General features: G+C 40.3%; 2 protein-coding genes and 1 long non-coding RNA gene across 10 annotated transcripts; 2 read left to right on the top strand and 1 right to left on the bottom strand.

Annotated features, from left to right (window-relative positions):
* Positions 1-18,258: 18,258 nt before the first annotated feature.
* Positions 18,259-38,651, top strand: NGB (neuroglobin). The gene is made up of 4 exons (XM_087724728.1): positions 18,259-18,876; positions 30,347-30,458; positions 33,244-33,363; positions 34,891-38,651. The coding sequence occupies exons 1-4, from the start codon at positions 18,773-18,775 to the stop codon at positions 35,035-35,037; spliced, it is 483 nt and encodes a 160-aa protein (XP_087580854.1). The 5' UTR covers positions 18,259-18,772; the 3' UTR covers positions 35,038-38,651.
* Positions 38,652-49,332: 10,681 nt separating this feature from the next.
* On the bottom strand, positions 49,333-126,874 carry TMEM63C (transmembrane protein 63C). Of its 8 annotated transcripts, none has more exons than XM_087724664.1 (28): positions 126,857-126,874; positions 126,513-126,598; positions 108,656-108,845; positions 92,971-93,084; positions 90,205-90,325; positions 88,710-88,949; positions 87,107-87,191; positions 85,897-85,929; positions 82,985-83,072; positions 82,198-82,235; positions 78,197-78,339; positions 77,970-78,021; positions 77,216-77,324; positions 76,521-76,594; positions 71,492-71,572; positions 68,994-69,114; positions 67,104-67,237; positions 66,438-66,560; positions 64,976-65,129; positions 62,680-62,786; positions 61,503-61,589; positions 60,390-60,455; positions 60,067-60,229; positions 57,162-57,267; positions 55,865-56,032; positions 54,007-54,122; positions 51,777-51,848; positions 49,333-51,482 (listed from the first exon to the last, which is right to left on the bottom strand). In XM_087724664.1, the coding sequence occupies exons 6-28, from the start codon at positions 88,903-88,905 to the stop codon at positions 51,270-51,272; spliced, it is 2,529 nt and encodes an 842-aa protein (XP_087580790.1). In that variant the 5' UTR covers positions 88,906-88,949; positions 90,205-90,325; positions 92,971-93,084; positions 108,656-108,845; positions 126,513-126,598; positions 126,857-126,874; the 3' UTR covers positions 49,333-51,269. The 8 variants fall into 8 exon arrangements, with proteins under 8 accessions (XP_087580790.1, XP_087580784.1, XP_087580814.1 ...); XM_087724658.1 differs by lacking the exon at positions 126,857-126,874 and adding an exon at positions 115,533-115,596 and having other exon boundaries at positions 126,513-126,790; XM_087724688.1 differs by lacking the exon at positions 126,857-126,874 and adding an exon at positions 99,082-99,238 and having other exon boundaries at positions 126,513-126,790.
* On the top strand, positions 122,802-129,494 carry LOC148049732 (uncharacterized). Its single transcript, XR_015697911.1, has 2 exons — positions 122,802-123,111; positions 129,452-129,494. It is a non-coding gene; the product is annotated as an uncharacterized LOC148049732 (long non-coding RNA).
* Positions 129,495-144,179: the final 14,685 nt, after the last annotated feature.

The raw sequence follows: 144,179 nt of genomic DNA, 5'->3' as shown, positions 1-144,179 counted from the left end.
CTGGAACGAAACCGTTAATGGTCTCATTTGATTTTTTTCTTCTCTCTCTATTTGCCAGCTCTATATGAAATAGCCCGAGCCTGTAAAGATGAAGTAAGGAAGGTTCCACCACAAAACCGCGTTCGACTAAAGTGCGCTCGACGAAACCGCGTACCTGATGTCATCAAAGCGCGACAAAAAAGCACGCTGTGAGCGCTAAAGCTAAAATTAACCCCTAAACCTAAACCTAACCCCCCGAAACCTAACCCTAAACCTAACCCTAAACCTAAACCTTAACCTAACCCTAAACCTAACCCTTAACCTAACGCTAAACCTAACGCTAATCCTTAACCTAACCCTAACCCTAACCCTAACCCTAACGCTTAACCTAACCCTAAACCTAACCCTAACCCTTAACCTAACCCTAACCCTAACCCTAACCCTAACCCTTACCTTAACGTGAATCGGCTTGCTTTCAAAGCGCTTTTTAAAGCGCCCTTTTTTCTCCGTGGTCGCTGTTGTCGCGCTGCTGATGACGTCAGCGACGCGCTTTAATCGGGCGCGCTTTAGTGGACCGCGGTTTTGTTGTGCCACAGTAAGGAAAGCTAAGGCTCACAATGAAGAAAGACTTGCCAGAAAAGTGCAACAAATAACAAAAAAAGCTTCTTCCAACATGTTAAAAACAAGAAAAAAGTTAAGGAAACAATTGGTCCATTGCTGGGAGAAAGTGGCGAGAGGGAGAAAGCAGAACTATTTAACTCATGTTTTGCAACTCTCTTTACACAAAGGGATAAAATAGTCCAAAACAGCACCACAAAAAGCAGATTAGGAACACAAATTGAAATAAGGAAGAAAATGGCAAGTGAGCACCTGTCTACCCTAGACGAGTTCAAATCACCAGGACCGGACAGATTACACCCCAGGGTTCTGAAGGAACTGGTAGACGAGATCTCAGAACCACTGAACTATATCTTTCAGAGATCCTGGAGCACTGGGGAACTGCCAGAGGACTGTAAAAGAGCTGATGTGGCTCCCATCTTCAAAAAAGGGAAAAAATAGATCCAGGAAACTACAGATCTATCAGCCTGACCTCAATACCAGGAAATACCAGAAACCGAGGTGGCGCAGTGGTTAAATGCAGCACTGCAGGCTACTTCAGCTGACTGCAGTTCTGCAGTTCGGCTGTTCAAATCTCACTGGCTCAGGGTTGACTCAGCCTTCCATCCTTCCGAGGTGGGTAAAATGAGGACCCGGATTGTTGGGGGCAATATGCTGATTCTGTAAACCGCTTAGAGAGGGCTGAAAGCCCTATGAAGCGGTATATAAGTCTAACTGCGATTGCTATTGCAAAGATTCTGGAAAAGGTAATCAAGCAATGAATTAGCAAACATCTAGAAGCAAACAAAGTAATAGCCAAAAGCCAACATGGGTTTATCAAAAACAGATAATGCCAGACTGATCTTATTGACAGAGCCAAGGTGGCGCAGTGGTTAAATGCAGCACTGCAGGCTACTGCTAGATCAGCAGGTCAGCGGTTCAAATCTCACCGGCTCAGGGTTGACTCAGCCTTCCATCCTTCCGAGGTGGGTAAAATGAGGACCCAGATTGTTGGGGGCAATATGCTGACTCTCTGTAAACCGCTTAGAGAGGCCTGAAAGGCCTATGAAGCGGTATATAAGTCTACTGCTATTGCTATTGCTATTGCATTATTTGACAAAGTGACAAAATTAGTGGACCAGAGGAATGCTGTCGATATAATTTACTTGGACTTCAGTAAGGCATTTGATAAAGTAGACCATAACCTACTACTAGATAAAATAGAAGAATGTGGGTTAGACACCATCACCACCAAATGGATTCCTAACTGGCTGACCAACCGCACTCAATGTGTAGTCCTCAATGGAACTGCATCTATATGAAGGGAAGTATGCAGTGGAGTACCTCAAGGCTCTGTTTTAGGCCCAGTACTCTTCAACATCTTCATCAATGATTTGGATGAGGGGAAAGATGGGGACCTCATCAAATTTGCAGATGACACCAAGCTGGCAGGAATAGCCAGCACTCCAGAAGACAGGCTTAAGATACAGAAGGATCTTGACAAACTTGAACATTGGGCACTATCTAATAAAATGAAATTCAGTGGTGAAAAGAGTAAAGTTCTACATTTAGGCGAGAAAAACAAAATGCACAGGTACAGTATATGTGGTCCCTTGCTCAATAGTAGTAACTGTGAGAGGGATGTTGGAATCCTAGTGGACAACCATTTAAATATGAGCCAGCAGTGTGCAGCAGCTGCCAAAAAAGCCAACGCAGTTCTAGGCTACATAAACAGAGGGATAGACTCAAGGTCACATGAAGTGTTAATATCACTTTATAATGCCTTGGTAACACCACACTTGGAATACTGCATTCAATTTTGGTTGCCAGGATGTAGAAAAGATGTGGAGACTCTAGAAAGAGTGCAGAGAAGAGCAACAAAGATGATTAGGGGATTGGAGACTAAAACATATGAAGAACGGTTGCAGAAACTGGGAATGTCTAGTTTAATGAAAAGAAGGACTAGGGGAGACATGATAGCAGTGTTCCAATATCTCAGGGGTTGCCACAAAGAAGCGGGAGTCAAACTATTCTTCAAGGCACCTGAAGGTAGAACAAGAAACAATGGGTGGAAACTAATCAAGGAGAGAAGCAACTTAGAACTGAGGAGAAATTTCCTGACAGTAAGAACAAATAATCAGTAGAACAGCTTGCCTCCAGAAGTTGTGAATGCCCCAACAGTGGAAGTCTTTAAGAAGATGTTGGATAGCCATTTGTCTGAAACAGTATAGGATTTTCTGCCTAGGCAGGGGGTTGGACTAAAAGACCTCCAAGGTCCCTTCCAACTCTGCTATCGTATTGAAATGTTACACAGATACAGAATAGTTTCTTTCATAATTAAGATACCCGGAAGCAGGCATGTCCAGCTTTTGGGGAAATATATATAAAGAACAGATTTTTAATCAAAGGAAGAGGGTGCTGTAGCTTATTGGGGTTTGTCGATATAGACTGGATGTTTATGGTCATTATTGGAGGGGGAATAAACAGCTGAAGACCAGAAAGAGGCAGTATCTGAGACAAATCTATGGAGTAGATTGGTTGGTGGAAAAGTCTGCTGCATTTCAAAATGTATTCACTTAAATTAGCTAAATTCTCTCTTACCCGCTTCCTGAACACCCATTTAGAGGACAAGGTTACCAGAGATGTGTTACTGTAATTGGATAGGTAACAAGAGAACTCCAAAGCTAAAGTTTCAACAAATTGAAAACATTAGAAGGAATGGACAACACTGAATTAATTTTATTCAACACTTAGAAAGGCAGGCTAGATACTGGGAAAACTGGTTTCCAGTTTTTGTTTTGTTGCTAAGCATCTCCCTCTAGGTTGTATTTTTCTCCTGCAAGAGTGACATAGCTTTAAAAAATGTTTTTTAAGCAATAACAAATTGTAGTTCTAACTACACATAAAAGCTCATTTGAGTTGCTCTTTGTTTTGTATTATGCACTCATATTAACAAGCAACTTGAGAGCAAATAATACATTCCTTACATTGTGCTGTGTTCCTGACACTATTCAAAATTTCAGGGAAATTTTACAAAGTTCTCTGATAGAAAGGGCACTGAAGACCTTCACGATACTTTAGAACAGTGTTTCTCAACCTTGGCCACTTGAAGATGTCTGGACTTCAACTCCCAGAATTCCCCAGCCAGCGAATGCTTCAACTTCTGGAAGTTGAAGTCCAGACATCTTCAAGTGGCCAAGGTTGAAAAACACTGCTTTAGAATGTGTATTAATTTATAAAACCATAGATTGAAAGGAGGAGGTATATAGGCAGGCCATGCTAGCCCAAAGCATGGCAATAGAAGGGCATATAGCCATTAAAACACTCTGCTGGCTCCATTCAGTTGTCCAGACTCTACCCTGCAAGGTATTATGGGGTCTTTAAATGAAGATGATGATGGTAGCCCAAAACAGCAATGTTTTTCTAACTCCCCAGTTCCTCAAATTAGTAAGCAGGGTGTGCCCATTAGAAACCACGAGTTTCCCTAGACATATCCTTCTCTGCCTATCCCAGAACTGCCTCTAATAAAATTTAACATGCATAAATTGGTCCTTTTATGACAATTTTATCTATAAGACATCCTAATCCTTTTCTCCATCTAGACTTCACATTTAGTATACTAGAAGAATTTGTCTACAGTGCTCTGTTTTAGGCAGTCTATAGTAAATAAACTATATAAATCATAGTTGGCACAAATAGAAATATAAGAGATCAAATCATACAATACAGCAAAGTGAGTAATACTAATTAATCTCAGGTTTGGGATTTAGCACAAAATCAATCCCAACTTTAAATTCAAAGGATCCTCAATGTAACTGTTGCTGTGAAAATATTTTAATTTCTTAGTAGGCTGTTCACAATCTGTAAAATAAACACAAGATTGTGATCCAGATTAAAGGAATATATTTGGAACAATTCTAGACAATTAGGCTATATAAACCTATTTCCCTATTAAAATATTTTACGAAGTTCTGCTCTGTGTCAAATAGACATTGGGAAAAATTAGCATTATTTACAGATGGCATTAAGGCCAGGACAAGTTTGATTTTATCTAAATAAGACATATTTCATATATGTGGCTATTTAGTTCACAAAATGGCTTTTATATGTAGAAAAATCAAGAGGAAAAAACCAAAACGAATTTAAAAAAATAAAGCATTCTAGAGAAGTTAATTTAGAGAAAGAATTGCCCTTAACTTCCCGAAACCTGGCTGTTCAAAATGGGTATAATATGTCAGTTGCTTGAGAGTACCTGAAATTTAACACTTCGGACTGGGTTGAATTTCTTGAGAGTTTTCTGATACTGTGAAGAACAAGCTGTTGAATTACATTGGACCTGGCCCACCAAAGCTTTCACTCACTAACTGCATATTTAACTTTTGGACTTAAAAAAATCAGAATCTGGAATTACTTTTATTTTAAAAAGTCATAATTGCAAGTTTACATGTTTTCAAGATTTTGAACTGGAAATCACATTTAAATAGGGTCAATGCTCAAATATTGTGATGATAGATCTAACTTAGAGTTCCATGTCAGATCTCTGTTATGTACTGAAATAATTATGCAATCCTGTATTGAGACATAGCATTCGCAACAGCATTGTTGCTGTTGTTATAATATACTCCGTGCTTTGCAAAGATGCTTATGCAAGCAGTCTGGCTCTCTTTGTCCAGGTTCAGAAGCTAAGCAGATTCATGTCTACCACTTACCTATTAATACTTCTTAGTACTGGATAAAAGACCTGTTTGGTATATCAGGAATATAGGCTAAATTCAGAGGTCAAAAAACATCTCAGAGGAAGACAATCGTAAACCTCTTATGTACAGTTGCTAAGAAAATTGCAGGAAAGTATCTGTGAAATTCATGGGATTTAGGCTTAGCACAAAGGAAACTTTTTGTAACAACACCATGTTCTATATTATTGTGGCAATTTTAGTTAAAATGCATACATATATACATAAATGTGGATTGCATTATTCCCTTTTGGAGTAAGAAACTTTATGGAAAGAGAGTAAAAAAAAAGAAAGTCTCAAAATGTAAAGCCATAGACAGAAAAAGAAAATTTAATTAAATCCAGCTTACACCAACAATTCAGCATCTCTCTCTCTCCATACCTTCTATTCTTGCAAATCATTCTTACTCTGATCATGTCCATACCTTCTTTCATCATAGCAATAGCAGTAGACTTATATACCGCTTCATAGGGCTTTCAGCCCTCTCTAAGCGGTTTACAGAGTCAGCATATTGCCCCCAACAATCCGGGTCCTCATTTTACCCACCTCGGAAGGATGGAAGGCTGAGTCAACCCTGAGCCGGTGAGATTTGAACCGCTGAACTGCTGATCTAGCAGTAGCCTGCAGTGCTGCATTTAACCACTGCGCCACCTCGGCTCTATCATGCACCTTTGATAGTTTTGTTATATTTATATGCCACCTGAATCCCAGTGATTCTAGGCTGTTTACAAACTGCTAAATCGTTAAAAACAAGAAAGGAACGACAACAGCAAGAAAGATGACAAAATGACAAAACCAAAGGGAAACAAAGAATACAGCCTAAAGGGGCTCCACTTTCTGGGTAAGGCTGGGTAAGGAGCCAGGTCTTTGGAAGGGCCGGGGTCATTTGGATTTGGAGAGGAATTTTATTCCAGGTGGAGGGCATTGCTGGAGAAAGCGGGTTTTGGGGAGCTAGAGAGATATCATTGTTTAATTTATTTTAGTTTATTGTCACTGCACCTTGTACAATGAAATTAAATGCGATCTTCAGTGTACAATGACAGTTCTGGTTGTGGTTGTTAAGGAATCATGTGTAGTCATTAAGCACAACATCAGGTGGTGGGTGGTTTTCTCATTGACTTGACTTATTGGAAGCTGGCAGTGAAGATCACAAGTGGTGATGATGTGATTGTGGGAAACTGTGACCATTGTAACTGCATGCCGGTTGCCAAGTGCCCCAGTCTTGATCCTATGACTGTGGGGACACTGCAACAGCCACAACTTCAAGGTTGAGCACTGTTGTAACTTCAAATGGTTGCTGAACGAGAAGTCACTAAGTGAGGACTACCTGTATTTTCAAAAGCCCTTTCTTGTCTTGACACAGCATAACGATACCCCTGATGACAACAATCGGACCAACCACTTGGTGGGCTCCGTAGTAATAAAAGGAATATAAAGCACATAACCCTGCAGTATAAAATTGATCAGGCAGATACTGTGGGAGACAGCTAGCCCTCCTATTACATTTATGGGTAACAGCCAGAATTGTACCCAGAAGCAAAATGTCAACCAGTGCTTGTGTAGCAGAAGTGTTATACGGGCATTCTGAGGCATGCCAATCACCGCCTATGCCAGTTAAAGCATTTGGATGGCCTTCAAGGGCAGTCCTGATAGCGCGCTTTGCAGTAGTCAAGCCATGAGACGATTACTTCTCTTTCTTTTTGAGGATCTCCTTCATTCTGATCGATTGTCTTCCTCTCATTTTCACAGAGAGGTAACACACACACACACACCACGTATGAAGAGCCAGCTCATCCTTGGGCATCAAATACACACAAACTTTCTGCTGTTGCAAAGGTGGGGCCAGGTGATGCTTGTCACCCACCTCTGGCTGGCCAGGTGCCTTCTAATTGTAGAGTACTTAAAGAGCTCTTGCAGGTTCTCCTTTCTGACAGTTCAGCAAAGAGCATCTGGGCAGAGAGAGAAGGAAAGGTAGATAAAAGGAGAATGCGGCCTGCTGCTCCCTTTTCTTTATTTGCCCTGAGGAGTGTACCCAGGAAGAAGGTGCTACCGCTTTACTTGCCCTCTCCTCTCTCTTCCTTTGGGGGCTGGGATGAAAGCACAGATGAATGAGAAAATTTAGGGGCTGCTCCTTTACTGCCCTCCCAGAGAAAACACCAAAGGAGGAGCCCTTTCTGTTGAATACTAGCGCGGAAATATAAGTGCGGGGATAGGACTCCTTTTCTGATTGGTTCCTGGGCGGAGCCGGGTTAACCCTCGCCCTGATAGGTCGAGCCACTCGGCGCCCATAGGCTCCTTATTCAAACATGGGGGTATAAATGTTTGGCGCGAACCACGCCACGATCGAATCATAGTTACTATGAGCTGAATAAAGATTACTGTTTTGCTACCTATCTTGCCGCGTCCTTCTCTTCGCTCGAAGATGCAAAACTGGCGACGAAGGTGGGATGAGATTCCTGCGACCACGGAGGAGAACAAGTCAGCTTGCCACAGCGTCTGAATCGGCACGAACCGCTCCTCAGGCTGAGAACTCCGGCAGAGAACGTAAGATTTTTCTCCGCCGTCTTCCTTCCCTCTCTGGCTTCATACCCAATGGCATCATCGCTTCCTCCCTTCGCGCCGTTCGGGTCTGCCGGAGAATCATGGGACGTTTTTATGGAGCGTTTCGAGTGTTATTTAATCGCGTCGAAGAACCGGGCACGGACTGACGAGGAGAAGTGCAGTTTCTTCTTGTCCTGCTGCGGGCCTTCCATGTTTGCCTCTGCGAGAGCTCTGGCCGCCCCGAGGCCAGCCTACAAACTTGGGTGGGGCGAGCTGATGTCCAGGCTGAGGGACCATTACGCCCCTTCACCTTCTCTGTTCGCACGCCGTTTCACTTCCCGCCGCCGAGTGCAGAAGCCCAACGAATCTATCAGCCAGTCTCTAGAGGCTTTGCGCACAGTGGCTGCTCAGTGCGATTTTGTAGACCCGGAGGAGGATGAGGAAGAGGAAACTGTCGGACAAATGAGGACGCAACCAAAGCGGAGGCCATACCAGCAACCACCGACGCCCGCTCAGCCAGCCTCAAACGCACCTTGCCGCGGATGCGGCGGCCGCCATAGCCGCGCATACTGCCCGTTCCGTTCCGCCGTCTGCTGCCGTTGTCGAGGAGTGGGACATCTCGCCAGGGTTTGTCGGGCTCTCGTGCCAGCCTTATCGTTTATGCAGCCCAGCGACCAGCGCCAGGCACTGCAACGCTGCCAACAACCACGTTCTGTGAGGCGGGCCGAGGACTGCTATTCAATCTACCCGCGCTCTAGCGCTGACTGCGTGGCCTACCAGGCTTCCCACGTCCCCGCCGGCCACCGTAAAATTAGCACCACCGTTCGTCTCGAAGGTCAGCTTTGCCGAATGGAGGTGGACTCTGGGTCTTCCCGTTCCCTACTACCTTGGGCCCTGTTTTCCCGCCTTTGCCCCAGGGTTCCCCGGAGTAAATTGCGCCCCGCTGGGGTCTCCCTCTTAGATTACCAGGGAAACGGGATTCCCACGGCAGGAATATTCCACATCTGGGTGGAATATGGAGATTTTAAAGGAAAACTTCCAGTTTTAATTGTTAGGAATGACCTGCCCGCTCTCCTTGGGTTGGATTGGTTCCCCGCCTTGGGCATCACCATAGAAGGGGTGCACAGGATAGTTCCCCGCACAGTTGATAGTGTTTTAGATGAGTTTGCAGATGTGTTCGATGGGAAACTGGGCTGTTATAAGGGCACCCCCATTTCCCTTTGCCTCGATCCTCAGGTCGCGCCCATTAGGCTGAAGGCACGCAGAGTTCCTTTCGCACTGAGAGCAAAGGTTGATGCTGAACTTGATAAGCTTATAGAGCAGGGGGTAATTGAGCCCGTAGATCATGCCCGTTGGGAAACCCCCATAGTCCTCCCGGTCAAACCCGATGGATCGGTGAGAATATGTGCCGACTATAAGTCGACTATCAATTTGGCCCTGCAGGCAAATCCATATCCCGTTCCTGTAGTGCAACATCTACTCCACTCTTTAGGGCAAGGCCGTATTTTCGCCAAGTTAGATATGGCACAGGCCTACCAGCAGCTTCCCGTAGATGATGACGCGGCTACAGCCCAGACCATCGTTACCCACCGCGGGGCTTTCCGTTGCCGCCGTCTTCAATTCGGCGTTTCGGTTGCCCCGGGGATTTTTCAGAGCCTCATGGAGCGGTTGCTCCACGGGCTCCCTGGCGTCGTTCCTTATTTTGACGACGTCCTGGTTGCAGCCTCTAGCCACTCGGAACTTCTAAAAATACTGCGGGAGGTTTTTACACGTTTTAGGGAGGCAGGACTGAAATTGAAGCGCAGCAAATGCGAAATTGCTGTTCCCCAAGTAGAATTTTTGGGATTTCTTATCGATGCACAGGGCATCCACCCCACTCCCTCTAAAGTTGCTGCCATCAAAAACGCACCTGCGCCCACTTCTAGGGCGGAATTGCAGGCGTTCCTGGGGCTTTTAAACTTTTATGCCCCTTTTATTCCCCACAAGGCGTCGCTGGCTGAGCCATTACACCGACTGCTCGACTGGTCAGCGGCCTGGAAATGGGGTAGCCGTGAAGCGCACGCGTTCGCGGCTATAAAAGATATTTTAACTTCGTCGGCAGTTCTAATTCAGTATAGTGATAGGATGCCCCTAGTTTTGACATGTGACGCCTCTCCTTATGGCATAGGGGCGGTCCTGAGCCATGTCCTTCCGAACGGCTCAGAAGCCCCCATAGCCTTCTACTCCCGGACACTTTCTTCAACGGAGCGGAACTACAGCCAAATTGATAAAGAAGCCTTGGCTGCAGTGTCCGGCGTTAAGCGATTCCATGATTACCTTTATGGTAGGAATTTCACCCTTGTTACGGATCACAAGCCGCTCCTGGGGCTACTGGCAGGCGATAAGCCAACCCCCCCCATTTTATCTCCCCGCATGACACGTTGGACTGAGTTTCTAACGGCGTATTCGTATACGCTGTTATACCGTCCGGGTAAGCAGCTAGGGCACGCAGACGCCCTGAGCCGTTGCCCTTTGCCACAGACGGACACAGCCCACGTGCCCTCTCTCTCCATTTTGTCCATTGCTGAATCCGACCTTCCCGTCTCTGCCGCGGATGTTGCTGCTTGTACAAAGGCTGACCCCGTCTTATCCCAAGTAGCTTCATGGGTTTTGAGGGGGTGGCCCACGGAAAAGGTAGCGGAAGAATTTCGACCATTTAAAGCACGTCAAGCCGAACTTGCCCTTCACGGGGGTTGTCTTGTCTGGGGGGATAGGGTAGTGATCCCCACAGCCCTGCGGGCACGAATCCTGCCCGCACTCCATAAAAACCATCCTGGCATAGCGCGAATGAAAGCCTTAGCCCGCAGCTATGTGTGGTGGCCCTTGCTAGATTCGGAAATTGTAGATTACGTAGGTCGATGTAGGACATGCCAAAATTCTAGGCCGAATCCCCCTACAGCCGCCCCTCGTGAGTGGGAAATTCCTAGAGGCCCATGGTCCCGTTTACACATTGACTTTGCCGGCCCTTTCCACGGCCGAACTTTCATGATAGTAGTCGATGCTTACTCCAAGTGGGTGGAGCTGGTAATCATGACCTCCACTACAGCAGAGAGTACAGTGAGGGCCCTTCGTAGGATGTTCGCCACACATGGGCTACCGGATGTGATAGTCTCAGATAATGGGCCTCAGTTTACCTCCACCACGTTTCAAGAATTCCTGGCCAAACAAGGAATTAGACACGCAGCCACAGCCCCTTATCATCCAGCTAGTAATGGCCGGGCAGAGCGCGCAGTTCGCTCAGCCAAAGAAGCCTTGGGCCGTATGGACCAGGGCGACTGGCAGGAAAGAGTGGCGGCTTATCTCTTGAGCCAGCACTCTATACCCTGCCCAACGACTAATAAAAGTCCGGCGGAGCTCCTGATGGGTAGGAGATTGCGAACCCCCCTAGACAGGCTCCATCCACTTTACGCAGGGGATCTGCCAAGCAACCTGGGGGCACGTCCTTCCCACACGTTTAAGTTAGGGGATCCCGTATGGGCCCGTTCCTTTTCTGGGGATCCACGGTGGGTTCCCGCAACCATCACAGCCTTGACTGGCCCCTGCTCCTTTAGGGCCGGTCTGGCCGACGGAACGCAATGGAGGCGCCACCTGGACCAGTTAAGGCGACGCCTCCCCGCGGAAGCAGACGGCCCGAGCCTATCAGACTTTCGCTCCCAGCGTGAGCCACCCTCGTTGATCCTTCCCCCAATGGACTGTCTTCATTCGGGGAACGGGGGACAAGCCGATACGAACTTTTCGGACAGACGTGCCTCATCCGGCTATTCTTTTCCTCGAAGCCCTTGTCGAGACTCTGAACCTACCCCCCAACCAGACTGCACGGGGCCACTGGCGGACGCTCCTGTTGTCGCGGAGACGCCACCCCAGGCAAACGGACATCGGACACCGGGCCCGGGGCCAGCGTCATCTCTTGGGTCCGCGTCGCAGATCCACCGCCCCGTTACGGACATACCTCCGCCGGCGGTTTCCCCCCCGACGACAACTGCCGGGGAACCACGAAGGTCGGGACGAGAACGTCACCGTCCCACCTACTTGAAAGACTATGTTTGCCTTCCCTAAGGAACTCTTTTGACTAGGGGGGGAGGGGTGTTGAATACTAGCGCGGAAATATAAGTGCGGGGATAGGACTCCTTTTCTGATTGGTTCCTGGGCGGAGCCGGGTTAACCCTCGCCCTGATAGGTCGAGCCACTCGGCGCCCATAGGCTCCTTATTCAAACATGGGGGTATAAATGTTTGGCGCGAACCACGCCACGATCGAATCATAGTTACTATGAGCTGAATAAAGATTACTGTTTTGCTACCTATCTTGCCGCGTCCTTCTCTTCGCTCGAAGATGCAAAACTTTCTCTGGGTGGCACCAACAGCAAGGAGTGGCAAAGCAGGGCAGGGGTCCCCTGCCCTGGGGCCAAGAAAGGAAAGCAAGTAGGCTGATGGAATAAGCTCCTGCCTTCCCTTGGTTGCTGCACTCCTCGGCCTTGGAATAAAGGTGTGATTTCAGGATTAGGTGGTTGGAGAATCCCCATTTTTTTTCTTTTCCAACCCCAGCAGGAGACAAGTCAGAGATGTCTGGTTGCAACTTCTGTCTGGCTACTCCTCCTTAGCCCAATTCCTCCTGTTTGCTTCAAAGTCATTAGAGTAGAACTGGAAGGGACCTTGGAGGTCTTCTAGTCCAACTCCCTGCTCAAGTAGGAGATCCTATACCATTTCAAAAAAAAGTGGCTGCCCCCACCTTAAAAACCTCCAGGGATGAAGCACCCACAACTCCTGAAGGTAAAGTTGTTCCACTGGCTAATTGTCCTCCCTGTTAGGAAGTTTCTCCTCAATTCCAGGTTGCTTCTCTCCTTGATTAGTTTTCATCCATTGTTCTGTGGGAAGTTATCATCCAGCCCTCTCCCAGAAAAAATGAAATATCCTAGGAAATATTGAAAAGGCGGAATATTTCTCTGGATGTGAAAAGAAACATGTTTTAAAAGACAGAATAGTTGCCTCTAGCTTTCGGGCCCATCTCAGTTAATGGGCCATTAAAAAGGCCAGGCTAGCCCACTTTACATAATAAAGACTTCTCTGCTGCAGCTGTAGGGGGAAGGGATATTACTCAACTCTCCACATGGCATCTGAGAACTCATCACAGCCTAGAGAGTAGCCCCCTGCATGGCACCATAGGAGTCTGACAACCAATCAGAATACATTTCTTACACAGGAACAGGAAACAGAGAGGTGGGACTAAACAGGGTATAAAAAGCCTAGCAAGCCCCTTCCTCAGCCTTCTCCTTCTCTCTTCTTCTTCATCAACATTGAAACATATGATCACCTTTTCTGGTCAGGGCTCAAGCCATGTGGCCCTGTCCAACAATAAACCATCTTTCCAAGCAGCCTCCATGTCTCCAGTGTCTTTTTCCCCACTTGGAGCTGAACCCAGAAGGACATTTCTTTCAACAATTGGCACCCCCACAGATGGGACTCCAAGCTAGCCTAACAAATGGATATGGCCCAGGTAAGCCTCCCATGCCGGCACAGACCCCATTGAGTCTGTGGGTGGACTTTATCTTGGCCTTAACCATTGGATCTAGGCTTTAATAAAGGGGTTTTGAGTTTGAGCTCAAAGGCTGCCTGGAAAGAAGGTGAGTACCTTTAAATTTTAATTCTCTAAAATTTAATTTAAAGCATGGCAAAGCATGGGAGATGTATGTATGCGTGCATGTGTGGGATCCTTCTGGTCACAGCTGGACCTTGTTTCCTCTGTGTGTTTTACCAAGAGAGCCTGGAAGGTATTAGGGTCAGGCCAGAGCACAGGACCTTCTGTTAGGGAAAGGAGAGAGAGTGTGAAAATGGATGGAAAAATGAATGGAAATTTTGTTGTTGTTGCTATTGTCCTGTGAAAGCAAAGGCCTATTGTGAATGAAAAGAGTAGAGGTACCTGGTACTAAGTGCAAGAGGGGCCTAAGGTCCTCAGGGATCACTTTTTTTGATCCTAAACTCAGGTGATTCCCCAAGAGGTAGGGACTGAATACTCCGTGGGGGAATCTGAGTCCTACCCAGAATTTTTTTTTGTTCTGAAACTTGCAGTGGGTGGTCACCCGGCTAAGCCAAAGTGAGCCCTGCATGTAATGGGTCATGGGAAGCGTTAGCTCGTGGGTGCCACAAAAAAAATGCCCTCGGAGATTTCCTTGAAGCCTGAGAAAGAAGGCAAGGAATCTATGTGGAAAATGGCTTTCCTGAAAGATAATACAGGAAAACTAATTTGGCTACATAAAGGTACTTAAAAGAAAAGGGGAAAATGTTGGGGTTTCTTTTTTCTCTTGTATGTTTGTCTCTTTCTTTGTCTTCTATGTAACCACGTGGTTTGTTAAGATTTGTGCCTTCCCTAATTTAACAAATTTGTGCTGGGAATGTAGGATGTGAAAACCTGAGAGTTCTTTTTTCCCTCTCCTTGTTTTCTGTGTAAATGTGTGCCTAAGTCTTTGTGTCTAAGTCTCAAGGTAATTGTAACTAAGATGTCTCCAATCCAAAAGACAAGGATTTTAAAGTGTTCAAAGAACAGAAATTGCCTTCGCTCAGTTTGTTCCCCCCCCCTCAAAAAAAACCCCAGAGTACAGAGAAGTTTTTTTTCCTTCCTTCCTTCCCTATACCTTAAAGTAACAACCCAGGAAATGTTTTAAGTTCATTTACAGGAAAATGTAATCCTTGCATTTGTGTGTTTAAATGATTTTACCTGTTTATTTCCTTCCTGAAGCATGTGAATCCAGACCCCATTTCTCATCTGTGATATCCCAATAATGTTACCAGTTTATCTGTTTAGTAACTGATAATTTTACCTTTTTTAAAAAAAAACTGCCTGCAAGCTTTCTAACCCCCCCCCCCCCCCAAGCACCTCCCTTACCCTTAATTCCCCAACAATGCCTTTTCTGTGGGGGAGGGAACCTTGTTTTCATGTTTTTCAGGCCTGGAAGATTTACTCTTCAGGTGAGTATAGATTTTTTTTTTCCTTTTGGGGGGAGGAGGAGAGTGTTGCCTTGTGTGTGCATGTATAAGATGAAGGAAATTCCTACTAAAGGTTTGCCTTCAACCCTTTGCACATCTATTTGGCCAACCAACTTGAAACCTGGCCTCTAGAAGACAGTTTTGATTTAGATTTTGTAACAAGTTTGCTGATTTTCTGGCCACCATCAGATGAACTGAAGAGAAGTTCTACCTGAGTTTCTTCCCCAAAGTGACTAAGGAGTCCACAGGGATATGTTAGAAAGCTGTTAATAGTTGTCTTTTAAAAGAAAAGTAGAGCTCGATCCCCACTCAGATGCAAACATGTGTTAATAAAAGTCTATATATCTTGCTCTTTAAAACTATGCCAGCGTGCTGCTGGGAAAGCTAAGAGTTTGGACCTTTAAAACTATTCCAGCGCTCTGCTGGGAGGACCAACCTAGAACCCTGGCCAATGCAAACAATGTGTGGACAAACATCTCTATACATTGTCTCTATAAATCTTGATCTTTAAAAATATGCCAGCGCTGCTGGGAGATCAAGATAGAAACGGAACAAACATCCCAGGGAGAGACAGATATTAACAATCTAGTGCTTAAGGAGATAGAATGGGCATAACTTCGAGCAAAAGTAAGAAATTTAGCAGGTAATGAGGTAAAGCCTGACTGAATGGGAAGACCTAGGTAATTGGACTTGATTAATTTGATGTAATGTCTGTTAAAAAAAATCTTAGGTGTGCATCTAATAACAGGTAGAATTGAATGGAATTGATGGTGATATGTTTGACCAGCTAGCTAAATAAATAAATAAGCTTGGGCTTGAAGCTGTAGGGGAGGGAAGAGTAGTTAGGATTTAAACTGCTCTCTGAGTTTCCCCACTGCTTGCAGAATGAGCCACATGTTCCCCAAGTAAAGGAAATTGAAGATTTAAAGGGACAGAACCTCCCCCAGGCCTGGAGGGAAGTTGAGATCCCTTAATAATAGAAAATGGAGCTCATTGGCTTATGTACAGCTCCCTGAAATAATTGTAATAATTGCTTTGTATGAAGAAAGAATGCAATGAAATGAAAGAATGAAATATTTTTGTATGTGAAATTAATTTACACAAGCAGACTGATTGCAGTGCAAATGTATGTCGATGATAAAAGTTGGTATGAACATACTTTGATTTCCTTTCATATAAAGAAATAGTAAGTTGCAAGGTTGTTTAATGGTATGTGTGTGTATGCTTGTGTGTTATCATTTCCAAACCTGAAGGGAGGGTGAGATCCTCTAATAAAATAAAATGAATCTTGGTGACATGTGGAAATAGCTTCCTGAAATAATTATAATGATTGGTTGGCATGAGCAAGCATGATTGCAGTATGAATGTATATGTCCCCAATGCCCCAGGGAGTGCTAAGTGATCCAAAGACCTGTGATTGCCTGCGTGAATCCCCCCCTTTTCCCTCTGGGTCATTCTTTGGAGGGAAGTAGAAAAGGTGGAGAGAGTGAGTGTCTGCTCATTTTACAGTGAACGTGTGTATGAAATGCCCCCTTGTGAGTCAAGGTGCTCTACCCTATGATATTTTGTTTGTTTGTTTGCAACACAAGTTGTTGTCCCTTTTGGAAATTTACTCATCTTACTGCAAAAGTGTTTCAATCATAGAAGCAGTGGGAATGTCATGTTCCATGAAATTTACATTGTCTGCCTTCTGGAATAATGTTTGGATTTCCACTTGGACAGAATGGGTGAGATTCCACAACATGAGACTAAAGATATATCTGTAAAGAACTGTATACTTGGCCTCTCCCCTTTTTTTCTTCACCTCAGAAACAAAGGACTGCTAGCTCAAACCATAACTCTTGAATTGGCTGCTGGTGATTGCATCCTGATAAAACCTGACATGAGGGGAAAAAAACTTAGCCAAGCCTGGGACAGACTCTACCAAGCCTGACTGACCACTCTTACCAGCAAGCTAAGCCTAATGCCATCCAGCAGATATGAAAGAATGGACCCTGAGATGGAGAAGTAAAGACCAAAAGACTTTCTTCTATCCCCAGAAGACAACTGTAAAGACTATAGAGGAGGGTGAAAATTGATCCTAAAGTTTTCTTTCTTTGCTTCCTTCACAGAAATTCATTGTAAGGTTTCTTTCTTGTCTCATTTATATTGTAATCAGTTTAATGTATTCATGTAAGAATTGTATTTGAGAATGGCGAGCACAGCAATTTTGAACACCTTAGATTTCTGTCTAGTGGGAGGGAAAGTTTGTCCAAAATGTCTGTATTTTCTGTATGGTAGAAGCAGCTACACACATACACACACAGAAAGAAAGAGAGGGAGTGAGGGAGGGAGAGGGAGAGAGGGGCTGTGAATAATTTGTGGGATTTCTGCTTGTGTAAAACCTGTCTGGAAGCTCACAGAGAGTGATATCTGAATCTAATTGGCATGGAAAATTGGATACTGTAAATTTGTGCCCTGGTTGCTAGACCTTCATGGTTGAATGCTATCTGGGAGCCACTGAAGAGATCCTTCTGCTGTCTCTCAATGCTTTTCATCAGAAGAATTAAGTCTCCCTGATCTGACCAATTTTAATCTTTTGTCAAATATGTGCGTTCCACTCACATGTTTTGGAAAAAAAAGGAGGGATTGTGGGAAGTTATCATCCAGCCCTCTCCCAGAAAAATGAAATATCCTAGGAAATATTTCTCTGGATGTGAAAAGAAACATGTTTTAAAAGACAGAATAGTTGCCTCTAGCTTTCGGCCCATCCCAGTTAATGGGCCATTAAGAAGGCCAGGCTAGCCCACTTTACATAATAAAGACTTCTCTACTGCAGCTGTAGGGGGAAGGGATATTACTCAACTCTCCACATGGCATCTGAGAACTCATCACAGCCTAGAGAGTAGCCCCCTGCATGGCACCATAGGAGTCTGACAACCAATCAGAATACATTTCTTACACAGGAACAGGAAACAGAGAGGTGGGACTAAACGGTATAAAAAGCCTAGCAAGCCCCTTCCTCAGCCTTCTCTCTTCATCAACATTGAAACGTGATGACCTTTTCTGGTCAGGGCTCAAGCCATGTGGCCCTGTCCAACAATAAACCATCTTTCCAAGCAGTCTCCAGTGTCTTCTTCCCCAGTTGGAGCTGAACCCAGAAGGACATTTCTTTCAACAGTTCCTTGTCCTGCTCTCTGGTACTTCGGAAAATAAATCGACCCCCTCCTCTTTGTGGCAGCCTCTCAAATGCTGGATAAATAAAATAAAGTAAAAGTAGTCAAAAGACCTCCCCTAATTCGGGACGAGTGCAACACCAGGGGCAGAGAGACACACACACCCCAAACACACAGAGTGGGCGTATCTTGGGGGCTATTGTTTTTGACGGGGACTGAAAGAGGGCTCTGTGCCTTTAAGAGTGCCCGTGGCCAGGTTGTTGCCACCGGAGGCTGGGAAGGTGCTGCCGTCGGGGAGAGGCGCTCGCGTCCTTGTGGCCCGTTCGGGCGAGACGGGGGCAGGGCAGGGCTGCGTTCCCGATCGGAGATCAGGAAGAGCCAGGCGAGGAGGCGCGGGATCTGGGATCTTCTCCCCGTGGTGGTTCCGAGAAGCAACATGGCGTTTCCCCGGAGCACTCGGGCTCCTTCTCTGGGCAGAGTTGGAGCCTCTCCTCCTCCTCCCAACGGAGGGGCGCCCTAAAAAAAAAAGGAGCCAAGCCGTTCCAGAGATGTGAAGGGAAGCTCCGGGCGAGAAAGCGGCTTTCAAAGCTCCGTCGAGCCCCGCGAGTGGATTTCTTTATTATTTGCTCGGGGATCCGGATCCGGGCCACCTGTTCCTCCGGGGGCAGCCCGAGCCTTTGAGCGGCGAGAGGAGCTTTCTCCCGAAACAGCGCTGCTGCTCCCCTTTGGCACTTCGCTCTGGGAGAAAAATGGAGCGCGACGGACTTTCCAGCGCGGATCAGAAGCTGATCCGGGAGAGCTGGCAGAAAGTGAGCAACAGCCCCCTGGAGCACGGCGTCGTCCTGTTCACCAGGTAGGGCAAGATAGGTTGCTAGACCGGAGGGCGCAGGTGAGAACTCTTGAACGAAAGAGAGGGGGGGCGGGTTGTGGTCGCCTGGTCAAGTTGGGAGGCTGGGCGTTTTAAACATCGGAAGTAGCCCACCATCCTCAGCGAACTTAATTCAAAGCTCCCTCCGCCAGGAATGTACCCTCGTGGATTGACCAGCCACTGACTTGGGACTAAAGCCTTGGTTTCCTTCCCATTTCCCTTCTTTAACCTAACCCCCGCCTCTAAATGCCTTTTCAGGGCATCTGCTCTCTGCTCAGTGCCCTCCAGATGTGCTGGATTACAGCTCCTCTCATCATCATTTCTAATAAATTGCTGCGCTGGAGAGGATGGGAATGGAGAGGTGGTGCTCTGAATAAAGGCTATTTGGGAGCACCACATGGGGCTTTGGTTGCTGGACAAAGGTTAGAAACCAGGCTGGTCTTCTCTCTTAGCTAGCTGGAAGCAGGCTCCCTTTTCTGTTTTCCCCATTTCTTGATTCTTGAGTGTCCCTTGTCCTCATTCAAATAACTCTCTATAGCTCTCTATGGGAAGCTATCAAAACAAAACAGAAAGTCTGGGGAGAAAAACAGAAACTGTTCTTCACATTTCCCATCATTTGTGAGTTTGCTCCATCGGTTGATTTTAGAGCAGGATGCACAGTGGAGAGAACTCTGCCTGGCTAAATTCATGTACATGCAGCAGAATCTTCAAACGTTAAGAGAAAGGAGGTAGCTGGTTTTAACCAATTTAGAGCTGTAAGACAAGAAGAGATTCCATTTCCATGCTGTGTTCTTAAACTGAGAAACTTACAAGCACAAAATGTGGCCCAGTGGTAAATTTATGGAGGATGTGAGGCTCCAGGAGTATGTCCAGCAAGAGAGGTGGACTAAGTTTCAGTTGCGGTTTCTGGAAACTTGGAGAAAAGGGGGGTTGCATAAAAGACATAAAAGACGGCTTTGAACTTTGCTGGAATCTGTGATGAAAATGGAACCCTTCACCAGATGGGCCTTTGGGGTCATCCAGCCAAACTTTTTGTAAATATCTTGCTATGTCGATTGAAGAGATTCTAATACATCCTTTGTAAAGAATAGTACTTGTGTTTTGGGACTGATTAAGTGTAATAACTAACAGCAGTTTAAGCCCTCCTTTATCCTTCAGTAAATAGCCTTACCAGAGACCTAAAAAGTAATGGAGCTCAGATATTTATCAGAAAACAGCTTGGTCTCTGACAGGAAGATTCAGGGATTAAATTTGCCCTCTGCCATGGAAGCTAATTCTGTGACTTTGAGCCAGTTGCTGCCCAGCCTACCTCACAGGATTGTTGTTGTGGTGGTGGAATAATGGAGGATAGAGTGATAGTTGTACCACTTTTGTTCCTAGAGGAAAGGCAAGAAACAAGTGAATTGTGCAAAATATCAGTTTTAGATTTTCTTCTTTTTGGTGGACCAAATATAATACATTAAAAAAAAACCCATGGGTTTTGTTTATAAAAACCCATGTGTACCTGTATACATGTGTATAAAAGATTGCAGAATATTTCTATTAATTATTTACTAGCATAGAGATCCTTGGAATGTTCCCTAAAAAGAATACAAGCTTCAGAATACAACATTCCCTACCATTGAAAAAATGTGAAACTCACACCTACTACAAGGTTATCGTGTCCAAAACAGTTCCTTTAATAAGCAGGCAGAAGAGAAAGAACTGCTGAAATATGAAATCCATGCTGAAGGTGAAGAAGCAGTTCTGTAACTGTGTGATGGTTTGCACTGGAGACTAAATTTGAGAAGTTTGTTATACTCCTGAGGCATTGCTCAATGTCAAATCCTAAGAAATGGGGGGGGGGGGAGATTAGCATGTAAAAATGCAACATATTAATGAACAAGCCAGGAAATCTTTCTGTAATTTACTGTTCTTCCTGAAACTCTAATTACATTTTGCAATTCAAGGAGGGTCACTGTTGCCAGAACAAAACTATCTATAATCAAAAAAACAAACTTAATCACAAGTAATAGGATTCTTCTGGACTCTGGAAACCACTTCTGAAAACAATTTCCTGGCCTTGCTCATAGAAATGCATTCAGATTGGCAATATACCTTTTTATATGGCTGTCACATGATTGTCATGTACAGAATTGTTATAAACAATTTAATTCTTTCTGTGTTTTTTGAATACTAGGGGTGGGGAATCTAATGGTAATTGTTCAAACAGCAGTACAACAGGTTTTGATAGTATTAGAATCTTAGAAGTGTTTACTGAATCTCATTATCATAAGGAAAATGTATGTGAAAAAAGGATTTAAATTTTTTTATAGGGTTAGGTAATTAATTTCTGATAGGAAATCTGCTTTGGCTTAGTAGGTTCTACAGAAGAACTGGTAGTGTCCGGCTTGATTTTAGGTAATTATAATCGTATCATTGTATCTCTCAATAGTATAATAATTCACTGTACTGGAGTTTTATTGTCAGTTTTCCTTAGGACATATAAATTGTATGATATGAGACATTAGTTCAGTTTTATTATTTTGTTATGAATTTGCTAATTTACTATGGAAAATATTAGAAAAATAAAATAAGTATTTATTTAGCTAAATGGTCTTTTAAACCAAGAGAAATAGCATAGAATAAAAATAGCAAAGTCTTAAAGAAACTTTTAATTAAATGTTTGTTTATATATTTATTATATCAAGGAAGTAATTTGTAATAAATTAATCTCTCTGGCAAAAATTGAGTGCCTTTTTAGATAGAGATATTGGAGAGAAATGTTTTTATGTTTTGGGTCATTGCTCAATTTTTAAGTGATATGATCTTTAAATGATAAGGGCTTTTTTGTGCTTTTGTATGGTTTCTGTTTTTTAATCCTTTTGTTTCTTTTCACATTTGTTATTGCTGTTACATTTGTTTTTGTTTTTTTAAGGCAAAATATGTCAGGAAATAACCAAAAGAACTGCGTCAAAAGGCGATAAATAATAAAAAGGAATAAATTATTCCCAAGGCATGGGAGGGGGAGCTGTTGCTTCAATATTTTGTCTGTCTCCCCCCCTCCCTCCTCTATCTATCTATCTATCTATCTATCTATCTATCTATCTATCTATCTATCTATCTATCTATCTATCTATCATCTATCTACCTACCTACCTACCTACCTACCTACCTACCTACCTACTTACCTACCTCTACCTCTATATCTCTCTCTATCTCTCTCTCTCTCTCTCTCTCTCTCTCTCTCTCTCTCTCTCTCTCTCCCTCCCTCCCTCCCTCCCTCCCTCCCTCCCTCCATCCATCCATCCATCCATCCATCCATCCATCTATGAGAGAAGCAACTTAGAACTGAGGAGAAATTTCCTGACAGTTAGAACAATTAGTCAGTGGAACAACTTTCCTCCAGAAGTTGTGAATGCCCCAACACTGGAAGTCTTTAAGAAGATGTTGGATAGCCATTTGTCTGAAATGGTATAGGGTTTCCTGCCTAGGCAGGTGGTTGGACTAGAAGACCTCCAAGGTCCTTTCGAACTCTGCTATTACATTGTATCTCTCTCTCTCTCTCTCTCTCTCTCTCTCTCTCTCTCTCTCTCTCTCTCTCTCTCTCTCTATCTCTATCTCTATCTCTATCTCTATCTCTATCTCTATCTCTATCTCTATCTCTATCTCTATCTCTATCTCTATCTATCTATATCTATATCTACCTATCTCTATCTCTATCTCTATCATCTATATCTATATATTACTCAAGACAGGATTTCTTATAATGTAAAAATGGGTAAAATATGCACATTTCATATAAATTGTACTGTAGATGAATTATGAAGTATCTAAAAAATGAAACTAGCTTACTTACTAGTGATATAAAAGCTGATGGAAATTATTTTAAATTGTAAATTATTTAAACACACGATCAATTTAAACTACACTAAGAATATATTGTAAAGCTTGAAATATTCCAAATAATTAAGCTACTCCAATTATTAGTGCTGTAAGAGTTGATGGAGACAGCTATGAAAAATACAAATGAATTCTTTCATATCTGAACATGATAAAGCTGTTAAAAAGTTTCTTTTAAAGGGCAAAACTGGAGTTGCATTGATACACATTCTATAGAAAGTACAGTATACGGTTGATCTTATAGTTCTTAAAGCTTTAACTTGCAAATATCATTAAAAGTGACTCATATAATCCGGTGATTATAAAATTATACATTTGGGAGATTGAAAACCAATCTTTGCATTTCAAGGTAGTTATTTTCTAATTTTAAAAAATCCTTACAAAAAATTCAATCTGGAAAAGAAATCCAAATTAAACCAATGTCTATTATCTCCTGGTACCTTGACCTCTGAAGCAGCTTAGCAGACTTTCTTCTATATCATGATTTGGTATGTTTCACATTTCTACCATCTGAACGGTTAGAATTCGGTTTTGTTCACCAGCACTGTAAGGAAATTCTTTAAAGGGTGAAATTTGTCTGCTTCATAGCCAATGTTTTTAACTGCCAATAGATCTGGGTTAATGGAAATATGCTTTTCAACTTAATGCTTCAAATGTGCATCAAATGCATGTAATCAGCCCACACATCCTGGAAACCACGGGCAATAACCATGAACATCAAAATACCGGTATGTAGTACATTTTCATATGGATTTCATATTGGTAGAAGCATTTTTCTAGCAAGGCAATTATATATAAGTAACTGAGTTTTTCAGTTTGTAATCTCAAAGGATGGGGGCTGATTTTTGCTAGAAACTTCTGTTGTCTTAAATATTGATAAAAGTATATGTCTTTTTATGTAATTTATTGAAAAAAGTGAAAAGACAAAAACATTTTATAAGAAGGGTACAGAAATCTAGGATTAATATAAATTGACCGGGGTCATATAGAAAAGCCATTTCATTTCTCTCAGATGCTCCAGGGTTTAGTTTAAGTTAGGCTTTAAAAGAGGAACTTGTTTTTAATTTCCCAGAGTATTTATGGAGCCTACCGTGTTTCCATGAAAATAAGACAGGTCTTGGCCTTATTTTCGGGGAGGTCTTACTATTTTTGAGGTGCAGGAGGCAGCGAACATGGTTACCTCATGGCTGCTGCTGTGTTGCAATATTTTGGGGGAGGGCTTATTTTCAGGGGAGGGCTTTTTTTAGTGCATGCGCTCAAAAGCCCAATTGGGCTTATTATCCAGGGAGGTCTTATTTTCAGGGAAACAGGGTATAAAATATCAAAATGCTCTTGATCATATTCGGAATGTCTCTTTTGTAGCACTGAATATTACAACTAACTCATCGAAAGCTTAGGTGTTAAGGCATATGGGACAGAGAAGGGGAATTTTAAACAGTATTTAACGTTTTAAGTTTGCAGTGGTAATTGGTACATTCTGCCTTTATCTGGTGGCATAAGGTTTTGTAGCGGCTTTTAAAGTTGGCTACGTAGTACAGTATGTACCTTTGAGTAAACATCCATAAAAAACCAAAACTTTACAGAAATTCAATATCAACAGCCATCAAGAGAAATATGCATGGAATATGTTTCTATAGCCTCTATTTTGCATTTTGGATTTTTCTTCCTACCTAGTATGGCTTCTGTAATTCAAGGAGTAGTCCCAAGCCCCTCCACATTTGCATAGCACTGCAAAGCATATTGGAGATGTTTCTAATTGTTTGTGACATGTCAATCACCCGAACTGATGCCAGGCCTGAGCCTTGGGGGCAAGCACAATTAATTCCAGAATCAGTTCTCCAGCAGAGGAAATGGTGCATACAAGAGAGCAGCCGAGCAACGCCTGTCACATTTTGTAACCTGAAAGCTAAGAAGTAGAAAACAGGAAGAAGCAAGTGGGATGTGACCTCTGGAAATTTAAAATAGTTGAGGTTGATTTCAACATTCAGTAAGAATATTTTAAATGGGCAGAGGTGGTTTACTGGCTTTGATTTAGTCTATTGTCCTTTAATAAAGCTGTTAACCCATCGTTCAATGTGGTAAAATCAAAAAGGGATTGTGTGGAGGTGATCTAAGGATATTGCATCAAGAGGGGTAAATAAGTCTCAAAACATAAACCGAGTTAAAGGCAAATAAGTATAGAGAGATACGTGTTAGCTTCTAAGATCTACATTTCATTTATATATAAAAATGAACTGATACTGAATGCGTGTGCGCGCGTGCGCGCGCGCACACACACACACACACACACACACACACAGGAGCTTGGGAGTTTTCAGGCCTTCCAGATGCAGTAAAGACAACTCCAGCTTCCATGATTAGTGGTAATAGATACTGAAATACTGAAAGATTGCAATATGATTTAGAGCAGTGTTTTTCAACCACTGTGCCGCGGCACACTAGTGTGCCGTGACATAGTGTAAGGTGTGCCGTGGGAAAATTACTTTAGATATAGTCAATCTAGGCACAGAGTTAATTTTTTTTAACATTTTCTAATGGTGGTGTGCCTCGTGATTTTTTTCATGAAAAAAGTGTGCCTTTGCACAAAAAAGGTTGAAAAACACTGATTTAGAGCACAGGAAGAAACTTTCCGTGGTGCTCGTGGTTTGTAACAGCATGATGTGTTCTGTAGCCCTGGGTCCAAATTTTTAGTTTTGGTGGTATCAAAGATATTAGGGAGCCAACTGCATGCTTTAAGCTTTTTAAAAACCCCAAAACAGGAAAGATCAGACCAATTTTGGGTGACAAATAATTTTGAAGGGATAAAGTGGGAGCTTTAAAATTTAAAACACCTTTAAAGTACCAAAATTCTCTGCAAAGGCTGCTCCCAGTCACTGTGTGAGTCCAGTGGAGGCCACAGAAGAGGACTATGAGTTATACGTTGGCCACCTGATTTAACAGAATAACAGAGTTGAAAGGGACTTTCAAAGAAAGGGACTTTGGAGATCTTCTAGTCCAACCCCCTTTTCAAGCAGGAGACCCCAAACCATTTTAGACAAGTGGTTGTCCAATCTCATCTTATAAACCTCCAAACATGAAGCACCCACAATTTCTGAAGGCCACAAGATAGATCAAAGAGGCCGTCTATGTTAAAATTGAAGGACTGTCTGTCAACAGAAGGGGTGGGATATGACACCAGCTATTTGCTATCTACAACACAGTCCTTTCAGCAGTCCCAATAAGGTTCCACATCCTTTTGCACTCTGATTCATGTGACTCTGAGGATACACATAACCCCCACCCCCACCAAGTGGTCTCAATGACTCTCAGAGAGCTAACACTGACCCTCAGAGCAGAATGCTAATGACCAGATAACTGTAAAGAATATAAATCCTTCCATCCCTCACCATTCAGTCAGAACTTCTTGGATGATTAGTGAAACATTTTCAAGGAAAAAAAATCAAGAAGTCCAGTTGCCTTTTGGGAAAGCACCCTTTGGATATTTTCTTGCTTATTTTGATTTGCATTCCTAATCTGCAATTTTATGCTATTTTTGATAAATTGGACTGTTTCCCCCCCCTCTTTTTGTGTAAAAGTTGCAAAAAAAAAGTTAATCTGTTCTACTTTCATCCTGCTACTCATCAACTTCTTACCATTTTTGCTCATTAATGATTTCCAGTTTAACACATTAGTAACTTGAGGAGAGAATGACATAGAGTGGTTAAGGCACCAGTTTCAAATAGTGGTTAAGGCACCAGGCTTAACTAGTTTCATATAGTGGTTAAGGCACCAGGCTAAAAACTGGGAGACTGTAAATTCTAATCTTGCTGTAGGCATAAAGCCAACTGGGTGATCTTGGTCTACTCCCTCCCTCTCAGCCCTAGAAAGGAGGCAATGGCACTTCTGAAATCTTTCCAAGACAACTGCAGGGACTGTTCCAGGCAGTCACAAAGAGTCAACACTGATTCTTAATAGCAATAGCACTTAGCCTTATATACCGTTTACAGTGTTTTACAGCCCTCTCTAAGCAGTTTACATAGTCAGCATATTGCCCCCAACAACTTGGTTCCTCATTTTACCCACCTCGGAAGGATGGAAGACTGAGTCAACCTTGAACCAGGTGAGATTTGAACTGCCAAATTACAGGCAGCTGGCAGTCAGCAGAAGTAGCCTGCAGTACTGCACTCTAACCACTGCGCCACAGTGGCTTAAGATGAATAGAATAAAACTGCCAGAAAAACTATTGAGGTGGGCTGAGGTGGGCTGAAGACAGTTCCATAGGTAAATATCTTGTAGGACTTTAAAGGCCATAACCAACACCTTGAATTGGACCCAGAAGTAAACTGGTATCTAATGCAGCTTATCATCAAAGATGTTAATTTCTTTGTGCCAGTTTATTTGACTATGTGCCTATAATAACTGTATACTGATCTTGTAGTTTCTTATGCACCCTCAATAACTAGGAGGGATGCCTGCAATGTAAACAGGAAGAATGTTCTTGGGAGATTAGTTAATTTATCTATTTAGAGGCTGAATAAATAGAGAAGGAGACAGGATTAGAAGGCCACTGTGGATGACATGCATGCGTAAAATCCAACCTGACAATAAAAAGCTAATGAGAATCTGAGGCTACTTCACAGAATGAAAAAGGAAACATTATCCTCCACACATTTTGAAGATGATCCTTAAAGTGCTCTTTTGGATAGTGTTGCAGATATGGGGCATTTCAGGATCATTTTGAAAGTAGGGATGCAGATTGATAAGGCAAAAGAAGGAGGAGGAGGAAGAGGAGGAGGGGTTTCTCATCCAATACCATTAATAGATTTCTACTTGCATTTGGGAACTTGTTCATGTTCATCTCCCCAGGACAGCGGCTCCTTGCATCATCTTCAGGGCCTATTCCAGGGTATAGGCCTCAACATCGACTTTGGAGTATGCAGATGAGATATGCAAAGGAATAAAATGGTTGAGGGAGTAGAAGTTATGGGGATTTTGGGGAGAGAGTGACCATGACATACTTGAATTCACTATAATGCAACCACAGGTAACTGAACAAAGTCAGATTAGTGTTTAAGAGAGCTGACTTCAATAAGCTAAGAGAGAGACTAGGAACGATTCCATGGATAGATATCCTAAATGGAAAAACAGTTCAAGACGCTTGGGAAACCTTGAAAAATGAGATGATGAAGGCCCAAGCAAAAACAATACCACGGAGAAAGAAAAAAGACACTGGACAAGACCAGCATGGATGCATAAAGAAGGACAAATTGAGGGATAAAAAGGTCAAATATAAAAAATGGAAAGAGGGAAACATAAGTAACACGGAATACCAAGAAGTAGCCCAAATCCACAAAAAGGGAGTCAGAAAAACCAAGGCCCAGAATGAACTAAAAGTAGCAACCAATGCCAAAAATAATAATAAAAACTTCCTTCAGTATATAAGGAACAAGAAGAAAGTCAAGGAAAAGATAGGCCCACTAATGGGAATGGATGGCAAGAAGGTGGCAGGCAACAGGGAGAAAGCAGATCCCATATCAATATGAGATAGACACTATCACCACAAACTGGATTCACAAACTGTCTAACTGAACTTAGTGGGTAATCCTCAGTGGTGCTACATTTAAACACAGGGAAGCATGCAGTGAAGTACCTCAGGGTTCTGTCTTAGGCCCAGTACTCTTCAACATCTTCCCAAATGGAGATAGAAGGGGAACTCATCAAATTTGCAGGCAACACCAAATTGGGGGAATAGTTGCTATTTTGGAAGATACATTCAAGATCCAAAAAGATCTTGACAGACTTGAGCATTGGGCTATCCAACAAGATGCAGTTCAGTGCTGAGAAAATTAAGACCCTGCGCGTAGGCAGGAAAAATCAAATGCATAGGTATAAAATCAGTGGTACCTGGTTGAACAGTAGTAACTGTGAGAGGGATCTAGGTGTATTAGTGGACCACAATTTAAATTTAAGCCAGCAGTGTGCTGTAGCTGCCAAAAACCCAATGCATTTCTACAACCACACAAGGGTAGAGTCAAGACAACGAGAAGTGATAGTATGGTTTCACACCATGATGGTGAGACCATACTTGAAATACCGGTACTTCATTTACTTCTGGTCACCACAAAAAAAGATGTTGAGACCCTATAAAGTGTGCAGAGAAAAACAACACAGATGATAAAGGATTTGAGGCTAAATCATTTAATAAACAGTTGAGGGACATGCGTATATCTAGCCTATTGAAGAGAAGCATTGGAAGAACATGATAACTGGCCTCCAATATTTGAGAGACTGTCACAAAGAAGGGATTGATTTATTGTTTAGATCTCCAAAGGAAGGACAAGAAGCAAAGAGATATTGCCAAAGAGAGAAATAAGGAGAAATGTTTTGAAGTGAGAACAATTAATCAATGGAATAGCTTGCCTCCTGGGTTGTGGATGCACCATCACTGGAGGTTTTCAAAAATAGACTGGACAACCATTTGGCTGGGATGGTATAAGACTTTTGTCTTGAGCAGAAGGTTGGACTAGAAGTCTCTCATAACCCTATGATTCAATGAAATGGAAGAATTCATTTCCATTTGGGGAGAGACAGAATTAAATAGAGCTCTCTGAATGAATGACAAAATGAACCATGGCTAGGTAAAGCATGAATGATATTAATACTTGTGATAATAAGAATCTTTTAAGGAAGGAAGTTTACAGTAGCTTTCAGTAAAATAAATCCAGGGAACAAAATTGTGTTTGAACATTTTTGTGTGGAAGGAAACCTAGTGTTAGCTATCTTCCAGTACTTTCACTAAATGTTATGACTTCCAGGGATTTTTGCCTCTAGAACTTTATCATTTGATGATATCATATGTCTCTACATATGAAATATACTTTATATTTAACATCCTTTTCCTGATATGCTCAAGCATGTAACACTACAAATTAAGTCGTGATCTGGTAACAAGAGAGGTGTGCTACAATTACGAATTCATTGCCTTCTCTGTTTTCTAATATACTGCATATTGTTTACATATATTGTTTTTTTCTTTGTTGTAAACTCGCTTCTCTGTGAGATGTGCAACTATATAAATATTATTAAATAAATAAATAGCAACAGGAGGCAGGACAAGAATAGGGAAGAATGCAAGTGGTGCACTGTCTTCTTCAAGTTTAGGTTGACTTGAGGAAGGAGAAAGGAATGCACTTAAAATCATTCTGCCTCAGCATAAAGGAAATGTATTGCCCAAAAATCTATCCCAGCTTGACATAGTTTCAGGGAATGAAGACTGTTATGATGTCACAGATTAAAGTTATACTGAAAGTTGAAGGGGAAGCTTTACCTTCTTTTGAATTGGTTTGCTTCCCTGAACAAACTAGTGGGTTAGGAAGAGAGATGAGTGGTGGGTCCTTGTTCTTATTTCCTTTTGAGGTTGAATTTCTGGTTTTCTTGTCTTTTGTGAGTGAGTTTTTTCCCCCAGAAGAAGTCCATTGGTGAGCTGAGTTGAGCAATTGTTGAGCTGAGTTCAAACAGTGGGACTGACATTTTACCATCTTATTTGCATGGAAACCAAATAATTAACAGGTGGATGTCCTTCCTTATATTTTAGGCTTTTTGATTTGGATCCAGACCTCTTGCCCCTTTTCAAGTACAATTGCAAGACGTTCTCTACTCCTCAAGAGTGCCTCTCATCACCTGAGTTCCTGGAACACATTAGAAAGGTGAGGGTTTATTAAATAAATTATCCCAACTAGTAAAGTTTATGTTACCAGGTATACAGCTAGTATAAAGGAGGATTGGATAAATGTAATGGTTATTTATAGTGGAGCAGAATAAATTCGTAACTCCAAACTGTAGAACCCAGGAGGATAAAATCTGTTTATTGTTGTTATCCATTTAGCTTCTCATTTTCTAAAAAAAAAGATGGGGATTTTAAACATGTGACATTGTGACCAATAAGTTTTTATCATGCCCATGGTGGCTTTTTGATTTCAGATAATGATGGAGTTAAGAAGAGAAACCTTTTCAGAAATAATTTTGACAACCAAAGACAAGCTAATGTTAATAACAATTCAAGGTCAACGAGACTATTTGAGAGACCTTTTAAGCAATAAAGTGCAGAGAGAAGTTTATAAAAACTTTATAAAGGAGCTGAAAAGAGAATTGACACAACAACTGGCAAGCGAGATAAGACTGTTTTGCCACTGGAAAGATACAGGTTGATAATGAAAGTTGATGATTAAAAGTTAGTTAATTTTTGGTGATTAATAAGTAGGAATTTCAGTATTTTGTAGATTGTTTTAGATTATCATTGAATGTTTATTCGTTAACATATAATTAACTACAACAATAATGAAATGATAACCTCAATTAGTATAAGTAACGTGGTTATAAATTGTAAATTGGGACTTGGCGAAAAGACCTATAAATTTTATTAAGAAATTCTTGTTTAGATCTTGCTATAAAGGTATAGTTTCTTTTGGGCCTGATGAGAGGAGAGGTTTATATAAATATAAATAACAAGGTGTGTGTGTGTGTGTGTGTGTGTGTGTGTGTGTGTGTGTGTGTGTTGTATTAGTAAAAGCAAATTGGATATAAGCTTTAAATTGTAAGTTGGGAGGAAAAGTGGGGGGAATGCTTAGATATCTTATTAACTGATTTTGTTTCAGAATATGTTATAAAGGTGTAATGTTATTGGAGGTTTCTTGAAATTGCGAATGAATGCCAGTAGGTGGTTGTGTCTTTAAATACAAATGATTTCAGATAAAAGCACGTTTAAATAATTGCAATTAAATGAGAATTGTGGTACAGTGATAGTAAAATACATAAACTTTTTTGATTTAAAATGTACAATACAATTTGAATGAAGTATATGTAATGATTGTGGAAGAAAAGCATGAAATGTATTTGTAACCAATCGACACGCTTTCTACAAGATGTAACGAAGGATGATTCTTTTTTTGTGTTTTTGTTTAATTAAAGCAATAAAACTTTTCAAAAAAAAGAAAGAAAGATGTTGAGAGTCTAGAAAGAGTGCAGAGAAGAGCAACAATGATGATTAGGGGACTGGAGGCTAAAGCATATAAAGAACGGCTGCAGGAATTGGATATATCTAGTTTAATGAAACAAAGGACATGTTCTAATTTCTAAGGGGCTGCCGCAAAGAAGCGTGTGTGTGTGTCTATCTATTCTACAAAACACCTGAAGGTAGGGCAAGATTCAATGGATAAAAACTAATCAAGGAGAGAAGCAACTTAGAACTGAGGAGAAATTTCCTGAGATTTAGAATAATTAATCAGTGGAATGGCTTGCTTTCAGAAGTTGTGAATGCTCCAACACTGGAAGTTTATAAGATGAGATTGGATGCCCATTTGTGTAAAGTGATATTGGACTATAAATAAAGGGTTGGACTATAAGACCTCCAAGCTCTGTTATTCTGTTATTTTTCTCTTATTCTGGCATTCTGTTAAGATACCATCAGTGTATTTTGAACATATACAGACAGAGGGAAATTGGGGTATTTGTATGTTCTGTTAACAGCCTAGGTTAGTGATCTGTATGCAATTTCAATTATTTTTCCAATATAAAAACATTTTATACATCTGCAGATAGACTTGGTAATAAACTTTTGGCTAAGCCACCATATTGCATGTTATCTGGAACTCCTAGTTTGTAAACCTTGAAGCGGTGGATAAGAAGAGGTGTTTAGATTGCCTTCTGTCACATATACTTTGAACTGCTGCTCCTTCTAGCTATTGTGAGGAATGGCCAGAGAAGTGACCATCTATTTTTCTGCTGTATTTTGGTCATTAAATTCTTGATTTGAATTTTTTTAAAAAAATCAAACCCTAGATGTTAAAAAAAATTTTTTTACATGTCATATAACCCACCACGACTTGTGAAATGGTGATGGGATATAAATTCAACAAATGCTATAATAAATAAATAATTGAAGGAGGAAGGAAAAATCAGTAGGAAGATACAGATTTCCTTCAAATATGCTTTTTGTCCCTGTGGTGGTGGTTCTTGCTCTATGGTGAATAGTAAGCAGAAACCTTTGCTTGTAATGTTTGCAGAAGGATTTTTAGAAAAGGACACAGTCATCCACAGTCATGGAACCGAGGTGGCGCAGTGGTTAAATGCAGCACTGCAGGCTACTTCAGCTGACTGCAGTTCTGCAGTTCGGCTGTTCAAATCTCAGCAGCTCAGGGTTGACTCAGCCTTCCATCCTTCCGAGGTGGGTGAAATGAGGACCCGGATTGTTGTTGGGGGCAATATGCTGACTTTGTAAAACGCTTAGAGAGGGCTGAAAGCCCTATGAAGCGGTATATAAGTCTAACTTGTGACTGTGAGCCGCCCTGAGTCCCCCCAGGGAAAAGGGCGGCATACAAATAAAGTGAACTAGAACTAGAACTAGAACTAACTGCTATTGCTATTGCTATTGCTATCCAAAATAGAATTCCAGATTTCTGGTTTTTTTATTGTAGTATCTTTTCTCCTTGATAGGTAATGCTGGTAATTGATGCAGCTGTAACTCATTTGGAGAATTTGCACTGCCTGGAGGACTACCTCTCTAATCTTGGCAGGAAACACCAAGCAGTTGGGGTGAAGGTTGAGTCCTTTGAGGTAAGCACTTACAACGGGTATGCTGTGCCTTGCTTTTTGCCACAGTAAACTCGCTGCAGCAGACAACTCCACGCGGGATAACTCAACGCAATAAATATTATTGGCAAAAATGGAAATAATGTCAAAGAAACAGTGGTAGGTAACATTTATTCTGTTGAGTTATCCTGCATGAATTTTTCTGTGGTAAGTTGTCCCATGGCGAGTTGATGATGGACAGTTATCCCATGGCAAGTTGACCAAGGCGAGATGGTCTGGTGAGTTGGCTGTGGTCAACTCATTGTCCCATTCCACATTACAGACAGTCCTCACTCAGTTAACATTCACTGAGCAAGTGTTTGAAGTTATGGCAGCACTGGACAAATAGTAGTTACAACCAATTCTCAAAGTTATGGCCCCTTGCAACATCCATGGAATTATGTTAAGATTATTGGCAGCCTATCTGCATTTATGGCTGCAACATGCATTTCAATTCCTCCTCCCCACCTATTTTCCCCCATCGTTGTTCTTTTGGCTATCCTGCATGCCGCCATCTACTCCTGTCATCCTCAGCTGACCTCTTCATCTGCTCCTAATGAGATGTGGCTGGTTGAGGCTCTCAAGGATAAGGAGCTGCCTCAGCCAAGTGGGAGGAAGAAGACCATGCAGATCAGATGGGAGCAGTGATGGAGTGCTGGGTGGCCAAATGGGCAGAGATGGGGAGGAGATAGGAAGATGGGGGGAGTTGATGTGGAGGCAAGTGTGCAGAGGAGAAGCATGAGGTTCTTGCCTAAGGACAGTGCAGTTCTTGCCTAATGATCACAACTGGGATTATCAAAAATGCTGTTGCTAAAAGGGATGGTATTTTGCATACAATTCTATTCTGTTCTGTTCTGTTTTATTCTATTTTTTATAAAATTCATATATCACTCATCTCACTTTTGAGTGACTCTGGTGGCTTACAATTTCATAAAACAAGAATATAAAACAATTAGAACATGAAAACATTTAAAATAATTAACAAAAAACTAGCTAAGAAAGGAATCAATATATAAACAGGATGTAGGGGGATCTTCTATTCATAAGTTGCAGTTAACAGATAAAATCTGGGAATGTGTCTTTTATTTCATATTTGGAGATAAATAGTGGATTTGCTTTTCAATGATTCTTATGTTTGCAGGTGTAGTTTAGTAAATATATCTCTGTTTAGAGGCTAAAAGTTCTCAAGTTGTGCAGGGCAGTGAGATAACTGCCCCAATGCAGTTCCCTCTGTTCAAAATACAATCACTGATGCATTTGGCAACAAAACACAGTTCATTTGTATGAGTATAGTTAGCAAAGTTGTATTTTATATTTATAGATTGGGCATTACTTTTCAGTGATGGATAGCAGCAAGAAAAGTTGTAGCAGGTGGAGGGGAGCTGACCTTTATTTTTAAGTACCATGTTTCTGTTGTAAACCATCATTTCTTTCCAATATTAATAAATTATCCTTGTCTTGAGATGTCTGCTGTTCGAACACTAACTCTGTAATCTTCTTTATGATTTGCAGGCTGTAGGAGACTCCTTGCTGTATATGCTGGAGAAATGCCATGGTCCTGCCTTCAAGATGAATGTGCGAGAAGCCTGGATAAAGCTCTATAGCACTGTGGTCAAAGCCATGAGCTGCGGCTGGAAGGTTCCCAGAAAGGTGGAATAATCTCTGATCATGATGTTTGGAGCGCTTTGCTGTTCTGGGTCAGAAACAGCTATGACAAAAGAGCATGATCACTTTTCCAGCTTGATGTATTTCAGAGTAATCTCGACAGCTTTCTTTCTGTCTGTTGCTTACTTTTGCATTCCCAGTCTCTGTGTGTGACAGTGGGCCCTAGAATTCGGTGTAGCAGGTCCATGTGTAGTGGTGTGTAAAACATTTCAATCCAAAGTATTTTAAGTATCAAATTCTCCTTACCACAAGTTTGAAATAGGCTGTTTTGAGTAATTTGGAACTGATTCGAGCTCTAAACAATTCTTTTGACCTTAAAATATTTTCAGAATTCTCAAAACAACCAGATTTGTATTTAAAAAAAAAACCCAGTAAGAACAGATTAACATTCAAATTGGGAAAATTTGTGAAGATGAAATGATTCAAAATGAAATTTTGCATAACTCTAGTCTGTTTTCAGGTGAAAAAGTGAAGAAACCTGGAGTTGCAATTATATGTTGACTGTAGTGGCTTTCTTGCCTTTAAGCTCTTTTTTTAATTAATCGTTTTTTTAAACAAGAGAATGGACAAATATAAAAAAAGGATACAATGTTATAGTAATACTAAATGAACAGAGATGCAAACATTGCACAGTTAAGTGCTCAGTATAGCATTGGTAAAAGGTTAGCCATCAAAACCAAAATATATTGTCATTTTTAATAAAAAAGGAAAGTACTTTGAAGATCTTTTTAAATCTCTGAGCTGAATGCATGATTTTCGAAAGCTCTTTATTTTCTGTTTATAAAAACCAACTGCACAGTTGTTTTTTTTAGCATACAAAGGCATTTGGGCTAGCCAGGGTTTGTTTGTTTGTTTTCAGTAAGGAAAGCTTGGTATTCTTTCTGTAAATTGTGGGGATTTCTTTGGGATTATATAAGCAGTACAGTCTCCCCCCCCCCCCCCCAAAAAAAGTGGGTTAATTCACTATACAATGGGGCTGGAAAAATGTTGGGCTTTTCAAATGCCTAGCCCCCTGGGAAAGCAAAGGGAAATCATCAAAGCCATTAAAAAGCGACAATTAGAATATTTTGGACATGTGATGCGACAGCCAGAAAAATACAGCATCCTTCAATTAATCCTCCAGGGAAAGATTGAAGGCAAACCAGGTCCAGGAAGAAGATCATCATGGCTTCAAAATCTAAGGGACTGGTTTGGACAAAACTCAACAGCACTTTTTCATGTGGCTGTTGACAAAAATAGGATTGCTAACATGATCGCCAACGTCCGATGATGGATATGGCACAACAAGAATAAGTCTCAAGTTACAATTTAAAAACCAATAATTATGCAGTAGCTAACAGTTCCTTCAAAATCTTGAAGTGGAATTATAACTGAGGCAGGGAAAAGCTTAAGAGAATGTTTAGACTTTGTCCTGATTTCTAGCTGAAGAGATCCATCCCATAGCATCAATTTTTTTCAATTGTTAGGTTCTCATATTTTCTCTTCTTCCCAAGGCACTGTTTTACAACTCTATGGGTGCCCATGGAAGGAAAGAGAAGACAAGAATGATCAACAGCCAGGTGGGTGGATTCAGTTACAGTAGCAATGGAAGACCAGAAGGATCAGAATAGGGACAGACCATCATGGAGAAAATCAATCTATGCGGTGTTAAGAGTTGACAGAGTCTTGAAGGCACATTGTTAAGCATGGGTACTTGATAAGACAACTTACCTTTCTGAGTTTTAATTAAAACTACATTTCTAGTTCTTGATCTAGTACCTGCTTTGAAAGTAAGTAACAATTCCTTAATTTTTGGAGTAGACAGGGAGCATTTAAAATAGTGCAGTATTCTTCCTTTTTTTTCCTGTTTTTTCTCCAGAGGTAAATTGACTCATAGAAAACAAATCCATGGAGGTCAACTCTGGATTCACTGTATAAAGAGGCAATGTGCCTTTCTTCACAGTAGGGGGAAGAGCATTACATGAGAATTGGATGATAAATTGGCTTGAGATCCTTTTACCAAACTATTGAGCTAAGCCAGTGGTGGGATTCAAATTTTTGGTTCTGGTTCTGTGGGCATGGTTTGGTGGGCGTGACATGGCTTGGTGGGTGTGGCTTGGTGGGCATGGCAGGGGAAGGATACTGTAAAATCCCCATTCTCTCCCAACTCCAGGACTCAGGAGGTAGAGAATAGATGGGGGAGGGACCAGTCAAAGGTGGCATTTACTAGTTCTCCGAACTACTCAAAATTTCTGCTACCGGTTCTCCAGAACTGGTCAGAACCTGCTGAATACCATCTCTGAGCTAAGCATATAAACTTGGAAATACAGTTCTACAGAGTATTATTCCACAAACACCATTGGAATAATTCCAGGATTAAGAAAAATCTGCTTCTCTTTTGCAGATCATGAAAAGTTAACTCTTATAAAACCTTCTTGCCAAATAAATTAGTTAGGATTTGAGTTGCCCAAAGTCTTTTGGTTCCTTTTGCTGGGAAGAACTGATGCAACCATTCTTTTGGAAAGTATTAATAGAAAAATTTTCAATTAAAGTAGAATTATATCTTGAGATATTACTTAATATTTGAAACTATATAGTTTTGATGATAACACATGGCTAATTTTCTAAATAAAATGGAAACAGTTATTTGCCTATTATCATGCTTTTATCTTCATGCCTGAAATTTTGCCTATAAAAATCAGTTTACAGTCCAACCTTGGCATTTATTGAGTTATTGCAGCATCATTGTAAGAGATATATATTCTTTTGTGTAACACACACATGCACACACATACATTTCCCTCCAAACAGGCCAGGACAATTACTTTGAAGGATGTCAGAAATTATCAGAGGATTATCAGAGGATATTCTAGAATATAATGATGGTGTCAGAATATTCAGTGGAGTTTATTTCATCTGTGAAGTGGTGGTGATATTTCTTCCGAAGGAATGTAGCATAACATTCATAATATGTGTGAGAACATGGATGCATAATCCTGGAATGACAGGAAATGATATGCTTTTTATTGGTTTGTTCGTCCTCTTGTTATTTTGTCAGCTTGTGATTCTGAGGTCCACAGATGCTCAGCAGTTGACATGTGTGGAATACACTTGTCTATGAAATGACAAACATTAACTGTATTTGAAAGCCCATTTGCTGCTTTAGCTGGTCTGTGCATTTCATTTCTGTGATTGAAGTGCTATTCATTTCCTGATGTGCCATTCTATTTCTCCTCTATCCTAACTCTTCTTTTCTAATTATTTCCCCATAACTGCCTATTCATCTCATCGTCTTGAATGTTTCTGAGCAATCCCAGTGAACAAAGTTTCCTTTTATCTCCCTTATTTCAAGACATTCCAATGGGGGATTCCTGGAATAATGAATCACATTTTATTTGACAGTATGGGGAAACTGCAAGCACCAGCGGGAATTATCAGATAAACACTCTGGGGAGGAAAAATAGAATAATGAAGAAAAGTAACATAAAAGAGGAACATGCATCATATGTTTCCTGACTGATCAAATTTTATATTGATATAATCAAATATCTGTCTAGGACTGGTTCTTCAAATGGCTTCTCTCTTAAAACAATGTTGATGTTATTTTTGGATTAAAGCCTTAAGTAGCAGATTTCTATGGCTATTTGTCATGTGTCCTTCTAAAGCAGGGGTGTCAAACTCAATTTCATTGAGGACCGCATCAGGGTTGTGTTTGACCTGGGGGTGAGGGTGGGGTTGGGCAGGGCGGGCATGGCCAGCTTCACATCACTCATGTCAGGGATGCCTGTCTGCCAGCAAAAACAGGCTCCTGAGTTCTAATTTCAGATGGGACTGCCTCCTACAGCCCTCTGCCAGCAAAAACAGAACTTGGGGGGGGGGGAGCTGCATGTGGCCCTTGTGAGCTCTGGTTTTGGCCAGGACAGCCTCCTATAGCCATCCGCCAGCAAAAATGGAGTCCCCTCGAGCTCCATTTTTACTGGCAGGAGGCTGTCCCAGCCAAAAACGGAGCTCTCCTGCAGACCAAACTTTATCTGTTTACAGTTCAGCCCAGCATTCCCAATCTAAGCACCCCGTGGGCCAGATCCAGCCCCTGAGCCTGCTCTAAAGATAATAGAATTATAGATTTTCAGCATTGGACTCATGTAACATATTTAGCACATCTACAGATGCAATCTGATGGGATATAAAACCCCCAAACCAATCTCTTGACCTGCATGATAATTACTCTGTTTCCTTTCTCTTCTCTAATAGTTTTCTTGTGCTCTGCTCTATTTTTTCTTCCCCTCAATCCATCATCATTATCCAGTAAACGGAGATATATCTGTGTGTGACTGCAGATAGCTGTGGAATATGGCTGGCCAGCAATAGTACAAAATATGATCAGATTCTCTGTTGGCCATCACAAAGTCTTATATTTTCCTTTTCCCAGCTGTGCAGAAATATAGTGTTGTTTTTTTTTAAAAAGAGTTCCCACTGAATCCTCACAAAGTTCCCCAGGGCTTGATTATTTCTTATGCCTATTTAATTAGTATCCCATCATATTAGATAATTGAAAACAAGTGGTTCATAATTATGATTGAATTTTATTTCCTTGAAGAAACAGGAGAAGAGAGAGACACATCTGGATCTGGAATGAACTGCTTCCAATTGCAGTGGCAGTTCAAATTATGGACTGCAAATGTCACCCGAAATGTCAGAACTATTTTATGCCTCTCCTAGTTCTTGACAGTTGTTGTTTTTTGTCTGTGTGCATGCAAGGGCACATCTGTATACCATATTTTGTTAATTTCTCTAAAGAGATAAAAATCAACATTTGGGGAATGTCAGTACCCCACTGACTATTGTAGCTGTATATTGAATCTACTAGGACAGGGCTCCCCAATCCTCGGTCCATGGCCCTTAACCAGGATGCGGCATGCCAGAAACCGGGCTGTGCAAGCAAGCAAAGCCCCATCCGCGGGATGCAGGCAGCACACAAAACCACATCCCCTCTGGTCCATGGAAAAACTTTCTCCACAGGACCAGACCCTGGCACCTAAAAGGTTGGGGGCCACTGCACTAGGAATTTAGCACTGTGTCATCAGCACTTTTCAAAAATCAGGGACGTGCAGTTAGGGGACGCAGGGGAGGCAGAGCCTCACCACTGTCATCATGAAAAGAAAAAAAATGTAAAAGGAAAAAGGCTAGAGCTGAGGTCAGGCTGAACTAGTTGCTGCCAGAGTCACCGTGGATGACTCTGCTTAACTGTTTAAAAAAGCCTCTAAAAACGCCCTCTACAGGAGGAGACAGGAGAACGACGTGCCTCATCTAGTCTGACTTTAGGCGTTTTATGATCACTCGAGCAGAGTTAAGCAAGGGTTAAAAGCCTAAAAATTCCTGATGTAGGTGAGGCACGTCATTCTCCTGCCTCCTCCTGTAGAGGGCGCTTTTTAGGGGCTTTTTTAAACAGTTAAGCAGAGTCATCCATGGTGACTCTGGCAGCAACTAGCCTGACCTCAGCTCTTGCATTTTTCCTTTTACATTTTTTTTTCTTCTCATGATGACAGGCAAGAGCAGAGTTGAAGTCCTCTCTGAAACAGCTGGAAAAGGTATGTGTGGGTCGGAGGGAGGTGGAGGAATTCAAACTTCATCCTCAAGTGTAGATCCCTCCCCAAGTGTAGTTTGATTGCAGGCAGAGCCACGTTGCCTTTTCAAACACACACACACACACACACACACACACACACACACACACACACAGCTGGATAAAACTTGTGTTTGTTTGAGAGAGAGTGAGTGAGAGAGGGAAGGGGGTAGGAGAGATAGTTCAATCCAACTTCCCTGTGTGCGTGTGTTTGTTTGAGAGAGGGGGGAGGGAGGGAGAGAGGGAGAAAGGAGGGGGAGAAGAAAAAGAATGAGGGAAACTTTTTTGCAAAGGAGAAAAACAAATGCTGTTGCTTTAAATCAGAACTGAGCATGCCTGGCTGTGGAATTCTGGGAGTTGAGTCCACAAGTCTAAAAAAATTTGAAACCCACGACTGTGTCAGTGCCTCACCAGCCATAAACCTCACCGCACATCACTGACAAAAATGTTTACTTTGTTCCTTGAATATGCCTGCTTTTCCCAAGTATATCTTGGAATTAGGTCCAAGTATATCTTCTCTCAGCCCATACAGGATGCTGCCATTCTTTCTTCCTTGATTGCTATCACAGAAGAGAAGGAAATCATGACCATATATGATAACTGGATTATTCTGTCTTCTGTTTTGGGATGATACGAAATCAACATGTATCTGGCTAGTTGTATCTATTCAGACTGCTATAAGTTTTGCAGGGAAAGGCCATTTGTGCCCTTGAGTTCTATAACTTGCTTAGTGAAGAAATTCAAATTCTAACAATACTGGCTTTTCATCTACTGGTTGACGGTATCCCATAAAGACAGCCTACCCACTCTTTGGGGATAATTGGTTCTGTTGCTCTTACTGTTAGCAAGCTTTTTTCTTAAATTCAGGAGACTGCTTTCTTTTAACATTGTTCTGTGTCTTGCATTCTAGAACAATAGAAAATAGGTCTTCAACATCCGTTGCATGGCAACCTTTCAGATATGTAAAGAGTACACCATACTCTTCCTCCTTAGTCTCTAAACTGGATATTGTTTATTCCTTCAATCTTTGTTTGTAGAGCTTGATTTCTAGTCTCCCAATCTTGCTTGCTACACTTCTGGGAGCCTTATAATTTGTCTGAATCCTTCCTAGAGAGTGGTGCTTAGAAAATGACAAAATATTTAAACTGGATTCTGACCAATTGAAAAAAAATTTACATTTCTATTAAAAAAGACACATTGCTATTTACATCTGATTTCTCTTACTGAAGTATCAAGATTGTTTTGAATTTTGTCTTCCAGAATATTAATTATTCCATCCAATTTATCTAATCTGAAATTATATACTTATAATTTAAAAAGTATTCCTCCAGTTTTTCAGGTACTCTATTCAAAATGCAATTATTGTCATTCCACTAAATACTAAAGACAGTCCCTACTAATATCACCATTCTATTTGCAAAATATATATTCGCCCACTGAATTATTACCTTTCTCCCAGAGTGCCTCAGGTTTTGCAGTTCAGGCAAAGATGGAAGAATTGAAATAGCGGTTGAAAAAAATTGCATCTATTTTTTTTCAGTTCCACAAGTGCCATATGTCTTATATTGATGTACATTCATCTCCATTTTGAATAAGTGATATGGAAATTGATAGACGAAAGCTGAGGAGTATAAACCTTTTAAAACATTTCATGTATTTCCAGTTTGCAGTCTAGTCCTTAACACTAAGGAAAACAGCTTTTTTTTTAAATTCTCCCTATGTTCAACTTTGATCTCAAATGTTTGTGCTACTATTGCTTCACATTTCTTCTGGGATATGCTGTGTGTGGATGTAGATGGACCTGGATTTGCTGAGGATTCAGAAGCTCTTAATTTGCTTTATGAAACCCACATTTTAGGCTAATGCTTCCCTAAAACAAAAGCAAAAGGAGCTACTAGAATCCCTCCACAGAGTTTGTCCGATCTAGATCTTTTCTGTGGTCTTATAGCAACAATTTTGGCAAGAGCAAGCTGGCTTTCTGGGAGCTCTGATTTCCATAGAAACAGGAGGAGGAATTTGCCAAGGCAGATGGTTGCCGGCAACAGCAGCAGCAGGTAGCCCTTCCTCATTGCCTGAGAGCCATGGGGATTGGACTTCTAGGTGAGAGTAAGCTCATAGTACAGAACAGATGATTGCATATTATTATTTAGATTAGAGCAGTATTGGCCTGATCTGATGGCGAGGGATTTGAGAATATAGGGCAGGGACTTTTAGTGTCCCTGTAAATGAAAGGCACTTCCCTATATTGTGTTCTTTCCCTTTTGTCTGTAATTGATTCGTGTGTGGATGCTGTGCCAAATAGATGCTGGATCTGACCTCATAAGATGCTGTTAATGTTCTCTACTGCTTACTTACCTCAAGAGTTTATACAAACCATGTTCATTATGTAACAACTTTGTTATGTGAAATTGCCACTACAGACCAATTTTAATAAAAGCTATACTCAGCGGTGGAGTTAAGGTTTGTGGAGTAATTGCATTTATTGTTTGATTAATTGTGACCTTGTGTCAATCATCCAACTCAGTCATCTAGCAAAGAAAGACTCCTGGCCATTTGTTTTGCCAAGAGTATACTTTAAGGTAAAGGTAAAGGTTCGCCTTGCACATATGTGCTAGTCATTCCTGACTCTAGGGGGCGGTACTCATGTCCGTTTCTAAGCCAAAGGGCCAGTGCTGTCTGAAGACATCTCCGTGGTCATGGGGCCGGCATGACTAAATGCCAAAGATGCACGGAATGCTGTTACCTTCCCACCAAAGATGGTCCCTATTTTTCTACTTGTATTTTTACATGCTTTTGAACGGCTAGGTTGGCAGAAGCTGGGACAAGTAATGGGAGCTTACTCTGTTACACAGCACTAGGGATTCCAACTGCCAAACTGCTGATCTTTCTGATTGACAAACTCAGAGTCTCAGCTACTGAGCCACCACGTCCGGAGAGTTTACTTTACTGAAGCTTAAATGGTTACAGAAGTAGGGAAAGCTGAATCTGAGGTTTTCTCCTGCAAGCAACACAAAGGAAAGTCCCCCCCCCCAGGCCATCCCTCGATTATCTGCAAATATCCAATCAGATGCTTATATGTTGTTCAGGAAACAGGTGCTTGATTCCCAGCTCTGCATTTCGTTACTCGGCCTTGGCTAGCTGGAGCTTCTCACATGGCTCAGCTGGGTTTCCACCCCCCCCCTTTCCTTCCATTCAAATCTTTCCCTCTCTCCTCCCCCCCCCCCCTGCTAATGTCAGGCTGATATCCTCCAGGCTTTATCCAAGGCCTTTGTTGCAAAGGTAAGTACTTCTAAACTGGAATATACTTTTGCAGGAACATCTCCGTTACCACTGAAGTAGAGAACTCCTTGAATTGTGCCTGAGCTTCTCCCAGGCATTATGTGTAGTTGATGAGTGTGTGGAAATCTTCAGTTTGATGCATTAATTATGTTTGTTTTCACGAGTCCACAAGGATTTATTGTCTGATTTTTCCCATTTGTTTTGGTAGAATGACTATACCGCAGGCCTGTGAATAGCCCACCTCTTTTTAAAAGCTTTTTGTTTCTTTCTTTAGAGATCTCCCTTCTAGTGTAATTGGATTCTGATTGTTCCTTTGTTAGCTAATTGGGTGTTATAATCACCACATTATTAGGTTAGCATAAGTTGTACTTAATAATTTAAGCTTCACAAGGTTTAGAGAGCCTAAGGAGTCTTAAAATCAAAACAAGATAGATTAATGTTACTACCTCCATCCCTTCAGCAGTTCAGCGGTTCAAATCCCACCGGCTCAGGGTTGACTCAGCCTTCCATCCTTCCGAGGTGGGTAAAATGAGGACCCAGATTGTTGGGGGCAATATGCTGACTCTCTGTAAACCGCTTAGAGAGGGCTGAAAGCCCTATGAAGCGGTATATAAGTCTACTGCTATTGCTATTGCTATTGCCTTCTCCAGCTCGGCTGACTTCTCGGTGTCAGGCCTGCAGCCATCTTTTCTTTTGGATCTTTGGCCTGCCACACTTTCTATTATTCTACTATGCATTTAATATTGTGGGAGAATGAGAGGGGGATTGTAAGGAGTTATATACTATGTAGCCATAACAAAATTCTTTCTAGAAAGCCAAGGTCATCCTTTGTCTCTGCACCTCTGCACCTGACCAGAATTGGATGGTTGGAACTGCCAGAATGGCAATGGATGATTGGACCATGTGGTGGACTTGTGGGTTTTTGGGCAAGACCTTGAACTTTCAGCTAGGTGGGGGAAACTGGGAACCTTTCAGATTCGGGTTTTCCCACTTGTGCCAGCATGACTCTCTTAATAAATTGGAACTTTTAGCAGTGCTTTGCTTTGGACTCTGATTTACTTTTGGATGCTATTTGGAACCCTGACACTAGGATGCATTTGAGTGAACCCAGGATCTCCAGCTCTTGGTTTTTCAAAGTAAGTAAGTTAAATTGCCCACTTCTGTTGGAAGTGTGACAGAATACCTTTTCCAATAGGGAATGTCTCGGCTCTTATTGGAGTCAAGCAAGTTTATAATTTATATATAGTATGTGTTTACCCAAGGTTCCATATTGCTTGAGAAATTCAAATAAGATTTCAATCAGTAGATATTTGACCTCATAAAAGTTAATGGGGATGGCAATATATTCTCATTGCTTATTTCAGTTGTGTAGTGGTGTTAGAATAGCAAAACAGTATAGGAAAGAATACTGCATGGGAGAATTGGGGATCATTATGTCAAGTATGTAACCCCTTGTAGCTCTTCCTTATAAATTGTATTCTAAGGTTACATATCTCTCTTTCCAAGCACACTTTGGCTAAAGGCAGAATTGTGTAAGATTGCTAGGGTGGGGTTACAGCTGCATACAAGAATAAAAAGATACCGCAAGAGTTATTCTACCCCTTCCTCCCTTTGTACAGTTTCTCTCTGCAATCTTCCTCCTACCTCTGCTTTCTGAGAAACACAGAATTTCCTAATTCCCAATCCTTTGTCTTATTTAGCAGAACCATTTCAGGAAATTTCAGACTCTCTTGGCAGCCCTGAAATCTTAATAAAGCTGTTCATTATAGAAGTATTTCCAGCTTGATTCATTAGTTGAATGAAGAAAAATGGTTGTATAAAGGCTTTCTCTTCTTTAGCATGCATATGAGAAAGAGAGATTGCTCTCTTTACAATGAAGTTTAAGTGGGAAAGGATGGAGCTGAAATGATGCCATCAAAGTTGGTGCTAGAAATTTACTAAGAAATCAATAAATGGGAGGTGTTTATGATTAGATACCATAGGTTCATGATAGGCTGAAAGATACTACTCAATTTTTTATATGATGGATATCATACCTGACCCAATTTTGACCTAGCCATCTGGTTTTGCTGCAGCTTGGCACTCTACATGGTGCCTATCAAATCATACACAGGAAGGTTAATAGAAAGTGAGAAGGAAAGGAAATAGAATGTAACAGCTTGATATACATCACATTGGCTAGAACTTAGCAACAGTTCAACTTCTACAATATCTGCACCACAAGATTTTGGTGATTTCCCCACCCTCCAGGTTCTGTTGGTTATGCAAAACCTTTAACATAGCCAGTTACCATAGATAATAAATTGATGTAAATTGTTCTAATACTGCTTTTATGTATGTTCTCTACCACAGTTCATTTATGGATTAGATTGTGATTTTCCAATAATTTCCATTGAATCAGATGTTTGATTTTTAAAGAGTCAACTAATCAGAACTATTGGAGCTCTTATACTTGATACATTGATGTTTCAGTATCTACTGAATAAAGACAAATACGATTCCCCAAAGAAAAGAGCTTCAGAAGGGTTTCTGTTCATGTTTTACTCTGTGTTAAAATGTACTGCTCAACCCATATTTAAAGTTCAAGGGCCATGGTTGAAGTAACTTAAGGCACAGTCATAGCAGTAAATATAAACAGCATTCAGAATTCTTGCTATATTCCAATAGAAGTCAGTCCAGGAAATGACAAGAGATCTCTTTCCTTCAAGACATCATTTTAAAAAAATCCACAGGCATTTGTGAAATAAGAGCAGCTAAGAAAGGAGTTGACTGGAAGTTTGCTAATTTGGCATGTGGACAGGAAAAATTCATTTCATGGGAAATAAAAGTGACCATGCTGGAAGGCCTCTCTGGAAGTAGGAGGAAATGGCACAATAATGGATCAAAGAAAAGCGAGGCCTGTGTGTGGATGGATTCCTTAGATACATTGGGTCACTTTATGCTACTCTTGACCTGTCATGGTCAAATAGAAGCACAAACAACTTTCTTCTCCATCCTGGAAAATATCATTATGAAAGTAGTCTTAGTTTGCAGACCTGGTAAGCTCTCTAGTGCATCTCTGCAATGGAGTGAAGGCTAATATTTCTATATGTGGAAAATGTAGAAGCCAATCAAAGCAGCAACATAGACATATCTACTTAATAGTTCTACACATAAGAATTGTTTGGTGCAGAGAGCCTTACTTTAGAACTCTGTTTTAGGCAATTCATCCATGTAAAATTCTAGGCTACCACAAAGAAGAGGGAATCAAGCTATTCTCCAAAGTTCTTGAGGGTAGGACAAGTAGCAATGGGTGGAAACTAATCAAGGAGAGAAGCAACTTAGAACTAATGAGAAATTTCCTGACAGAACAATTAATCAGTAGAACAACTTGCCTCCAGAAGTTGCAAATGCTTCCAAAAACTGGAAGTTTTTAAGAAGAGATTGGATAACCATTTGTCTGAAGTGGTGTAGGGTTTCCTGCCTAAGCAGGGTGTTGGACTAGAAGACCTCCAAGATCCCTCCCAACTCTGCTTATTTTATTTTATTATGTTCTACCATCAACAATGTCTGTTTGAAGTCCTGGGGCATAATAATGATGGGCCTATTAAAGGCCCCAGCATAAGGAAGATTAATGCTTTCTGCTAAGGCAATCTGGAGTTCTGTAGCAATAATATCTGGAATCACAGTATTAGTGGTTCCTGAAACACTTAATTTGATGGTCTTCCTTGTAAATCACTCTGCACTCACTTGATATAAGGGATTGTAACTTGGAGAGTTGGAAAGCAGCAGGTTGAACTGGTGTCTTCTGCTTCTTTCAGGGTTAGTCCAATACACTTGAGAGTCCTCAAAGGAGGAGACTGAAAATGGGGTCAGTTTTTAGTCCCGGCCTTTTACAGTGAACCCTACAAATGCAGAACATTGGTAAAATTCAGCAAGCAAATAAGAGATATGAACACTGCATACGTAAGGATTGAGATTCAGACTTAGGGGTTGATGGATACTCTACAAAATACATACATCTGTATTTTCTTTATTGTAGCTGTTCCCCACTGAGTTATATTCCAAATATGAATGGGCTGAATTCCCAGCTAGTGTGTCACAATGCCAAGTCAAGAAAGGCTGATTTTAATGTACTTGCGCCCAAGCTAGGTGCCCAAGGTCGTAAAATTCAAGTAACATGTCCTACAGTAAGCCTGCCAATTCCTTGCAAATAAGAGTGCTTAGTTTATAAGAAGCAATCTTCTTCCTTTCAGGCCAACAGAAATTAAGGTATTATGCCTACTATATTTAAATGGGTAAAAGGGCAGAATTATCTCTTCCTTCTATAAATCCTCAGTTATCCTCAGGTATAATCCCCCCCCTAAATGTAGCATAACTATTTGTAAGTGAAAATACACTTGCCATACAATATAGCCTTTGCCAATTTAACATAACACCCAATGGTGTTTTTTTTAATGAGGTTTGTATCAAGTTGCATGTGTAAAGTAGAGACAACTAATGTGTGCCTTTGGATGGTGCTGAATTCCACTTCCCAATGAGTCTAGACAGCATGACCAATTTGGAAAAATAATAACCATTATAGACCAATAACCTGTGGAGTGTCAAAGGTTACAGGCAATTCTGAAGTGTAGGATTGTACCATAATGGAATCAATCATTGGAGATTCTCAACAGCAATTCTCAGTGCTTTCAAAAGTATTCTTGTTTAAGAGTATTTTTAGGTGAAAATTTAATTTCTAAGGTGTATGTTTAGGATGCTTTTTTCTCTCTCTCTGCCCTAAACCAGCCTTGGTTTGTGCAAATCAAGTTTTCTTTTGAATTCTTGAATTGATCCAGCCTAAGTAGAGCAGCTAGACATAGTGTAAATCCACGATCCAAAAACTATGTCTTCTATTTGTCACTGTATAGTTCCTGTTTCCTTAAAAGTAAAGAAAGCCATGAATTATGAAATTCTTCCAAACACAATAATGTTAAATGATACTGGAAATTCTGCTCCATTGCAGAGATATTTACTGAGACAAAGAATATCCTTGGTGAAGCTCAGGAAAAAGGAACATTTTGGTTTGTGGTGAATTGCTGTTCTATACACAAACCAGCCACCTTTTAGTCCAGCGTTACAACATTACATTTTTCTGCTAATGTTTTACACATGTGGAGGCAGAAGGAGCATTATATGGCAGATTCTATGTCCTTCTTCTGAGTTTGTTTTCTTTCTGAATTTCTACTGAGCTCACCAGTCTCTTTTTCTCAGTGACAATATTTCTTCAGAGTTTGAATTCTGCTATTTCAGAAATGGCTGAAGAACATAAAAGTCCGGGGGGCTCTTCCATTGGAGAGAAATGGACTTGTCTGCTTATTAAACTGGACTTGAAAATGGACTTGACTGCTTTCTATTAAACTTGGAAGAGAAATCCACATTTAGTCAAATTTCTGTTTTCTGTCTTTTTGTTTCATTTACTATTGTAGAACAGGAAAACATTTATCAGGGAAAACCTGTTCAGCAGAGCAGTTTAGTACTATGCAGTGTGTTTTCTCCATTTATAACATCCATTAAGTTAGGAACATTTCACTTGCTTATTACTTACAGGATTGATAATTACTCAAAAGCATAAGAATCCTGTGGAAAAAAAGAGGGTGGTGATTTTCGGCAAATCATCTATGAACTCCCCCTCTTACTTGCTCTTTAATAGCGTTACTCATCTCTCAGACATTTGCAGACTGCTCCACTGTAGGTCTTACAACACAGTTTTCAAGAGAAAAGTGCACAATGCATTAGACTAGCAGAAGGTGCTGTGAGAAACAGTTGCCCAACGCAGTTTGAAGAACCTGTGTGTCTCCAGCTTCCAGTGTCCCTCACCTTCAATGATACTTTCTGGCTACATCTCTGCTGGAAGAAAGGTACACAAATTCCTGACCACGATCTAGCTGGTTAATGTTTGAATGCAGTTTAACTAGAAGACAACTTGTATTATAGTGGTGGCTTTGAAACAAAACTGAATCATTCCCATGCGCATGTCTAAACAGAAAGCAATTCTGAAAAGCATATGTGTTATTTGGTTGTCTTGAAACTTTCCAAATCTAGGCATGTGACGACATGCCAGCTGGGGATTGGCAACCTCAAACATGCTGGTGCAAAAAAGGACGTGTTAATTAAGGACAGAGATTTCACCTCTGCCTGCCATTTCACTCCAGTGTCTACTATCAACTTAATGTCACCCTAGATGTGATTAGGAAACAGTTATGTTTAAATCTGGTTCTTCTTCAATTGTACAAATAAATCCCCTATTAAAGAAAAAATATGTGGTTGACATAAGCTAAACCTTTTAGTTTTCCTTAAATTGTCTGATAATCAATCTTTTCCTATCCCTGGTTTATAGGAAACTGGGAAAGATTTTTATACACATAGCTCTTAGCACTAGAAACCTCTTTTCCCCATCTCTCATATTGAAATCTGTTGTCGAACCAGGAATGAGTAAGTTTCCACCTCATTTGATCAAAAATAATGGAAAAATTGGAACTTGGCATTCATCTGCTTGCCAAGCCAGCAACTAGCCAAATGCAGGCCTAGAAAAAGAGATATGTTAGGCTCATCACTTCGACCAAATTAGCATGGGAAGTCTTTCTTAGAGGCAATGGATTTGGACAAAAGCAGTAACTGCAGCAGAAGCATTATCAGGAAATATAGGCCTTTGGTTCTGCAGCTGGCAATATACTGAGAGTTGCAGTGATCATGAATGTATATCCAAGGATGCTCAACATTCCATATGTCCTGACCTCTTTCACTACTGGTTTATCGAAAGGACTGCAGCCATTATGGACATTGCAAATCAAAATAGTCCTTTCTTCCCTTTTGCTGCTGTTGAGAACATTGCTCAAGCTAGAGAAATATTTTCATATGGCCAAAATATTTCTTTTTAAAAAGCAAAATAGTGGGGAGAAGAGAATATGGAACAACTGAGTATTCAGATGATTTACCCAGAAGACACAGAAAGAGCCAAGCAATGGCAGTCTGTCAACCTGGAGCAGAACAGAGGTGACATATAGAACATGCTGCCAAGCAGCTGGTGTATAGGGTAGAAATAACACTACCTCTTCAGAACATCTCAATAGTCTGTATCTGTGCTCAGCATCTCAATGTTTTATATCCATCATTCTAACAGCATGACCAGAGATGTCAGGACTTAAAAGGGCCCATCATCCATCTGCCTGACTGGTTCTGGTTCAAATTACAACTTCAGATCTTTTCCCCAAACTATCTGGTATAGCAGCTCAGGGACATTTAGATTTTGGATTATGATGCTTCTTTCAAGCATTCTGAAGATTCAACACTTCTGTCTGTCCGTCTTTGGTTTGGCAGGACGAAATCAATGATAGTGAGTTTGGGTGTCCAGCAAGGGTCCGGTTCTATATTTGCCTTCTGTGTTTTCCAGTTCTTCTTCAAAACTTGGCAGGCCACCCTCCTCTATAGTCTCTGCTTGGTCCAGGTGGCTGCCCATCGTGCCATAAGACTGATGAGCTGGGGAGGCTGCTGGCGTAAGACTTAATTCTGGCTCTTGAAGCACAGTGGCCACAAACATCTGTAATGCAAAAAGTAAGACAGTTAAATTCTGGGGCTTTGAAGCTTTCATTTCTTTGGCTAACAAAATAGGTCATTAATTCAATATAGACTCCCCCCCCCTTTCCAAGTTTGGCAATTGTATGGCGGCAATTATTGTTTGTGGCTTGTGAAGCATCTCTGGAACATTAAAAAACTTCGGGGGCACATACCTTGACAGGAATCTGTATAAGTGCAACTTAATAAATGCAACTGTCTGTTTAATTGCAACTGCCATAGGCGTTTAGTACGTATGACAAATTATGAATGTACTTACATTTGAATTGGGTGTGGAAGAGATGCTACTTGTTTCTGTATCATTGAAAGCTCCCTCAGACTGTTCTGACATCTGTTTGCAGATGGAGAAGAATGTAAGTTGGATGTAAGATAAAAAGAAATAATGTTTGTTCTGTTTGGAAGTCCTTTCTGATTGTATAAACAATCAGAATTAAAATTGAGTGTGATTAAATAATGAAATTCAATCCCAGAATGCTTGATTAATCCAATATTTTCCATCTATATTTCCAGCTGACACCTGGGAAGGATGGGAGGCTGAGCCAACCTTGAGCCTGGTGAGATTCGAACTGCCTAATTGAGGCAGCTAGCAGTCAGCAGAAATAGTCTGCAGTACTGCATTCCAATCACTGCTCCACCTCGGCTCATTCTTATCCAGAAGATGCAGGATAATTTCTGAAACTGATAGCAACATTTTCTTCTGAGACTCTGCTGTTTTAGCATTAATTTAGTCTCCCCTTACACGAGACAGTCCAGATGTGTTCAGACTACCAGATCTTCAGTAACCATGGCTGTTGGCCATGTTGGGAGGAACTTGGAAAATTGTTCCAACTTTTCTATTGAAATACTTTAGGATGGATGCTACTACACTAGACTGCAGATCAAACTTAAGGAGCACCACCTTTAACAAGGTTACACATGCAGTCCTTTCTCAATCCCTATAAGCAGAGCATGATCACCTGAGATTTGTGTTCTTTGGAAAACCCCTTTGGACAAAAAATTGCATGTCAGGTATAGGCAATTTCTGAAGGTTTGGATAACTAGAGTAGACCATATGTTGTCACTGGAAGGAACAGGACTAATTTCTTGGTCCCCTTGGCGGTGGGGATGTGAAATGGAATAGGATAGAATAATAATAGAGTTGGAAGGGACCTAGGAGACCTTCTAATCCAATCATTTGGGCACTTAAGAACTTCTGCCCCAGAGCAATTATTTGAAAAGCAGTTAAAAATTACTAATTTTTCCATTGAGTTTGGCCAGCACATCTCAGGTGTTGGGGACGATGTGTGATCCATGAGTCATCAGTAGGGTATAAACTAGCACACAGTATATATATTGCATTAATCCACAATCTGATTCATTTCATTTTGGATTAGTATGTTATAGGAGTTCAGCTACTTGTGTTTTAATCAAATAACCATGGTTAATATGTGAACTCACTTAATTTAAATTTCTAGTAATTCATGACACTTATGAGTTTTAATGATAAACTGTCTCACAAAAATAGTTGTGAGGAAGAAAAGGGGCTGGACAATCATTGGTATGTTGCATTCTAAACCTCTGATAAACAAAGAAGATAAACAGAATGGAAGAAGAAAGCGCATGTTAACCACATTTAGGAGAAAAATTATCTATTTTAGGAATACTACACTGACTTGAAATTTAAAAAGAAAGAAAACTTGTGTGTGATTCAATCTATGCTTTATGCAGTATGACAAAAATAATGTATAGAAAACGAATATAGCCAAAAAGGAATGCTACAAGGTAAACAATCCAGAAATCTCCCATAGAAACAGTAATTCCTATCGACTTACACATTTAGACAAGTCTGATACTTTATATCAAACTTTTTATAATTACTTTTTGTAATTAGCTGGAACTCCATTAACTTTCTGAGATGTTTGGGAACCACAAAGTTACAGGAAAAACGTAATTGTTTGAACTTTTGACAATTTCACTGAGAACATCAAAAATTGCTTCTTAGAACGGAAACGGTAGGAGTTCTGGACCTGTAGACGCTTTTCTGTCTTTAAAGATTTTTATCATCAATGTGTCATTTGGCATACTCAGTGCATACATCTGTTAATAGTGGATTTCTAACTTTTTAGGAATAGATGGGGCATTCATCCCAGAACTGCATTATAGGAAAACCGAGGGGGAAAAGCGGGGGGAGAATAGTTATAAAATAATAGTTAGCTATGTAATATTACATCCAGAAATTAAAATTAGAACCATATCTTCATGCTTTGCCTCTCTAGTGGCAACTGGTCACAATGTTAAGAAACAGCCCCAAAGATCCAATATTATGTCAGCTGATTTCCACTTGCACAATAAAAGTTTCCTTTGTTTTTCTCCTTCCTTCATGTCTCACCAAATTGGCTCCAGAGATACTCTCAAGTTCTGGAATAGATTTGGGGACTGTGGTGGGAAAGAAAGACTGATCCATGAAGGTGTCCCATTGGATACAAGCCAAGAAATGAGTGCACTGTTACCTGATAACTGGAAGGTTTCCTTGGATGAAACTTCTTCAGGCACAGACCAAAGAAGGAAAAGGGAATGCAGCAGAGAAGAACCACACAGGTGAAAATAGTGATAGGACGAACAGAACCTACAGCATTAGGGAAGAGAGAAAGAGATTGGCACAATGCACCCATCCTCACTTCCTCTTCTACCTACAGTTCAAGGTAGACTTGCAGCTGGGAGCCCAGGGGCCTTTTGTGTTAGGAAGAAAGCTCATCCCATCTGCAAGATCTACATAGCTCTGATAATTGCTTCTAAAATTAACCTTTGAGGAATGATTATTACCTCCCTATTCTGTACAAACCTGCCAAGGGTACAAATTGATGTACCACTTTAAATATGCCTTTCATATGCTCAGGTATGACTATTATACCATTTAAGAAGTAGTGCTTCCTTCTGCACCACAGTGCCATTCTAGCTGCTCACTAAAATGAGCTGCGAAAGGACATCTCAGTTGTGTTCCCATTTCCCCCAATTCCCAATAAACTATTTGAAATGCAAACTTGTAGACCTCACTTAAAGGTGCACGTATGCTGTGGACTTATTAGGGATTTCTAGATCTAAACATTTGGCAGTCCTCCTCATTTAGCAACCACAATTGGCAACAGCAATTCAGTCATTAAATAATTCAGTTGCTAGTGAAACTGCAATTGTTCTAATGATCCACCTTGGCTTTCCTTTGCTTTTCAGACCTGCAATGGTTGTAAATGCGAGGATTGGTTATAAAGTTACTTTTTTTCATCACTGTTGTAATTGCAAATGGTCTCTAAATGAGGCAGTCACTAAAGAAGGACTGCCAGTATATTAGAAGTAAAGTAGTGGAAATATGCTGTACGCTTCTGAGAATCTTCCCTTTTCCCCCAATACTTTACACTGGCTTCCCTTCTGCATTTTCTGTACAAACGCTAAATTTCATTGCTATGAGCCCTCAAGCCCAACCAAGACAACAGGATGCTTAGTTTTGGACCACCTCGGATGCTGCTGACTTGCGCGCTCCTTTTTGTGCTTCAGAGAGTTGATTTTGGTCCAGGGTTATGCTAGCCACTCTGGCTCTTTAAAAGCCAAAGTTGTGTGTAACAGTCTTAATGACAACTAGGGAGTGTCATCCCTGAGATGCTTACTTAAATCACTTTTCTGGCCCAGGTTTGGGTTTCTTTTATCTGACCACTGACTTGGCTGTGGTTCTTTCTCCTCTTCCTCAAGGTTATTCCTAGTGCCAATTACAGCATGCCATGAAGAACACGAGAAATGAATGATGCAGCTCTGTGCCAAATTACATGCATGAATTTCCCTTTAACTCAAGTGCTATCTAATTGTCAATTGCCTTAATTCATTTTGGGATCAGTTGTGCAATGTATGTGCAGTTTCCTGTAATAGCAGGAGATCATCTTTTTCACCACCAAGTCCACAGAGACTATTCAGTTTTTGGCATATGCATATTAACATGTATCTGGCATGAACTCCTTACATTTTCAACATGTGTGAAATGATAGCTGGTGAATTGCCACCTTAGTTCTAAACCACTAATATAGAAAAACTGAAGAGTTTCCAGTCTCAGATGTATAACAATCATAACTCTGGATTCATAGTATCAAGAGGTCCAAGAGCTTAGCTGTAATAGTCCCACCTAAATAACAGAACAAACCATTGACTTGAGGACTTTCCCATCTTGCTTTTCTCCAGCTGAATTGACTCTAATTCTCCATATTTTCCAAGCAGTTTAGCTAGAATTTCAGTCCCATAAATTGGAGGATACAAGATTGGAGACAGTTGGTGTAAGCTAACTAACCCAAGTATAGCTCACGGAAGGCTCAATGAAATTTCACTTGCCTAGACGCAGAATGGAGAAGAAGAGCAGCCAAAACATGCAGAGAATCGGCGCTGTCACCACCTGGTTTACTGCTGCCAAATGGATGCGGTGGTTCAGCCTGGTAGGGATGTAGACGTAGTAAATATTGTAGCGGTCAACCATGTGCTTCAGTAGCATGTACAGCAAACCTGGGTGAATAGAGATGGAAGAATTGGGGCATGGAGAATGGCCACTTGGAGGAGACAGCAATAGCTGGGAGGATAACGGGAACTCACTCCATTATGCGGCACTAGGGATTCGAACCACCAACCTTTCTGATTGACAAGCTCAGTGTCTCAGCCACTGAGCCACCTTATCCCTATTGCACAAACTCTGCTTGCATGCAAAGGATTTATTCATTAGTGACATTTGAAAGATTATCAAGGAATTGTGCTGGAAAAATAATCTTGAGTAAAGGACTCCAACAGTTGTATTATACTCTATCAACACAACATCCTCATCTTGTATTTATGTTCTGTAACTCTTCTTTTGCATAAGAATCCATTCCATGGGATCAATTATATCAATAATCAGGGACAGCCTAGAGAATATGATAAATTTGTGGTTTCATGTTTGCATTTTTATTTATTTCCTATTAGGACTTTTGTTTTAGATTAATATCAAAGGAGGAAGAATTTACCTGTTTCTTGCTATACCACTTTCTTGGCAAAAATAACAATCCTGTCCCTCCAAGCCCATTAAAACTATTATAGAAATAGCTATTTTTTCGTAGCAAATAGCAATTTTGGAGTAGGATAGGCTAGCAGAAAAATGGCAGAGAGAGAAAGGGTAGCAGAAAACTCCCTGGTCCAATCATATTTCATGTGGTTTAAAAAAGGTGTAAATGTCAGCAAACAGAAATCCAGCAATGTGTTTGTTAATAGCATATTTTAAAATTATTGCAATGTATTGAAATCCCACTTTTTGCCCTAAATAATTCTTATTTGGAGAAATTACTGCTACTCAGCTATCATTTCTATATTCTTTTGTACATCATTTCACAAGGGTACTGTCTATGAGAAATAAACAGAATAAAGTACATTTCACTGCTTTTCTATTTTATAGGCCAACAGGTCTTTACAACAATAGCTGTTTGATTCCATTTACAGAAATCCATTAAGAGAGATCATCCCAAAGGCCGACAAGAGCCACGGCTTGTATTTGTTTGTTTTATAGTGGTTTGTTTTATTGCCTTAAATTGCAATCAGCCAGGCTCCAGACTTACAAAGATATTATTGGCAACAGCAGGAATTTTGGAGAAATTGTGTATCTACTTACCAAAGGGGACAATAATGGGGCAGGTGATACTATATGTCATCACTACAGCAAATATGCAGCAAGTCCAGGCATACTCCAGTCCAAACTGGAACTCATAGGCTTGATTCTGGGGAGGGAAAACACAGTAGCCCATCTTACCTTTAATTTTATTATGCATGAAGATAAATGAATGGTGATGGGATGGGAGAGCAGTCTCAAGGTCCTGGGCTCTAATCACTGTGGCCAACTAGCCACAGCCAAATTGTTATGGCCAACTTACCGCAGCCAATTTGTCGCAGGACAGCTTGCTACACCCAACTGGCCATGGGACAATTCGCTGCAGGACAAAAGTTACACTAGTATGGTGGAATGGAAGCATTAAAGAAAGGATGCAAAAGGAGGGACAGAACGAAATGTGAATGACAAAAATTAGAATATTTTTTATTTATTTTAAATAATTAAATTGAAATTGTCAAACTGTCAAAATCGTCCTGCAGCGAGTTGGCCTGTGGCAAGTTGGCAGTGGTGAGTTATCCTGCAGCAAGTTAGCCAGGGTGAGTTGGCTGCAGCGAGCTGCCCCATTCCGGGGGTCCTGTGCACAGCTAACAGTAGTTTGTTTTCTTTAGGCAGAGTTTACCCTTTTTTCAGGTGACAACTCTCACACAACTTTATTTATTTATTTATTTATTTATTTATTTATTTTATTTATTTGTCTTGTATGCCACCCACTCCCGGAGGACTCCGGGCGGCTTACAAAAGACAAGGGAAAGGGGGGAATAAGACAAAGACAACATATTAAAAACAAAACCAACATTCACAATTTCTATGGAGGTAGATGCTTCTCAGCTCCCCCCAGCCTGCTGGAACAGCCAGGACTTGGTGGCTTTGCGGAAGGCCGGGAGGGTAGTAAGGATCCGGATCTCAACAGGGAGCTTGTTCCAGAGGGCTGGAACTGCAACAGAGAAGGCTCTCCCCCGGGGAGTCACCAGCCGACATTGACTGGCAGATGGAATCCGGAGGAGACCCAACCTGTGCGATCTAATTGGTGTGAGAGAGGTAATCGGCAGGAGGCGGTCTCTCAGGTACCCAGGTCCGATGCCATGTAGGGCTTTATAGGTAGCGACCAGCACCTTGAAGTGGATTCGGAGACTAATAGGTAGCCAGTGCAGCTCGCGGAGGATAGGTGTAACGTGGGTGTACCTTGGTGCACCCACAATTGCTCGCGCGGCTGCATTCTGGACTAATTGGAGTCTTCGAACACTCTTCAAGGGCAGCCCCATGTAGAGCGCATTACAATAATCCAGTCTTGAGGTCACAAGGGCGTGAGTGACTGTTTGAAGGGCCTCCCGATCCAGGTAGGGTCGCAATTGGTGCACCAGGCGAACCTGGGCAAAGGTCCCCCTGGTCACAGCCGACAGATGGTGTTCTAGAGTCAGCTGTGGGTCCAGGAGGACTCCCAAATTGCGAACCCTCTCTGAGGGGCGTATAATTTCGCCCCCCAGCCTGAGAGATGGAACAGTTGGACAATCTTTGGGAGGGAACATCAGAAGCCACTCGGTCTTGTCTGGATTGAGTGCCAACTTGTTTGCTCCCACCATTTTTAAAAAAATGGTTCTAGTAATTTCACAAGATTTCAATAATTTAAGTATACATTTTAAATTATTTAATTTTAGGGGATCCAGAAATACTATCTAGGATAGAGGGAGGGATTTGTGGATATTGACTGGCACATATTATCAACTCATGATAACAACTCTGTTATTAAACCATTTCAAAATCACAGCTCTTAATGGCTTACAATGAAAAACAAATAAGCCTAACTTCTTCACTGAACAAACTATGTATGACTCCATGCCTTCCCTAAGCCAAACTTGCTTGAAAGGTAGTTCTTGTGAATTGTATCATGTCATTGCTAAACTCATGCCCAAAACTAAAGTAGGATGTTTCTGTTCATAGTTTGAATCATGCTACAAAGATTGCGTTGCAATAATGCTAATCCATGATGGGAGAGGCCAGATACATCTTGCTAAGACATAAACAATGCACTAGTGACTTAACATTATGTTTGAATAAGAAGGGGAATTTACTGGGCTAAAGAAAACAAGCCATGACTAAACACTGCCTGCTTTCAAACATTTCATGAGGTTCTTGCTCCATAAAAACTCTCATTGTTTCACTAGGTGAAATCTAGAGATTTACGGTACCATTTTAAACAGTATTGCTGGATATACAGGGCGGGGCATAACCTTTTCCTAGGGGGTCACAGCAAGATCGACAGCAGTTTACAACTTCCGCGACACCTCATTTTAAAGCCCATAAAAAACTGAATTGAATGAGCTATTAAATGTTAAATTTGCTTTAAGAATGGCTGGAAAATTCGATTCGGAAGAACAAAGCTCCTTGCATGCGTGCAAATGCGACTCAGCAATTGTTAAAGGAAAACAATGTCGAATTTTGGGGCAATGACGTCTGGCCGGGAAATTCGCCAGATCTCAATCCGGCAGAGAACATTGGGGCCATAATTAAGGATGAAGTGGAAGCTCTGATGATTCAGGAGCAAGGTCAAAATCGATATTCGGTTGAAACTTTGAGAATGAATTTGGAAACTGTGTTGAAAAATCTGGAAAATCGAACGGAACTGTTTGAAGATTTGTTGTGTTCTTATCCACCTCGTTTGAATGCTGTTCGAAGGGCTAATGGTGGTCATACTGACTATTAAATCGTGTCAATAAACTCAGTTTTTGATGGGCTTTCGAATGGTGTATGAATTATTTGTGTTGTTATTACAAGTGTTGCTGTGACCCCCTAGGAAAAGGTTATGCCCCGCCCTGTAATCTATTTGTACATAATCCTAGTCACTCAGGTTACATAGTCTCCTAATCCTACAAGCAAGGTTTCAAATGTCCAAAATAAAAACCCAGCAGACCCGCTTGATGTGGAGGCGCTCAGGTTCAGATTTAGCAAAGCAGAGCCGCGTGGCATAGACAATGAGCCCAGGGATTCGCAACAGTTCCATGGCTGTCCCAATTAGGCTGGAAGTGACAACATAGTTGACAAAGAAAGCTCCATTATCGGGGAGAAAAACACACCTGCATTAAAAAAAAAATCCAGGAAAGTGTGCATAAGAAACAGAGAAAGAGACAGCATAATATAACAGAAGTATATCCTGAGAAAGGCCATATGCAGTCTTCACAAATTAAAATTGGTGACCCATCTGGCAACATACTCAAAATGTTCAGTAATACTTACTGAAATTTTATCTTTGCTTGATCCACAAAGTGAGTGTCAAACAGCCACCGAAAGAAGAGATCCAAACTGGGAAGGGGAAACAAAGAAAAACAGCAAGGATCATAAGGTTGTTACTTTTTTTAAACAAATACTCACACCTGAACCCTGCTGGCTCAATAGAAATGGGGCATATTTCAGTTTATGCAGCTTGAGGATGGGAACAATTTCTTCAGTGAGGTGCAACCAAGCTAATTTAACCCTTTTCAATTAGCGAAAGCAGACATGACGTTGTGGTCAAAGGAAAGGTAGCAATTAATATTTCAGTGCAGGAAGATGCAGTTCTTACAAATGTGAAAGAACAGGTGGGACAACTGGGGGATGAGTGAGTTTGTGGAGATGGTGTGAAGCAGCCTCTCTTCTCATTGTAAAAGACCTTCATCTCTAACACAGCACAATATCAGAACGAATCTGACAGTGCCTTTTCAGACTACAAATTTTATTAAAAGGTAAATGCTGTCATGCTATTGAACAGATGTTTCAAGTTAAAATAATATCAATGGCTAATTTGGAAACGTGAACAAACCCATTGAATATCTACATGAACTATTCCTATGAGACAGTGCTAATTATTTAGCTTATCTGTTAACAAAATCATACTGGAACATTTTGCCTGTCTGCATACCCAGTCAAGGATGTGAACAATTTAGGGAAGGCCACCGAGCTATGAAGGATTGGTTTAATACTATGTGAGGAATGAAACTGCAGGAAGGACAAGCCCACATCTTTTGTAGGCAAACATGACTGGAACAGTTTTATTTCTGTTAAGCCCATCTGAAACCACACTCCATTACAGTGTAAGTAATGTGTCCATAACAATAAACCCTTGTCTGAAACTACCCATTAAAGTACTGCCCAGCTAATTTAATAATATGTAATTTGATATGGGCACTATATCAAAGAGGTGAGGAGACAATTATCAGGAGGAGGGTCTGCATCCAGGGCCAACCAACACATTACCCTTACCACCACACTCAGCTTAGTGCTTTTTAAAAAAACCCAGTTCCATTCTATTATCATGAGCTATTCCTAATGAAAACCAGATCAATATGGAGCATTTGCAATTTTTCTCTTTACCTGGTCAGTCCAAGTGAAGGTAAGATGATAACCATAAATACCAGAAAGAAATAACACTTGTGCATTGTGATCTGATTTTCACCTGACCTAAAGGAAACAAAAATGCATTTATTTGGGAGATGGAGGGAGAGCAGCAACTTCAAAAAGAGGAGAGGATTTAAAATGTTACACCAGTGGTTCTCAACCTGTGGGTCGGGATCCCTTTGGGGGTCGAATGACCCTTTCACAGGGGTCGCTTAAGACCATAGGAAAACACATATTTTCGATGGTCTTAGGAACTGAGACATCAATTTTATGGTTGGGGTTCACCACAACATGTGAAACTGTATTAAAGAGTCACGGCATTGGGAAGGTTGAGAACCACTGTGTTACACCATCAATAAAATGTTCCAAAATGTTTTCACTAGAAAATTGTCACTAATAAGCATTTGTGCCTATTTGCCTTTCCTGAGTTAATTTTGGTTAAACAATTTTGTTTTGCTTACTTTTTGTTCTAAAACACGGGTGTCAAACTCAAGGTCCACCGAACAGATCCGGCCCACAGGGTGCTTAGATCTGGCCCATGGGGTTGCCCTGGAAACAGCAAAGGACCGGCCTCTGGTGCCTTTGCCAGCAAAAACATGCTTCCAATCTTCGTTTTCGGCTGGAATGGCCTCCTGCAACTCTCTGCCAGGGAAAAGGGAGCTTGGGAGGGCTGCATGCAGCCCTCCCGAGCTCCATTTTCCCTGGCAGAGGGTTGCAGGCTGCCCAGCTGAAAATGAAGATTGAGAGCCTGTTTTTGCTGGCAGAGCGCACAGGCCACCACAGGCACCCTTGACACGAGTGATATCAAGATGGCCACACACACCCTGCCCTCCCCACAAGGTCAAACACTACCCTGATGCAGCCCTCAATGAAATCGAGTTTGACACCCCTATTCTAGAAGGAGGCCACAGTTCCCAGAAAGGAAGACTGAGTCACAGAAATAAATGCCTCAATGCTGAATAAGAAAAGGTTTATTCAGAATGTTTCCAAATATAGGTGCAATGGAAATATGACAAAAATTAAATCAAAGCAATAAATTCCTGGATCCTCTGTGCCCCCTAAATGTTTTATCATATTTTTTTTTACTCATTGCCATGGCAAGGTAGATTCCCAGAGAAACTTTGGAAATGTAGCAAAAGGAAAATGGAATTACCTTGTCCAATGTGACTCGAAGAAAGATGAGTAGTACACAATGAAAGGCAGAAACACAGAAAAAGCCCACAGCAGCAGAGTGGGGAAGAATTGAGTCACAATAGGGTTCTGGAAGGTGAGAGAAAAAGGGGATAAGTCGAGTGTTTTTCCAAAACAGGATGCCAGGCCTGGAAGCCATCTTTTGCATTGGGCCTTCAGGCCTGCTACATTTAATGCTGTGGGGAAATGGGAGGGGAGGATTACATGGAGTATGGGAGATATATAGTCATAACAACATTCCTTTCTCAGAGAGTCAAGGACATCTTGCCTTGCATCTGAAATGGTGTGCCTGGGAGGCATCTCCAGTTGGGACTGGGCCTTATTGGACCATGTGATGGACATGAGAGTGCTGGGCAGGGTCTTGAACTTTCAATTGGGTGGGGAAAACCTGAAAGCTTTCAGATTCGGGTTTTCCCAGATGTGCCAATATGACATCTTTAATCAAAGGGAACTGAGGAAACTCAAGCCTCTGAGTCTTCTTTCGTTAGGGGCGTTACTTCGAATCCTGATGCAGGAACTTTTTCTCCATACAACCTCCAAGAAAGTTCTAAGAAGTGTTCTTTCTTTTGCTTGGTAGCTCAGCCTGAGCTTCTTTTCTTCCTCTGTTTCTGGTTTGGGGATTACAACTAATGAGGTTTGATTTATTGGAATATTTTGAAGTGGAAAATGTTCTGATGAAATTAAACTAGTTGTCACAGACTCTAACATGCGTAGAGAAAAATGTAATCTTGTACCACAATGTTTTGTTTGCACTGGAAAATTTTCTGATCAGTAACATCTGTCTTCATGTTATTTGCTATGTTGCTATATTCTGAATAAATAAAGTTGCCTAACAGTACAGTGGTACCTTGGTACTCATCATTCACTGGTTCTGGGAGGTATGATGAGTACCAAAAGTGATGAGTGCCAAATAAGTTTTTTCCCCATAATGAATAATGTAGTGAGCCACAAGGTAGCCAACACTGACAAGTTCCAGCTTGTGTTCTGAGTATCAAACAAACAATGACTATCAGGACAAATTTTTTGCATCCAAACACCAAATTTGATGGGTTTCCAGACAGTTGAGTACCAAGGTATCACTGTATTTGCAATTGATATCCATTTCTTATTAAAGAACTTTCAAAATGAGATTCTTTAAAAAAAAAACCTAACCACTGGAAAATTCCATTGTTTCTATTTTAAAACATGACCAGACCCAATGACTATTGATGACTATTTTTACCACAGTCATTAAGCAAATCCAGCTTTCCCAATTGACTTTCCTTGTCGGAAGCTGGCAGGGGAAGGTCATAAAGCAGGATCACATGACCGTGAGACATGGCAACCATCATAAATATATGCAAGTTGTCATGTACGTAAATTACACGAGGAAGATGCTGTAACGATCATAAGTGTGAGGACCAGTTATGCATCTCTGATTTTAGCATTGTCGGAATTTTGAACAAATGGTTGTAAGTCAAAGACTACCTATAACTGTGATGCAATAGAGGCAAATTCTGGAGGAAAGGATGAGAATTAGATTCACACTGAATGGTTTCGGTCACAGCTTTTTCTTTCTTTCCATACAGGAGAAGATCACATATATCAGTGATGGCTAACCTTTTTTGGCTTGGGTGCCAAAAGTGTGCATATGTGCGCGATAGCATGTGCACATGTGCCCACACCCATAATTTAATGCCTCCTTGCACTCCCCCGAGCATGTGCACATTGCCTCCCTCCCGTTTCTCCCCCACACATGCCCCCATGATCCCAACTGATTTTGGGCCTAGCAGGCTCCGGATGCTTTCCTGAAACCTGGGGGTTGGGCAAAATGGCCTCCTTGGGCCCCCTGGAAGCCCCCCCCAAAGCTGGAAATGGATCATTTCCGAACTTCCAGTAGGTACGCTGGGTCCGTTTTTTGCCTTCCCCAGGCTCTGGAGACTTTCCTGAAGTCTGGGGAGGGTGAAAATGGCTTCCCCTGGCCCTCTGGAAGGCCGAAAGTCAGCTAGCCAGCATGCACAGCTGGATCTGACCCTAGGGCAACAGCTTGCAGGCTCGCAGATATGGCTCTGCCTGCCCAGGCAGAATTTAATTATTAAAAAATCTTGCTAGTGTAATTATCACTGTCTACCTAGCAGGTTAAGTGAGTAGGATCATATGGAGTGTGGAATGAGGATAAGCATGGCGTAAGAAGACCCAAAGGACTGGGAGTGAGATGTTATCCCGCCTGAAATCAGGCTTCAGGGTCAGTAAGGATAGACTACAACTCTGCTATGCACCTTGAGGCTCTCCACAGGCCGTGTAACGTTGAACATGTCCATGGTGTTCACGATGATGGCTGGAGTAGTGAGGAAGAAGAGGAGGAGGAAAAGGCAAATGTTGAGCAGGATAAATTTCACCCACCACAAAGCACCACCAATAGATAAATTCTCCCTGTGAGAAAGAAAGCAGAGGTTTCGGTTATGTGCAACTAAGGCACGGAAACAATATCAATACGTTAGGGCTTGACTCGAAATAAAGGTTTCTTTTGGGACTTGTACATAGATCACAATACAAACTACAAATTGTGCACTTGAAAATTTATAATCTTTCACAACAAATTGGGACTAGATGACTTCTTCTGAATTAAGTACTTATTGTTTCTCTTTTTAAACTAGCCTGAGGGCAAACTTTGTTTATGTACAGTATTTTTTGGACTATAAGACACACAAAATTTGAAGAGGTAATTTTTTTTAAAAAGTGTTTGCCCTCCCTGGCCCTCAGAAGTATTCTGCAGGCCTCCCAAACCCTCTGCATGGCCCATTTTTTGTGAAAAAGGTGCATGCAAAGAGTTTGAGAGGCCTGCAAAGTGCTCCTGGGGGCCGGGCAGGGCAAAAAATGCAACACGGGGGGGGGGGGGATTGGGAGGCGAAAAACAGGGCCTGCAGATGGTGGTGGGGGGCCTGTAGAGTGCTCCTGGAGTGCTGGGAAGGGCAAAAAATGACCTGTTTTTTTTACAAAAACGGGCACGTTTTGTGCAAAAAAAGAGGCGTGCAGAGAGTTTGGAAGGCCTGCAGAGGGCTCCTGGGGGCTTGGAAAGGCAAAAACAGCCGTTTTTGTAAAAAAAAAAAAAAAAAAGGCTCATTTTTTGCTAGTTTTTGCCCTTCCCGACCCCCAGGAGCACTTTGCAGGCCTCCCAAACCCTCTGTGCGTCCGTTTTTGTGAAAATGGGATGAACAGGGGCGGGATTTCAGGAGGCCAAAAATGTGCATTCAGTGTATAAGACACAGCCAGATTTTCACCCTCTTTTTTGGGGGGGGGGGGGGAGGTGCGTCTTATACTTTGAAAAATACGGTAATTCCTTTAGGGTGCATTGCCCACCAGTGGACAATTTGTAGACTTTGACAATATAAGAAAATAACAACCAAAGTCATATGAACACAAAAATCATGACTATCATAATACTGCCTAAAATCTAAGATTGTTGTGTTACTAACTCCTCTACTAAACACTGTATTCGCCAATATTTACAACTAGTGTAAGGATTTGTTCAATATTTCTTTTGTACTTGGTGCCACTCCTAGGTATGCTTTCAAAAACTAATTTCTCCTGAAATATGCTAGACTGTATTTTATAACAATCAGCCCTCCCACCTCCATGGCTAATAAAGAAACATAAACACTCATAATGGGAGAACTTCACATTTCAAAGTTTTTTTTACACTACAGAAATCCAAGCTCGGGAAGAACAAACAGAATTTACCAGATGATGTCATTGGGCGCAGGGGCATAGCTGACTCCCCAGCAATGGGATTTCACCACTGTAGTAACAGATGACTGTTGTGGGTGTTTGCGGCAACGGATGCGGCTGTAATCCTTCAAAATACTGGGAAACCAAAGAAAAATCAAGAGCAGGAATTAACTAGCCAGGTTGCTCTTGTTTGTGTTGGAATAAGAAAAAAAATCACATTGATTGCTCTATCCAGCTCAACAGTTTTATTTATGTGGTTAGCTACCAGTTTCTTTTTTTGTTTGTTTAACACATATATATCACTTCTATCTTTTGCAAATGTCACTCAACAGACTTACATGTTTATAGAGATTCAGGCATAACATGAAATAAACTACGCTCTTTAATGTATGACACTATAAGATTTAAGAAGCAGCTTAATGCCCACAGATGGACATCTGATCTTAAATATTAAGGGAGATTTAAGTCAGACATGGAATATGACTCAATTGCACCCATCAAATAGTTCCAGAATAAAAAAAGGAGGAATCTCCACACATCATAAAGTTTGAAAAAAAAAATCTTCTCTAAATTTTCCTTCAGTCTCAACTGCTAATTTTGAAGTACTGCAAAGATTCCATTGCCCATCCATTGGCTTCTTAGCCTTAGATAATAAAGGCTTGTAGTAGGAAGACTCACGTGGCTGTCATTCTTTCATCCTGGAATGTGACGAAGGCCATGTCAAGGCGCTTGAGAGCAATCCGGCTGCGTTCAGCATTAAATTCATCTGTCAGTTTCTCCTCTAGCTCCCCATAGTACTGCTCAGCATCCACCTAATCAAAAAGAAATAAATTTAATTTACTTCTTTTTTTCATTGATTTTAAAGTGTTTGCTAGAATAAATGCTGGAGGGGGTCAACAAACTTCCTATATTCTCCCAGAGGCAGCTTTCATTGGTTGTCTCTCCAAATAATACATTGGGAAAGAATGTGAAATGATATTTGATGGATTAATCCGAGCATTTCCACCAAGGGGATAAACAAATGATGCTTCTTGTGATAAGAGAATCTATTACCAGATTCATAACAGTTTTAACAGATTAAGAGTTGGAAGGGACCTTGTTGATCATCTAGTCCAATCCCCTGCTAAAGCAGGACACCCCACACCATTTCTGACAAATGGCAGTCCAATCTCTTCTTGAAAACCTCCAGTGATGAAGCTCCACAACTTCTGGAGGCAAGCTGTTCCATTGGTTGATTGTTTTTACTGTCAAAAAGTTCCTCTTTATTCCTAGGTTGAATCTCTCCTTGGTCAATTTCCATCCATTATTCCTTGTCTAGCCTTCAGGTGCTTTGGAAAATAGCTTGATCCCCTCTTCTCTGTGGCAGCCTCTCAAATATTGGAACACTACTATCATGTCTCCCCTAGGCCTTCTCTTCACTAAACTAGCCATGCCCAGTTCCTGTAACTGCTAATAACAATATTAGAAGCCAGGAAAAAAAAATCTTGGTTGTTCCAGGAAGGTGTGTCAATGCAAGGGGAAGAGAGGAACTGCAAACCTTTCTGACAGACACCACATGAAAAAAGCAGCAACAACCATATCAAGTACGTAACGGCTTAGTAACAGGAAGACATATCAGCTTATAATGTCCTCACAATGGTGCTAAGGGGAACAGACTTTCAGAAAAGGCAGAGAGCTGAATTACCATCTATAAAGTTTTTACTGAGCTGTGAATTGCTTTGGGAGCCCTATAATAAGGTAGAAAGGAAAATGTTATTTTAATCAACATAATTTATTCCTGACTTTAGTGCAAGTCTGAAACTTAGGGCCACTTTTAAGTACCCAGTGTACCGGAATTGATCAGTCCCTTTTCTCTTTTTGCTTTTTTTTTTGTTTTTTTTTTAATACTACCAGGATATTCAGATAATTCCCTTTATATATTTGCTAAACAGGTGAATAGTACTGGCATTCAGGTCCCCATCGTGGTCATCAGTCATTCTTTTTGGCTAACTCTCCAGATAAGTTTACTGTTATGGGGATAAAATGCATGGGAGAGCCTTTTCTCTAGAACTATCTCCAGAAAACCTGTCCCATGATGATTTCTTTTTAGACTGAAAAGTGACATGTGTTTACTTGTATGGTCCCTTGATAATGCTCTGAGGAGACAATCACTGAGCAACAGGATTGAAGTCCTCCAGATTTTCTATTTGTACGAACATGGCTCAGGTTTAGAAATGCTGGTGTAAGTGATGAGAATGTGGCATGGCTACAATCTTCTTTTTTAAGACAAGAACAAAAATTCATTCAGAGCTTAATTGACCCCAGCTACCCACTAAAAATAATGCTTTCAAAGTCCAAAGTTCAAATCCTATCTTTGGTATGAGCTCAGCCTAGGTGAATGGGATGACAGAACTTTCTTTTTGAGCTGAGCTTTTATTTCTTCTATGGTCAGTATGTGATACTGAAGGAAGCTGTCTCTTGCCCAGGTCAATGACTGGCAGCATATACATAGCAATGGGGGGAACATGAGACCCAAAGTTCCCAGTGCAGATTTTTTACGATCAGTTCATATATTCATATTCTTTGTACCTCTTCAAAGCCACAAATACGGCAGCAGAAAATTCGAGAACATGGATGGATTTTGATCATAATCTTCCCCCCCTTTTGAGCCTTGGTTGTGAAGTAAAGCCTCCCTTTCATTGCCTTGCGCCTGGAAGGTACAAAATTAGGGAAAAACAATGTTAATGCAGCCATCCATTTCGTTATGACACTTTTATGACACTTTCCAAAATCTCGTGTTTCATGTCCTTACAAATGAAAATTTCTGGCACTTTTGACTTGGAATGAATACCAATTACAATAGCACAGATTCATATACCGCTTCACTGTGCTTTACAGCCCTCTCTAAGCAGTTTACAGAGTCAGCCTATTGCCCCCAACAATCTGGGTCCTCATTTTATCGACCTCAGAAAGATGGAAGGCTGAGTCAACCTTAAGCTGATAAGACTCGAACTGCCAAACTGCTGGCAGCCGGTGATCAGCAAATGTAGCCTGCAGTACTGCTTCTAACCACTGCGCCACCACAGCTCTTGAAACTGTAAGAATATTTTCTAGGAAGAATGGTGAAGACCATAATGGATCAAATCAAGTTGAATTAGGCTTCCATTATTCCTAGGTTGGATCTTGTTAGTCCTCTCTTTTACTGATGTGTAATTATACTAAAACTAATGTTTGGAGATATCATTCAGAAAATAGTGAATTTTTTGATGGCATGAAAGCTGATGAATAATGCCAACTGGTAGGCAGGGCCCTTTTGATTAGAGCACCCCTCTGATGATTTCCATTCGGTTGACTTAAAAAGGCAGGTAAGATAAATTCATGGACCCTCTCATTGGTTTTTGGTTTTGATGGTATTATTGGAAGACACTCTTGTTCTGTTTAGATGGCTGCCATTTGATAGGCATATGATTAGCCACTGTGAGAGGCAAATGCTAGGGCAAGCAAATTTTGGACTGATTTATTGTGTTTGTTATGTGTTTAAATTAAAGATGTTGCTTCTTTCCTTTTTTTGTCATACAAGGATAATATATGCCTATTGAATAATTGAGCCATAGTTGCATTCCTTTCCTAATATTATAAACAAACTCAACTGGTCCCTTGGTGTTCAGGGTATATGTAAGCAAGACAGGTACATTTTTTTGGGGGGGGGGGAGTTTCAAACCAAAAATGGTTAGATAATTTAATATTTTCACGCCAATAAGGAAATAGTACCTTATTTAATTATCCACTGGATTTTATATTTCTCCCAAGTATTTAAAAACCTTTCACAGCATTAAAACACATAGTTATCAATGCATTTCAAAATATAACAACATTTAATTACATATTCTTGAAACTGTCATATTTTTGTTTCTTCAGAAATGTTATATTACATGAGAAATAAAGAGAAGTGTACATTTCTGTTTTATTTTAGTGGTGGTTTTTATATTTAATTTTGAGTCACCTCATTTGCTACTACTAAATGGTATTAATACTGAAAAACTTAAAAAGCCTATAGCTTTTTGTACTGCAACCTTCCTTTCATGGCAGCAGCTTCAAAATTGGAAGCTGCCTTTATTCACAGAACAAAAGACTGACTGGACACTGAAAAGGGTTTCAACTTGTTTTTGAAACAAGTGTCTCAAATGATGACATTCTTTCCCTGTTCCAGAATTCAGGTTTGATGCCAAGGTTTTTAATTTTCCAAAATGAGCTTGACATACTGTATCTTTTCACCAAGACCAGAACTGCTGATTGCTTCTGTAGCCCTGTTTTCAGAAAACTATAAAAGATGTATGACTTTAAATGCATTTCCAGATATATTATCATTTTTTGTTCCTTTAAGTCTCTGCAATTTCCTTGGCAAGATTTTTCAGAAACTGTTTGCCATTTCCCAGTTCCTCAGGTTGATAGCAAAAGTCTTGCCCAAAGTCAACCAAGCTGATTTTGTGCCTAAGGCAAAGCTAGCATCTCCCTCTATGTTACTAGCTTAGTGCTTTCAATCATTTCACTAAGCTGACCCTTTTTATGAATTGGTATTTTTTAACTCCGAAGTATTCAATCTAGTGAATTATAACCTGAAATGCAGGGTTCTTTTAAAAGAACAATAAATAAAATAAAATGAACCAATGGATTAAATATATATTTTGATAAGTTTTTTTAAAATAGCAGATTAATATAGAAAGTGAAGTGAATTACTTGGATAAAAACAATGCAAAAATGACAGGCAGAGGAAACAGAATTAACGGGTTCTGTTGTGGCACTTATATTATAAGGGAGTAAATACATGGCTAAATCATACCAGGTTAAAAAAATGTTTCTTGAACAAAGGACAAGAAACTACTTTCCTTTTTGCCTCTTCAAGAGAGGAAGAAAGGTTATGACATTTTTTACAATGGTGGTTATTATTATCGTCTTTTTTTAGCATGATTCCAATGCATGACCCCTCTAGCATGATCCCGATGCACAGGGATCCCAGGACATTTTCTTCCACATATTCTAAGCGGCTCAGAACAGCTCAGCTCTAAGCAAGACTTTTGATAGCCTACCTTTCTGAATCCAGCTTCATCAATCTGCGAACATCAGAGCAAAATTGGACCCCGGTCACTGTGCAGCTCGGATAAGCCTCACTATCAGAAGAGATAATCAAATTATTGAATAACAAAGATCTGATATTCACTGTAAATGTGCTTGTAAAAATGGTCACTCCCAGAACATTGTTCTCACACAAAACCCCATACACCAGTCAAGAAGTCACAGTATGTACATAGCCTGGCTCCAGGAGGATAAGTGAGATAAGATTTTCCACTTATTTATTCAATCTACATCAGGGGTTCTTGAATTGGTACCAGTTCATGGCTCATTGGGAACCTGGCTATGCAAGTGGTGGGTCAACACGCAAAGCTCCATTTGTGCAAGTGACAGGTGTGCGTGCAAAACCATTCTCTCCTCCCTCACGTCACTGCTGCCCTGCTGCTGCTACCAGTCCACCCAGCCAGAAGGATTGGGGACTGCTGACCTACTTGATGAATATACAGTATAATATAACACTGTATATAGTATATTAAGATTGGAAGAATGTTGCTTTAAAATTGGAGGAAGAAATGTTAATAGCTACGCTATGCTGATGACGCTAATTTCAATCTGCAAAGAATGCTAGCAATAAAAGTCAAGCAGCACATTGAAAAAAAATAGACTAAAATTAAATACAAAGACGTCTAAACTAATGACAACAGGTACAATAGCTGGCCTTAGAACTGATGGTGAAGGTATCCAAATGGTACATGGCTTTTGCCTTTCAGAATCAGCAGCAAAGTAACAAGCAGTCAAGAAATATGCCATAGATTAAATGTGACAGAGAAGGTATGAAGGTACTGAAAAAGTTATTTAAATGCCATGATGTGCCTATACCTAAAAAGCTTAGAATAGTGTGAAGCCTGATATTCAGCATGAAACCATAACATAACAACAGATTATGTTTGAAATTCAAAAATTATTAGAAACATCAGAGAGAATTGAGAAGAAATTGGAAAATATAGATGGTAATATAGCAAAATTTGATGAAATTGAAGATAGCCAGCTAAAGGAAAAAGTGGAGGTTAGAGTCTCAAAAACCCAAGGGAAAAATGAACAAAGAGGCAAGATAACTTTGGATATTGACAGTGATCTGAGCGTGGTTGGAAATGGAAAGAAAGGAACATGGAAAGGGAAGAGAGATGGAAAGGAACTCTACACAAGATTTCAAGGTATAGAAGGAGAAAAAAGAGAAGAATTGATGGATTTAAGGAGAGGAACTTTGACAAAAGCACTGCTGATAACCAAAGATAAGCTGATTAAAGAAGATGATGGAGGTTTCGAGAATTTATAAGAATTTATAGAGAATTTATAAGACATGCAACAAGCAACAACGTGCGAAGAGAAATCTACACAAAGTTGATTAAGGAAATAACCAGAAGATTAATCCCACATAAGGCAAAAGAAATAAGACTCTACTACTAGTGGAAAGACACAGATTGAGATATGAAAACTATTAACAAAATACTAGCTAAATAGTTAAAATTAGAGCATTATGTTAAAAATGAAGTGGTAATGGATATAGCTAGATAGATAACTGATAATGATATAATGTACACATATGTATTGGTTTGACAAGAGAAAATTTGGTAAAAAGTTTTAATTGGTGACCATGAAAGGAAGTTTAGAAATTTTGTTATGTATGAAAGCCTATAATATTGAAAGTGGATTGGTCATTGATATAGTTAGATAAATAATTGATAATGATATAATGTATACATATGTATTGGTTTGACAAGAGAAAATTTGGTATACATTTTTAATTTGGCGCAATGGTTAGGGTGCAGTACTGCAGGCCACTTCAGCTTACTGCTATCTGCAGTTCAGCGGTTCAAATCTCACCGGCTCAAGGTTGACTCAGCCTTCCATCCTTCCGAGGTGGGTGAAATGAGGACCCAGACTGTGGGGGGAATATGCTGACTCTGTAAACCGCTTAGAGAGGGCTGAAAGCCCTATGAAGCGGGATATAAGTCTAACTGCTATTGCTATTGCTAAATGGTGACCATAAAAGGAAGTTTTGAAACTTAGTTATGTATGAAAGCTTATAATATTGAAATTGGATATAAATTGTAAACAGTGATTAAGAAAGGAGGTTTAGAAACTTTGTTATCAAACATAATTAATTTTTATTTAGAACGTTTCACAAAGATAGAATGGATGATATTGAAAATAGATAATGGAATGCCATTATGTGGTTTTGTTTGAATTTTGGAATATTTGTCATAAAGGGATGTTAAAACAACTATAGTCATATGAAGGATGAGGTATGATGATAGTAATATATATAAATATATTTGATGTAAAATATATAATTTGATATGGATTTTAGGTGCTGACTGTGGAAGGGATGCACGAAAGCTCTTTGTAACCAATTGGCACACTTTTTATAATTTGTAATGGAATATGCTTTTATGGTGTTTGTTGTGTCTTGTTTGTTTGTGGTTATTCAAAAATTTAAAAAAAATATTAAAAAAGAAATATGCCGTAGATTAAAGGTGACAGAGAAGATATGAAGATACTGAAAAAGTTATTTAAATGCCATGATGTGCCTATACTTAAAAAGCTTAGAATAGTGTGAAGCCTGATATTCCTTGTGACACTCACTGGAAGCAAAAGTTGAACTTTGATGGAGCAGAAGAGAAAAAGCATTGACACACTTTTGAACGTTGATGTTGGAGAAGACTCCTGAGAATACCATTCTTGGCTGTACTATGGACAATAGATGGGTCTTCAAAGAAACCAAACCAGAATTCTCACTCAAGGCACAAATGGCTAAGACTGAATTATCCTAATTTGGACACATTAGGCAAACACCCGGCTATTTAAAGAAGACTCAAACCAGGGGTGGGCTGCTCCCAGCATTACTGCCAGTTCGGTGCACGTAAAAATTACTGCCGGTTCAGGGGCATGGCAGACCTGGGTCGCTGCCGGTTCCAGTGACCCAGGCTGCTAAACCACTACCGGTTCGGTCAAACCGGTCTGAAGCGATAGGAACCCACCTCTGGCTCAAACACTGGAAAAGGAGGAAGGAAAGAGAAGAAGAGGACAACCAGCAGCAAGAAGGATAGGCTCAATTACAGTAATGATGGGTGCATAGTTGGAAGACTTGAAGGACCATGTTACGGAAAGATCATCATGGAGAAAATGTATCTATATGATTGATAAGAAGCAACACCAAGTTGATGGGTCATAATTAATCAATCAGTGTCCAAACTAGCTTTCAGAAATCAACTCTCACAAGAGGAAATGTTTCATGAAAAGGGAAAATAACGGTTCGTTATTGTAACTGATATTATTTGAGTTGCCATACTTTCAGAATTAAGAGATAGAACTCCAGCTAGGAAAGAAAGACAAAATCTGAGTTGCTCATTTGATTGATTAAGAACAGATCCCACCACCCTTCCCATCTTTAACTGGATTAGAGTGTTTGGTTGGTTTTTAATTTATTTATGTTTCAGTATATTTATACTTATTTTTCATGATTGTAAGCCACCCAGATGGGCAACCAATACATTTTATAAATAAATAAATAACACTCTAATTATAATTTTATTCTCAGTTTTTCACTGTGGTTTCACATATATGGGTAGATAGCAAGCTAAATTATTTTCAGGCGGTTTTGGATAGTCAGAAACAAGGAAAAGCGGCATCCCTGTGAATCAAATGTTCAGCCTCTCATGCTTCACAGACATTAATAGTTATGCATTGTCTGGAAATTGGATGCTTGTGATAGTCTGACATAATTTAGGTGAACTGATCTCTAATGATATCTGGCACAATCCATGAGAGTAGTGACTCACTCTTCAAAATGAAGCATAATGGAAATGGGCTCTTTGCGAAAAGCTGACGTCTCATCCAAGCTAATGTGAATGTTTTATATAGATCTCTCTCCAATTGGTTAGAGAGATTTGGAAAGAAAATAAAGAGGATAATGTCCTGGTTGAAAGGAAATTCTAATACTGTGTGCAGCATTATATGGTTGAAGTGAATTCTAGATATAAAACCACAAAGTATAAAGACTACTAGTGTGTTGCACAAAAATGAGACTGCAGTTGACAAATGGTTGAAACAGCTTCCAGATGAGCTTAAAGTATATGAGAAGTTCTAAGCAGGAAGGAGTGCTACATGAGCTTAATAATCCTACCTTATGTATGTATGCCAACAGCTTCATGTCAAGCTGGAAGAAAGTATAGAGTGGCATAAAGTGGCAAAGAAGAGGGAGTCTATTCTCCAAAGCACCCGAGGGTAGGACAAGGAGCAATGGGTGGAAACTAATCAAGAAGAGAAGCAACTTAGAACTAAGGAGAAATTTCCTGACAGTTAGAACAATTAATCAGTGAAACAACTTGCCTCCAGAACTTGTGAATGTTCCAAAACTGGATATTTTTAAGAAGATGTTGGATATCCATTTGTCTGAAGTAGTGTAGAAGACCTTCAAGGTCCCTTCCAACTCTGTTATTCTATTCTATTCTACTTCAGGACTCCATGCTAGGTTGTCTACAGATAGTCCTTGACTTACAACAATTCATTTAGTAACTTACAACGGCACTGAAAAAAGTGATCTATGAATGTTTTTCACAGTTACAACCTTTGCAGCATCCCGCATGATCAAAATTCAGATGCTTGGCAACTGGTTCATACTTATGACCCCTGCTGCATCCCAAGGTCATGGGAACACTTTTTCGTGACTTTCTGACAAGCAAAGTCAATGGGGAAGCCAGGTTCATTTAACCACCGGGCTACTAATTTATCAATTGCAGTGATTCACTTAACAACTGTGACAAGAAAGGTCATAGAATGGGCCAAAGCTCACTTAACAAATGTCTCACTGAACAACAATTGTGTCCCAAGATAATTAGGCTCAATTGTGGTCGTACGTTGAGGACTACCTGCACTGTTGAACATATTTATTAGTGACTCCTCACCCACGGTTATCATTAGCTAAAAGAGGAAGAGCATGTTTATGAAAAATAATAATTATACTGAGCATATAGTTGCACTTACTGGAAATGTTTGATAACAAGAGATGTATCTGTGATCTCTTTGGGAATCTTGGTGACCATCAATGTGCGAGCCAGCTAAAAGACAAGAAAGGAAGAGGTCAGAAATGGAGACCCTTTCATAGTTGTAACATTTGTTAGTTTCCAGTATTTTGCCACTTAAACTCTAGTATTATTTGTATTCATTATTTTCGTCTGGTGTAGGACTAGAGACTCAAATTACAAGAGGATATATTTTGCTTAAACATTGCAAGGAAATATTTAGTGGTAAGAACAGTTTAATAATAGAAATGGCTAATTAAAATATTGCTGTGTCACTCTCATCCTGCATCATGCAGGGCTTTGTATATCTACTCCTATTTTATGACCCTGAGGGGGAAAATTGCTTATGCGGTGGAAACGTACTCCTCTCAGAACAAGATTTGTATTGTTACTGAATTGCTGCATTTAAACAATCTCAAACTAATATTTGGACACATTTCTTCCTTGGCCTGATACAACAAATGATGAATGTCTAGGTCAGTATTTTTAAGTCTTGACAAGTTTAAGATATGTGACTTCAACTCTCAGAATTCCCCAGCTAGTATGCAGTTCACACATCTTAAACTTGCCAATTAGTGTTGAGAAACACTAATCTAGAGTGTCCCGTCTCTGAAAGGTCAGAATGGAAGGTGTCAACGAGGCCGCTGCAATTATTACCTTTTCATTTTCTTTATACTCTAATTGGATGGAATGATGAGTCATGCAGAGAACAGTGATGATGAAATAGAGGAGAGCAAAGATACTATGCAGCCACAAGAGACGGTCACTGCAATAGAGCAAAAAGGAGAGACATTTTTCAGATGGGAAAAAAATAGGTATCTTTATCAGAAAACAACATAACTACTATTTCCTAGAAGATGCCAGCCTTTGATTCAAAGACATTTTATGCTGACTCTGTAAACCTCTTAGAGAGGGCTGTAAAGCACTGTGAAGCAGTATATAAGTCTAACTGCTATTGCTATTGGTCTATCTGTAATACAGAAAGTTGGCTTCACCATTGCATATTGTCACAGAATCATGATTAATGCATGGAAGAACCCTTAGTCAAACAAAGTCCTTGAAGGAAAACAAATCATTTTAATGCTTCCATGGTGGAACATCAAAATAAAAATTTAATCTGGCATTAATTCAAAATGACAAAGCTATATTATAGAAATCAGTGGTGCAGAATTTGTCAAAGACAGTAGTTCTTTTTATATTGATTATTTTTTAATATAAATTTATATTTATTATTATATTCCTACAAACATTGCAAGCCACTTATTCACATATATACTGCACTCAGAATGTTAAATAAAATAAATAAGGATTTATTGAACATGTATTTATTTATATATTTGCAGAAAATGCTCCACAATGCCATCATTATAAACAGTGAGTAATTCAACTCTGAAGAAATTGAATCACTTACTCTTTGGGAACATTTGCAATTGTGGTTCGGCCAAAATTAGCTGGGTTTTTTCCTGAAAGAGAGAAAGGAAACAGAAGTTAGTACATTTTAAACAAAAGGCATTTTATTCTTCTAAGCCCAGCATTGTACTCATAATGCCTCCAAAGTTGTACAGTGGTATTTTAAAGCTTTTAGAATACCGATGCTCTCAACAATTAATTGTCCAGTGAATTTGAAAGGCTACATACCAAGGAGATCACCAGAGAAGTTGACGGGAAGGATGACAGCCACAGAGAGCACACAGACAATCAAGAGCAACACCAGCAGATGCCGCTGGAAAGAGAGGTAGGTTGTGGCATCAATTCCACACTTGCTTTGAATTTCTTCATCTCTGAGAAAGAAAGAAAGAAAGAAAGAAAGAAAGAAAGAAAGAAAGAAAGAAAGAAAGAAAGACATGTCAACTCAATAGGATCCCTTCCATAGTTTTCTTTTCATCCAGAAATGTGTGTTGGGGAAGAACAACATTGACTATGTAGTTTTCTTACCAGTATAAAATAGATGACATGCTCAATAGAGCGATTTTATTTCTGTGCTTTATGCTTTATAAAATTAGGCCTATGTGACAAAAAAAGTAGTAGCAGGGCTCTTTATTCCGTAAGTGTGCACACCTAAGAGGAATTCTATTCCTTACTATATTGAGTATCCTCAAATCAAAGAAGGCAGTAAAACAAACAAAATCCAGATATCCCAACTAAAACTTTAAAACCAGTTTTTTAATTGGAATTTTTTAGCATAAAAGGATGAAAAGGGCTTGAGAGGAGTTCCCCTTAAATAAAACAATAATAAAGTGAAATAGCAATATATCATAGTAATTCAATGTAAAATTGCTTTTCTGAGCCACCACATGATACCTCAAATACCACCTTACCTAACCTGGTGCTCTCTAGATGTGATGGATTGCAACCCTCCTTATCTCCAGCCAGCAGGAAACCTGCAGTTCAACACATCTAGAGGGCACAAGGTTGGGGAAGGATGGGTCAGGGTGATAAGAAAACAGCATTAATGAATTTGCTTTCAAAAAATTATTCTGTTTACTTCCCCACACACTCCTTTTTTCCTAGGTTTTCATACATAAATTATTTTCTTCTTCTTATACATCCATCTCAGTGGTGGGATTTAAATAATTTAACAACTGGTTCTCTGCCCTAATGAACAGCTGGGTAGGCATGGCTCAGTGGTCATGTGACTGGGTGGGCGTGGCCATCTGAACATCACTCACGTCGATGGGTGCTTCGCTTTAGCTGTTATAATGTAATAAGGGTTAACCAGAGAGGCAGTTTCTGTAAGCAGGACAATAAAAATTACGCTAGAATTTTTACGCTAGAACACCAGAATGTTTCCTTCCTGCCTTCTTTACAGGATTAGCCCTGTAACGTGGAAAAAAACAAAATGAGATTTCTTCCATCAACTGGTTCTCCAAACTGCTTAGAAAGTTCTGGTTCTCCCAAATAGATGCGAACTAGCTAAATCCCACCACTGGTTCATCTGCATTCTTTTTTTAAAAAAAAATACAGATGAGGAACATATTTCTGTAAAAAAAACATGTACAGGTTTTTCTCAAATCTGGGATTTCCAAATATGTGTTAGAACATGAATTTCACATGCCTTCTGATTAAAAAATAACAACCGAACATTATGTTTTAAAAATTCACTTCCATGAGAACTCCAAAAGATCATGATGTTCCAATTTGCATATTAAACACTGAGGTATTGATTAGGAAGAAGCGGGAATTAATTCTCAACACTATTTATTATTATTATTATTATTATTATTATTAATAATAATAATAATAACAACAACAACAAATACTTAGGCATTCTGCAGTTGGATAACATCAAGCATGTAGAAGTAAAAACTATTGTCAGGTGAGAGTACACCAACAGAGTTAGGAAAATTTTGAAATCTAAATTGAATGGTGGAAATACAATCAAGGCCATCAATACCTGGGCAATACCAGTTATAAGATACACAGCTGGTACAGTTAACTGGACACAAGCTGATTTGGACATTTTGGACCGAAAAACCAGGAAACTAATGACAATGCACTACAATTTACATCCACGTGGTGATACTGATAGACTATATCTGCCCCGAAAATCAGGTGGCAGAGGATTATTACAAGTGAAGCGAACAGTTGAAAAAGAAAAACATGCACTGGCTGATTATTTAAAAGAAAGTCAAGAACATCTATTAATCGAAGTAAAGAACAAAAATCTACTGAAGGCCCAACAGACAAAACAAGAATACAGAAAAGATGTGATAAAATCAAGACTGGAGAGTTGGCAGAACAAAACACTGCATGGCCAATTTCTGGAAAAAATAAAAGATAAATTGGACAGTGAACAAACTTGGTTATGGTTAATAACAGGTACATTAAAGAAAAAATCCTGGCTGCGCAAGAACAAGCTATCCGCACAAATGCCATTAAGGCCAAAATCGAAAAATCCTCTGATGATGCCAAATGCAGACTTTGCAAAGAAGCTGATGAAACTGTTGATCACATACTCAGCTGCTGTAAAAAAATCGCGCAGACTGATTATAAATTGCAGCACAATTCAGTAGCACAAATGATCCATTGGAATTTGTGCAAAAATTATAATATTAAAACAGCAACAAACTGGTGGGAACATCAGCCTGAAAAAGTCACCGAAAATCAGGTAGTCAAGATCTTGTGGGATTTCCGCATACAAACGGACAAAATACTGGCGCATAATACACCAGACATCACACTGGTTGAGAAAAATAAGGTCACAATCATAGACATCGCAAAACCAGGTGATAGCAGGGTCGCCGAGAAGGAACATGAAAAAATCACAAAATACCAGGACTTAAAAATCGAAATTCAACGACTATGGCACAAACCAGCAGTGGTAATTCCAGTGGTAATTGGCACATTGGGTGCTATTCCAAAAGCACTGGAATTACATTTAAAACAGTTAAAAATTGACAAAATCACCATCAGTCAAATGCAAAAAGCCGCACTGCTTGGATCTGCACGCATATTACGAAAATACGTTACAACGTCCTAGGCCCCTGGGTGGGGCCCGACTAGTAACCAATGCCAAATCCGGCGAAACAACTGGCCGCTGTGATACAATTGTATTATAATAATAATAACAACAACAATAACAACAACAATTATTATTATTCTATCAGCGATATGTGTCTGTGTGTATAAAAATTTAGAGACCACCCATCTCACTCTCAGATTCTGGTAGTTTGAAATTAAAAACATAAAACCCATATAAACATACTAGATCTCAGTAAAAGGTGGCTTTTTGTAACAAATGAACCTTTCCTTTTCCTTTGAAAATAATATCTTTATGACACAGCAATAGCTAAATGAGTGGAAAGATTTCTTCTGTTTGAAGAGACAACTGAGTGGGAGGAGAAATTAATTCCTTATTGAATTTCCAATTTCTCTCATTTTTTTTTTTAATCAACCAGCATGGAAAGGAAACACAATTTTCATAATAGCTCAGTTGGCTAACTGGGGAATTAGGCTTCAGATTGTAGAGGAAAAAAATTTCATCATAAAAAGCCACATGCATCTTTGATTTTGCATGTGCAAAATGAAAAGGGGTTTTTCTACTACCTAATGATAACCAAGTAATAATAATAATACCATTCATTTATTTGTTATTCCGTTGATGATAGTAGTTTTTTTAATTAATTCTTTGATTAAAACACTGCAATTCAGGGTCTGATTTCAGTTCAAAGCATTCAAGAGAAGAGACAGCTCAGGCTACTGGTATCAACCACTCATTTCCAACTAAAACAAATCAGCAATACTTTAGTCATGTTCTGACCACTTAAATCAAGAGCAATGATTATATAAGCTTTAAAATTGGATTATCTTTCAACAACTGCTATTGCTACACCATGTCAATTTCACTATCTGGGCTCTCTTTGAAGAGCAATAGGTCTAGCCCCATCAAAGTCATGTTAATCCCTCATCATAATGACCCCTATAATTATATGCAGGGCATATCTATTCAAAGTAAGCCTCTGTGAATTCATTGTTGCTGATTCTGAGCAAGAATAGGGAAAAAAATCAGTTTACATAGAGAAATATAAAGAGAGGGCAAACAGTCCATGGCTGAAATCATCACAGTAATCACTCTATCACATAAAAGATGGAGCAGATTATGAACTTTCGTCAATATCGCCATAGTGATATGTACTCACTTCATCTGATAAATTGAAAGAAGCCAGGAGCAGAATCCCTAGGAAGGAAATTGGAGAATTTCAATGAACTAGCTAAAATCAATTATAGAAGAAATTACTATCTTAGTCTGTTTGCTCCCCTTAGATATGGTGTAAGAGTAAAGTAACTGAGCATATTATTAAACTTGTCTTAAACAAAGGTAAAATCTTTATGGATCCATAAACATTGTAGGACTCCAGCCCCCTTTAATGCCAAGTAACATTGGTCACAGGGACACAGGAGTTGAAATTTAACATCATCTGGAAGGACATTGATTTTTCAACTCTTGGCTTGGAATAAGAAAGATAAAGTAAGGGACTTGGCCATGAGATCGGCATTCAGACTTAAAAGGATGTACAATTTTAAAACTGATTACAGTGTTGGAAATAAACCATTATGAAGACAGGTTGTCCAAATGTCTTTTAACTTTTCCAGACATTTTTGAGGGAAAAATATTGTACAAAATTATCAAAGTTTCAGGCAGATGGACCATTTACCTCACTGAACTTGGCATTTCGTTTGATCTAACTTTATCAAATTAGTATCAGAAAATAGCAGCTTGATAAGAGCAGCAATGACAATCACTTTTGCCTTATTGGGAAATTTATATAAAAACTGATGGATACCATTCACTCTCAAGTCATCAGCAACCCTGATTTTGCTTTCCTCTATCAAGTTGATGGAAGTGGGCAAATAGGGTAGGAATTCTCTTTGTCATACAGGTTTTTTTTCTAATCCCCCCTCCTCTGCAGTGCCTTTCAAACTTACCACATCTTTGTTGTCAGCATCCAAGGGGCTGCTCTCAGAAGGGGACTTCTCTTTTTCACTTTGTTCTCCATAGAAGAGGGATGTCAGGCTTCCCATATATAGGAAGTAAATAGCAGGGAGAAGAAAAAGGGGGAACATGGAGAAAGGTAAGAGGAAGACAGTGTAAATTAGATATAGAGGTGGAAAAGAAAAAAAAAGGGAGAGAGGAATATTATTCCAACCAGGCCACTTTTAAATATATACAGTTCCACAACCTCAGGACACCAACAAGCCTAAAAGAAGAAGAGTGACAATATTCCAAGAAGATATTGATGCTCAAGAAAGTTTAAGAAAACACATGTCTGCCCTTCTCCAATAAATGTTACAGCTTTAGTGGTCTTGAAAGAAGTGTGTAGGTGCCATTGTAGAGAGTATGGAATTGGAAGCCAGAAGAATATATGCAGCCAAAAGCATTTTAATGAACTGAAGATTTGGGGATTGTACACAAGCACATATATCCTTGTTCTTGCCTGAACCACTTGAATCAGCCACATCTTGTTTGCTTCAAGTAAGAATTTACTAATCTTAGATGGGGAGGGATGGAAACAAAATCTTAGGTGCATGATTGATTGCTAGAAAATGCAGTCATATGAATTCTTTAAACTATCTTGGATAATATTCTGTGGCATCTTATTGGAGCTGAGAAATCAGAAGCCTCTGGTTACCTTTATTGGATTCTGATATACAGTATGCTCTGGTTTTCCTATCTTTATCGCTTTGCAACTTTATTATTTCATTCTGCATGAGAATAGGCAGTTTGCTTCACGTTTTTCGCACCATTTGAGATCATGGTGTCAATAATTATATTGTCCAATTATATTAAAGGCACTAATAATTTAAGATGAAATACAAGATTAATGAAAAAGATTTTTTCCACAGTTTGCTTATGCAGCTCTTATCACTGGAATAAAATAAAAGAAGAATAAGAGTTTGTCCAACAACTATATTTACTATGTAGAGTGGCTACAGCAAATTATCTAAGGAAGAGAATAGATATATACATTTGGAAGATAATGTTCAATTAGAGGTTACATTGTCTGAGGCAAACTAGTAAGAAGAATGAAATACAGAATGGAATTATCCATAGTTCAACTGTTCTGAGAGCTCCAATAGATGGTATGGCCTGTTTGCCTTGGGCATGCTAGCAACAATTCCTACTTCTTAGAAAGGCTTAAATTCCCATTTCTTTATTGCTTTCTCTAATTTTTCTGCTTTTAGGAAGCAGCAGCAGTCTTATACTACTTTAGCATCTTTGGGTATCTAACGGCCAGGATGATGAACTTATGATGTTGCTGAATTGTAATTCCCAATATTCCTTTGAAAGTATTTTATCTAGCACAATACCATCTAAAATGAACTTTTGCTTTTTTTAAAAAAAAACCCCTGAAGATGCTGGGAATTACATTTGGGAACTTCTGCGGGTGAAGCATAGTCTCCACCTTTAGGGTTGACCATATTCATATCTACCAGAGTATAGCAAACCCCAGCATGGAAACCATAATTTGACAGGTTTGAAGCTCATGGACTGTATGATGGGAATCCCCCCCTTCCCTATTGCTCTCTGCTGTAGTAGTCATTTGGTCCATTAGTTAGGGGGGAAAAATAAGTGCATCAATCATGTTACAGCATTGCTATTGTGCAGTGATACTCCCTGAATAGAAGCATGGCTGAGGTAATGCAAGATCCCTATGGAAGAACTCATAACCTAAACATCCCTTTGCTCATAGGTAGTATTTCATGGATAGACTAAGACCAAAATTTAAAGCCCTCATTCTGGACTCCATTTCGATATCTACAATCTTTGGCACTTACTTGAAAATTATATCTGGAAAAGGTGTACCATAAACAGGAGAAGAAACAATGCCCAGAGCTAAATCAAATCACCAGTGGAAAAGTAACAGACTATTTATACAAACCAAGGATTAATAAATGTTACAAAATAGCATTAAGAATGGCCAGATCAGAATTTCAGTAAGAGTAATTACAATTATATAGCATTCATGAAAAGGACACCCACTACATATTGGGAAAATGTGATGCTCTAGAATAGATTAAAAGCATGGATAATTGAATATACTACTTTAAGGTAATGGTGAAGAAACAGTATTTTAAGTATTAGATGCTGACTCTAACCTTCCCATTCACCCAACATTAAACACTCAAATGAAACCCATCATGATCAGACAGACAATATATTATAGATTAGCAACCAAGAGAATATTTTAAAGTTTACCCATGTTACCGGACAACATTCAAACATCATATGAAAGGAAGAAAAGCCACTGCAAAATAGGAAGGAAGTGAATTAAAATGGAGCAGAACGTCTATCGAGATTCTGAGTCATCCAGGTCATGGTTGTCCCAAAGGTGTTTTTTCAAAAGGCAAATGGACTTTCTTTTTTTCCCCCTTGAAGACATTTCACTACTCATCCAAGAAGCTTCTTGAATGAGAAGTGAATCATCTTCAAGGGAAAAAACACACACAAAATCCTATTGCCTTTGGAAAATCATCTTTGGGACAATCAGGAGCAGATTCACCCTACTTGATATCTCTAACAAAATTAATCCAATCTGCCTCCACCACTCAACCCACCTTCTTTTCTGCCTTCTCTGGATGAGAGAAAGTATCACTGATATAATTTTATTTTGTTTTGCCCCTGGCTCTTTTTAGTTTCAAGGCCAAGAACTCCTTGAAATACAGATAGAGAAACCTTTTCCATCTTGACAAACAGTTGGTTTAGGGAAAGCTAATTGATCCTGGGTGGAATTGAGACTCTCGAATGCTCCTTTAAAAGCAGTGGCGATTCTTTTTCTTTCACAAGAATTCCCAATTCCCCAAGCCTTCGATTCCCTTATCACCACTGTATCATTTACTCATAGGAGTCCCATGTTCTTGGAGGCAAACGGCTGATTAAAAGAAGAAGAACAGTAGTTAGTGGGAGGGAAACCTTCGGAGAGTAATAACAAGCAATATTACTGAGATATCATGGGATGAAGACAAACATCTCAAAAAGGATCAGAATTTCAGAACTGCACTGGGTTTTTTTCCCCCTCCAAGAAAGCTGTTTTGATTATTCCTACATTACAGGGAATAGAAGGAAGCCTATTAAGGCTAACATATAGCTTACCACTTAGAGAAATCATTCCTGAGGCAAGTTATCAACCAGAGATTTCTTGGCTCATAGTTCACTGATTTATTTCACCAATTAACTATCATGTGATCTTCTGCCCAAAAGTATCTTACATCTTGCTCTTCTAATTTCTTATTCACTAAAATATGCCTTTTAAGTCCACAATCTTCCTCCAGACATCTTAATTTTCAAAACCTTGGCCAGTGGTAAACCCACTGGAACTTTCAGTACGACATATCAATGGATAAGGTAAGAAGTTAGTTTTTTCTCCCATATTCCATCATAATTTCAGCCAGTTCTTTAATATGGTCACAGTCAGATTTTGTTGCTGCTCCTGTCTTTACAGTTGTGCAGTTTTACTATATTGATCGAATACAGAAACATTTTGGGTGGCAAGATCTATAAAACAGTGGAACAATCTATTTTTGAAAGTTCTGGGTACTCCATCGCTGGAGGCTACAAAGAGAAGGCGAGACAGCTAGTTCAACTGGTTTCTATGCACATTAGAAAGAGATGGACTAGATTATTTAGACTCCACAATTCTGTGAGTTCATCTTATATTACAAATGTTATGAAGGTGCTTTGGATTGTTCCTCTTTTAAAAGGGAAATTTAAGGGAATTTCATTATTTTTTCTTCTACTGGAATTAAACATTTTTCACCGTCTACTAGTCATGTAGCATTAATGACATTTTTCCTATTACTCTGCCAGGTTTTGAAGCTTTAATAATACTGCCCTGCATTATATTCTCAACAGAGCACCCATAAGTACTGATAATTTTGGACTATGTACAACAGCCATCTCCAATCTGATGCCCTCCCAAATGCTTGGATTGCAGGTAATACTTAAGAATTGCAGTCGCAACACATCTGTGGGGATTAAACTGGAAACATCTGGTAAACTATTTTCTGTACCCTTCGCTTTTGCATCCTTTAAGAAAGGTTAGATTTTACCTGTCATTATCCATCAGCAAGGCGAGGCGCCCATAATCCCAAGCTGCTTTCCGAAGGCAGGAAAAGATGAAGAGAAGTACCTGCAATTGGAGAGAAGCATTATCGGCTTAATGATCTTCTTCACTAAGTAAATACTCCATTCCTTTCCCCCTGTCTGTGACAGAAATTGCAGTAAATGTTGAACAACAATAACTGCAGAATGGAATTTCTTCTTCCATAGATTTTCAGAGCTCACTTAAATACTAAAAATTGGTTTTTGAATCATTTTCTGGGTTTGCACAACTCACTGAATTGTAAGCAGGCTGCATTCATATGCATGCATTCACAGCACCACCAAAGAAACTAAGATTAACATTAATGAAGCTTAACATGTGGTACAAATGCATCCATTCTGTTTATAACAGATCTAGTTAGATATGTTGCATGTACCCCGCCAATATAAATTAAAGATGGGAAAATAAACAGGCAACAATTTTTATATGGTAATTCTGTCTTGCATAGCATGAATATATGTAGAACTGACACTAAGATACAAATGCGCCTCTCAGTTGAATTCTAACCTTGAGTTAAACTGGAGAAAAAGTGTAAAACAGTACAAAGTAAAGAAGACCAAGAAATTATGAATTCTCCTGCTTGTTGGTTGAAATGGTCTCTAGAGCAAGAGTCCCCAACCCCTGGGCTGCGGCCCACTACCGGCCCATAGCCTGTTTCAAACAGGACCACGGGAGTGATGGGAAAGTGCTTGCGCAAGTGGATCTGTGTGTGCAAGAAAAAGTGCCCTCTGCTTGTGTGTTCTCCGGTCACATGCGAGTGCAAGGGCCCACTGCTTGCACAAGTGGAACTTCATGCACGAGGGCAAGCACCCTCCGCTCAAGTGTGAAGCTCCATTCACGCAAGTGGAGGACATGCACAACCACTGCTTACACTAATGGAGCTGTGCGCACATGTATGCATACCACTCTCATGCCCCCCTCCCCTTCCCTGGGCTGGGCCTCAAGATGGAAAGATTGGGGACTGCTGCTGTACATCAGGGCTATCAAACTCGCAGCCCACAGCCCGGATGTGTCACTCCCACGCCCAGTTTAGTGAAGGGGAAAAAAGTCATGATACATGATGCGAGTTTGACATCCCTGCTCTAGATGAAATATATATACTGGATGTCTGGTTGCAGACCTACCAGGCCTGTGTGGAACACTGGCTAGGGTGAAAGTCAGAAACAACATTGCAGAGGGAAGTTTGTTGTCACCTAACTGACTGAATGGGGTTATTCCTATTCACTACCAATATGAAGTCACACCACTCCGACTAAAGGTCATATGATGTGCTTGCCTTAGTTTTAATACTTAGGGGGAAATATCTCTCTTTGTATCGGTGGAGGTTTTTTTTTTTTTTCCTTAAGAGAGCAAGAAACATTTAAGGAAGAAACCAGTGGGAATTATGTCAGGGAATGAAGGAGAAAACTGCTATATCTCATGCACTGTGTTTGATGCAAAGATATACAACTGTCCAAATGTTACTGCTTGTCTGTCATTCCTACCTGTGATGGGTGATGATTTGGGAACAGATAATAAAGGGAGATCATTTTTCTCCTTCTCACTCACCATCCAAAGGAGGAAGTTGAGAGCAAGTACTGTGGGCACACCACCAAACGGCAGCCCTTGCAAGACAGTGCTGTGGGAACGGGCATTGAAGCATTGCTCCTCTGTAGTGTTGGTCAGAGTATCCAGATAGGTGAGAACATTCAGAGAGACGGAATTCGTATCTTCTGATGAAGACGTGGTCATGATCATGTTGTCCATCTGTAAATCAGGGGTCTCTTAGGGAGTTCTGCTGTGTAAAATGCCTAAGAGGGGAAAAGAGAGAAACTAGGTTTCTGAGACTGAAAAGGACCTCTCAAAGGAGACTTTCATATCTGATGGATATGTTTGTCCCTTTATAAGCTTCCTCTTTGCTGTTTTATAGAGAGATATAGAGATTGAGAACAGAAAACAGTCAGATCCTTGCTAAACCAGCCTTCAGAGTTGTCAGGAAGTATTTTAACATTATCTTTTGATGCTAAAGCCAAGATATATACATGTGATGGCAAACCTATGGCACATGTGCCACATGTGACACACAGAGCCCTCTCTGCGGGCACATGAGCCATTGCCCCAGCTCAACTCCACCATACATGTGGAACGTGCCTCGCGCCAGCCAGCTGATTTTTGGGTCTCTGTTGCGCATATGTGGGGGCGGGGTGCATGCAAGAGACACACATGCATGTGTGGGAGTCACATGCACATGCACGGGGGGGGGCACATAGGTGCAGGGGAGCGTGGGGAGTGTAGCAACCCCCCCGCGACCCGTTTTTGATCCCAGGAGGCTGCAGGAAAGCCTACTAGGCCCAAAATGGGAACGGCGGGGTGCAGTGTACCGCCCTGCAGTCCGTTTTTGCTCCCAGGAGGCTGCAGGGAGGCATACTGGGCCCATACGGGGCAGGTCGGGGGAGCGTGGGTGATCAGGCACGTTTGCACAGGGGCAGGTGGCATGTCACCCATGCATTGCATTATGCGAGCGGGCGGAGGTGGGCGCTTTCGGCATGCGACGACAAAAAGGTTAGCCATCACTGATATATACTATTCTAAGAAGACGCCAGAAGACCAGATGAAAGTAAACATACCCAAGAACAGTTCATGGTCTCTTATGCTAACTGTGAGAGTGGAAGGCAAATTAAAAAGAATGCTGTTTTCAGCAAATGTATCAGCCTCCGATATTCCCTTATATAGTATCCAGAAACTGGCTCATCCCAGGTTCGACTGTAAGTCACTGTGATTTTGATTCCCAAGGTGTCTGCTTTTCCCAGGGGAGCCTGACCTTGCAGTCCGGCACTCTTTTCTCATTAACCTTTTCTCCAGGTAATAGCAGCAATGCTTAGAGCTCAAAAGCTGTGGATCATAGAGGTGAGCTAGCAGGACTCCCTACTTAGGACTTCAGATCAATGTCTAAAGGTATAGCAGATATACCTGCAATGAGGGCTTCTCATCTTCATCCCAACATCTCATTCTCCTCCAAGGAAGAACCCAGGTCAATGATCACAGCCACTTATTAAGTAGACCTACCCCATCAATATCTGAAGAATTGAAGGTGGAGATTAGGAGAGATCCTCTTTACTAGCAGTACTTCAGGGTTTGGAATTAGCATCCCCAGAAACTTCTGTGATCGCTTTAATGGCATTTCATCCTACAAAATCAAGAAAAAGGAAAGATATAAGGGAAAAGCACTTTTACCCAGGGGTGGACTTCAAAAATTTCAGCAACGAGCTCTCTGCCTGATTACTGGGTGGGCGCGAACCGTAGCAGTCCATCCCTGCTTTGAGCTACAGTGCTGTTTAGGTTGCCTCTCTGTTTGAATTTTAAAAATGATTAATATCATATATTTTTTTGTGCTTCTAATTAAGATTGCAGTTTTGCAACGTTCTGTTAGCTGGCTGGATTTTTAAACTCCCCGCTCCATCTTTTGTCTATTTTTGATAAGTTGCCTTTTCAGTTCACTTTTTAGGAAAGGTTGGATCTTTAAAATTAAAAATAAAAACACTGCATTCATATTGCTGAGCTTAACAGAAAAAAAAGTTAAGTTAGGGAAACTGAAAAACAAGTGAAACAAGTGATAACATTGTGTTTATTAATTACATAAACCAATTTATCTAGAGAGGCAGTGGCTGACTTTCATTAGACAGCCATCTATTGGGGATACTTTAATTTGGACTGTTGCACTGAACATTGATGGTCTAAATGGCCCGTTGCAGCTCTATTATTTTAATTGCTTCTATTATGTAGATTGATGTTAAAAGGATTTGTACTATTGAGAAATGATCAAAGAAACATGAAGAAAAACATTACATTGCGATATATTAATGGGTCAGTCAACTAGTGGCATGTTAGTAAAGTGGGTGAATTAAGAATGGGCACTAAGCCTTGTGGAAATGGAGCACCAGTGGATTTACCATACTGGACAGGAATTTGAGAATTGTAATCCAAAACCTACTGGAAGGTGCTTAGTTAAATCTAAAGGTAAAGGTTCCCCTTGGACATATGTGCTAGTTGTTGCCGACTCTAGGGGGCGGTACTCATCTCTGTTTCAAAGCCGAAGAGCGGAACGCTGTTACCTTCCCACCAAAGCTGGTTCCTATTTTTCTACTTGCATTTTTACATGCTTTCGAACTGCTAGGTTGGCAGAAGCTGGGATAAGTAACGGGAGCTCACTCTGTTACGTTGCACTAGGGATTCAAAACGTCGAACTGCTGCCCTTTCTGATTGACAAGCTCAGCGTCTGCGCCACCACGTCCCCTTAGGTAATTCTAGTCCATAAAATTGCAAATGTTAGTTTGGGAAAGCACGGGATCAAAATGTGGGACTCCAGAGAAATCTTTAAAAAGAAATATGTATTATGTACACTACTTTCCTGTGAGATGAAAAATTATGAGGGCAGCGGCACTGGGCTATCTTTGCAAAGGGAATATATTGGAAACATAATGCTTCTATGCAAACATCTTTTATTTGCCAACATGCCAATAATAGCCTATAAGTGGAAGCAAGCAACAATACTCTGACTTGTCTCTTAAGGTATCTGGTATTTCAAAATGATTTTAGCTTCCAGCTAATGGTATGCCATCCTCTCCATTCCTGTTTTTAATCTAGTACGCCCCAACTCCCTCAAATAGGATGCTCTAAAAGGCAATTGTAAGAAATTTAGCTGACTCTCTGCCAACCTCCCAATGATTACAAAACCTTTTAATGACACAAAGCACTAGAAACACAATCCCCCAAGTGATCAGATAGTCCTGTACCTCTAAACAGATACAATTCAAAACAATGGAGTATGTAATCCATCTCTTCCTCCATTCTTCCTTTTTTCCTCGTCAAACATTTATCCTATCACTAGGTCCAAAGGGACATAACAGAGGCACTAGGTACACTTTCCCTGCTCTGGGCAGCCTCAGAATACAGAATAACAGAATTGGAAGGGACCATGGAGGTTTTCTAGTCCATTCCCCTGCTCAAGCAGGAGACCTTATCCCATCTCACAGAAGTGGCTATCCCTCAGACCCCTAATCATTTTTGTTGCTTTTCTCTGCACTCTTTCCAAAGTCTCAACATCTTTTTTATAATGTGGTAGCCAAAACTGGATGCAGAATTCCATGTATGGTCTTATATGTTTAGTCTAATTTTTCCCTTTCTCCCATATTGAGAAAGTTGTCTTCTAGTTATGCTAAAAGCAAATACAAATCCCATCTAAGCAGGAACCCCGCTCAAGACAGGAAGTTGGAGACACTGGGGATGGAGCTAGCATGCATGGTCACATCCTGTATCCTATCAGGCAAAATGCCAGCCTGGGAGTACTCAGATATGGGCATTCACACAGAATTCTTTTACTTGAGAGTAACATAGGTTGGCTTATGTTCCCAGATCATTCCAAAGAGATGTCCTTACTTACCAGGATTTTTTTCTAAATGACGCTTGTAGCATTTTAACGCCCTTGACACAAATAACAAGCCTGTTTGGTTTGTTTCTGATGGTTCCTAGAACTCAACCTACAGTAGCTTCAAACAGATGAAAGTGTTCACCTTCAGTTCATTCAAACTCAGAAAAGCCATTCATTCATTGTTCCATCCACTCCTAAATTAGACACCCCCATACAGATATATCTATATCAAATGCATTGGATGATAATGCACACATCTCCCAGCGACTGGTTGAGAATGGCAGTAATCACCGCTCTAGAAAGCTCCACACTTGGGACAGCTCTTCTTGAGAATGAAGGTTCTCCCAGTGGCGGAGATCACTTCCTCCTTATGATCCGACAAGTTTTACAAAGCACCTCTTTACCTTTCTTGGACAGCAGACTCACGATATATACCAGTAAGGGTCATCCCACGATTCAGGCTTGGTTCCAGACACCAGGGTCAACTCTTGCCATTGTATAGTAGTCAGCCTGTGTCACTATAAAAAAGAAACACAAAACTAAACCAGTAATTCTAGCAGACCAAAGGTGAACAGGCTCCGTGTTTCCAGCTTTATTCTGTGTAAGAATCCAGTGTAACTTGTCTTGCCACACCTCACCATCCCTTACAAAGTAAACATTTGTGGGTAGTGGTGGAAATCTCTTGTTCCTTGGGACACCCACTGCTGGAATACTCCAATTACATTGTGTATTTAGTATTATTATTCTGCAGCGGGGTTTGCTTTCAGTACTGGCCCTTTTTTGTTTCTAAGCCTCTAAACCTATCTAAAAAGACAATGGCCGGGAATAAGTTAAAGACATTATGGGTTTCCTCCTGTGTTTGAGGAAGCAGAGGAAGGTGAAGCCAGATGGCTGCCCAGCTGAGCTTTACTCCTACCTCCAGGTTGTCTGAGAGTGCAGTTCCTTGCCTCCTCCTCCCTTTGCTCCCTTTCCCCATGTAAACAATTCCATCTGACATTGCCAGTTGCTTTTAATAATTCATCTCCCTTTGGTTACCAAGGAAAATGACTCTGGACCATCAGCAAATAATTAGAGGGGCGCTTAGCAACCAGCAGCTCAGTCCTCCACTACCTTTCCAAGAGCTAATGACAGAACCATTTTAGGGCCAGGCAGCACTTGGTCTCTTTCCATGTTTTCTCTTTACAAAAAGCATACATCTGTAAGCAGTAAAGTGGAACATGCACACAAGAGTTTTCAGCCATGTGCAGAGTTATCTGACTGATCTCATTTCTATTTCGAATAGATCGAAGCAGCCAACGTGGTGCCTCCCTGTTTACCTTACTACAAATCTGTGAGATTTGTTTAAGATCACAAAGTGTTTATAGTGATCGGGGCATTAAAATTTTCCCATTTTAGTTGAATTAGGAGTTTCTCAATTGCCAGGTTGTGTGAGCCCACAATACGTTCCACATTGTCCACTTTAGTCTACCTGATTTCTGGCTTCATATGACATATTAAATCATGAATGAAAAATATGTCCTGCTATTAAAAAACACACACGCTGAGCTAAACTATGGTTGGCTGGTTTATGATGTAGTGCAGTGTTTCTCAACCTTGGCAACTTTAAGTCCTGTGGACTTCAACTCCCAGAATTCCCCAGCCAGCTATTCTGGGAGTTGAAGTCCACAGGACTTAAAGTCGCCAAGGTTGAGAAACACTGGTGTAGTGTATCATGTGAAGGCAGTAACAGGCAAGTGTATATATGTACAAAGTTACTATTAATTCATATGGACGGTGAGATGGGTGAACAAGCATGTAAAAGTACCTGAATTGAAACTTATTTCAGAATTCCACTGATTGCTTATACAGAAATATCTGATACGAGAAATAACTATGTGGAGGTGTGTGCAGTAAGTGGCACAGACATAAAATTGCCTTTATTTTATATGCTAGGTTCACCCTATCGCCCTTATTGAACAATAAACACTTTTCAAAGTGTCTGATTCTTTCATTTTTGTACTGTAAAGTCTCTCTCATTCTAGACTTCGGAGAAACAGGGCTTGTAGAAAACGACCAGAACCAGAGATTTTGTTATTAGCAAGTCAGGATCAGGAATACAAATGGGAGAGAGAGAGAGAGAGAAAAGGCCTTACCTCCTCACTTTAGCAATAGCACTTAGACTTATATAGCGCTTCACAGTCCTCTCTAAGTGGCTTACAGAGTCAGCATATTACCCCCAACAATCAATTTACTGAGCTCAGAAGGCTGAATCAACCTTGAGCTGGTGAGATTTGAACTGGCGAACAGCTGTCAGTTCGGCAGTCAGCAAAATTATCCTGCAATACTGCATTCTAACCACTGCACCACTATGGCTCTATCCAAATGACTGCAAAATATCCTAACCAGTCCCTTAGGTTTTGAAGCCATGATGTTCTTCTATGCCTGGCGCTCGTTTGCCTCCAGTTTTTCCCTGAAGGCAAACGAGGATTACGTGAAGGATGCTGTATTTTCCTGGGTGCCGCATCACATGTCCAAAATATTCTAATTTTCACTTGTAATGGCTTTGATGATTTCTCTTTGCTTTCCCAGGCGGCTTATCGCCTCATTTGTGATTTTGTCAACCCAGTTTATACATAACAGCTGCCTGTAAATCCACATTTCAAATGCTTCTAGTTTCTTCAAGTGGTTTTCTGTCAGAAACCAACTCTGCTCCGTGGAGCAGGATAGAAAAGATGTAATATCTGACAAGCCTGATTTTCAGACTTAGACTTACGTTGCGACTGCAGAAAAGCTTTTTCATTTTGAAGAATGTTGTTCGAGCTTTTTCTATCCTTGTCTTTACTTCACTGATTATGTCCCAGCTTTCATGTAAATAAAAACCAAGGTATGTGAACCTTTTAACTTTTTCTAGTGGGATTCCTTCCAAATTTATCAGTGGTAAATTAATGGGTTGTTTGCTGACGACCATGATCTTGGTTTTTGAGCTGTTAAGCTTCAAGCCATATTTTTCAGATATTTCTGAGTTCTATTTCTATTTCTGCCTTAGATATGAAAGCCAGCCGGGTGACTTTGGGCCAATCACCAGGAGAGGATGAGTTCTAGTTCAGCCTTAGACAGAAAGCCAACTGGGTGACTTGGAGCCAATCACCAGGATATGGTGAATTCTAGTCCAGCCTTAGACATGGAAGCCATCTGGGTGACTTTGGGCCAATCACCAGGAGAGGATGAGTTCTAGTCCAGCCTTAGACAGAAAGCCAACTGTGTGACTTGGAACCAATCACCAGGATATGGTGAATTCTAGTCCAGCCTTAGACATGGAAGCCATCTGGGTGACTTTGGGCCAATCACCAGGAGAGGATGAGTTCTAGTCCAGCCTTAGACATGAAAGCCAACTGGGTGACTTGGAACCAATCACCAGGATATGGTGAATTCTAGTCCAGCCTTAGACATGGAAGCCAGCTGGGTGACTTAAGGCCAGTCACTCCCCTATTCTAGCCCACCTCAATGGGCTGTTGTTGTTGTTGTGGGGAAAACAGGAGGAAGGTGTCTTTGGATATATTTGCAACCTTATTTATAAAAATAATCAAGGTAGAATACAAATTAATAAACAAACAGCATTTTTATAACATAACTTCCTTTACATTATAAAAATGCCCTTCTTTTGCCTTTGACTTTAGCCTTTCAATTGGATTTACCTGGTTAAAGGCACTGGGCAGCTAGTTTAAAATATTTTTAATCACCCCACCCCCTTTTGGGAAATCTCCAATCACAGCCAAAATGAGAACTTGGATCCTGAAGGAGATTGTATTTCTGAAATTTATAGCCAGTTGAGACTCTTCAAATGACGCTAAATATTGGTGTTGTTTCTATACATTGGTCCTTTTATAATCTGTGTAATCTGTTCTCCCACCAATTTCTCTAAAAACATTCCACATACAGCAATTTAATTTAATTCTTCCTAAACAAAAGCCTTGGTCTTCAAATTAATGGAGAAAACCTAAAGAAGGTGGACATTTTTCGGTATCTGGGATCCCATCTCCAAGGCGACATCAATGGTGAGGTGCGAGAAAGGGTGAATGCAGCCTAGATGCGTTGGCGAGAACTCACCAGTGTGTTATGTGACAGACGAATGCCAATCCGTCTTAAATCTAAGATTTACAAGACAACCATCCACGCTGTTGCACTGTATGGCACTGAATGCTGAGCAATAACAACAGGGACTGAAAGCTATCTCCATGCCAGGGAAATGCAAATGCTCCGCTGGATATCAGGCATCTCCCTTCTTGACCACATCACAAATGATAACATTTGACAATATTTTGGTGTTGCACCAATTATAGAGAAGATGAGAGAAGGCTGACTTCACTGGTATGGGCATGTCCTGAGAGCAGCAATTTCCACTGTGGCCAAGACTGCCTACCAACTAGAAGTCAATGGATGGTGACCTTGCAGGCATCCAAAAGAAGAGATGGCAAGACACCATCAACAAAGATATGCAAGCTGTAGCCTGTGCCCTGGAGACACAGCTGACCATGCAAAGTGGCGTTCAATGATCTGAAAAGTGGACCCTGCGGGAATATGCTATAAAGAAGAAGAAGAAAGCTTTGATTCCTAAAAAAGACTAAGCAAAGAAAACAAAACAAAAGCTCAAAGAGCTACATCATTATTGTGGAAACTCCTCAGAAAACTAAGTTTAGTCTGCAGATAACTGCACCAGAGCCCTTCATTAATTTAATCTGCAACTGATATTTATACCCTTTCCCCTCAGAATCTCTTATAATACTTCCTTTTAAAGCCCATCACATCATCAAAGGTACTCTATTGCTTTAAAAGTATACAGGAAGAAAATAGAATTGGATTACTGGGGATGTTGCACCAAACATTTCCTCATTCCTAATGGGATAATTTTTATTTCTCTCTTGCTTTTAATTGCACAGTGAGATCTTGTTTTAACAGATGAATGTACAATTATAGTTCCAATAAAATGTCATGTATAACATTATCTGCTTACTGATACAATTATAACACACATGATGCAATATGCATCATTGGCATAACTGCATCACTTATATAATGTTGTCATTATGCAAATGATGTAATTACATCATGTGCAATGATATCATTATCATGCAAATGAAGTACGTTGCATCAGAAGTCCATTATGATGAGGTTTAGAAAACTGTGATTCTGCTTTACATCTAAAACTGAGAGAACTCGGTGAAAACAGGAAAAGTCCTTGGATCCTTCAGTTTTGATAAATCAAATTTTTGGGTTCAAATATTTTAACTGTTTGGAATAAAACCTTGATTGGCGATTCTCAAGAATTTTTAAAAAAATAAACAATACACATTCCAGAAAATAAAAGCATTCAAGGGAACAATTTTCAAATTCTACTGACAAAGATAGGTCAATCAGTCTATAACCAAGCAGAATATGACTATGATTTATATAACTTTGACAGATAAAAAGAAGTTTGTTCTATTTTGGTGATAGGCAAATATCCTTTAAAATGTTGCTGCCACCATCTCAAAATGACAAAATTAAGAGATTTAATTGCCTCTTACCAGTTCTTTCTTGAAGGTCTTAAGAGATGGAGAAATGGTTTATACAGTGGTTATCATTGTTTTTATTATTTATTATTGTTACTGATGTATGCACTGGACACTTTCTTATTCTTCCTCTATATCAGTTTTGTGAGCTGGTTTTTTGACCTCAGTGCCAAAAAAAAAATCACTTGAAAATAAACAAATTCTGTTTCTCATTTATTCACAGGACGAGTGAACTAGGAGTGATTACAATTTTGCATTACAATAATGCATCAATAGATTGTACAGAGTAGAATAGATTGATTCTCTTAAGGCTCTGACACTTCTTGGCTTTTTTGAGATCAATCAAGGTCAGTTAGGTGCTGCTTGTTCCTATTCTCAGGTCTTGTAGACAGGCTAGCAGGAAATCACAGTTCTTCTGCCAACTGTGACTTCTTACATTTTAACAGAACAACATGTTAATATTTCATCACGCTGTCAAACAATCACAGTGTTTTCTTAATGCAATCAACCTATTTCATTCACAAGCAACAAAAAAAAATCGACGATAATTTGCTATTCCTTCCTATGATTTCCAGCACTTTCTTCCTTTTTTCTCTCATTTACAAAATATATATTTGCAATATATATTAAGAGGGAATCTAGATACTATCAGCTAATATCTAAATTAAAGCTTGGAAGACTAAATCTCTGCTTAGTAATTGATCCAGATTGGATCCTGTAATATCTAAACCAGTGTGCCTGGAGTAATGCAGGCATACTGAATGCCAACAGTTGTGTTGTAGCTGAGCTTCCAATTGTATTTAGAAGTGTAGAAAACCAAAATAAGTATGTTTGGCACTGTCCTGTTTTTTTTTAAAAAATCTACAAGTTTTGAAAACAAATTTGTTTTCTTGCTTTTAGAGGTACAGAAACCTTAGTTTGCTGGTACTCTGTGCTTCAGAATTTTGTGCAATTTATATCATTTGGACAATGAAAGCAAAAACCTACCTTACACAAAGCAAGCCTCTGATTACCGTATATAGTTGAGCATTGACTATTCTGAGCAGGTGCATCTCATTTTTCTTCAAAATAGCTTGGTTGTTGTGATTTCCAAAGCTTCATAAGGTTTTTTTTTTCCAGTGAACATAAATTAGCTGGCTCTGGACTAACATATGAACACATGAATGGATGTAAATTTATATTTTATTCCCAACTGGCCTGATTATAAATATGTACATGAAGACTCTGAATGTGACTATTTACATTCTTTAAAAGCAATTCCAACCTTGTTTTGCATAGGTATTGTTTTATTTACTTAGATCTATTCCTAAATCTTCCTTCCCTGCAGTCGGTATGAAAAGATGTACTCTAAATCAATGATAGATCAAGTAGGATTTAATGGAGAGGCAGTTTAAAATGCAAACGTGAAAATTGTTTAGGAATCCTAAATATTAAATAAATCAACTAGGTCGTCTCTTGTGTTACACCCTTCTCCCCTGTGCTTGCAGCTCCTGAATCCTGCATATCTGAAAGGTCTGCCTCTGTTTTGCAGAAGCAGAGCGTGTGATTTAAGATTTGCCTCCAATTAGCTGTTACTTGCTAGACAAATGAATGATGTTTATCCATATATGTGACTTTGGCTGCTGAGAGTGCAAGGTCAGGGGTGATCTCCCATGAAAGAGAGGGGGAAGCTGCAGTCAGATGCACTGAGTCAGCGTACCAGACGAATCAATATGGCGCATCAACTAGGAAAGACCCATCAATAAATGCTTCTGTACACAAACATCAGTTCATGGCTTGTGGGTCAATTGGGAAGAAAAGATAAAGATGATCTCCAATGTCACGGGGCCATTAACCTTTTATCTTTCAAATGATAGGAAGGGGATGTGAGGCTAAACTCCTTTCAGAGGTAAAACTGGGTTGCATTATGTGAACTGCACAACTAAGCTTTGGGCTCCCCCTCCCCCTAGTAAATTTTCATGTTTTATTTTTCTGTTTCAAATTAACGTTTTCTTTCAAACTAGCCAGTTTATTGCCAAATTAACAGGGGACAATCGTATTAATTTAAAATAGGGGCAGCCAGCTGAATCTGTCCAAATGCTTTGAACTATAAAACCTTATGCTTATTTTGTGCCAGAAATACAGAAGGAAAACACCAAAATAATTAACTGATTTGTGAACCACAATTAAGAAGAACCTATCCTGTAATTCTATCTGGTGCAGCTGAAGTTAACAATTAATGCATGAATATGAATGTATTTAATATGTACAAAATATAAAAATTTCCTGCAAAGACATGTTTGTTTTCATCGTTTCTCATTTAGTTTCTAGTTTCCACATCTCCCTTCTGTTTTGTTTATTTCCTGTATCTTTTATTGTTAAACAAATCATGGCAACCAAAAATAAAATTAATTAACGTGAGACAGTATTTAATGAGTATTTAATAATTATAATTTATATAATGAGATGTGGTAGGGCAGTGGTTAGAATGAAGGATTGCAGGCTAATTCTGCTGACTGCCAACTGCAGTTCGGCAGTTCAAATCTCACCGGCTCAAGGTTGACGCAGCCTTCCATCCTTCCGAGGTGGGTAAAATGAGGACCCACATTGTTGGGGGCAATATGCTGACTCTGTAAACCGCTTAGAGAGGGCTGGAAAGCACTGTGAAGCGGTATATAAGTCTAAGTGCTATTGCTATTGCTATCGAGCATTTTATGAAAGAACATGCACATGGAAATCTGAAATGAACAAAAAAGAGCACAAAATCTATCTAGAAAGACAGTTTAATATGTTTTCACTTAAGCTTTCCCAGCCTGGTGAACTGTGTGTGTGTATGTGTGATGCAAAGTTGTTTACCAATGTACTTCTGCTTACCAATATAAGACCCAGTGCTTATTGAAGTATTCCAAACTGAGTATAGTAATCAAAGGTTGAAGTGCTTCAAACAGTGGACTATGTAAAAGGAGATGGGTAGACAAGAAGTATGAAATATAAATAAATAAAATTATCCGACAAGTAAACCCCAATTTTACTGGGAGATAATGTAGAATAATTTGAATTAAAAGAGTATTACCCATTTTAGATCCCCCAAATACACTATTTTGGGTTCCTTAGAAACTGAAACTGTTAGAACTACATAACTCCCATTTCAGAATGGTGATTCTCAAGATTCAGTCCTCCTCTGTGCTCTTTTATAAAGGAGGTTAATCGCAGAGTATTTCAACAGGGAAAAAAGTCTGTGCAACCTAAGGCGCTCTGAGAAGAAACAGCGTTCTGCTTAATTATGTTAAACATTTCCTTTTTGTAATGATCGAAAAATTGGTTTCAGCATTTAAATCTCATCTCCTCATTTCTCGCCCTCAGCCTCTACATAGGTCTGCCTCTCTTAAGAAGACATTATCTAGTTTTGGCCCTCAGGTAGAAAATATCCTGTGTTACTGATATAAGGCTTGTATCTTGCATGCATGAAAAGAAGCAAGTGTGTGAGATAAGGCAGCTTCCTTTAAAAGTTAGTAACCATAAACAGTAATCAGAAAATGAATGTGCTTTTCATTTCCATAACATTTAGAAGAAAGCAGTCCTCTTTTATGGAAGCTTCTGCTTATTACTACTGACATAACACATTTGTGCACTTAACTAAGCTACAAGAACCATATTTTAGAAGGTTTCCAAACGATCCATGGTTTTTAATTCTTATTGGGGAATATTTCCGTTTATCTTGCTTCTTGTTCTCTAAAGGAGAAAATGCACCAATAGAAGAGAATATGGTATTTTTCAGAGTATAAGACACACCTTTTTCCCTCAAAAAAGAGGCTGAAAATCTGGGTGTATCTTATACACTGAATACAGCATTTTTTGCCTCCTGAAAGCCCCCCCTTCACCAAAATGGCTGTGCATAGCCTTTAGGAGGCTTTCAGACTGCTCCTGGGGGCTGGGGAGGGCAGAAATGAGCAAAAATGGGTCGTTTTTTGCTCGATTCTGCCCCCCCCAACCCCCAGGAGCACTCTATAAGCCTCCTAAAGGCTATGCATGCCCTTTTTTAAAAAATAAAAACGGGCCCATTTTCACGAAAAACAGGCCATTTTTTGCTCGTTTTGCCAAGGAGCACACTACAAGCCTCCTAAAGACGATTCATGCCCTTTTATTTTTAAAAGGGCTGTTTTTGGGAGGTCTGCAGAGGTGAAAAACGTTTTTTAAAAATTTGCCTCTTCAAAATCTTGGTGAGTCTTATACTCCAGTGCGTCTTATACTCCGAAAAATACAGTATATGCAGTTCAGGATTGAACTGTGGAGTTTTTTGTGCTCTCTGAGCTTAATTATTAGTTGCAGATACTTCATTACCCAATTAGGTAACATTATCACTGTGAGTGAGTGTGGGGTTGATATACTTCTTCCATGTACTGTATTCATGCATAACATCATAAAATAAATAATGCAACTGCACAAAGAATCCAAGTCTGTTGGCCAAGATTTTTGGTACACACATCATAAGTAAAATTTGAGACACAGTACGTGCCAAGGTACATATAAAGTCTTCTCTCTTGAGTTTTGCTGGGCATTGGCCTCTATCCAACTGAACATGCAAAATTTCAGCAGGAGGAGATGGCAAGCTAGTACTATGCCTCAGCCGTCTCCATGGGCTTTGTCACGAAGCCACAACCATTTCAGTATCCACAAGTTAACCCAATTTTCTCCAGTGACATTTCTCTAAATATGTTTAATTAGAATTCCAATCAATGCCCTTCCTTCAGCCGCAACAAACTTGGTTACTTAAATAATTTCTCCTTTACTATCTAATTTCCTTCAGCTTTTCACCTGCAATATTCTAGCAAAGCTCCTGAGTCTTTATTCCATTCATTTTCCCAATTCGACAAATGCAAGATCTTTCTAGATTAAACAGCACTAGAGTCCCAGCTGAGAATCCAGTTACCAATTGATTTTGACACTAATCTCTCCATTGAATAAAATCTTTCGTCTTCTGTAAAACAACTTTGCAATAACAGATTCTGGCATCTCCGCTGCAACCGAAGCAGCAAAGAACTAGAATAAAATATATCTTCCCCTGACTCTGCAGATATCACATTGCTGGGCTCAACGTACTGCTTTTCACATATGCTAGTCTTTAACTTACAGGATTTGAGTGAAATGAAACCCAATATCTCTGGAGGGAAGAAAATTATAGAAAACTGCGTCATATTCTTTCAGCAACATAAATGCCACTAGAACACATGCTGAGACTAGGAAAAGGCCAGCTATCCTATTTTCAAATGGAGAGATTTTTGAAGATAGAATTTCTTGACAGATCAATACTGCTTGAGTTTCACGTACCCTTATACTAGACCTTTACTGCAAATAGCAAAAACAGTAGGACTATATAGCCGTACTACAGGGATGGCAAACCTTTTCGGCACCAGGTGACCAAACGTGAACAAGCATGCGCCTGTGCGCTGGAGCCCCGGAAACCTGAAGACCAGTTGGCCGGTATGCACCTGGTCTTCTCATTTACAGCGCATGCATGTGCGCTGGCCAGCTGGTCTTCGCACGAGCCATAGCCCCAGAAACCCAAAGATCAGCTAGCATGTGGTCACCTGGTCTTCTGGTTTCTGGTGCTTGCAGGCGCACTGACCAGCTGATCTTCGCACATGCCAGAGCCCCAGAAACCCAAAAACCAGCTGGCTAGTGCGCATGCCAGCTGATCTTTGCACATGCTGGAGTGCCAGAAACCCGAAGACTAGGTGTCCGGTGCATGCATGCGCACCGGCTAGCTGATCTTTGGGTTTCTGGGGCTCCGCATGCACCAAGATCAGCTGGCCGGTGTGCATGCACATGCCACAAACCAGAAGAATTCTGTGTCCCACCTCTGGCACATGTGCCATAGGTTCACCATCACGGCCCTACCATCTTCCTTATGAGTTCAACATTATGCATCTATTAATGCTTATCAGAACTGGCATTTCAATATTCTTTTTATACTGAAGTGTACCTCTGAACTTAGGGGTACATTTCTTGGCTATCTTGACTAACTAGTGGAATGCACCTATCTATCTGTAATTCATATTATTTTGTATTACAAAGATGATCTCAGTAATTTCAGTACTTTGTTTCTTGTTTGTCACTGAAATGTATCCCTTCAATAATAAAAGACGTGCTTGCCAGGAAGACCTGCAGTATCTGATCTTGCCTGTATTTGAAAAAATAAAATAAAATTCACAGGACAAAGCAGTTCCTTGGCCCTCAGATAAGAAGACCCGGAGTTTATCCATCTGCACTTCTCTGAAAATCATTCTCTCCATGTGCTTGTCAAATCTAACACTGCTGAGCATGCTTGTTTCAATGCTGTGTCATCCTTTGGAAAAAGCCAGACATAATTATAGCAATGTAAGTACAGATTGTTTTCACATCATTATGTTTTCATCTTTGCAGGCATAGATCATTTCAGTGCAGTGACAGTACACAGGAAGAACAGCAAGGGCACCAATACCCTGCACACTACTGGAAAAATAAGGGATATTATATCCAAGGTCGTTCCCCCTGCACAATTATGGTGTCTACTGAACAGAAAGCTGCTACTGAATGCTTCGGTCAAACTGACACCTCTACAAAAGGAGGGCTGTGTCACAAGGGACATTTATGCCAATTTAGCATGATACAAGGCAGCCCAATTCTTGCATCCTCCTCCTTGTGCAGTCAAGGTGATTTTTCCCCTCCCCCAATGTGTCTGAGTTGCAGATTAAATTTCCATTTTGCAATTTGTAGTGCTGCATCATCATTTATATTAAAAAGGGGAAAACCTTTTTTTATATCCATTTTAAAACTCTAAACTTTTCTTTAAAAATATTTAGCAAGAGGGAAAGGCAGAAGGAAAATGCCCCCTTTATCCTGTGCCCTTTCTCAGTTACTATGGGGAATGAAAGGACCAGGGTGCCCCCCCCCCCCCACAATGAAAAGAACCCCTGAACAACTTTGTGCAGTGCACAGCTCCATTTCGGTGCCTTTTACTGCTCAGTTTGGTGCCATTTCCATCAAAGATTTGGAAAAGTTTCTTCTTCTTTCCTTATGCTATAATTTTGACTCTGAGAAGGGTTTGCTGTTCTTTCTGACCTTTAAAATGATACATTTCAATGAGATCTTAGGCGTAAATCGTTATCCCATTCATAAAAATCTCCATCCGAAAATGAAGTTCTCTGGTGGATTTCAGAGCAATTTTAGTGAATGATTCTTCCAGTCACTTCCTAGTCCATTTCACAATCCCTGCCGGTAAAAAAAAAACTGTTGGGCTTGATTGTCTCTATTTATATGAACACAATGTGCTACACACATTGAGCTAAGAGGCTTTATCTTGCCTCTCAGCTCAAGTGGGCCATTGCTATCTCTCTGCACAATTCATATAGATAGTAATAGCAATACATTTAGACTTATATACCACTTCATAGTGCTTTTACAGCCCTCTCTAAGCGATTTACAGAGTCAGCATATTGCTCCCAACAATCTGGGTCCTCATTTTACCCACCTAGGAAGGAGGGAAGGCTGAGTCAACCTTGAGCCGGTGAGATTTGAACTGCTGAATTGCAGCTGGAAGTCAACTGAAGTAGCCCGCAGTACTGCACTCTAACCACTCTGCCACCTCGGCTCTTCTAGATATTTCACCCCCGCAACCTACAACCATTATTATAGCTCTCATGAAAAGCCCCCGTTTGCAAAACTACGGGGACATGACACCAAGAGAACTTCCAATAAGGGCTGAGGTCTATACAACTTATTACCCCAGGGTTTTTATTATAACCAATGTCTATACACAAACTGCATGTACTGAAAATACCCCAAATTGATAAAATGAAGACTAATAGTTTAATTTTCCCTTTTTGATATAAAATAGGGACATTTTAAAAAAATTACTGGGAGCTGGTATAGCTGAAGGGTGGGGCAATGACCTAAGTCTTCTCCTGGGTTGGAGGCAGCCTTGACTGGTTAATGATTTACTCTGCTTTTTCTCATCATTCTGAGCTCAGCAAGAGAGGACTCCAAAATACTTTGAGAGGGTGAGACTGGGAACAGGGCCATCTGGAAATGGCAGAATATTAATATCTAATGACTTTAGCTTTCTTGGTAACTTTCTTTAAAGCAAAGATGTTGGAAGGGGAGATCTGGATGTTCTCTGGTTAGAGGAGATGAAATCCTCATATTATGTCCCTCTCCCTACAAATAAACAACTCCATTTGGTTTTAGGGAAGATTATAGTACACAAAATAGGAGACCATTGTGACTGTTGGCAATAATGGTTTATCTGAAATGTTTATCTTATGGGCGCCATAGCTCCCAAAGTACTTTGGGTGCTATAGCACCTGTAGGATAAATGAAAGAAAAAGCTAATATGAAACATTTATATGGGTGAAATCTTGTTTATGATTGTGAAATCTCACCAGAATTCACTCTTTTAAAATAGCTTTATAGTATCTCAGGGGCAAGGTATCCAAAATTGACAATCTTATGAGATTGGTTTAAAACAGACCCACTTTACCTAAAAGATCAATAAGCACTTTAAAGTACTGTCAATGCCTATATACCAACTCTCATGAGTCCAGATAAAGACAAGGAAAGTTTCTACAAGGACCTGGATTATTCGAACAACTCATCAGTAACAAACTCATCTTTCTGGAAGATTTCAATGCCAGAATGGGGACAAACAGGGACAACTGAGACAGAGTTCTTGGGAAACGCAGAGTAGGCAAACTGAATAGCATCGTTTGCTGGTTCTGAGCAAATATGTCAAGCACAACCTGTGCATTGTAAACATGATGTTCAAAAAGTAGACAACTACCTCAATGGGCTCCAGGTCCAAACACTGGCAACCTGCTTAACTATATCATAATATGACAACAGCATGATATTAACATGCGAGGTGCTAAGTGGTGGACTGACCACAAGCTGGTCTGGTTGGTCTGCAAGCTAAACATAGTCCCTCTACATATTAAACAACCAAGAAAGTCATTCAACACCAGAAGATTATAAGACCAGATCAAGCCCAATGTTTCCAAGATGTACTTAATGAAAAACTCTCCAGCAATTTACTGCTTGTAGGAACCTGCTCTGAAAAATGGACACAGTTTAAAGATATCGTATAGACCAATGTTTCCGGGTTGGTGGCCCAGTGCAGGGGGAGGGGGGAAAGAAGGGATGCTTTTGTGCAAGGGGCAGGTATGTATTGTACATGCACGCGCACAGCTTCATTTGTTTGAGTGGCAGGCATGTGTATCCATTGCTCACACAAGTGGCAGTGCGCACATGCTCCAACCCAACACTAATGCATCCCAGTTGTGAATAGGCCACAACCCATAACTTGGGACCCTAAATATAGACCGCAACAACTGTACTTGGACTGAAACCCCAGGCACATGAAGACTAGTTTGATGAAACACGAGACGATTTCAGTAGCCTTTCAGGCCAAGAACAAGGCTTATGCAGACTGGCAGAACAATCCATCATCTGTTTCAAAAAAGACAACTTTAAATATCTGCAGTCCAAAGTACAGATAAAACTGCAAGAAATGCAGGACAAGATGGCAAAGAAAGCTGAGCAGGTAGAATTGTATGCATGCCACCTGAAAGTTTGTCAATATCATGAAGTCAGTGTATGGTCTTTCTAAATCACAATGCTTCCCCCCTTGCTGTCATGTTCCAACATTAGGAAGGTCTGAGAAACCACTGGGCTGGACATTTTTCTAATCTACTCAGTGGGTTCTCCAGAGTTGATTCTGATGTTTTACAGCAGATTTCTCGGCTGCCAGTCTTAGATACTCTAGACTTGCCTCCTTCTATTGATGAGATCAAGGAAGTGATCTTATAGGTGAACTCAAAGCAACAGGGCAGAATGGAGTTCCTGCTGAGATCTACAAAGCATCAGACCAAAATGCCTTACAGGTGTTCCAAGACATCCAAGAGATATTTTCCCCATTAATGATCTACAAGATTACCCATGAGCCACTGTCACACAAAATACTCTTGCGGAAAACTTCATCCCATCTTCCTAATCGTCCATACATTCATGGACAAACAAAGGCTAATTTCAGAGTCAGAAAGTATTCTTTTTATAGAAAAATACATCTATGCATCTTTGGGTAGGTCTTAGAGGATTCTTGTCTAAATCCCTGAGCCACAGTCACAGCCTCAGCAGATGATACTACACTTAGATAATTCAGAGGTTTATTAGTATAAAGCCCTTATATCTAAGCTCTTAGTTGTGGTGTAAATTAGCATTATGTTGAAGAAAATCACTGTCTCAATTTTAGACTGAAAAGAAATTCCCCACCTTCAGCTCTGAAAAGTTCGTAGATTTTGAGCAAGAATTTCTAAAAGACTGCTATACTGTATATTCAGAATAAAAGAGTGCTGAAGACTCAACAAGAACTGAACTCCTGGTTTTCATCAATTCTGCAAGGGCAGAAGCCAGAATAAATTCTTCAGGTTGTCTGGTTACAGGTTGCTGAAAGAAATTCTCACACTAAACAGCCCAGCAGATTTCTCCTCCTCAACTTAACTACCCCCCACCCTTCCAAAACCCAAGTCTTATGGAATTTGCAACTTACCTGACAAGGATCAGCAGCTCAGTCCGGAACACATGCTATTGAGAATAACAGGGGATGAAGGAGGGATGCCTGGGTTTTGATTAGCAAAAGGTTTCCTTAATGTATCCAGCTCAGTGGGCTTCAGTAAAGTTCCCACAATCAGTGTTGGAGCAGACTCTTGCCTTGAAACAGCAGTAATGTCTTGAGGACCCTGGAGACAGAAGAGGAATGATGTTTCAGTATCGCTGAGGCTGTTACACTACAGACATAGCTTATGATGCATAAAGAATTTGTTCCTTTTTCCCCCTCTCTCTTGCATATCTGGAAATTGGGAGCTCCCTTGTGTTGGCAGGCATCAGAGAGTTGGATTGGCCAGCTGTCCAGAAAGGCTGTTTCCTTTTCTAATCACAATCTGTAACCCCAGTCAATGGAACGGAGAGGGACCCCATCCTGGAAAAACATCCCCAAGAAACAGTCAGTCTGCTCTGTCATTTTAGCTTGCTTTTTGTCAAAGGCAACCACTATCTGTTCTCTCTTTGCATTTTACGTATCATGCTCAGCTGAAATGTGTAGGTCAGAATAGTCAAAATGCAAGTTAAAACAAATACATGGATGTAAACACTCAACTGCCCAATTCTTGCTGCTCTTCTGTCCAGTTTGATTCAGTTTTTTAAGTTATTTTTGCAGAAAGGGTTATGGCAAGCAAGTATGGAAGAATGGATGTAGATGAGACTTGATACGCAGAGTCATGGGGCCTGAGGATGATGAAATATCACAGTTACACATCCATCATTATGCCAAAAAACTGGAAGATACTAATTTTGATCTGCATGATTCTGAATCATCAGAGGAAAAAACAATGATACCGATACCCCGTCTCAACCCTAGAAATAAGATCCACCTGGGTTTCTGATCTCCATTTTGCAGGAAATATGATTCATTACTTTAAAACCAAGATGGAAAGGAAGGGATTCACCACATGGTAATGATTCAGTCTGCTGCCTCTTAGAAAATGCAGGACCCTTCCCTAGTGTAGAGCAGATGTAATTTCATCGTTGTTTCTTTTCAATTAAGTATCTCTGACTACTGAAGAAGTGGATGCTTAAATTAATATTTGTGCCAAATAATTCTAGCCATAAAGAATCAGGCATTTTATGGAAATTGTGACCTCAACCCATCAGTGAACACATTGCAGCTTGCTCTTGAAGTCAATTATCCCAACAAAAATGAGAGGAAAGCTGTAAGCCCTCGTGATCTAAAAGAGCCCAAATTTGCACATTCCACTGGCAGACACACTTACTAAGTATACATCAATGCCCACCACACGTTTCCAGCCCTTTATGTTCCTGAATATTTGCAAATTTATTTTTCGCCTCCCTGTTCTGAATGTGAATGAATGGTAGTGCAGATATACTACCACCATCTAAAAGTGCAAGCTTCTGAGCATCACAAAGACCTTCAATAGACTGCATTAAAGCTAAATCAGACTAAGGCCCATATTCAGTAGTAGAATGATGGTTTGAATCTACAAAGTCTCAGACTCAAGCTTTTATAGGGAGGATTGAAAAACACCAAACAGCTATTGCTGGCATGGGTAGGATATATATATCCTAACACACATGACCCAGACCAGTTTTTAGGTTTCTGTCTGGATGGTCTCTTGTGGCAAGCTGGGGGACAGAGAATGGAAGTAGTGATCTTCCTCCCATATTTGGGCATACCGGGGGTTGTAAAATCTAAATAGATACCTTTCACTCTGGCTGGCTGATAAGGAGTCGAGCTCTGTGGCTCAATGGTTAACACATCTGCCTTAGAGGCAATACAGCACAGGCTCGATTCCCAGTAAGGGTATGGCTAGCTGATGAGAGCTAAATAGCTTGAAATAGATCTATACTAGTCTCCCTTTATTTATTTATCAGCACAAATATTACATACATACATACATACATACATACATACATACATACATACATACATACATACATAAAACCAAAATAGTATTTTGCCCAAAATAGTATTTTGCCCAGACACTTGCTTCATCTGGAATATTGTTTATAATTTTCTTCTTAGCATAACATTTAAACTTACTCTGATTTTTCTTACTGGTCATCAGCAAAAATGATGAAAAAGAGAAACAAGAACAGGGAATAGTAAAACTCAAGAGCACATCCGTTATTTCTCTTTTACAATATTCTGAAGGACATGAATTAAAGCAAATGTTTCTAGGGGATTAGGGGCAGGTAGCTCCCAGATAAATACCACTATAAAGGCTGCTTTGGAAAAGTTTTTCCTCCCTCGGCCTATGGAGAGGGGGCAGACAATCTCCAGGACCTTTTGGTCAGGGATGGGCAACTGTGGCCCTTTTAACAATCTGTGGATTTCAACTCCCAGAATTCCTGAGCTAGCAAGTCCACAAGTCATAAAGGGGCCATAGTTGTCGTCCTGTTTTAGTTGATAATCCCCTGCACATTTCGTGCTTTACGCACATTCCCAGTTCATTTTACAGTGCATGGTGTATCTGCAAAGCACTAAGCAAACGTTAATTAGACCGCAGCATTAGTGTATACACACCCTTCCCAGAATTGCAGCAATTTGATATTTGCTTGGCACTGCCCTCTCTATGCGTACACAGCTAAGCATTAGCTAATTTTTCTTCCACATCATCACAAAGAGTAGCAAATAATATTGGAATTGTCAGAAAGTATTGCTCAGCTCAAGGGAGGTTTTGGCATGCAAAATGTTTTATGTTGCCAGTTAATTAGGTTGAGAAATTTAAACCCCATCCCTAAAGGCACGTCAAGCCATTGTCCTACTGCTGTTAATAAACCTACATAGTTGTGTCCAGGGGGCAAGATCAACTTGTGAGTGCCTTTCTTTTTTTATGGTTGGATATATGGCTGGCTTACAATTTTTCACAGCTTGTCAGTAATCTTAATTGAAAGATAACACTTAAACCATGGTTCATTTAACTATGTTTTATTGGATAAGTCAAAATCCTTATTTAAAAGCTATAAACTACGATTTGAAATCCAAAATAGCTGGGTCCAAAGAACGTGTTGAATCCAAAACAAAAAAACCAATTATATTATGGTTGGTTTATTATATATGGCTTTGGATCACCATACTTTATAACTTTAATTTTTCCTCCCTCCGTATCAATTTTATACATGCTCCAAAGTCTAAAGAGCAGGTTACACCATTAAGATGAAGCAGAAATTGATTTATAGTTTGAATTCTATTCCTTTGGTATCACACTTGAAATCTTTTGCGTACAGAACAAAAACAAAGCAATAGTACACCTACGTTTTCCAAAGAAATACTGTTGCGGCATCCCCATGGTCATGTGATCAAAATTTGGGTGCTTGGCAACTGGCACCATCCTGGGGTCATGTGATCACTATTTGTAACCTTGCCAGCTGGCTTCCTACAAGCAAATCAGTGCAGGAAGCCAAACTCGCTTAATGATCGCATGATTCACTTAACAAGCACAATGATTCACTTAACAACTTTGGCAAAAAAAAAGATCATAAAATGGAACACAACTCACTTAATAACTGCATGGAAAATGTTGGGCTTAAATGATCAATGTTCAAATGATTTTTAGCTAGCCATTATTAAGCCTTATTAATAGTATGGAACTTCCTGTATCTGTTTCATTTGCCCAGTTCCACAAGTGAAAAGGAAAACTAGTTGTTCAGTTTAATTGGACTGGAAAGAAGTGACAAGCTTTCTTCATCTTGGTGCATTGGACCTAGTCTAAATTGGGTCACTCTGTACTTACAATTCATCACAAAAACAATCACAACCACAGGATCTCTGCTGCTTCCTTGGGTCACTCAACCCCTGCTATGTTGAAGGTGGTGTGGCTCTTTCTAGTTGTTGCCAGAGACCGAAAGTTGCAATTTGATTGATCATCTGCACCATGTCCCCCAGTTTGCTTTCTTTCCCCCATGAGTAGTATTAAATAAAACTACTGTTAGTTGGAAAAAGAGCTACCAGACTCTGGGCTATAAACTTAGTACCAGAAGGTATCTGGTAGCTTCTTTTCCAACTAACACATTTTATTAAAACAAAATAAGCTTTCATGAGCTCACTTCAGAGGTGGGTTCTTACTGGTTCAGACCGGTTCAGCCGAATAGGTAGTAACTTGGCAGCCTGGGTCGCTGGAACCGGTAGTGCCCTCAAATTGGTTCTCCTACGGCAGCACCATCTTGTTTTTCGGTTCTGCGCATGCGCAGAATGATTTTCATTGCAAATTTTTTTTCCAGTTTTTAAGGTTTTATGCATGCGCAGACCTTTTTATTTGCAAATGTGCACGGGTGCAGAGCGTGCGTTTGGCATGTGTGCGAGTGAAGCGAAAGTGCACACACAAAATGTATGTGTGCACCGAACCAGCAGTAATGCCATCAGTAACCCACCCCTGTCTCACTTCATCAGGTGCATAGAGTAGTTAGGTGATGTAGGATTTAAACTGGAAATGTGGGAGGGAAGGAAGAGAAGACAGGCTGGTTATACAGATGCAAGTTACAGTGAGAGACAGACTGCAGATAGTCCGTGACTTACAACAGCTCGTATAGTGACTGTTCAAAGTTACAACAACACTGGTAAAAGTGCCTAATGATCATTTTCCACACTTACAACCATTGTAGCATCCCCATGATCATGTGATCAAAGTTCAGACGCTAGGCAACTGGTTCATATTTATGACCATTGTAAGTATCCCATTGTCATATGATCCCTTTTTGGACCTTCTGACAAGCAAAGCCAATGGACAAACCAGATTCATTTAACAACTAGGCTACTAACTTAACAACTGCAATGATTTACTGAACAACTGTGGCAAGAAAGGTTGTAAAACGGGGCAAAACCGACTTAACAAATGCCTCACTTAATGACATATATTTGGGGCTCAACTGGGGTCATAAGTCGAGGACTACCAGTGTAAGTACCTTATCAATTAACAACTGTAATATCTTAAAAACTCACTGCATTTGTTGCAGCCTACTTAGATAATTTGAAACCTTCCAATACATTCTGTTTCCCAAAGTAATCACTTTGAGGTCTTCCGTAGGGTACTCTAAAAGTTGAAATGCCCTGACATTACTTTGCCCTTGTTTATGGTGATATATGAAGGCACCTGCTGTCTCCATCCTAAATGTTCTCTTGAAAGATTGCAGAACTTATCTTGTTGCAATTTTTCCATAGTGAGATGCTCAGACCAAACCATCTCTCACTCCAGTCATTCTCAGATGGGTTTTGCTTCCATTCATTGCTTATTTTAAGGACTAATATGTATCCATAAAGTAAACTCTCACTATTGAATCCATTCTGGATTTCAATATTCACAAATGTGGTTATTTATTTCTCTATTAAATTATCTCAGAGCGGCCTTCTCCTCCATCCTATTACCACTCAAACGTTTTTGAGTATAACCCCAGATTTTCCATTCAGGCTGACTCTTGTTCTAAAGACAAAACTCAATTTAACGGGAAAGAAGTTTCAAGGGCAGAGGGTACTTCCACTTCATTTTAACCGACAATGTTTCAAAAGCTATTTGAAGCCAATTTGCTGTCCTCTTCATTTCCCCCAGCTCTGAAATGATGCTGTGAAGGGGAGCTATTAAGCTTCAAACCATCGTTCTTTTTATGATATTGAGAAGGCATTATGAAATAAGTCTGAGCGATGGAATGTGTGGGAGTTCTTGTGCCCAAGCTCTGCAGAAATCTTCACTGTTTACTTTGATTTTTCCCAGCTTGGTAAGTGCTGGTTATAAAGTTACAATGAATTTGGGGACTGAAAGGCTTTCCCTTCAGTTCTCTCTTTGCACGTTGATTTGGCACTTCTTTATTAAGCTACAGATCACCACTGCAACTGAGGAAATAAACTCTGACTTAAACACAATTAAAACAATGATCCTGGCAGATTATAAATCCAGCTAGCCATCCACTGAACTGAATCTTTTATGGAAGTGGAACTTTCTTTGTTTTTAAAAAAAGATTTAATTAGTAATTAGTAATGAATTTGAAAACAATTTAAAGCCATGTAAAAAGCACTCAGCGCCCCAAATGCTAATTAGCAAGAGGCAAAAAAACTCCCTTCAGGCTCTTCTTAAATATCAGGCCAATCAAACCACACATACGTCAAGCAAAGAATTCCAGAAATTTGGCTAAAAAGATATTCTGGCCAATGTGTCTCCTGACACATTTCTTATTGTTTCATTTTACTTGTGCGTAGAAAGGTCTATGAATACTTTCTGCTCTTAAAACTCTTTTAAGATAAACACAATTAGCAGATGACAATTTTGAGGTGTACCAGAACCAGGCAGAACAAACAAAAGGGGGGGGGAATAGAGCAGAGATCTAAACTTACTCTTTGACATGAGGGACGAAAGAGGGGGATTTGCAGAGAGCCATAATGAAGCATGAAGGCAGAAAGTGTGACATTTCCACATAAAGGATAGGAATGATAATTCTGTGTTGCTTATGGGAGAAGCAGGCACAGGGCAGTGGTGGGATACGACCGGTGCGCCCCGATACAGGCGTACCGGTGCCTGCTGGGAGCACCAGGTACAGTTCCGGTACGGTGCTCTGGCGGGCCCACCCGCCTGCTCTCCTTACCTGTATTTGAGCTGATCAGGGCTTTCGTGCATGCACACAGAGTGTACGGCACCTGTGCGATGCTCCGCCAAGTAGCTGGAGCATTGTGGGCGGTAAGTACGCAGCGTACCGGTTGCAACAGGATCCGGAACCCATCACTGGCACAAGAATGCCTACTGTCTGCCTTTCTATGTGAATGACTTAATGTATGGGTTGATTGACATGCTTCTATGAATCTATCTTGTGATTCCTGGCTTTACCCTTTAAACTTTGGGACAGGCAGACTTTAAACAATTTAATACCTTGTCCGGACAGGTTTGCTGCTGCTGCTATCAAAATGAGAAGCAAAATCCTCAGATTTCACATCTAAAAATGGAAGAGCAGGGATATTAAAACATTAGCATAAGTAAGTCAACAACATAACATCTTTAATAAGCCATGAGTATTATTTTAAGTACATTATTTAAAAATATATTATTTATTATTTTAAAAAATGTTTAAAAGTATTATCATTATTAAGTATTATTGTTAAAATGTTAAACGCTTACAGTAAAAAAAATGAACTCTACAAATAAAGGAAAGATGATGAAATATAGAGATGAGTTCTACTTTAACTATGTGCATAAACTTAGGAAAGACCAAATTTTCTCTAAAAAAACAGATTCCATCATTACAACTAACCTAGAGGTGGTATTCAGCAGGTTCTGACCAGTTCTGGAGAACCGGTAGCGGAAATTTTGAAAGTTCAGAGAAATGGTAAATACCACCTCTGACTGGCCCCGCCCCCATCTATTCTCTGCCTCCCGAGTCCCAGCTGATCGGGAGGGAATGGGGATTTTGCAATAACCTTCCCCTGCCACACCCACCAAGCCACACCATGCCCACCAAGCCACGCCCACAAAACTGGTAGTAAAAATTTTTTGTATCCCATCACTGAACTAACCATAAAAATAGCATCCAAGAATCCAAGGTGTGATCCAAGATAGGTCAAGCATTCTACAATGGAACATAAACAAGTAACTTAAGCATTCCAATCATTTATTTCAGTTGGAAAAATGTCTTGGAATTGTGAAAATATTCAACAACTCTAAGTGTTAGGACTCTGTACAGCTTCTCTACTACCTGGACTGAAGAACTGTCTAGACAGATGTTTTCCTGTGAAATTATAGGAAATTATTTGAAGCTCTGGACTGCATAAATTTAAAGCCATGTTATTCAAAGATAACAGTTTTCTATATCCTGTACCAGCATGTTCTTCCTGGCAAAGGGTTTTAATATAGCAGCTGCATCAATTTATCACTCAAAACCAATAAACCATCTACTGTAGGTACTAAGCCAATCCCTTGACATTCAAGTTGCTGTTCAGGATCTAGCAGACTAAAAGGCATAAATCAGAGTCCAGTCAATATCTGCAAAAGAAAACTTTCTCTCAAAGTGGAGGGACACCTAGCCAGCTATTTTTTTAAATTGATTATAGGTTTATCATTTCACCAATGGATATGCTGATAAGGAATATGATGTATAGGCAAAGTCTGGAAGACACAGTTAACCCAATTATAAAGATTCTCCTAATTAACTATAACAGTTTGCTATTCAAAAGTACAATTGTATGCATTTATATCTCATATTTCTCCTCAAAATAGAAATTGGCATTGATGCTTCGGGTCAAATTTATCCCCACAATAGTCTCTTGATGTAGGCTATGATGAAAAGCAGAATTGGCTCAAAGACAACAAATAAGCCTTAAGATTATATAGACCTTTCAGCATGGATCTCCCTAGTCCTAATCTAATAGTTACTCTGACACTTATTTCAGTTAATAAAATGAAAAGAAATAATTGAAAGCTATACGACTATCAAAATTCCAAAATAATGAAAAGTCTCCTAATTTTAAGGTAGTTCATTCGTAAGTAAATATATATGGAATAACTGTCTTGGTTCTCAAAAAAAAAATCTACTGAGGCTAGGAGACAAATTTTTGGGGAAAAGCACTCCCAAGACCAAAGCATCATTTTTAGACATGATAGTTTCAAAACTGATTCTAAGCACATTTTAAACATTCCTGTTTATAAGAATGGGAAAAAGCGGCTGGAATTTTTTAAAAAATCCTGTTATTTTTGCAATAAATATTCACAGCCAAGTTCTTTTGTTCAGGATGTTTGTTCTTGCAAAGCCTAGCAGAAATACATCTGTTACAATAATATTTTTCATATGCTTCCCCACAGCCCAGTTCTTATATTGTTAATATTATACCTGAGGCTTTGCAATTTCTTCCTCAGAGACCAATACCTAGAACCCAAATTTAGTAGGCTATCAACAATTTCCCAGAAATATTGATAGGGACTGAGAACAATAGAAACTGAAAGAACAGACAGGCTTGAGACACTACAAGCAGAATGAAAAGCATCTCCAGCCTTCCTAAGCAGGGTTTTCTATGGTATATCATTAAAACCCTCTGCTAATATTAATGGCTGTACAGAATCCAGGCAATGTTCTCCCAAATCTGCACAACTGTAGTTCTTTCTATTAGCAGGAGTTCTTTCTATTATCACTGTAGCATGAAAATAATGATCCCTATTAGCATTTTCTATTAAATATCTTGTCACGGCACCATTTTTTAACTCGTTCATGGTTTTATCATGTACCAAATCCAATGGAGGCACAGAGCAAGAACTCCTATTACAGTAATATTTGGTTTGCGAGGCTCGATCAAACCCCCCTTTTTTTATTTATTTAGGTAGTAAGTTTAAGTCATGTAGTGTATTCCAATTGCTTTTAGTGGTAGGAGATTGCAACTTCATGACTGTAGCTCACAAACAGGGCAGGTCCAGCCTCTAAGCCAGTGTTTCTCAACCTTGGAGACATTACGTCCTGTGGACTTCAACTTCCAGAATTCTAGGGGATTTGGGGAGTTGAAGTCCACAGGACTTAAAGTCGCCGAGGTTGAGAAACACTGCTCTAAGCATTCAAGAAACAGGATGTGCAACATCAGCAATGTATCGCATTTGCCTGTGGATCTGCTTTCTCATTTATAGCTTCAAATGCTCTTTCTTTCTTTCTTTCTTTCTTTCTTTCTTTCTTTCTTTCTTTCTTTCTTTCTTTTTCTTTCTTTCCTGCCTTTCCTCCAGTCCCCCTCCCCCGTTGGCCTTTAGTGATGGTGACACTGCAGCTTTCAACCTGTTCAAGAGATGGTCTCTTGGTTGCTTTTGCTAACTCATGAAAGGATTACTTATAATTTGTAGCTTCGTTCCAGGGAGGCTGGCACTGTCCCCAGGTATCCTCACATCATTCTTCCTAATGTAACAGCAGCAATATTGAGCCAGCATTCGGTTTCAGGCTTAAAGTGTTGCATTTTTAAAGCACTACATCATTTTTAATGATTATTATAATGTATGGCAACTAAATCTTGCTTTAACCTTGGTAATGGGAAAAGCAGCTTCTGGGTTTAGGGCAGGTGCGATGAACAAGAACATGCAGCTATAACATTGCTGTGATACGTGACTCAATAGAACGGCGACGGCCAGGGACTTCAGAAGATGATGAGGTTAATTCCATTTTCTTCTATCCTTTCTATCCTCTAGTTAAAATATTGAGAATTAGAACATCTATTGGTACACGAGCCAGCTAATTTATTTATTCATGCTTTCTTGTTCTGTTATACACATCGCTCCAACTTAATAATCTTTTGCACTAAGCCAATTCCTTCCTGTTGCACAGAAGCTGGATATAGTGTACTACTCATATAGTTACCTTTTAAATATGAAACAATATCTTGACTACTGGAAGGCTACTTTTTAAAAGCCTCACTTTGACCACAGCAGCTGTGACCTGTTTCTCCAGCAAGCCAGCCATCTTCTCTGAAGCCCTGTCATGCTTCCAGGTACTTTTGGCTTCTCTGGACAAAGCGCTAAATGTACTCAGAATAACATTTGGTGCCTTTCCTCTTTTTATAGCCTGCCAAGAAGCAACCCAGCTGAGTTGTCATCTCTGCTTGTGTGCTTGATTCAATCATATGTAGGTTCCAGCAACAGAGGAAAAAAAGCTTCTTTTTTTCAAAAATGGAAAAACAAAGCAACAAGCTCAGCTCATAAACAGAACGTGCAACTTCAAAGAGCACGCTCTGTTCCAGACCCCTTAGCAAGCACGGAGAGAACACAGACAGTCCTTATCACTTCATTACATGCTCAGTGATGCGAAATCCTGCTGCTCCTGTGACAGCTGTGCAGATTCATAAATCTGTACTCCTGCCCAGGATCACAGTAAGGTTTACCTATTTCCGCCTAAGTCATAAGCAACTTTTCCTCCTCTTGGAAGAGTTCAGATCTCAAGGAAATGATGTTAGGCCATATTAGAAATGCATGGCTGCACTGAATCTCCATTCATTTGGAATGCCTGTCCTGCCCTTTTAACTCTTTGAAATGCTGAAGGAAGCTTTGTGTGGATAGCAGGAGCTTTAATATTAGATTCAGAGAAGGTAGTGAAGTTAGGACCACCAACTGGCATTTCTGCCTGCATCAAGAAAAAGGACATTGAGTAGATAGATTACAGGGCTATGTCAGGGGTTTGAAACCTGTAGGGCTCACTGAGTTCTTCTGCATAGCCCACCAGAGCAAACTAATAATAATAATAATAATGGTATTGTTGGAGTCCAACAGCTGATGGGGCCCTGCCTTGCCTTGTGCTCAGGTGCTGTACCAGCCTGTGATGGCCATGCAGGCATGCAGGAAGAACACACCTTTATTCCTGGTATCAGACGGGTGCACAGGACATGTTGAGGGACAGGACCATAGACAGATCAGAAATTTCAGCCACAGCGTTTCAATATCTTACTGTGTTACAGAAGGCAACATGCAGTATTTTAGCTTTTATCCATCATCAATAATGTCATGTTAATTTAATTATTAATTATTTAAAATTATTTAATGAACATTTTTCCAGCTGTATGAACAAAGCCAACCAAACAGACATTATCTCTCTCGATCTGCCTGTCTATCTATCTTCATTGGTATTTGGCACTCCTGCTCTCTATGTCAATTCCATCTCTTACGCTTCTTAAGGCCCAAAAGTCACATTAAATTTGGCCCAAAGGTCCCATGCAAATCTCTGGTCACAGGTTCTGTAGGAAATTAAGAGCAAAGGGTAGTCTTGCTGCCAATTAGAGAGGACTACAATTGGGCACAGATTGACATTGTAACAAAACCTTAGGTAACCAGCCTCATTGCACTCAATTGCTCTGTAGTTAAGATGCTGCTAGTGATAAAAAAAAAGACAAAGACAACATGTGTCTTGCTATCAGTCTCTGACTGATGGATCAGGAGAGCCTTCAATTTGATCCAGAAAAGCAGGTTTTATGGATACACATGAGTTTTTCTCCAAATGAACCCATTTATTTCCTGGGCATATACTATAGGCTATCCTGAAGCAGGGCGACGGGGGGGGGGGGGGGAGGGAAGGAAAGCCCAAACCTACAAGCTTAAGGGGGTGGGTCTTGGCATTTGCTAAGTATTTATAATGTAAAATTATGCAAATACACTCTTAGATGTCCTCACTGCTTTAGTGAGTCAAGATTACTGCTCCGTATAGCTGAGCATTGTGTAAAGCAACTGGCAAGGATTTCCGAGATTTCAGTCTTTCTCAGCCTTAGCAACAGAGATTGGGAAGTGAAATTGATACCTTTTGTTATACAGGCAGTCCTCGACTTATAACAGTTCATTTAGTGACAGTTGAAAGTTACGACGGCACTGAAAAAAGTGATTTATGACTGTTTTTCACACTGATTGTTGCAGCATCCCCATGGTCACATGATTTACCTTCGGATGCTTGGCAATTGGTTCACACTTATGACGGCTGCAGTGTCCCGGAGTCATGTGATCTCCTTTTGCGCCTTCTGACAAGCAAAGTCAATGGGAAATCAGATTCACTTAACAACCATGTTACTAATATAAGAGCTACAGTGATTCACTTAACAAATCTGCCAAGAAAAGTCATAAAATGGGGCAAAACTCACAACAAATTGTTCACTTAACAATATAAATTTTGGGTTCAGTTGTGATCGTAGGTTTAGGTCTATATAAAGGATGTCCTTCATTCTGACCTGTGGCTCTTTCCCTGGTTTCTAATGTAAACTTTGTGGCCCACCCATTCAGCCAGTAAGAAGCAGGGCGTTGGATTAAAGAGTGACATTTGGCCTAGTTACCAAACACTGGTTATAATGAACCACAATGCCTACAGTAACATTAAAACAAGATTAAAAGATCAAAATGGATTCCAAAATCTAGCCCATCGTCATTGGTCCATTGGTCCACCCAGACCCATGTTGATAGGCAGCAGCTTCCAGAATCACAGAACAAGCTTTCTATAACTACCAAGTCAGATGAAACGAAATGCAATGAAACAAACCAAACCAAATCTTTATTATGGTCAAAGATCAGCATACTGTAATATTGTATCTGGAATGCCAGAGGTTGTTTTTAGGTGTTGTTTTTTTTAATCAACCAGAAACAACTTCCAGCAGGGCCCAACACTGAATGCATCATTTCCAAAGCAACGATTGATTCCTAAATTAAATCCTAAAATTAAATTCTTAGGACAACTTTCCCTAGTGTATTGCTTTCTGGCTGTTATGAACGGCATAATTATCACCAGCTTGTACCTGAGCATGACGGGGGTTATAGCCCAAACATATCTGCAGATGTCAGATGCCAAAGTGGGGAGAGGGTGGGGGTCGCATGCACATGCACGAGGAGGGGGGGGTCGAATGCTCACAGGGGGGTCGCACGCATAGAATTATGGGTGTGGACACACCTGCGCATGACCCCCCCTGCGCTCCCCCCGGCTTTTGGCATGCGATGGCAAAAAGGTTAGTCATCACTGTTCTAGAATCTGCTTTCTCCCTATTTAACATTGCTACTTGGAGTTAGTACTTGGATGGTTCCACTTTACGTACCTGAAGTACTTGGCTATTACATCCCTTCCGAAGCCTTCTGTTTTTATAGCTTTCCAGAATCTTATCCCTGGTCTTTCCCTGTACAGGATAATTTTTAGTCCAATTAATCATCCTTATTCTTCTTGAAGTCCATTCCAAATTAACTACAACCCTGTTTGAACAAGGCACTCAGGCACACAATACAGCACTAGGCACAATAGATCTTGACTGTTCCCGACGTCAAAGTATACTCTCAGAGATACAGTCTAAAACTGTATTTGTCTTTTTTTTCTGCAGCCAAATCACACCATTAATGCCTATTCAGACTGTCAGAAACTGAGCACTTATTGCTGGCATAACAACTTGTTATGCATCTGACGATTATGGCAAAAGAGGGAGAAATTCTGGAATCTTTGTGCAGGGGAGGGAGGAAAACAGTCAATTATATTTAAAGTGAAAGCCCTGTTTAAAAAGTACAGGAGCAAACCTACTCCCACAAGCCTAAGAAATATATCAGCAAAGAAAGAAAAGAAAAACTGTGCTTGCAGGTGAAGAATTGGTGAACTAGGATGGCCACCACTCCATTCAACAGCAGAATCCTCTACCACTCTGTGTGACCACACACCCCACCCAATTTGCCTGTCATCAGGCCAGAAATGTCACCTACTGCATATTACCCGTCAGCGAAGTTGCCATGGTATCGTTTAGAAGCAGAGCAATGCTGCTGCCGGGTAACCATGCACTCTCTAACCCACAATACACAGCTTGCCAGGCACTTAAGGGTTCCCTCTCACTTCTTCTGCAGCTAACAGCCGCTCTCCTTTCATTCCAAAGCATAATACAAAAGACCCTCGCAGCTCGTAAAAGGAAAGATCGTTGGGTTGCAGTGCTGAAGAAATGTCTTTTTTATCTGAGGTCCGGAGTTAAAAAGTATAGACTGACATCTTAGGGCAACTGTGAGTACACTGGCACCTCTTTCTTTTTTCCCTTCCTGGGAATCCCTAAACAACAGGAACTGCTGTGTTTTAAATGTTTCTGGCACTTATGACTGAGGAGAAAAGCTTAAAAGCTGTGCAGGTGGCATTTCTGAATCAGCAAAGCCACGGTGGCTGGCAGAAAGGGCCTACAATTTTATAAGATGCACCGTATTCCCACAGGGATACTTATCACATGCTGAATATTGGGCTTTCATGTTATTATCCCTGCCAAATACTTCTTTAAAAAAAAACAAGGAATTTGTTCCAATTTGTTAGGACTTTAACTCCTATAATTCCTTAGGAAGGTTGGCCAAATAATATGAGGCTGAGCAAGAATACTGTTACTCTATGGCCAGTTTGTCCTTTCTTCAGACTGAGAGGGATACATGGAAATATTGTATGGCTTTGGGACTTGCTGATGTCTACTTTATTTAGAAATAAAGAAATAAATAATCTTTATTTTCAGCATGTTCCTCACCCACAGCCCAGATGCTGCCCTATTGAGAATCTCTTTGACTCATGCTCTTATGCTGAATTCCTAAATCAATGAAAATCATGGAGATAAAACGCAGACCACCTTTGTACAATACACGAACACCTGTTCTCCAAGCAATGTTTAGTTCTTTACCTTTTGGATTAAAAACAACAAGGAGCAAGTGTGAGAAAAATTCCTGCTGGCAGACATGAAATGGACCCCCCACACCACCAAAAAAAAAAAAAAAACAGTACACAAGAAATCTCACCATGTGCTTCAACATCCACCAACACACAAATTTATTCCGTGTTTTTCAGAATCACAGAATTATGTTCTTGTGGTTCATAACCTTAACTTCTGTGTTGTGGATCAATGCACTGTAAAGAGATCTAATATCTGTCAATGAAGGGGTTTTATGTTTGGAACAGGGAGGTTGGGGTTGGTCCTTGCCCCAAACCTGCCTGTGTGGAGTATTTGGGTCTGTTTTGTTCTATGCAGAAGTGGGGAGGGGGAAGCAGGGGAAATCTGAGGATATAACTACTAGCCCATGGGGAGAAAAGGAGGCAAGAAGGGGAAGACTCTGAGAAGATGGTGGAGCAGTTAGACTGATGGAGTACAGTGTGCCACAATATCAATGATAGAAGAGAGGAAATGAAGCTGCTGGGAAGATTGGAAGGGCAGGTAGGGCGATGGGAAAGAGCCACTGGGAGACCAGCAGTGGCAGCAGCTGAGGAAAGGGAAGGATGGAAAGACTGTGATGAAAACAGCCTGGTGGCCCTTGCTCCACTTATCCCATTTGGATTTTGTTCCATCCATACCCCCAAATAACCCAAAATTCTGGATTTCAATCCTGTTGAACCATGGCTAACCTGAAACAGTTCAGCAGAAACTTCAGAACATGCTGCTTTATTCTGAGGTGGAAAACCAAATTTGGGGCATGTTCCTTGTGCAGTGGTAAAAGAGAGGTGAAACTCCTTCAATTCTTTGGTAATGTACTTCCTTACTTCCATTTAAGCAAGGCAACATCTCTTCTCTGCCTTGTCCTCATGAATGCCTTAATTTTGCCTCCAGCCCACGAGGGAGGCTGCCTTAAAGTCATCCTCAACCATTTTGGACTTGAAATATCCAAGGAAAGCCTCAAGGTGCACATAAGGTTTCTTGACCTTTAACTTGGAGGGAAGTGGTCTGACATAGCTGTAATAGAAGCAGGGTAGAAAGAAGCAATAGGGACAAGAGACAGTTTTCTGCTGAGAATTAACACAGGTGGAAAACAAGCAGTGAGAAAAAGGCCTATGAGGGTAAATTCTGCCTGGATTATAAATGGTTCGTAGAGACCTCAGGTGACATATGACGTGGCTTATAAATTCAAACAATCAATCTCTGTGCTGTGAAAACAAGATGCAATGATGAAATTTTCTGCTGTGCATCATCTCTCCCTCCAACATGGCCCTGATTTTCTTGACATGAAAGATTCAGTGTCGCCACCCATAGACTGAAGTACTATACCTTAGCCAGGCCTTTTTGCTAGCACTTTTTTTTTTGTCCAGGAGAAAGATTCCAGATATAGCAATAGCAGACTTATATACCGCTTTATAGTGCTTTATAGCACTCTAAGCAGTTTACAGAGTCAGTCTATTGCCCCCAACAATCTGGATCCTCATTTTACCCATCTTGGAAGGATGTAAAGCTGAGTCAACCTTGAATCCAGTGAGGATTGAACCCCTGGCAGTCAGCAGAATTAGCCTGCAATACTGCATTCTAGCCACCATGCTACCACGGCTCCTATATCCAGTCTGGCTGCCAATAATGATAAAAATACATTCAGAGCTTATTCAAAGGTACCATTTTACCATAAATGTACCCTAAGACAGAGTCACGGTATACCGTATGGAAGGCACAACAAAGTTTCAACATTTAGCAACCTAACTTGCAAAAAACCAAATCTGTCTTTTATCAGAAGTATCCCAGGGACAAATGGATGTTAGGCACCTTGCAAATATTCTTTTTTTAAAAAACAACAACACAATACATTGCTTGCACTTTTGTGTTGGAAGTTATTTTCACCTGGAGGATATAGGAGCTGCACTGGACCCACCCAAGGGCCTGGCACCCTGCTTCCAACTCTGCCCAGTCAGGTGCCTTCCAAGAACCAAAATAGGGCATGGACAAGTAAGGGCCTTTCTGTTCAATTGGGCTTGGGTGGGTGGGTTGGGTTTGTGTGTTTATTCATTTAGGGGTAGGGTAGTCAAAGGGAATAAGGGATGCGGTAGCTCAGTGCCTAAGACGCTGAGCTTGTCGATCAGAAAGGTCGGCAGTTCGGGGGTTCGAATCCCTAGTGCCACATAACGGAGTGAGCTCCCATTACTTGTCCCTGCTTCTGCCAATCTAGCAGTTTGAAAGCACGTATAAAAATGCAAGTAGAAAAATAGGAACCACCTTTGGTGGGAGGCGTCTTCGGGCAGAGCTGGCGCTTTGGCTTTGAAACTGAGATGAGCACCCTAGAGCCGGGAACGACTAGCATATATGTTTGAGGGAAACCTTCCTGCTTGCTCTCTGTGTCTTAGCTGTGCCAGACCAATTGACTCAGTAACGACTGAGGCCTCCTCCCCACCTCCACCTTACCGGATCTTGCTTTCCGGATACTCAGAGAGGAGTGGGAAGGAAGGCAAAAAGGTATCTTGTCTGACTAAGGGGGGGGGAACCCTCATGCCGACGCTGAGCTACCCATCCTCCCACCGTCACCCAGAATCATAGTTCGTGGGCAAGGCATCCTCTTCCCCTTCTCCAGTCCCCCCCCCCCCGAGGGGATCTCAAACGCTGCTCATTCTCAAGAAAGGCAGGGAACGTGCAAGGGATTCTCCTTTCCCCGCACGCGGCCAGCGGGGAGAAAAACCGGCTTCCCTACCTGACCTGCAGGTGCACAACTCAGATCTCGGGGATTCGCTCCATCATCCAACCACGGCTACCGAGGGACCATCTTCCAATTGCTGCCTGCGCGATGGGACACTTTTTTTGCGGGCCTTTATTTTTTTGTGGGCAGCGCCCTTTCCGGGCCAACTGCACCTCCGCCGGCTACGCCTCTCGCGAAGAGCCCGGTCTGCCTCGCCGGGCTGTGAAAGCACACCGTGGCACCACAACAAACCAACTCGGCCAAGCCAAGGGACCGTCTGCGAATTACCAGCCCCGTGCAAAGGGCCGCACTGGTTGGGAAGGGGAGGGGAAGCCCTTTCGTCCTCCTGCCCCACCCACCTCGGCTGCTTGGGTTTATCCGACGTGCGGGGACCGCCCATAGGCCTGCTGCCCGGGGATGCGTGATGCCCCTTTGCCCGCCCCTGCCGAGGGCTGTTCGGAGCCGCCTTGGCTCTATGTCACAAAGAGGTCGAACTTTCCATCGGCGAAGAAAACATTCGCTAACAGGAGCCGTCAAAGAGGGACCTTCCCGTTCCGCCTCCGCCCCTCCCTTCCGCAACACTGCAGCAGAAAACGGGAGCCTCTTGAGTTTCCTCGCCGCTTCAGAATGCCCGGGGAAGGGACCGTCCCCAAATTACCAACTCAATCAGCGGGAGAAAAAGAGGGGAAAGGAAGGTTTCCCTTTGCCGGCGCCGATGGATCGTATGGCGGAGGGAGAATCGATCTCTTGGGGAAGGGCGAGCAGCTCGTCGCCTCCCTTGCAAACTTGTTTACAGTAAAGTTCAAACGAAGCTGCTGAGGCAAAAAAAAAAAAAAAGCGCGTCTCCGTCTGAAGGTCCTAGCCTTACAGTTAGCTATGCGACAACAACCCAGGCAACGAGCTAGCCAGCATCTAGGTTTTGTGGGGGTTCCTTCTGATGGGATTAGTTTATAGTCTGGTGGGTCACGTGAGCCTTTAAAAAAATGGATTGAGCAAGCCATGACTCAGAGAAACGTGGTTAATGATGGGAATCGCATCATCTATTTGCACCTGAACTTTTTTGGCCACTAGGACAAATGTGGGGTATATAGGATGAGGAGGAAAATGTTCTATGCCTGTCTCTGCTCTGGATTTCTAGTTAAATAAAAAAAAATTTTTTATTTAAAAAATAAAAAAACACAATTTTAATAAAGCACAATTTTAATTTTAAAAAAACCACACACCTGTATGTGTGGAGGCATAGTAGACTACTTTGATCTCATTCATTCTCCCTTTTCAAGTTGTAGTTAAAAGAGGAACAAAGCTTTTCATATATTTCTTTACTGGTTGTTGGGTTGAGTCCAGAGTCTGCATCCAAGGCACCACGTATATTTATCACTAATTGCAATGGGACATCCTGCTTCTTAATTGCTCTGTATTCTTCCAACACTTGCCTATGTTCAGAAGCACATTCTCTAAAATGTCATTTGCCAAATTGAAATTACCTACAGTTAGCTGGTAATATTCTTGCTTTTCAGCAATGAATCTTCAAGGATTTGAACAGAAATGAAGGAGAAGAAGTAAGTAAGATGGACATATTGTTGTAGGAAGCACCCACCCCTCTCCCAGAAAATGAAATATTTTAGGAAATATTAAAAGGGCAGAATATTTCCACCTAAAAGGGAGGCACAAACTCAGCGCGTCCCCACTTTGTCAATGGGCCATTAAGGCCTGAGCCAGTCTAGTCTACATAACAAAGATCTACCTCCTTCCGGCAGAGCCATAATAGGAATCCCAACGCCCTTTCATTACATCATCACCCAGCAACAGCTCAACCAAGCCTGGGAGACAGACAGCCTACAGTTAGCTAAGACCCCCACCACCAATCAGAATACATTTCTTACACAGGAACAGGAAGCTCCAAGGCAGGGCCCAAGAGAGGGTATAAAACTCAGGGTCTCTCAGCATCTTTCCCTTTTTTCTTCAAGATCTTCAAGGCATGTGATCTCCCTTTTCCCCCAGAACCTCAAACCATGTGGTCTTGTCCATCATCAATAAACTTTTCCAAGCAGCTTCCATGAATCCAGTGTCTTTTCCCCCACTTGGAACTGAACCCAGATAGACATTTCTTCTAACATTGTTATGGAGATCTGGAGAAGATTGCAGGGTAGAAAGTCCTACCTCTTCCTTCTGAGGAACCAGGCATCCAAAGCTCATCTTCAGACCATGTCTGCAGGGGTTTTACACAGGATCCAGACACAGGATCCAAGACCTGCCGAGAAACCCCATTCTATGTGTATATCAGAGATGGATTCCTACTGGTTCAGCTGAACCAGTAGTGGTTTGGCAGCCTGGGTCGCTGGAACCAGCAGCGCTCCAGGCATGCCATGCCCCCGAACCGGTTCTCTTACAGAGCCGCAATCTTGATTTTAGGTTCTGCACATGCACAGAAAAATTGTAATTGCACAAGTTTATTTTTTTTTTCTTTTTCTAACTTTTGCGCATACGCAGACCTATTTGAACTGGCAGTAATGCCAGGAGCAACCCACCTCTGGGGTGTGTGTGTGTGTGTGTGTGTGTGTGTGTGTGTGTATTCATGCAATGAACTTTTTCATACTCCTACTGAGTGGTTGATGTAAAGATATGGATGTATGGGTGGTGGAAGAGGCTGCTGTCTAGGGCAGTGTTTCTCAACTTCTGCAGCTTTTAGCCATGTGGACTTTTAACACCCAGTTTGTGCAAATACCATTCAAAAACTATAGGCAGGATGTAATCTATTTGTCTCGAGCATAGTACAATCCTTGGTGCAACTATCAAATTTTTATTACAATAACACAAAAATAGGTAAATGTTGACTGTAAAACCACTTGCACTTTGTGCTTAATGACATATGGTGTTCCAGCTGATTTTAGAAGTTATCTGAAGCCATCTGCCAAGATATCTGTCAGAAGTCCTCTCCCTATCTTGTCTTGCAGATGCCTGTTGAAAAGGGAGGAAGCAGAATGAAACAGGGCATGATGAGGAAGGAAAAATGAAGAAATAGCAAAATGAAAAAGAGAAAAAGACATGGAGAGAAGAAGGGAGGGGAGTCCTTGATTTAAAATCTCTATTCTGTCTTTTGTGTTTGGTAAAAAAGAACAAAGGACACTCAGAAACCTAGAGCCTGCTCATGTGTACCTTCTAAGAACATGATAAATAATGATGTATTGCTAGGGTATTCTAATGCACATCTGGAGTACTGTTCAAAAACCTACAATTTGAGAATATATCTTTCTTTTCAAATTTGCATGAGGCACTTACAGTAAAGTAATGTGGATTTTTTTTCCTCAGAGGAAAGGTAGTTTCATAAACATAAGGGGAATTTACGAAATATTTTGCCAACTGTCTATCCTTGTTGTTATATTTTCCTTCCGTTTCCTACTGGACTTCTAGTGACATTCCTGAATCCTGTGGATTGGTTTTCCTTTGGAAATATAGGTAGACATGCTAATTGTAAAGTTGATCTATTAGGTTTGAACAGATTGATTTGGAGTGATCTGGAAAAACTGTACTTGTGTAAGAAGAAGATTGAAGAAGCTATGTTTGTTCCAAGTTTTGGAAATTTCTTATAAAGACATTTGCATTAGGCCCATCTATGTCAAAGAAATAAAATTAAATATCTGTGACTTCTAGTTTATCACCTCTAGAATTTCTGGATACCCTGAGCCAAGAGAAAGACAGTACTGTTGAAACAAAGGAAAGAAAAAAATTGAAATTTTTAACTTCAAGTCACTTTTGACTCTTGCCTGGGACAAACAAGCCTCTTCAAAAAGCAGACACACCTCATTTTTATTTAAAGAGAACTTGGTCGTCATGGTATGAATCCCTAAGATGTATCATATCAAGAAGTTTTCAGAACAGATGATGTAAGAAATGTAATCTACCTGTTGTTTCTAATAATTTTTGAATTTCAAACATAATCTTTATAATCTTTTTGTTCTGCCATACTTCCAACTAGTAAACACTGCCACTCTAGTTTCAAAATAAGATTTTGTTTTCACTTCACTCCAGCTGCAAAGAAACATCCAAAGAGCACCTGTGTAAACAACCCGTGCTCTTCTCATCTCTTCTGTAAACAAGCTGAAGCCTTTGAAGTGCAAAGTCAAAATGATCAAAGAGAAAAAAGAGAAAGCAATATTTCCAGGACTCAGTCTCCAACCTCCAAGTGGCAGTCTAACTTCTTTTCCCTCTGATGTTACTACCCTCTTTATATTCCTTTTATATCTTCTTTGTATTCCAGGCTTAAAAAAACCAAAATTCTTAAATGGAGCAAAATAAAGAGAAAAAAACCCTCCAAACCAGTATTATAAAAATAAAGAAAAAGATTTAATCCATAGGTAAAAAAAAAAAGAAATAGAAGAAAAAAACCAATACTTTCACTTTAAAAAGTAGGGAATACTTGCAAAATTTCCGTCCATTAAAAAAAAAGGATAACCCACTGTCCAATATAGCTTAATTTTGCTGCTTATTTTTCTTTTCTTTGCAAGTTTAAGTTAGCTTTGATTTTTTTTGGGCAGTCTCTTTTATAACAATAAAATTTCCTCACCAGATGGACACACTTTCTCTTTCCCCCTTTGCTCCCGTTGCGGAGCTGTCCCAACTTCAGCAGCTTTTGGCTGCGCTTCTGTTGCTGGCAAGAAGAGATTCTCTTGGATCAGTCAGGGACTTTGCGATGTCCCTGAGATCAGCAAGACGTACTCTTCCCTGTCACTGTCTCTTCGGGACAGTTTAGGTCCTAAAGGACCATCCAGCAGCAAAAGTATCGACTGCGATCTCAGAGGGAGAATTGAGAAGAGATTAGAAAATATAGATTGTAATGCAGTAAAATTTGATGGAAAAATTGAAGATATCCAGCAAATGGAAAAAATGGAGGTTAGAGTCCTAAAAGCCCAAGGGGAAAATGAACAAAGAGGCAAGATAATTGTGGATACTGACAGTGAACTGAGTGTGGTTGGAGATGGAAAGAGTTGAACATGGAAAGGGAAGATAGGTGGAAAGGAGCTCTACCCCAGATTTCAAGGTTTACAAGAAGAAAAAAGAGAAGAATTGATGGATCCAAGGAGACAGTGGTGGGATTCAGCCAGTTCGCACCACTTTGGGAGAACCGGTTGTTAACTTTTTGAGCAAGTTTGGTGAACTGGTTGTTGAAAGAAATCATTAAGGCAGAGAACCGGTTGTTAAATTATTTGAATTCCACCACTGCAAGGAGAAAAACTTCGACAAAAGCACTACTGATAACCAAAGATAAGCTGATTAAAGAAGGGAACAGAGGGTCTCAAGATTTTACAATATATGCACAAAGCAACAAGTTGCGAAGAGAAGTCCACAAAAATTTGATTCAGGAAATAGAAGACTAATTCCACAAATGGCAAAAGACATAAGACTGCACTATTACTGGAAAGACACAGGTTGAGATATGAAAACTAATAACATATTAGTCAAATTTAGTTAAAATTAAAACATTGTGTTAAAAATGAAGTGATAATGGATATAGTTAGATAAATAATTGATAATGTTAACAATGTACACATATATATTGGTTTGACAAGAGGAAATTTGGTATAAATTCTAAATGGTGATTATGAAAGGAAGTTTAGAAACTTATGTATAAAAGCTTATAATATTATAAAAAAGAGTAAGTCAAATTTAGTTAAACTAAAACCAAGAAATAAAAAATAAAAATGAAATGATGATGGATGTTGTTAAATAAATGATTGATAATGATAATAATGTAATATTTGTATTGACATGATAAAAGAGAAATTAGATATAAATTGTAAACAGTGATTAAGAAAGGAGGTGTAGAAACTTTGTTATTAAACATAATTATTTTTTTATTTAGAAGTGTCATAAAGATGTAATGTTGCTGGATGATATTGAGAATAGATAGTGGAATGCCATCATGTGGTTTTGCTTTATATTTGGAATATTTAATATAAAGGGACATAAAAATAATCATAGTCATATGAAGATTGAGGTAAGATGATAGTTATATATATGTGTGTGTGTGTGTGTGTGTGTTTGTGTGTGTGTGTGTTTGTGTTTATTTGTGCTGATAAATAAATAAAGGGAGACTAGTATAGATCTATTTCAAGCTATTTAGCTCTCATCAGCTAGCCATACCCTTACTGGGATTTGAACCTGGGCTATATTACATACTAGGCAGACATCTTAGCCATTAGGCCACAGGCTCTTATCCGTTATCAGCGAAGCCAGGGTGAAAGGTATCTATTAGATTTTTACAACCCCTGGTAAGCCCCAATTATGGGAGGAAGCTAACTGCTAACTGCTTTAACAAGAGTGACGAGCCGATTGACAGATGATGGAAGCAGTTAGCTTCCTACCATAATTGGGGCTTATCAGGAGTTGTAAAAATCTAATAGATACCTTTCACCCTGGCTTCGCTGATAACGGATAAGAGCCTGTGGCCTAATGGCTAAGATGTCTGCCTAGTATGTAATATAGCCCAGGTTCAAATCCCAGTAAGGGTATGGCTAGCTGATGAGAGCTAAATAGCTTGAAATAGATCTATACTAGTCTCCCTTTATTTATTTATCAGCACAAATAAACACACACACACACACACACACATATATATATATATGAATGATTTAAAACATATAACTTGATATGAATTGTAGGTGATGACTGTGGAAGGGATGCACAAAAGTAACCAATTGACACACTCTTTATAATTTGTAATGGAAGATGTTATTGTGGTGTTTGTTGTGTTTTGTCTGTTTGTGTTTATTCTATATCTATATCTATATCTATATATCTATATCTATATCTATATCTATATCTATATCTATATCTATATCTATATCTATATCTATATCGATATCGATATCGATATCGATATCGATATCGATATCGATATTGATATCGATATCGATATCGATATCTATACCTATACCTATACCTATACCTATATCTATAAATGTAATCTACCTGATACCCATATTCACTAAGACTGCTCTCCTAAAAAATTATTGGGGTTGGGTGGAAATCTCATTTGCCTCCAAAGAATTTTCTTCTGAACAATACTGCCAAAGAAGATATAATGTATCTCCACAAAATAATGATGTCAAGGCTATTTAGAGTTACAGCTAAATAAAATATTGGTTGTCCACATTGTACAACATGAAAAGAATAGTAATAACATTGAAATTAAATTACTTTTACAAGTGTTTTTTATCTTCAAAAAGAGGGCGTTAAAAGTTCTCTAGAAAATAGGAAAAAACGAAGCTTATCATGAAGTGAACAACCACCAATGACAGTCTGGACACTGTTCTGACCTAAGCTTCCCCAAAAAGCACAAGGCAGACTCCTGGTCCCGACAAAACCCCTTTTATTAAACAAATGTGAATTCCTCTCATTCACATTCAGCAAGGCCTGGCAAACAGTCTTTTCAAAGGAACATTTATGACTGGACCTTTTCTATCTTGGAAAGCTGCCGTGTCAATATTTTCCAAATGAGGTGCTGTGCAAAGAAAGACCGGGCACAGAGTCTCTGAGATTCACAAACAGATCTTCACACTCCTGAAATGAATCTAATGATCGAACAAACGAATTGTTTCCTGAAAAAGCCCACTCCCCTTTTTTTTGCTCAGAATAGATACTAATCCCATCCTGAAGTCTTGAGCTGATGCCATACATAAGCCAGGTACATTTTGACAAAAGGAATCACCTCTCTATTTCCAGCCAAGTTTATTAATGTATACAAGGCTGACCCTTTCATTCCTTATTAAATTATGGATAAAGAGAGCTTTATTGCAGGTCAGCTATACATTAGGCATAGTGAGTCAGAAACTGCAGTCCAGCACAGAGGGCTGGAATAAAGCTTTAGAGCTAAAGCGCAAGATGCTTTTCTCACAAGCAACTTGCTTCTGTCTCCTACTATGTTGCCCTGTGCCCATTAAATCTCCTAATATGCAACTTCCCCTGAATCTAACGAAACCTCCCCTAACTCAAAGAATCTCATTATACAAGCAGATATTACAATCCACTCAATCAACAAGTTGAGCTGAACAAGGGGCATGTTTTGCCTTTGCATTCAGAATCTCCTAGACTGGATTGCCAGTTCACATTCCCCCCTCCTATATAACAATCAACCATATATCATATACCATGATCAGTGACGTGCGGTGAGGTTTATGGCTGGTGAGGCAGTCCTCTCCTCCAACACCCCACTGACTGAAGCACTTTCTTTCGCCTGCCTGAGTTCGCGGCAGCCCCCCTGAGCCCTGCTGCGAGCACAGGCGGGCGAAAGAAAGTCACTTTCTTTCACCCGCCTGTGCTCGCGGCAGAACTCAGCTCGTGGCAGCCCACCTGAGCTCTGCCGTGAGCTCAGGTGGGCAAAAAAAAAGTGCTTTAGTCAGTGGGGTGTCACGGGAGAAGATAGAATGCCTGAGCATTGCATTTATTAAAGAAAAAAGAAAAAAAAGGAAATTTGAAGGAAAAGAGGGAGTGTGGGGTGGGGGTCGGGGCATCAGAAATGGAGAAAGAGAGGAGGAAGAGTGAGCACGATGCTGCAGCTTTAAACAGAATGACAGAGTTGAAGCCTCTAAAAAATGCGCCCCCTACTATAAGGCAGGAGAATTGCGTGCCTCAACTACCTCAGGATTTTTAGGCTTTTAACCCTCGCTTAACTCTGCTCGAGCGCCTAAAAAGTCAGACTACATGAGGCATGCAGTTCTCCTGCCTCGTAGTAGAGGGCGCTTTTTAGAGGCTTTTTTAAACAGGCAGTCATTCACAGTGTGGCAGCAGCTAGCTAGCCTAACCTCAGCACTCGCCTTTTCCCGTTTACATTTTTTTTTCCTTTTCATGATTGACAGTGGTGAGGCTGTGCCTCCCCTGCCTCCCCTGACTACATGTCACTGATACCATGCCACATATCACATCAGCCCTTACTTTCTACTTTCATATGGACATCTGGGGAAGCCCCAATGTTGTACATTTTAGGTTTTATTTTCTTTTAGGTCAGAGGTGTCAAACCTTGGGCCAGATGCATCATGTGCAAGCCACGCCCACCCCAGCTCCGCGAAGGAGAAAAACATTATGATACATCATGTGACGGCAAAGTGATGCAGCAAGTTTGACACCCATGTTTTAGGTTGGTGATGGTGAACCTATGGCGCGCGTGCCCTCTATGAGAGCACGCAAGCTGTTATTCCAGCTGAGATTCACAGCGCATGGTGTGTGTGTCTCCTGCTGGATTTTTGGAGGGACGGGGGGATCACATGTACATGTGCGAGAGGTGTGCGGGAGTGGGATCTTTGGCCCATTTTTGGTCTCAGGGGGCTGCAGGGAGTGCACAGGGGTGTTGTGTGCGCATGCATGGGGACAGGAGGAGCATGGGGGGGTCACACATACATGCACAGGAGGGCAGGGGGGTCACACAAACATTGCATTAGGGGTGCAAAAGCAACCTGGTCTATGTCGGGCTTTGTAGTGGTAAACGTTGAATTGTTCCAGAAGTCTATTGGGAGGCAGTGCACCACTAAAAATAGTGATGCTACATGAATGTCCTGTGGTGCAGCCATAATCACCTGGCTGCATCTTGAGTCAATTGCAGCTTTTGATGAGCCATGGTGGCACAGTGTTTAGAGTGCAGGCTACTTCTGCCAACTGCCGGCAGCCTGCAATTTGGCAGTTCAAATCTCACCGGCTCAAGGTTGACTCAGCCTTCCATCCTTCTGAGGTGGGTAAAGTGAGGACCCAGATTGTTGGGGGCAATATGCTGACTCTGTAAACCATTTAGAGAGGGCTGTAAAGCATTGTGAAGTGGTATATCAGTGCTATTATTATCTTCAAGCACACCCCTATTGGTTGCACTAATATCAATGGGAAGTTACTAATTTATGAGTGACTATTAGGGCATGTCAAATTTTTCATCTTTCAATTTCCAAACATTAGGGTTGCTCAAAAGGTGTGACATTCCTTGGGGATTGTAAAGATATTTTGGTTACTTTAATATAATTTAGATGTGCTTGGTAAATAACTACAGAAATATCATACCTTTTCAGACCAGCAATTCCCCAGCAAACAATTCAGACCAGCATTTCCCCAGCACCATAAAAAAAACAACATTATTCTGTTTGCAGTGGGCTGAGTGGAAGGTATCTTTATCATTTCATTCCATAGAAAGGCTCAAAAGAGCAAAACATGCTCATGTGATTGCAGATAATCTGGTGTATTTCATGAAGAAGAAAGGCATTGACAAAATGTGTGAAGGCCAACGGAGGAGATTGTACAAATGTTAATACTGGCTGTGAAGGTGGTGCCATGCACTGGGTAGAGGTCAAGCTAGAGCATCCACTCTGCTGGAGCTGATTGACTGGTCTGAAGGTGTATATGAGTCACCTTTGATGTGCAGACTGACTATAGTGAAAATAAAGACGTTCATTGCCCAACCAATGCAAGTACCACAGAGGCTCTGCCATGCAATAGAGAGCTGTGTGAAATAGGTCACAGAGGCAGCAAGCAGAGTGTATACACATGAGAAACATGAAGGTTTTATCAGAGAACAAGAAGCAAGTTGGTAGCTGATGTTGAAGAACGAATAAAAAAAGACTTGATGAAACTCGCTTAAACATTTTTGTAACTCAGATAATTGCTTTGTGGTGTTAGTTTATGATTGCATGGATTATTTTTGGCTAGATAAGATTAATGGAGAAAAAACTTTATTTTTTGTAGCACATGGTGTAATTTTGAGAAGATAAAGTTCAGAGTATTTGTGGGGTACAGTATATGATCAGGCATGGATTTACTAGCTAAAGGTTGTGCAATTGCAAAAAATAACAGCAGATTTGAATTCAAGGTGTAAAAACACATATTTTTAGAACCACGCATAGAAAAAAAATGCAAACATTAATTTTCACCCCATTAAATGACACATCGTAGTGATTATGAGCAAACTCTGAAAAAATGTTTATAAGCAAGATGGTAAATAGGCTGGCAAGGAAAATGTCTGTAAAAATCCATGAAATATCATGAGTGAAGGAAAAAAAATTGGAGCAAGACAGGAGCAAGAAAAACAGGAAGTTTTTAATGGGCTAAAAAAAAAGGCTTTTAAAAAATGCAAGAGAATTAGTGGGAGAGGATATGGCTCATGTTTTTATTTTTACATGAGAAATGGAGAAAGAACCAAAGCAGCAGGTTCCGAAACCTTCTAATTCTCCTTTCCTTCTAATTCTCTTACATTTTTTTTAAAAAAGATTTCTTTTTAATCCATGGGAAATCAGATGCTCCAGTTTTTGAACGCTGATTGATGGTAAAATAGACGTTTTTACACTGTTCGTATCTGGCTGTGCCTAAAGCATCTCTCTATGTGGTTTTCCAATACCACCCAAGAAAAAAATCATGAGCGAAATGATCCTCAGCATATTTCATATCTGAACACTCAGCATTAGCAGCTGGCTGTGAAGAGAAAAACAACTTGATTTGTAAAGTTAATTCAGCACTGCCATCTACTGCTTTTTTTTAGACTCTGGAAAATGATGACTCACCTCATATGATTTATCTTGCCTTGAATTTCTGGCTGCACTCATCCCATGGCTCAAGGTTTTTAGGTGAGCTCTTGGCATTTCCATCTCTGATGTGTGGCCATAGATTAAGGCAGAATTTAAGTTTCATATGCAAAACGTCAATAGTTTTAGCTCTGATTGTCCCATTGAAAGAAAACAGAAATTCAGTTAATAAAGCTGAGCTTTCCACCTGATATAATGGAAAAAATGAATGCCAGCTTGTGTTGAAAGTTCTGGGCTAATCAACCAATGCTCCAGATTGCTTTCCTATTATTAAAATTGTTCTTCAAATATTTTTGAAATTATTTTCCTTTAACCATCCCTTAATTGATTTGTGAGAAATAACCATTATAGAATCACACAAAAAAGAATATAGTATTATTATTAGATATGCACAATATTCCTAAAGCAATATATGTTCATTTGAAAAGGACATATGTTCTTTTCTTCAGCTAGCGATTTAAATAAATAAAAGAGGAAGATAATGAAAACAGTGAGGGGAGAGTTGAAATTAAACCTTTGCTTGGTACCTTCTAAAGTGGTACCATTTTGGTTTATAGAGACCCAAGCAGGACAATAAATGGGATTGTATTTCATCCTAGAGGGACTGTTTGTTTATTGAATAAATGTGTATGGTTCCCCATCTAAAGGCAATCTGATCATCAATATAAACTGTGCAGCTATTGTGGTGCAGTGGTTACAAGGCAGTATTGCAGGCTAATTCTGCCCACTGCCAAGAGTTTGATCCTGACTGGCTCAAGGTTGACTCAGCCTTACATCCTTCCACAATCAGTAAAATGAGGACCCAGATTGTTGGGGGTAATTTGCTGAATCTGTAAACTCCTTAGGGAAGGCTATAAAGAACTATGAAGCAGTATATACATCTAAGTGCTATTGCTAAAATAAAAACCCATCCCCAGAGGCTCACTTTTTTGAATACTTCTATCTATTCATCCTTTCTTTTCCTTATTTCTGGTAACTCAGTAATTCTGAGAATTACTTTCTTCTCACTGTATCTTTCCCCTATCACATTATGGCAATCTGAACAGACCCAGGTGCACCAGGCTGGAAAAGGCTCTTCAGCTCTTCAGTTTTTCAAGCCCTTTAATGTTTTTGATAAGTAAAGTAATACCTAATGTCTTATTTGCTTGAACGGTGTAGCTGTCATTTTTCATAAATAGGGAATTAAGTCATAATTGATTTCTAATATTTAGATTTTAGGTGTATGTGCCCATATAGATGCATTTTCACCCAGGAATTCAAGACAGAGTATATACTGTTTTGAAATTTCCCAATTTCAAAACAAAACTCCTAGGGGATAGATTGGCTAGAGAGGCATCTCATGAGGACTTATACAGTAGCTGAAGGTAGAGATGAGGTCTCCTCAGTTCTAACCCAACACTGTAACCATGAATTGTGGGGTTTTTGCATTTACCGTATTTTTCGGAGTATAAGATGCACCAGAGTATAAGACACAAGACATTTGCCTTTGAAGAGGCAAATTTAAAAAAAAGGTTTTGCACTCTACAGACTTCCCAAAAAATGGGCCCGTTTTCTGTCAAAAGAAGGGCATGAAGAGCCTTTAGGGGACTTATAGAGTGCTCCTGGGGGCTGGGGAGAGCAAAAACAAACAAAAATGAGCCATTTTTTGCTCATTTTTGGCCTCCCCAGCCCCCAGGAGCACTCTGGAAGCCTCCTAAAGGTTATACACAGCCATTTATGCAGAGAGGGCAGGGTTTCATGAGGCCAAAAGTGCTGTATTCAGTGTATAAGATGCACCCAGATTTTCACACTCTTTTTTGAGGGAAAAAGGTGCATCTTATACTCTGAAAAATAAGGTAATTCCTCCTGTCCTATATTGTGCATTCCAATTACATATTTGTAAGTAATTCTATTAGGACATAAATCCATACTTGACACTATGCAGTGTGTGCATGTTTACTTCGGAGGAGATGAATTCCTTATTAGGGACGTGGGCCAATGATATATTGATAATTACAAGAAGTGCTAATTCCGATGACTTTAAAGTCATGTTAGCTGATTTAGGAGTTGATGTAAAATTTTATATCTTCTGGCTCCAAGTTATAATTGTATACCTTGGAGCCAGAAGATATAAAATAAGAGTTCTCGCCTTGCGTCATCTAATGGGAACATTAGGAATTTTGAGAAAATATCAATATTTACACAGAATAATTGCTTTTTTATTAATTTTTTTATTTTCAAAACAAAACAAGCACAACACATAAAATCTTCCTTCTTTACATACTGTAGAAAGTGTATCAGTTGGTTACAAAAGGGTTTTGTGCAATTCTTCCACAGTCATCAAGCATAATTCATATTAACTCAAGTATTTTAACTCAGATATTTATACATGTTACCCTTACACCTCCATTTTTATTTGACTATAATTGTTTAAACGTCCTTCATCATAAAATATACCAAGATTTAATACATAACCACATACTGGCATTTTATTTAATATTTCTAAAATCCTCCAATAACACTGAATTCTTATGTTCTATTCTAGCTAAACATCCATAATATTTAATAACAAACTTTTCTAATCCTCCTTTCCAAATCACTGTTTGCAATTTTCATCGAGTTTCCTTATATTGTACCCATACATATATATAGGTTGTCATCATTATCCCTCCTTTATTTGACTATATCCTGTATCATAACATTTTCCCCCTAATAATCAAAACTTAACTGTATCTAATTTAGTTCTTTTTTATTAACCTTTGTATATAATCCAAAAGGATTTCTAATCTTCCTTTCATGGGTACCATTCAATATTAATATAAAATTATTACTTATCATAACACTACACATTGTATACATTATTACCATTATCAATTATTTATTTAACTATATCTATTATAGTTTTAAGTTATATTCTTCCATCTATCAACCTGTATCTTTCCAATAACAAAACAATCTCATATCTTCTGCCATTTGTGGTACCAATCCTCTAATCCAGTGGTTCCCAAAGTGGGTGGTACCACCCCCTGGGGGTGGGTGGGATGACTTAGGAGGGCGCTAAGAGGCAAGGGGGGGGCAGCAGAGAGACGGTAAAGGTTAAAGGTTAAAGGTTTATTGCATTTATATGTCGCCCTATTCCCGGAGGGACTCAGGGTGGCTAACAAACCCGGGGGGGGGGTAGTACACACAAGGTAACACAACAAACAAAATACAGAGAAAAGTTTAAAAACAATCAACAGTCACACAATTCGAGTGGGGAAGGGAACTCGTCAACCCCAGGCCTGCCGGAACAGCCAGGTTTTAACGGCTTTACGGAAAGCCTGAAGGGAGGTGAGGGTCCAAATCTCCGTGGGGAGTTCATTCCAGAGGGCTGGAGCAGCCACAGAGAAGGCCCTCCTCCGGGTGGTCGCCAATCGACATTGGCCTGTAGATGGAATCCAGAGGAGGCCTAATCTGTGGGATCTAATGGGTCTTTGGGAGGTAAGGGGACAACCCGAGGGGGACATTCTCCCAGCGGCGTCTCAGACGACTATCTCTCTTGCCACACAAGGAAGCTGGGTTTTGCTTGAAACTTGCTGTTCCAGCAATCTGAAGGGGCATTCTCCCAGGAGCATCTCAGGCACTATCATGCTGCTCAAGAAAGCGAAGCCAAATTTGTTTATTTAACCTCCCACTCCAGCTTCCCCCACCCTACTACATTAAGATCTCCAACCTTCCCATTTCTGCTGGAAGCACGCAGGCCATGTGAGCGAGCAGGCGCGCGAGGCCCCTTGATGATCTGAGGGGAGCCGGGAGGTACCAAACTGCACCCAGCCATCCTCACTCCCTCGCGGCTAAGGATGGCAGCGCCTGAGATGCCGCTGGGAGATTGTCCCCTTTGGGTTGCTTGGACAGCAAATTTGAAGGGAAAATGCAGCTTCTGGAATCGGTGCACCTACAACTTAATGCTCTCCTCCAAGAAGCCTGCATTACCGAGAGCAGCAGAAGAGCAGCAGCGGGCGCCACTGCCACCCCTGGTATCCAGCATCCTCCTCAGGAGCCTCGAGTTGCAGCTGTTTGCATGTCTCTTCTGAGCTTCTCTCGGGAGATGAAATGGCAGGCACCCCACTGGCAGATCCTCTGGGTGAAAGGCGAATGAAGGGTGCAGTGATGGGAGAGACTGGCCGTCCCCAGCTCTCAGGAAGCTCTCAAGGAAAGAGGCAGTGATGAGGCCCGGGGCTCACTTCCTTTCATCCTTCCTCCAAGAGCTGCAGGTGGCAGGGAAAATGAGGCTTCTTTGCCAGCTTCCCAGCTGGCAAAACAGAATTTTTTGCCAACTGGAAGATATGTGTGTGTGAGAGAGAGAGTGTGAGGGAGGGAGGGAGGGAGAGAGAAAGAGAGAGAGAGAGAGAATAAAAGGAAGGAAGAGGGAGAGAGAGAGAGAAAAGAGAGACAAAGAGAGAAAGAGAGAGAGAGAAAGAAAGAGAAAGAAGAAAAGAGAAAGTAAGTGGGGAGACAGAGACAAGAAAGAAAGAAGGAACAAAGGAAGGAAGGAAGAGAAAGGAAGAAAAGAAAGAAAGAGAGAGACACACAAGAAAGAAAGAATGGACGGAAGGAAGAAAAAGAAAGGAAAGAAAAAAGAAAGAGGGAGAGAGATATAAAAAAGAAAGAAGGAATAAAGAAAGAAAGAAAGAAAGAAAGAAAGAAAGAAAGAAAGAAAGAAAGAAAGAAAAAGAAAGAGAACTTATGATCACAATTGAGCCCAAAATTTTGGTTGCTAAGCAAGAACATTGTTAAATGAGTTTCACCACATTTTACAAGTTGGCCACTCCCACCGGTCACATTACTGCCAAATCATGCCCACAAAATACATACAGAATAGGTTCTAAAAATTTTTGAAACCCACCACTGGTATATGTGTATGTTTGTGAGGGAGAGAAAAAATAATTAAGGTCATTGATCTAAAGATGAAAATCTTTAGATAAAAGACAAAAGTGCTTATTATCCATTTTGAGTTTCTTGCAAGAACATCTTTTTGTGTAAGTTTGTGATATCTTAATGATATCTGTTGCAGTTTGGTGCTTTGTGATAATACCTTACTGAGATTACTTCTTTCAATATCTACACAGGAATTATCATATACTAAAAACAGTGAAGTAGTTAATAAATTTTGCTGAGTTTACTAAGTTACTAGTTACTAAGGTTCTTGATAAATAACTATCAGACTTTGAAAACCTGCCACCAAGCCACACCCACAGAACCGGTATTAAAAAATTTGAATTCCACCACTGGGTGGGGGGCACTGAGGATCAGTTTGTAGCACCAAGGGGGCAGTGGACTGAAAAAGTTTGGGAACCACTGCTCTAATCACCTTCTTGATCAGCATTGTATGGACTTCTCTTAGTAACCCCTTGCTTATAAAATCTCTCATATAATCTTGATGCCCTCTTTCTGTTTTCTTATTCAGCTTGTCTTTGATTGTCAGCAGTGTTATCAATGTTTTTGCTAATATAATTTCTTTCTTTAAGTCCATGGATTCTTTAATTTTATCATCTTCTATATCTTGGCTTTTGGAATAGATTTCCTCTCCATTTAATTCCTCTTTCAATATTCCATTCTTTCCATTTTCAGGAACAAACCAATTACCATATCAGCAGGTTTAATCTCTTTATATTCATCTTCCACTTCGGTTTTTTGAGTTTCAATCATCCCGTTTTGCATTTGATGAACAGCCTCAATTTTTTCATCATATTTTCTTGTTATGTGCTCTAGGTATTCTAGTTTTTTCTCTACTATATTTGATAATTTCTGTAGTTCTAAAAATATATTTTGCAAAGTTAAGACCTCTATTTTCTCTTCACATTGTGTAATTCCAACAAACACAGCTGCTCTAGCTTGGAAGGTTAATAAAATTAAAGCATAGATTCACAAAGAATGTTGTTTTCACTTTTCTCTGATTGAAAATATACTTCAAAGGGACATCTGTGTGTTTCCCTTCTCATCACTCTCTAGCCAAACAGTAAAACCTTGTGGTGCCAAGTCAAAGCAATTAGCGAAAAAAAAAAAGTTCAGTTTTGAATACACAAAGCTCTGATCAACAAAACCTCGCAGCCTCCGAGTGGAAACACTGTCAAAGAGTTTCTTTTTGTATCTTTTTTGTATTTAAAATTAGAAA

The sequence above is a fragment of the Thamnophis sirtalis genome, unplaced genomic scaffold, assembly GCF_051295495.1.
Source record: "Thamnophis sirtalis isolate CommonGarterSnake01/CBP01778 unplaced genomic scaffold, rThaSir2_p1.2 scaffold_1, whole genome shotgun sequence".
Taxonomy (NCBI): domain Eukaryota; kingdom Metazoa; phylum Chordata; class Lepidosauria; order Squamata; family Natricidae; genus Thamnophis; species Thamnophis sirtalis.
This window is presented reverse-complemented; position numbering and strand designations above follow the sequence as displayed.

Coding starts and splice junctions, on each gene's coding strand:
- NGB (XM_087724728.1), top strand. CDS start 18,773: ATGGAGCGCGACGGACTTTCCAGCGCGGATCAGAAGCTGATCCGGGAG. Junction 30,459..33,243: donor TCCTGGAACACATTAGAAAG/GTGAGGGTTTAT, acceptor TCTCCTTGATAG/GTAATGCTGGTAATTGATGC. Junction 33,364..34,890: donor TGAAGGTTGAGTCCTTTGAG/GTAAGCACTTAC, acceptor TATGATTTGCAG/GCTGTAGGAGACTCCTTGCT.
- TMEM63C (XM_087724664.1), bottom strand. CDS start 88,905: ATGGACAACATGATCATGACCACGTCTTCATCAGAAGATACGAATTCC. Junction 87,192..88,709: donor TCTCAACTTCCTCCTTTGGA/TGGTGAGTGAGA, acceptor CTTCTCTCCAAT/TGCAGGTACTTCTCTTCATC. Junction 71,573..76,520: donor CTTGTTATCAAACATTTCCA/GTAAGTGCAACT, acceptor CTCTTCTGATAG/TGAGGCTTATCCGAGCTGCA.